Below are 144,179 nucleotides of genomic sequence, written 5' to 3' on the forward strand. Positions count from 1 at the left end.
ATGCTCTCTTCCGAAAGTTCTCCAGTTTTACATACATGAAATGAAATTTTAATTAATTGTTTGCAAATACGCGTAGAGTTTCTGCACTGTATTGACTTTCACATATAGTTAGCTGCAGTATTTTATTAAATGAAGACTGCACATGTATTTTACGGGATTCTTCCGGGTTTCAAATGGTTCAAATGGCTCTAAGCACTATGGGACTTAACATCTGAGGTCATCAATCCCCTAACTAACCAAAGGACATCACACACATCCATGCCCAAGGCAGGATTCGAACCTGCGACCGTAGCAGCAGCGCTGTTCCGGGCTGAATCGCCTAGAACCGCTCGGGCACAGCAGCCGGCTCTTCCTAGTTTCATCCCTCGGGTTCAGTTCGTGATAGAAAAGTAAGGTCACTCGTTGCAGATAGCCCTTGGGCTAGGAACCATTTTTTATCCAACGGAAGCAACATATTAGTGTCACTATCCTACAGCACAAGGTCAAAATATGAATATTACGCAGTCCTCCAGCTTATGCAGATGGAGCAAATCGTTTGGTTCTTTTGCATTTGATGTGGCCTATCGTGACCCTCAAGGGGCTTATGGATTGACCGTTAGTTCGTAGATATTTCTTTGATATTTCATTATATCCCCCCCCCCCCCTCCAAAAAAAAGAAACAACAGTGTTTACCAATTTTTCACAACAGAACCGTGGCGCGGGTTCCAAGACGGCCTTGCGTAGAAAATGGCTGATTTTTTTACAATATGTTACCAAGTCCGATATCTCAAAAAAAAAAAAAAAAAAAAAAAAAAATTGAAAATTTTATCGACATGTTTATCCATTTCCGAGTTACAGATGTTCAAAGTTAACTTACATTTACACGTAAAATACGCGCCTACAATATTGTGTGAAATGAAATCTAAATAATAATTAACCACGGCGTGCTGCTAAAATTTTAACATAACATTCTCTAGGCATTTATCTAGAAGTATCATCTTTCTGTTTTCATCTTTATTCGTTATCGGGAAACACTCCAAAAACATCATTTTTTGATACCAAAACCGAGCTGCAGATTTCAATACGGTTATGCACAGAAAATAAGTGTAATTTTTACGACATATTCCTAATATGCCGCTCTCGAACAGCCTCGAAAATTTACTTGATGTCTTTATCCGTTTCCGCGATACAATGGATCAAAGTACCTTACCTCTACACGTGAAATAAGCCCGTAAAATCCGGTGTGAGGTGAAGACATGGCTTATAAAATGACTTAGCACAGAGGTAAAGCTGTAAAGGGTCTGCATTAACATCGGAAGGGTTCTTGGAACTCCATGTTGTAGTAAAGAAACACATGCCACACTTCAGTGCACCTAAGAGCCAGTCTGAGATTTAAAATTTATTTTGCGTTATTTCAGTTTCACACAAGTAAAGTATTAAAATTTTACCGACTTTTGAAGTTCTTTCTATATGAGTGGCATTCACAGCCGTGGCAGAGAAAAGAAGGTAACAAGCAGAAAAATGCTCCTATTGGAGCACAAAAAAGACGACTGCGCTTCTCTTTAAAAGACTCTGAAAAGTGGGGTAGCCTCATTCTACCTTCCTCAGAACCTTTAAAATTTTCCCAGAAACTTTGGCATGCGAACATATTCGGCCTTTTTCGTGCTGAGAGAGGCTGATACAGAGACAATGGGAAAGAGACGGAAAAGTAATAGGTACTGGAAAATAATAGACAGTATTTGTGGTATAGAAAGAGCGAAGGAGAGAGACACACAATGGAACATAGTTGACAGTGACAGACCAGTGCTAGGAAGAGAGTGAAGGAGACAGCGCCAGTGGGAGAAGAATAAAGAGAAGGAAAAAGTGGAATTGTGTGGCAGCCAGTGAAAATGAAAAACAAGATCTATGACAATGACAACGAGGAAGAGGCAGATTGTGACAGTGAGAAGAGACAGCAACAGTGAAATGAAATGAGTGTGATAGTGAGAGGAGACGACAACAGTGCGACAGAGCGAAGGATACTGTGGCTGTGAGACAGGAGACAATGTTAGTTTGAGAGACACAAAGAAATAATGAGAATGAGTTGGGCTGAATGAGTGAGTGAATGGGCATATGGGAGTGGATGGGTACTTCGCGATATATTCGTCAGATCGTCGTACGAGAAAATCTCCACTCCTCGTTACTTCGGAGGTGCTGTGTCCCATCGCTTGTGCGCTGACTATAACACCACTTTCATACTCATTTAAATATTGATAACCTACTATTGTAGCAGCAGTAACCGTTATAAAAACAGCGCCAGACACTTGTCTTATATAGGTGTTGCCGACCGCAGCGCCGTATTCTGCCTCTCTACATGTTTCTGTCTTTGAATATGCATGCCTATTCCAGTTTCTTTGGCTCTTAAGTGTAGATCCTTCCTTAAATGGGTCAGTGGAAAACTTTGGCTAAACTGACAGGTAGACTATGGACCCTCTGACAGAGGCACGTTAAAGGGCTTGGCTCTGGCACGGATGCATAGTGTAGCAAAATGTTGGACACGTGCTTGGTGCAACAGCGTCCCTGCAGCAGTAGTGGATGGAGAATTAAGGGGCACAATACACCTAATCTAGCAGCACATTGGATTGACCGCATCGAACAGTGCAGGTGGAAGAGCTCTTGGAACTAGAGGATATACGGCGCACAAACCGGCTTGACTGTTCCCCTAGCGTAAATCAGATCTAGCAAGCGTGGGATGCGTTGGGGAGACGTAGAGAAGTATTGCTGTACGTCCATATGTACCAACGGCCATCCACAACTTGTCAACCGCGCTGGTGGTGCCCTACAACATTAACTGCTCACCAATCTTGTGGTCATCATGGGGACAGATTTCAGAGCATCTATTTCGTCCCTGGTGAACACACTCCCTATTAAGAACCGTACATCGCCTCTTCTCTTGTCCAGGGCACCATCGTAAATCGCTGTGATTTCATTGTAATTAATATCTTTGAGCAAAAGTGTCACTTCTATTCGTCTAACATTGTATTTGTCTCAGTTTTCTTCTCTACTGTGCAGTCTAAATTTCATAGAACTATTTAACTTGACAGTGACACATTATGCAGAAGTAATTTCGTCAGTAGGATTTGTAAACTCGTGTGTTATGAATAATTGACAATTATTTGTATGCAGTCGTGATATTGAAAATGAAAAAAAAGTAACCATGAAGAAGAAGCCTGGACGATGATGACATTCCAGTATATTTTAATGGAAACATTTTGAAGTTTACAAATGCAAATAGGAGAGCGTAATGAAACAAGGTGGAGGACCGCTGCGAGATGAACATCTGTGTCGAGGGTTCTGAGTAAATAAGGAGCACTCGCCATGTCGTGACTTGCGTATAGCGTGACAGGAGCTGGAGTATGTCAACAGCGTGCCTCTCTCCATCTCGTTAGAGACCGCGTGTATGGCGCCATGCATCATGTAACACGACCAAATGAATCCCCTACCTGTTCCGCATGTATGCTGTTCCCAAGTTACAAACGCATTCGGGGATACTGGCTCTGCAAAGGGGCCCATTGCTTTGCACCCTCTGTCTGGTAAGGCACTCCTCCGTGGGAAATAACGACTTCTTATGGTTACAAAATTTTAGAGAATTCCACCTCATAGAGAACAATAAAATTCTAAAACGAAGATAATATTATCCTAAATGTATGCCATTAAACAATTAGAGTGTTCCTTTAGGGGGAAACTGAGAATAAAATACTTTACTAGTTACAACTGAAGGCGGTTTACTTAAAACATGATCGATTTTGGTCTTTACCCCATCTTTGGCTCAAATGGTCCAAATGGCTCTGAACACTATGGGACTTGACATCTGAGGTCATCAGTCCCCTAGAACTTGGAACTAATTAAACCTAACTAACCTAAGGAAATCACACACATCCATGCCCGAGACAGGATTCGAACCTGCGACCATAGCGGCGGCTATCCCATCTTTAAGTGTTTGCACTCAGTTTAGTCTTTACAAATTCAATGTTGCAGTTCACGAACATAAAAACACAAACTGCGTTATCTTGGAGAGAATGAGAGTCGCAAAGTGACAAGAGTCGAATAAACTAATAAACGTAGATGTAGATGGAATATCCACATGATAATAGGATATGTGACTCCAAAGTAGTAGTTGGGAGCACCAAATTTACGTTGTTGTTGTTGTGGTCTTCAGTCCTGAGACTGGTTTGATGCAGCTCTCCATGCTACTCTATCCTGTGCAAGCTTCCTCATCTCCCAGTACCTACTGCAACCTACATCCTTCTGAATCTGTCTAGTGTATTCATCTCTTGGTCTCCCTCTACGATTTTTACCCTCCATGCTCCCCTCCAATACTAAATTGGTGATGCCTTGATGCCTCAGAACATGTCCTACCAACCAATCTCTTCTTCTAGTTAAGTTGTGCCACAAACTCCTCTTATCCCCAATCCTCTTCAACACCACCTCATTAGTTATGTGATCTACCCATCTAATCTACACCATTCTTCTGTAGCACCACATTTCGAAAGCTTCTATTCTCTTCTTATCCAAACTAGTTATCGTCCACGTTTCACTTCCATACATGGCTACGCTCCATACAAATACTTTCAGAAATGACTTCCTGACACTAAAATCAATACTTGATGTTAACAAATTTCTCTTCGTCAGAAACGCTTTCCTTGCCATTGCCAGTCTACATTTGATATCCTCTCTATTTTGACCATCATCAGTTATTTTGCTCACCAAATAGCAAAACTTATGTACTACTTTAAGTGTCTCATTTCCTAATCTAATTCCCTCAGCATCACCCGACTTAATTCGACTACATTCCATTATCCTCGTTTTGCTTTTGTTGATGTTCATCTTATACCCTCCTTTTATGACACTGTCCATTCCGTTCAACTGCTCTTCCAAGTCCTTTGCTGTCTCTGACAGAATTACAATGTCATCGTCGAACCTCAAACTTTTTATTTCTTCTCCATGGATTTTAATACCTACTCCGAATTTTTCTTTCGTTTCCTTTACTGCTTGCTCAATATACAGATTGGATAACATCAGGGAGAGGCTACGACCCTGTCTGACTCTCTTCCCAACCACTGCTTCCCTTTCGTGGCCCACGACTCTAATAACTGCCATCTGCTTTCCGTACAAATTATAAATAGCCTTCCGCTCCCTGTTTTTTACCCCTGCCACCTTCAGAATTTGAAAGAGAGTATTCCAGTCAACATTGTCAAAAGCTTTCTCTAAGTCTACAAATGCTAGAAACGTAAGTTTTCCTTTCCTTAATCTAACTTCTAAGATAAGTCGTAGGGTCAGTATTGCCTCACGTGTTCCAACATTTCTACGGAATCCAAACTGATCTTCCCCGAGGTCAGCTTCTACCTGTTTTTCCATTCATCTGTAGAGAATGCGCGTTAATATTTTGCAGCTGTGACTCATTAAACTGATTGTTCGGTAATTTTCGCATCTGTCAGCACCTGCTTTCTTTGGGATCTGAATTATTATATTCTTCTTGAGGCCTGAGGGTATTTCGCCTGTCTCATACATCTTGCTCACCAGATGGTAGAGTTTTGTCAGGACTGGCTCTCCCAAGGTCATCAGTAGTTCTAATGGAAAGTTGTCTACTCCCGGGGCCTTGTTTCTACTCAGGTCTTTCAGTGCTCTATCAAATTCTTCACGCAGTATCGTATCTCCCATTTCATCTTCATCTACATCCTCTTCCATTTCCACAATATTGTCCTCAATTTCTGTATTCACATAAAATTTACACTCAAAACGTTTTGAACTGGGAACGAAACGAGAATTCACAAGATTCACATTCGAATGCAGAAATAATGGTCAAACAGATTGGCATTTTCATATAGAGAAATGTTACAGACATGAAAAGATAGAATACATTAGAATTACTCTGTCAAATTATAATATTTGAGTTTTTTGATACATTACATGTTGAATTAAGTATACTCTTATTATTGATAAATGTAAAGAGCCGTAATTAAAGCTATAAAAATGGTTCAAATGGCTCTGAGCACTATGGGACTTAACATCTGTGGTCATCAGTCCCCTAGAACTTGGAACTACTTCAACCTAACCAACCTAAGGACATCACACACATCCATGCCCGAGGCAGGATTCGAACCTGCGACCGTAGCGGTCACGCGGTTCCAGACTGTAGCGCCTAGAACCGCACGGCCACACCGGCCGGCCAATTAAAGCTATAGTTTTGATTCAAAGGGAGCAATGTTTGATACATTGTCTATTATGTAAACAAATTCAAAATGTATGCTAGAATTGAACAGTGAGTATAAAGTAATCTGTATTCATAAAGCGAACTTTCAGAGGAGTTTTAGAAATAAAGTAATTTGTGTGAAATTATCTCACGTGATAAGGAGTTTAATTATAGAACATTTTTCTAACTTGTGGTTGTGAGAGAAGAATGGATTAGTGCTTTTGTTTCTAAATAATTCATGGAACATTTGTAGAAATTTTTTGTTTGTTCACTGTACTTTTTTTATTGACGATGAGAAGTGATGAGTTGGAATTGCAGATGAAAATATGAAGTTCTTCAAGGGGATTCTATTTCTTTCTTTTCTTGACAGTTTGTAAAGTCTGAAGGCTCTCTTTATATCTGTGGTTGAATGAACATAGAGATACCAGCACTCCAAAGCAAAGGTGAGGGTGCATGCTGGGCTCGTAAGCTGGTGAAAACAGCCAGCCTATGGAAAGAAAAATTTTGAAAGCAAACCCACCATCGAATGTAATTCATTCTTCTTCTGCTTGTTCTTTTTCCTGTCTTTGCCACTGTCGTCGTAGATTCGGCATATTGTTATTCAGGATGTGGCAATGTTAGTGGCAGAGGATGGTCATGATGCCCTTGCTGTCACCGACCCCCGTCGCCCAGGTTCCAAGAAAAGGAATTTGTTACAAACTTGTAGGACTTGTGGAGGATAGTGAGTACATAATATTCTGAATAGGAACCTATGTCTGAAAATGTACTGGTTCAGATATTTAACTCAAACACTTCTGCTTGAGGAACTGAATTAGACGTGACGCAATATAATTATTAGATAACAATTCGAAAGTAAACGTAACGAAGTATCCATCTATCAATCAAGTTCATTGGTTGGTATTAACAATCAACATTAAGTTTTTACATTATTCCCAAACAAAAAAGAACCCAGCATACTGCATGTAAAGAACAGCAATGATTTGTTACAACAGCAGCAGCTCGGTGAGGCGACCACCAACGTTATCACAGACACTATACACGTTAGCTTATCAATCCTACTGCGAGCCAGGACAAACAACTCTTTTTCTCTGCAGACGTCGACGCGTTACACTTCTGAACTGAGACTGTCGTAGAACAGAAATGTTAAGTTTTCGGACACGTGCTCCTATTCAGGAAGTTACGTAAACACTCTCGTCTGTATACAAGTCCTAAAACTTTGGAACGCGTGTTTCCGAACACTCTGTGTATTGGACGAAATTCGTGAGCGCCTTTTTGTGAATCGTGAAAACTTTGTTCTGTTACCATATTTTGACTGTTTGTATATTGTGTTTTCCGAGCTTAAGGCTGGGGAACAGCCCATAGTTTGCCTAAACAAGTGTGGAAAACCACCTAAACACAACCCTCAGGCTGGCCGATATACCACACCAACGACCGGTAACTTGCTGCACGCATTCGATCCGGTATTCATGTCATGATATTATAATCGTAGGTTCTGAACTTTTCAGCCATTTCACATGCATTATCAAAGTATGTGACATAAAAAGTAATATTAAAGTAATAAGCGGTGAAATACATGATGCCCTTTAAAATATAAAGGTTAGTAGCAAGTGCGACTCCCTTGTTTACCGGTATTCGTGCACAAAATTGGACAGTTGATGAAAACACCATTTTGGGTCAAAATTCAGCCAAATCTCAAGCAAATGCGCTTAATTTCAGGGGTGGTGTTCATCTTCGTCACTCCTCGCAACTAAATCATTTTACTTTTCGATTACCGTTATAGGAAGCAGGACTGCATATTAATCACTTAAAAAAATATATGTTCATAAATTAAGACACTCTTCCCTGAACACATTAGCGTATAAATGTTATAAAAATGGTTCTCTATCAGAAAACTAATTGCTGTAATGACATTTTTACAGTGCCAGCATATAGTCAATTTAAACCGAAACTGCTTACACATTTTAATAAATTTTATTCAGCAGGTGGTGTTGTACATATATATTTTTATACTTATCTATAGAAGGCAACCCAGAAGTCCGGTAACGTATGAAAGTTCAATACTTCACGGAATAATGTAGGAGGAGAGACAACAATTGACACACATGCTTGAAATAATACGGGATTTTGATTAAATAAAATAAGTTCACAAAATGACTAAGAGATGGTGCTTCCTATGATACACAAACAATAATTTTCATAACAATTGAATTTTAGAAAAGGCGGTGTTCTTTATAACATAAGCTAAAAATGTAGGCTGTCATTCCTCTGGGCCCGGGTTCAATTCCCGGCTGGGTCGGGAAATTTTGTCTGCGCAGGGACTGGGTGTTGTGCTGCCCTCATCATCATCCTATCACCCTCATCGACTGCAGGTCGCCGAAATGGAGTCAAATTGAAAGACCAGCACCCGGCGAACGGTCTGCCCGACGGGGGCGGGGGGGCGGGGGGGGCGGCTAGCCTTACGATTAAATAAATAAATTCATCAACAACACCTGTAGCCGAGGAACAGCGTCGTGAACAGCGCTGTACAGAATAACAGAATATCAGTAGGTATGATGAGAAAGTGCCGTCGGATGTTGTCTTTCAGCACATCTAATGAGGTCGGACGATCGTGGCAGACTTGCGTCTTCAGGTAACCCCACAATCAATAATCATACTGACTGAGGTCTGGGACCTGGGAGGCCAATCACGACGGATGTGGGTTCTCTGCACGCGATCGTCACCAAACGATATGCGGAAGAAATCTTTCACAAGCGTGACAATAGTGGGTGGAGCGTCATCCTGCGTAAAAGCTGTACCTTCCAACAGGTGTTTACCACTTACGCTAGGTATGATCGAACTCCCTCTGTCATTACAGCTCATTTTATACACGACTCTCGTGTGGCATCATTGACGAGCTGCTGTCCTCCTCCGTCTGCTGGCGTGGTTTTGCACTCGATTTTGGTTTCAATTAATCCCATGTAATTTCAGCCAAGTGCGTCAAGTTTTACCTCTCTACCTACACTGTTACGTGAATTATTGCATTTTAAAACGTCAACCTGTGTATTATTAACACCCTGTGTATTATTAACTATATTGATGCCCTATCCTTACAGTTAATGCTGAAGAGATATGCTCCATAAAAACTAGTCACATAGAGATACAAGTAAAAAAGAAACAGTCTGTATCCAAGCCCTTGACACGTAGCCTTCCAGTTGGCTTTTATGCGACCAACAGTTCTGGACTTGCGTCACGAGTGCTCCTTCATGCTCTTGACTAGTCATGTTGGTAACATCTGTCGCATCATTGTGAATGTGAAGTGCTGGTACTCGAGGAGAATTTTTTCATCCAGACGCAATGCAGTGTCACCCCAGCTGTGTCTGTCTGATTACATATGTTTCACAGTTACGAGCAGAAATGGTGGCAACAGAACTCAGTTCTGGAGCGAGGCCTAAATCAGTTTTGTTACTTAGTGGGTTAGAGACTTGCGTGCATTGTTAATAACAAGTCACTATTGTACTTATCGGTTCAGTAACCGATCCACTAGCAGCAAGGAAACAGTAAAATCAGTTAATCTAAAAAAGAAAAAAAAAACACATTGATGCTATGTGGCAGTGCCTTCAGCAAGAACTGGATTCAGAACTTTGCTATGTTACCCGTATTTGTCTAAATCATACAGAGAACGGCAATATATTTTGTGCTTTAATATGATACCATAATCCTTATCCATTCCTTTTATATCTTTGAACTCCTGTTCTCTGCACAATGGTCGTCGCAGGACCTTATTTCCGAACAATAGAAAGATCGCAGTGGTCAAAACTGTGATTACATTTTCACTTCGTCCATCCGACCTACACATTTAAAGGCATTCCCTGCTTGGCAAGTCTTTCTATCTGGCGATTTTAGGTTCACGTGTGGAAATCAGTATGAAACAGTACTCATATGTTTGTTTGGCAAATAGGCTATGTGGTGTCTGAGGCACGCTGCTATTTCCTAAGCCGTTGGTATCGAAGGTATACTAACGAAATCGAAGCCAAAGCCGTGTATTGTCGGAAAAGCATTACCTGGTACGCCCCGAGCTTTTCACGTACCTCGCACATTAACTGAAATCTAAAACATCTAATCCACTAAGCACTTACATTCATACTTCACTTTTTACCAACATTTTACTCCAAAATATGGCCAAAACGTTCTTTAGTGACTTTGAAGTTAAGCCATATTGAGAGTTATGAATTTGGCCTAGATATTTATGATACGTGTAGCTATGGGCCGATTAATGAATTGAATGAGAGGAACGAGCCTTGAAAATCATCATCATTTGCGAGACGAGATACAGATCTACCTCAAAATTAAGATTACTTAAGCGAACCGAAGTATGGCAGGTAATGGATACACCACATATATAGCAAGAGTTTTCAATGAAAATTTATGGCCGTATCAAATATCGACAAGGAATATATAGAAGTTTCTGAGTTTACAAGGAACAGCGATTCGTCAGCGTGAAACGTGGACCGTTGTGAAAACAAAGAAAAATAAATTGCATGAATGGAATAGCACAGATAGAGAACGTGAATTACATTGAAAGTGGTAGTAATAAACGAAGGCGTACTACAAAGAAAAAGTGAGAATGTAATTCTATGATAGTCGTTTCCAGAAGAACAACACTGGTAGGTGAGCACTGAAGGACTAATAGAAAGGGAAAACTGAACTAATACTACTAGTAGTAATGGTAATAGTAGCAGCAGCGCTAATAGTAGTCGAGCTTCTTAAGGTACTATAAATGGGGAAGAAAAGGTTTCGTAAAAAATACAATTTTTGCAGTGTCTCACAGGTACCAGCTGCGTACGCGAAACGGATTCAGTAGTAACGAGACGTACGTAGTGAAGACTTTCGTACGTTAGACACCACTCAGCTGAGAAAGGTACACAGCACTGCAATTTAATGTCATGGTAGAGTTTACAAAGTAATACCAGAGTGGTAATTTTTTTTTTTTTTTTTTTTTTTTTTTCAGAATAGAATCCTCCGACTCCTTGAAGTTTTAAAGCGTTAAATGTTGCACAACGACGATGTTTCCGAGACACGGGAAAGTGCGAGAATAACCAAATGAGACAACTGGGAACGAGTTTGTGCAACTGATCTGTGCGAGGAAACCAAACGTTGTTTGTGAGACGATTACGAGCAGGGCCTGCTGTTGCTCACGAGATGTAGTTGCCCTACAAAATATATTTTTGGTAGCCGGACCTCCATATGTGTAGGCTGGACATCCGGTAGTATGCACACCAGGCACGGCAGTAGAGAGATAGGTCGATTATTAGGGGACCAGCAACATTGTGAATCGACGGTATTACAACGGAAGAATTTGCTCTTCATAGATAATCCCGCTTCAGTCTGTGGAATGAGTGTCTTCTGCCAGCCGATGTGACCGAGCGGTTCTAGGCGCTTCAGTCCGGAACCACGCTGCTGCTACGGTCGCAGGTTCGAATCTGCCCCGGGCATGAATGTGTGTGATGTCCTTAGGTTAATTAGGTTTAAGTAGTTCTAAGTCTAGGGGACTGATGACATCAGAAGTCAAGTCCCATAGTGCTTAGAGCCATTTGAACCATTTGATTGTCTTCTGGAAGGGATGTGGTAGCTGTTACAAAACCCAAAACATTGTGCCAAGAGACCTGAATGTCAGTGGTGTTGTAATGCGTCGATAACGATATTGTACACTAGCTCACAAAGGCTGAAAAGCAGCCACATTCGCAGAAGTGCGAGTCCTCGTTTCTACCATCGAGCGAAAGCCGAAATGGTAGATACTGAGATAAGTCATAGTGGAGCAAAAACGCAGTCACAACCGCTTAACAGCAGAAATTCGTCTCTACCAGATGAGGTACGTGTGAGCTTCTGCACAGATTATGAGAAAGAATTTGCTCAGCTTCTAATAGTAGTTTATCGTAGGTCGTCAGAGCAACGAAGGGCAGCTATCGAATGGAAAAATCGGCCATTCCTGTTTGCAAGACGTATTGTAGGACACATGCAAATAATTATAGGCATAAATCACTGACGGCAGTTTGTTGTGGAGCATGTTTTATGCTCAAGCATTATGACATTTTTTGAGAACTAACATATTCTCTATAAAAAAGTTAAAAAAGCTCATGGATTCCCTAAGTAGATATCTTGCGGAACTCAGCTCGCTCTGTTCTTCTACGTGATACAGAGCACTGTAGACAACCTCATCCATTGATGCTGTGTTAGATTTCTGCAAGGCCTTCGAAACAGGTCTTGACTGCCGTTTGGTCAGCAAGTTTACGGGCCTAAACGGTATCGGACCAGATATTCAATCCCGTTCCTTTGAGAGCGACGGGTTCAGTTCTGTCTGCACCTTAAGTTTTGTTCTTTCGAAAATGTACGAAAGAATGGGCACCACGCGGAATCCGCAGCTGTGATACATATTGTGTAAGCTGAAGGTGATGACGGGAGAAAGGATAGGAACTATTGATGTCATCTGCCTCGGGACTTTTCGTGAAGTCAGTGGTGACGAGTAAAAATTTATGCCAGAGCGGGATTCGAATCCGGGGTCTCCTGCTTACTACGCAGCTGCATTGATCACTGCACCACCTGGACACAGTACTTAACGCAGTTCTATGGACCATCTCGCATCATACTCCCACCTAGCCCCACCTATCCCCAGTCCCTGTCTATGTCCTCCAGGCCCTATGATCTGTTTCATACCGTCGGAATCTCGATGTGATTGTTCGCAGATCATGTACTTGTTTGTAGGAACGGAGCACCAACCGAAGACTGCACCAAATTACAGGAAGACCTCCGGAAGATCGATGATGCTGCAGTGCTTGGCAATTTACCCAAAACGTAAATAAATAATTTTACGGTGTGGACATCCACAGCTTAAATACACGATACAAATACTTATATGAAATTTAAAAAATATATGTTAAAATCTTCCAAATAACTTTTCGAAGCTGCATTAGCTGTTAGCAGTTCCTTTATTACAGGCTCATACACAGCCCCGTTTGCACCCAACGTCCTCAGCTATCTGCTGGATGTTCTCCAGTCTCTGTCTTCCTCTACAATTTTTACCCTCTAAAGTTCCGTCTGGTACAATGGAGGTTATTTCCTGAGCCCTTAAGACATATCCTGTTAGCCTGTCCTTGTTCTTGTCAGTGTTTTACGTATGATACTTCCTTCATGGACTGTGCGGAAAACCTGCCATATAATGCTGTGTTCCAAATGTACTTTCTTGGGAATTTCTTACTCAGACTGAGAAATTTGTTTTATATTAACATACTTCTTTTGGTCAGGAAAGCCCACTTAACCTGTGCTACCCTCCTCTTTATGTCCCCTCGCTTCGTCCGTCATGAGTTGTTTTGCTTTCTCTTTCTCCTTCTTCTTTTCCTGGTGCCTTATCCATCAGGTTTTGCAGGGTCGGCATTGCTAGGAATGGATTTGGATTTGGCAATGCCAATTTTAAGGGTGGCAGGATATCCTTCCTGTCCGCGTCTAGTGTAATCCATGTAACAGTGTCAACGTGTTCAGATGTCTGCGAGTCGTGAAAATGAGGCGGAACATGGGGACCAGCCCAGTATTCACCTAGCGGGATGTGGAAAACTGCCTAAAAACCACATCTAGCCTGGCGACGTCGGTAGTCCGCCGGACGGATTCAATCAGGGACCGGCGCGCCTATCCGAGTCTAGAAAACAGCGCATTCGCGCTCTCGGCTAACCTGGTGGCTTGAGTTGTCTTGCTTCCAAGGTAGCAGAATTCTTTAACTTTGTCTACGCCACGGTCCCGAATTTTGAGGTGCTTTTTTAGCTAGTCTCATCTCTGCTACTCTTCATTACTTTCGTCCTTCTTCGGTTTACTCTCAATCTATATACTATACCCATTAATTGTTCATTAATTTAACTGATTCTGTAATTCTTCTTCGCCTTCATTGAGTACAGCAATGTCATAAGCAAAATTTATCGTTTACCCTTTCGCCCTGAATTTTAATCCCTCTGTAGAACCTCTCCTTTATTTCCGTCATTGCCTCTTCGATCTGTAGGCCGAACAGTAAGGGCGAATGAATATATTACTGTCTTACACCCATATTTATCCGAGCACTTCGTTCTTGGTCTTCAGGTCTCATTGATTCCTCTTGGTTCTTCTACAAACTGTATATCACCGGTCTTCCCTTCAAACGTACTCCAACGTTTCACACAATTTCGAATACCTTGCACCATTTTACGTTGCCGAACGCATTTCCCAAGTCAACAGATCCTACCAACGTGTCTCGATTTTTGTATCTGGGAATCAACGCCCCAAGAGAAGAGATGGTTTCACTGATGCCCTTTATGCCCCATTCCCGAGACCTTTTCGTGTCTATACTGAGCGGAAGTGTTCTTAAATGTTTTCCTCGCCCGCATCTCGTGGTCGTGCGGTAGCGTTCTCGCTTCCCACGCCCGGGTTCCCGGGTTCGATTCCCGGCGGGGTCAGGGATTTTCTCTGCCTCGTGATGGCTGGGTGTTGTGTGCTGTCCTTAGGTTAGTTAGGTTTAAGTAGTTCTACGTTCTAGGGGACTGATGACCATAGATGTTAAGTCCCATAGTGCTCAGAGCCATTTTTTTTGTTTTCCTCGGCCACCCATAGGAAAACCGCAGTGACTTCAACGCTGGGCGTCGCTGTTCTGACCTCCCGCAGAGAGGCATCAAGAGATGGGTTGAAATGTGGGTGAGCGGGTATGCCACGACCTTCCCATAGTACGACACGTCCACGGTGGCATTGGGCATAGTTGCTGTAAATTTGGTGCCAATGTTGCATCACTGAACCACTTTACACGTCACATGAACTTCAGACCTGTGGCCTTTCCTTCGCAGAGCCCGAAGGTGACGTCGAAGGGCGTACGGTTTTACACGGTAACCGAGGAACATTGTAGGCAACTACGAGTCAAATTATACATTTAGATGTCACACTGGGAAACAATTGCTGTATTTAAAAAAACGACCCTTTAATTCTGTTGTGCAGTGAATTTACAGAATTGTAAAATTTGAAGATTCATTAACAAATAAAAACCATTTATTCGTTTTACCTTCTGTATTCTTAATTATTCACGTGACTAGTTCAAAAGATATGAACTTCAACGTTGTAAGTGCTCTTTACGTCTTCAAAAACCATGTCTACTTCTCACAAAGGGTTCGACAAGATTCCTTCTACGGCATCCAAAACGTGACAGTTTGTCGCAATAATTGAAACGCGACTGCCTCTTACAACCCTTCCCACCAAGTGCGAGCGAGAGCAGACATTACGTTTGAGGCATAGGAGTTTAAATCATTTACGTCGCTGTCAAAGGCATTCTTCAAATTAACTGGTATATGAAACTTCCTGGCAGATTAAAACTATGTGCCAGACTGGTAGTCGAATCCAGAAGCTTTGCCTGTTGGGAGGTACCTAAGCTGAGGTACCTAAGCGCGACTCTCGACCCATATTCATCGTTTTAATGATACATACTAATACATATTTAACGAAACGGAATGAAAATAAATTTAGATATTCTCATGTTACGATTTCAAAATGATCTTAATCAAAAAAATGGGCCAAATGGTTCTGAGCACTATGGGACTTAACTGCTGTGGTCATCAGTCCCCTAGAACTTAGAACTACTTGAACCTAACTAACCTAAGGACATCACACGCATCCATGCCCGAGGCAGGATTCGAACTTGCGACCGTAGAGGTCGCGCGGTTCCAGACTGTAGGGCCTAGAACCGCTCGGCCTCTCCGGCCGGCGATCTTAATCACATAAAATGTAAACAGAAATGAATGAAACATGAAATTTTGGTAAACGTAAATTTATATGAGCTTTTTCACGTGTAAATGAAAATATCGACACACATCGGTATCACAGAAATTATTATGTGTGTGTGTGTTCATAATGTACTACAAAATAAAAATCCATCGCTGTATTTTTGTGTCTCGATAGTACAGTGTTTATCAGTATATTATAATTACTCTAAAACAGTCTGAAATTAGCATTATTTCTCGATGTACTGCTGGCACTGCCGTAAATAGCTTTCATGAATTGATGCCGCATGCTGGGGTAGAAAAAATAAACGTTGTCTGTAGGCATCTGCTGCATAGGAACACAGGATGGTAATCTGAGGGTTCGCACCAGTCACACAACGTAATGTGAAGTGAATAGTATCCGCTGACCAGCTCAAGCTCTGGTGGGACCTACGAAGCGCTGGAGACGACAAGGTTTCTCCACTACTTCAACACTCACTGTTGTGCTTGTGTACGAAGCCACAATCACCCACTAACTATCTGAGAACATAAAAAAGTATGTATGTTGAGGATGAAACTATACACCACATATTTACTTAGCACCAATGTTCACCTACGTGAGTCCAGTGGACCATTTCTGTGATGCATCGGAAACACCTCTAAAATTTAACGCAGTACATAAAATATTTATTGCCTCCATTGATGATTATGCGTTAGTGCTTTTTACTGCTACATCTTTGTGTGTATGTGTGTCTAATTTGGCCACTGAGCTAATTACTTTAACTTCAGTAGTGATTATGTAGATATTTCTAGAGCTTGCAGCAACAGCCAAGTTTTAATTTAAACCTTTCCGCAGCAAGTTTTGCTCCTGGGCTGTTTAACATTTGCTACGTTAGCTAGTCTGTTGTGTATGCTTTATGTGAACGGACAAATAGCACCGTTGATATGTTTGCTTACTCTTCATAACGTAATTAAAAAAATGAATGTAGCCAATCTTGTTCTACTACAATTCTCTTGCGTAATTCTTTGACAGTCGAATAAAGTTGTGCTACAATTGGGTTGTTGTTGTAAGGTTGTGAGCATTAAGAATGGAGTTTGAAACAACTAGTTTAATTTGTATTTATTTTTATAGGCTCTTTTGATTTCAACTTTTATACATGCCACGTCACATTTCTGCTTAACTACTCGAGCGGAAATGAGTTGGTTTTTATTTGGTACAAGAGCGTACCTTGGAGTAATCTCAGGCTCTAGGGATTATTTGTTGGAGCGGATTTACGCGTTGGTTTTCATGACCTCTCCTACATCACGAACGGGCAGAATTCGCGTCCGTACATAAATAAACAGGAGTTGGGAGTGCATATTTACAGATTAAATAAAGTTTACAATAATCCGCGCTGACGCTAACTGAATACTAATTACACTTTTTAAAGCATATGTATACAAAAATATAAAACTATAGAGTATTGTAAATTTCTAAATCTCTATATTTAAAAAAAGGTACATGTTAAAACTATATATCAGATCGTTTCACGCTTGATAAAAGCACACTACGTAAGGTGGAAGTACGAAAATTTTTCAAAATGCGCTTTTACGCGTAATCTGTACAATTGAATCATAAATGCATTGTATGAAATGTGGTACGTAGCATTGCCGCTACCATAATTTTATACGTGACACCACGCAGTTTTTGGACATTACATGGAATGTAAAGGTGATGTTAAAAAGCTTTAAAACGTGAGATATCAATGTAAGGCGAGGCTGCTATCGGTACGAAGCACAGTTCTTAAAATAAAGGTGGAGGCACTTTGGATGAGCTACCGTGTACCTAGGTAACATCCAGAAGAGCTCTTCTTACAGAAAATCTCTAAAAATGTAAAGTACGTCCTGTGTCGGAAGTCGCAATGTCCATTTAGGCAATTAAGGTAGCTACATTTTCGGTTAGCACCTTTTCGTTCTCGATGAGGACCTTTTAAATATAGTGGGATATCGTTCAGAGGGTGTGCCCAGTGGTGTTTTCACCATATGCCTTTTTGTAATTCTGTTTATAGCTGTGTTCCTTACATTGAGTAAAGAAGTTTACATAAGTCTTGTATCATGTAAAGAAGTTTACATAAAACTTTGTCGGAAGTGAACGACACGTTAAATGCTAGATAAAATACTAATACCAAACGAATTATTAAATTCAAATGTTGGTTGGACACTAAGCATGGTATGTGCCTGTTTTATTCAGTTTATTTGGGGCGATCGTCACACCTACACGGAAGTGTTCTCAATGGATACTACGGCAAGTGTGTTACGAATTACGTTCACGAAAACTACGAATATCAGTTGATGGTTCACGCCTGAATCCCCAAAAACAGTTAGCCTGATAAAGAATCTCTTGCTTGCCTCTTTCGTCTTTACTTGGTAGAACAATTTGAAAAACACGAAATTGTGCCTCGATGTTTTGCTTATAAGATCGTCGTCACAGTCAGAAACCGTTTCGCCAGACAAAGTAACACGTGGCCGCATCTTTATCATTATAAGTGTAAGGTACAGGATGACAATTATTGAATTATATGAAAAAACATTAATTAGTTGCACACTACGGCGTGCACGCACTTTATAAACGCCACTACAGATATTCGGAATTAGCTTATAACGTGGTCGATATGCCTGACATTATTGGCGATGATGCGGCGCAGACGAACAGCGAAATTCTGCATGACCCGCTGAAGTGTCGGAACATCGATGCTGTCAATGACTTCCTGAATAGCTGTTTTCAGCTCAGCAATGGTCATTTTTGTACACCTTGCATTTAATATAGCCTCACAAAAAGGAATCATATGTGTTCAAATCCGGAGAACATGGTTGCCAATCGAGAGCCATGCCAGTGGCCCCCGGGTGCCCTAGAGCCAGAATGCGGCCACCAAAGTACTTCTCCAGGACTTCAAACACTCTCCTGCTTCGATGGGGTCGAGCTTCGTCTTACATGAACCACATCTTTAGGGACAGTTTGGATAATGAGGATTAAATCATCTTCCAGAACCTTCACGTGCCATTCGGAACTCACCGTTCCATCAAGGAACATCACACCAATTATTCCATGACTGGACATTGCACAGCACACACAGTTATCCGTTGAGGATGAAGAGATTTATCCGCGAAATACGGATTCTCAGTCCCCCAATTGCGCCAATTTTGCTTGTTGGCGAACCCATCCTAATAAAAGTGGGCTTCGTCCCTCAAGCAAACAATACAATTCCCATCACGTCCTGCCGCCAACCGAGCAGTTTGAACGTCCTAACTCAAACCGTTCACAACCTATGACGATTTTATTTCATGTAGTTCAATAATTGTCAACCTGTAAGTCCGCTTGGAAACGGAGTCTTCACTGTAGGGGCGTTGTATGTCGTTCTAGCGGGTGAGCGTGTTTTCTGAAATATGATGTGATGGTGTTCGCAATTGCACAAGTGAAGTTAACGGCTCCCTACCTCTGGATAGTTAATCTCGCTGATCAGCGTATTATGGATTCTTCCCAGTCAACACAAATTTTTTGGCGAAAAAAGAGAGTATGTATCACAAATTTACTACAAGATGAAGGAGAGCAGTGTTTTTCACCGTGTACAGTATCCTGGTGTGTCAGAGTTATGAGGGTGGCTGTATGGCAAATCATACCCTTGGTCTCCTTAAGAAATTTCGATGGGAGGTCCTGGAACTTCCTCTTTGCAGCCCCAGTATCTCTCCATGACACTCGCATTTGTTCGGTCCCTTAAAGCAGTCTCCGAAACGTCAGAGTTTTATCTGCGACAAGGAAGTGCTGGACACAGTGAAAGAGGGGACCCGTGAACAACCCAGCACTTGGATCGGTGTATCAATCTCAGTGGCAATTATGCAAAGTTATACCGCTTCATATGAACTGTAATTATAATGTTCTTTTCAAAATTTCCTCAAGTGTAACTGTAGGCTCCTTTTACTTTGGCACACCGTATACTGTAAAACTAAAATATTACTCAGCAATAACATATTAGCACATCAAAATGGCTCTGAGCACTATGGGACTTAACTACTGTGGTCATCAGTCCCCTAGAACTTAGAACTAGTTAAACCTAACTAACCTAAGGACACCACACACATCCATGCCCGAGGCAGGATTCGAACCTGCGACCGTAGCAGTCGCGCGGTTCCGGACTGCGCGCCTAGAACCGCTAGACCACCACGGCCGGCTATTAGCACATCGAATAGGTCAGATGAATCACCGTATTTTGTTTAATAGATGTTTATATCAACCTCCTCCTCATGGCAACATCTGGAAATTCTCTCTGTGTGATAATATATCTGGATTGGGTAATATATATGTCACGAGTTCCGTTCATTTAAACGATACTTACCGCGTAGCCTCTTCAAATGGGGTGAGGAAGACATACTGGAACACTAAAAAATTGTCTTTTACTTCTGTTACTCTGTGGTCGGTTAATCTGGCAACACAAAATCATAAATTGATTAATGTATATATAAATAATGAAACGAGAGTATACTGAATAAACTTACTTACTGTAAAAATCTTTCACTGCCTGGACTGCGATTTATATTGTACAACTAAAGCATGATGACTATTTTCAGTCGCTTTCAACAACCATCTTCAGATTCTTCAAATCGTAAAAACGAATGCGTTGAAAAGCTTCAAATGGCTCTGAGCGCTATGGGACTTAACATCTGAGGTTATCAGTGCCCTAGAACTTAGAACTTCTTAAACCTAACCAACCTAAGGACATCACACACATCCATGCCCGAGGCAGGATTCGAACCTGCGACCGTAGTGGTCACGCGGTTCCAGACTGAAGCGCCTAGAACCGCTCGGCCACACCGGCCGGCCTGCAAAGCATCAGTAGCAACAGTCATGCAATGACATCCATTGGTAATATAGGCCAACAAGATTACGACGTTAAGTAGGTATTTGAAAGGGTCATCGAGAGCGATCCAAAGTGTAAACCATAATCTCACAAGATGTAGGTAATCAACAGGGAAAATGGCCAGTTACATAAGTAAAATTGCATCAAATATCCATTATATGCAATTGTACAGCAAATAATATAGCGGGAAATGTATATGCAACGGTATGTAATACCTGCTCTATAGATGTATATAAAGGGAATTTGATGCAATTTTCGATTATGCTACTGGCCACTTTCCTTCTTTATTATTGGCATCTTGCGATATTATGTTTTGCAACATTTCTAGCTCTTGATGAAGCCTTTAAATACCAGGTGTTTATAATTAATCTTTCCCTATTTAACAAGTTATAACACGGAGACAAACTACCGTACGAGGACCAAACTTGGTAGCATTTATGTCAAGAACACGGGGAAGAGAAATAATGCAGAATCAATTCAACTGAAATACTTTTAATTAATGTGCTGCTGCGGTACATCATACCATTACGTATCAGGCAACTGGACATTAATGCTACCAAGTTTCGTACTCGTACGGTAATTAGTTTCCTTTTTATAACGCGTTAAATAGGGGATTTTTAACTATAACTATCCGGTACATACTGTTCTAGTCTTGTTGGCCCATAGTATGAAAGTTTTTCATTGTAAGAGTGTTGTTAATGATGATGTTTTCCAGTGTATATTTAACTGGATTTTTACAATTTGAACGACCTGAAGATGGTTGTTGTAAGCGACGGAAACATCATGTTTTAATCTCACAATATAAATAACGGTCCAGGCAGCAAAGGATTTTCCATAAAAAATTTTTGTTTGATAAATTACATTACGGCTGTTGTTTTCTTCCTGACAATTTCAGGCATCACTAGCAAAATGAGCTGTTTTTACTTTTTTGTTTTTGTTTTTTATTGCTTCTAGCACGACAGTTAACGTGACACAAAGCATGCCCTCAGTACAGTTACTGATAAGTTTCACTTTAGTACATATTTGCGCAGTAATACCCGAAGTAGTAAAGGCAGCTGAGGATCAAGTAGGTAAAAAGACGAGGGCTAGTAGAAATCCTTGGGTAACAGAAGAAATATTGAATTTAATTGATGAAAGGAGAAAATATAAAAGTGCTGTAAATGAAGCAGGCAAAAAGGAATAAAAACGTCTCAAAAATTAGATCGACAGGAAGTGCAAAATGACTAACCAGGGATGGCTAGAGGACAAATGTAAGGATGTAGAGGCTTATCTCACTAGGGTAAGATAGATACTTCCTACAGGAATATTAAAGAGACCTTTGGAGAAAAGAGAAGCACTTGTCTGAATATCAAGAGCTCAGATGGAAACCCAGTTCTAACAAAAGAAGGGTCTATACAAGGGCGATGTAGTTGAGGACAATATTATAGAAATGGAAGAGAATGTAGATGAAGATGAAATGGGAGATGCGATACTGCGTGAAGAATTTGACAGAGCACTGAAAGACCTGAGTCAAAACAAGGCCGCGGGAGTGGACAACATTCCATTGGAACTACTGACGGCCTTGGGAGAGCCAGTCCTGACAAAACTCTACCATCTGGTGAGCAAGATGTATGAGACAGGCGAAATAACCTCAGACTTCAAGAAGAATATAATAATTCCAATCCCAAAGAAGGCAGGTGTTGACAGATGTGAAAATTACCGAACTATCAGTTTAATAAGTCACAGCTGCATAATACTAACGCGAGTTCTGTATAGACGAATGGAAAAACTGGTAGAAGCCGACCTCGGGGAAGATCAGTTTGGATTCCGTAGAAATATTGGAACACGTGAGGCAATACTGACCTTACGACTTATCTTAGAAGAAAGATTAAGGAAAGGCAAACCAACGTTTCTAGCATTTGTAGACTTAGAGAAAGCTTTTGACAATGTTGACCGGAATACTCTCTTCCAAATTCCAGGGGTAAAATACAGGGAGCGAAAGGCTATTTACAATTTGTACAGAAACCAGATGGCAGTTATAAGAGTCGAGGGGCATGAAAGGGAAGCAGCGGTTGGGAAGGGAGTGAGACAGGGTTGTAGCCTCTCCCAATGTTATTCAATCTGTATATTGAGCAAGCAGTAAAGGAAACAAAAGAAAAATTCGGAGTAGGTATTAAAATCCATGGAGAAGAAATAAAAACTTTGAGGTTCGCCGATGACATTGCAATTCTGTCAGAGACAGCAATGGACTTGGAAGAGCAGTTGAACGGAATGGACATTGTCTTGAAAGGAGGATATAAGATGAAAATCAACAAAAGCAAAACGAGGATAATGGAATGTAGTCGAATTAAGTCAGGTGATGCTGAGGGAATTAGATTAGGAAATGAGACACTTGAAGTAGTAAAGGAGTTTTGCTATTTGAAGAGCAAAATAACTGATGATGGTCGAAGTAGAGAAGATATAAAATGTAGACTGGCAATGGCAAGGAAAGCGTTTCTGAAGAAGAGAAATTTGTTAACATCGAGTATAGATGTAAGTGTCAGGAAGTCGTTTCTGAAAGTATTTGTATGGAGTGTAGCCATGTATGGAAGTGAAACATGGACGATAAATAGTTTGGACAGGAAGAGAATAGAAGCTTTCGAAATGTGGTGCTACAGAAGAATGCTGAAGATTAGATGGGTAGATCACATAACTAATGAGGAGGTATTGAATAGAATTGGGGAGAAGAGGAGTTTGTGGCACAACTTGACGAGAAGAAGGGACCGGTTGGTTGGAAATGTTCTGAGTCATCAAGGGATCACAAATTTAGCATTGGAGGGCAGCATGGAGGGTAAAAATCGTAGAGGGAGACCAAGAGATGAATACACTAAGCAGATTCAGAAGGATGTAGGTTGCAGTAGGTACTGGGAGATGAAGATCCTTGCACAGGATAGGGTAGCATGGAGAGCTGCATCAAACCAGTCTCAGGACTGAAAACCACAACAAACAAACAACAATACCCGAACGCTTACGCCTCTTGTAATGGCTGGTAATTGCATATGGGAGAGTTTCTCACGAGAACACGTAACTGAACAAGTTTACTATCTAAAATCTTCTACCTGTTATCGTTCTCGTCCCCATAAAGTCGTAGACAACTGAACATCCCGAGAGCACTACAGATGGTATAGGTCAGTATAGCCGCGCGGGATTAGCCGAGAGGTTTAAGGCGCTGCAGTCACGGACCGTGCGGTTGGTCCCGGCGGATGTTCGACTCCACCCTCGGGCATTGGTGTTTGTGTCCTTATGATAATTTAGGTTAAGTAGTGTGTAAGCTTAGGGACTGGTGACCCCGAAAGATTTCACATACATTCGAGCATTACTCTTTTTTTTTTTTGAGGTCAGTATAAACAGTATCGTAACAACATGAAAGCTGTTATGATGCAGGCTTAAACAATGAAACTTAAATACCCCCTTGTGATTTAGTGAAGACACAGCAAAATGGTCACGAAGATTTTATTTAAATTCACATTTGATAACAATTCACCCAACCAAGGCATCATAAAAAACCTGGTTTGGTCATTTTACTGTTCTGTACAACATCCGTAAACTGCAATTAAATTATTTAAAGCCATTAAGTAAAATGCTAGCTAAGAAATGCTAGCTAAGAGAAAAATACACACCTTTGCGTCTGAACTGTGTTACAAAATCTACATGTTATTAAGCCCATGCTGTGTAGGACAAGACTTGGTGTCTAAATACAGCATAAGAAATAAAAATTCCTTTCGAGAACCTTTAGCTTTTTACGATCAACAAACAAAAACTGGTGGTCTTCAGTCCCTTATCGTTCCAGAACTGGCAGCCCGTAAATTTTCCTTCCAAACGATAAAAGGGTGAAATTTCGGTACTATGTCGAGACAGGCAAGGGTAATATTCGGCAGTGCACATGTAGAGACTGTCGGAAGAACAGCTTGAAACTGAAAGAAAGGAAAACGCGCTCGTAGCAGGTGTAATGTCTCTCAGAATCACAGATGAGTGAAACGAAGTTTAGAAGCCCTCTTTACAAGCGCCCTCCTGGGGCGTTCTCTCTAGGGACGTCACAGGGAGCGTCGTTTCGCCCCCTCCCCCCCCCCCCCGCCCCCCCCTCCCGCCCCAGCGCCAGTTTCCGCCGCCTCTGGTGCCTCCCTTGCGTCAGTGGCACCCTGGCTACACCCCTTCTGTTCTGCTCCCGTACGCACCGATCACACAGTTTCTGCAGCCGCCTCCTTCGTCACACTCCGTCGGGCGCTGCCGATGCGTTACATGTGTTTCTCCACAGCGAACACAAACTGCGGCCGGAAATCTTCTTCCTTCTCCCTTTACCCGTTTTTTTCCCACTTTTTAGACTATTTCTCTCGCGGTGGAGACGCTACATCCTCGAGTTACGATAACGGAACGTGCAGAGAAGAACTTCCAGAACAAATTGCATGTCCCCGGGGCGTCCGTCACTTGGGAAATAGTACCACCCAGTTGCACATGCATCGCTGCGGGAGAGGTTGGTAGGGTTGAAAGGAGGAGGGATAGGGACGTGACCTGTTGATATAGACTGGCGTGGCACAGATATATAGCAAGGAAGGTGGGAATCGAGCAGCGTATGATGGAAGTCAGTAGCTGGGGTTGTCTTGACCGGAGGAAGCTCGTAGCAGCGAAACTATTGCATTTGTATTTTTCATGGCAGTCTTTTGACTCACATGTTGCTCTGCTTTACATCCGCAATCTTTTCAACTCGTAATACACGTAACATCTATCTGATGATAGCCAGTTTCTGAACATGCAGCCTTCCCTTCGCATTGCTCGTTCTAGTTCCCGGTGCATTAGTACACGTCTTAATATCCTTTTGTTACTAAAGACGAAAGATACCAGTGCAAATACCATCGTATTTTTATGTGAAAAGTCTGAAAGCTTTTTAAATAAAACAAATATTATTAACATTTTACATCCTTGCAATTCATGTCTACATGTTTGCAGCCCTCTGCGACTAGAGGGCTCCGAATAGTATCTTAAAACATCGCGGTGTGTAAGGTAACTATGTCCGTGTGTGAGAAGCAGCATGCTGTAATCGAGTTTCGAATTCGAAGATTTTGTACATACATGGAGCACCCTTTTCTACACCATGACACTACCCGACTCCGCACGAGCGCTGCATATCTGAAACAATCAAATACTTTACATTCACTATCACCAATCATCCTGAACTTTTCTGTCTTCTTAAGATCTTCGAGTACTTCAATTTGATACTGGTGAAAAGTAGGACCGGCCGTTGTGGACGAGCGGTTCTAGGCGCTTCAGTCTGGAACCGCGCGACTGCTACGGTCACAGGTTCGAATCCTGCCTCGGGCATTGATGTTAGGTTAGTTAGGTTTAAATAGTTGTAAGTTCCAGGTGACTGATGACCTCAGATGGTAAGTCCCATAGTGCTCAGAGCCATTTGAACCATTTTTGAAAATTAGAGGCGACGTCACGCGGTATTGCTGAGAGCGTCGGGACTGGACAAATTGGCAGAAGGGACAAGATAAGATAAATGAAATTAGATTTAACGAGAAAATACCTGCAGGTCACCCATGAAGGTAAGATCAACACATTCCATAATGAGTAGATGGAGACTAAAAGTCTTCAATGGTTTCCACAGGATGAAAGAATGAGTAATGACAAGTGACTTAAGAAGGTGTTAATGTGGCCCCCGAGAAGAACCAAAAGGGGGCGGCCACCTTCGTCATTGCAATTATACACTCCTGGAAATTGAAATAAGAACACCGTGAATTCATTGTCCCAGGAAGGGGAAACTTTATTGACACATTCCTGGGGTCAGATACATCACATGATCACACTGACAGAACCACAGGCACATAGACACAGGCAACAGAGCATGCACAATGTCGGCACTAGTACAGTGTATATCCACCTTTCGCAGCAATGCAGGCTGCTATTCTCCCATGGAGACGATCGTAGAGATGCTGGATGTAGTCCTGTGGAACGGACTGCCATGCCATTTCCACCTGGCGCCTCAGTTGGACCAGCGTTCGTGCTGGACGTGCAGACCGCGTGAGACGACGCTTCATCCAGTCCCAAACATGCTCAATGGGGGACAGATCCGGAGATCTTGCTGGCCAGGGTAGTTGACTTACACCTTCTAGAGCACGTTGGGTGGCACGGGATACATGCGGACGTGCATTGTCCTGTTGGAACAGCAAGTTCCCTTGCCGGTCTAGGAATGGTAGAACGATGGGTTCGATGACGGTTTGGATGTACCGTGCACTATTCAGTGTCCCCTCGACGATCACCAGTGGTGTACGGCCAGTGTAGGAGATCGCTCCCCATACCATGATGCCGGGTGTTGGCCCTGTGAGCCTCGGTCGTATGCAGTCCTGATTGTGGCGCTCACCTGCACGGCGCCAAACACGCATACGACCATCATTGGCACCAAGGCAGAAGCGACTCTCATCGCTGAAGACGACACGTCTCCATTCGTCCCTCCATTCACGCCTGTCGCGACACCACTGGAGGCGGGCTGCGCGATGTTGGGGCGTGAGCGGAAGACGGCCTAACGGTGTGCGGGACCGTAGCCCAGCTTCATGGAGACGGTTGCGAATGGTCCTCGCCGATACCCCAGGAGCAACGGTGTCCCTAATTTGCTGGGAAGAGGCGGTGCGGTCCCCTACGGCACTGCGTAGGATCCTACGGTCTTGGCGTGCATCCGTGCGTCGCTGCGGTCCGGTCCCAGGTCGACGGGCACGTGCACCTTCCGCCGACCACTGGCGACAACATCGATGTACTGTGGAGACCTCACGCCCCACGTGTTGAGCAATTCGGCGGTACGTCCACCCGGCCTCCCGCATGCCCACTATACGCCCTCGCTCAAAGTCCGTCAACTGCACATACGGTTCACGTCCACGCTGTCGCGGCATGCTACCAGTGTTAAAGACTGCGATGGAGCTCCGTATGCCACGGCAAACTGGCTGACACTGACGGCGGCGGTGCACAAATGCTGCGCAGCTAGCGCCATTCGACGGCCAACACCGCGGTTCCTGGTGTGTCCGCTGTGCCGTGCGTGTGATCATTGCTTGTACAGCCCTCTCGCAGTGTCCGGAGCAAGTATGGTGGGTCTGACACACCGGTGTCAATGTGTTCTTTTTTCCATTTCCAGGAGTGTATATTGATCGCGTAATGGATGAGAAGGCTTTCGATTTGAATAAGTGATACTACTGAAACGAGAAGAAGACTAAGCTGTTAAGGAAAGTGTCGAAGAATAGGTAAGTACTGTTCCAGATCTAGTGAAAATATGTGTGTCTACGTCCACCTGTCGCTCTCAGTTACTTACTGCATTTCTTTAGCTGATGCAGCGACGTGTGAAATACTGCCTTGTGACTAGACCCTTTGGATATAGTATGAATTTGTTACTGAATAATGCAAATGCTACGAGACTGGAAATACAGTTTCGTTACTGCCTGAAATGTCTCGCTACTTGCACGTTCTCTTCCCCGCAGGATGGACGTGCCCGCTCGGAAGTTTTCAAGTTCCTCTATTCGCCATGTTTTTCATCACGTATTCAGTTCATCACCGGCTCGGGCTGAGTCGGCAGTATTCATATGCCTCCAATTGCTACTTTCTTATGTTTTCGTTAATTAATGCATGAGCAATAGATGGCGTAAGTGACTTGCACTGAAATAACGTGTCTCATGGATCTCTTAGTTCAACCTAACCAGCTTGATTAGAAAGTGTTGGGCTTGATCCTAAATTAAATTCTTATATTATCTGAATGGGGAATTCTGCAGACGTAATCACTGGGTGAAGAGGCGCAGTGGGTAGCATTCAGGAGGTCAAATGGTTCAAATGGCTCTGAGCACTATGGGACTTAACATCTGTGGTCATCAGTCCCATAGAACTTAGAACTACTTAAACCTAACTAACCTAAGGACATCACACACATCCATGCCCGAGGCACGATTCGAACCTGCGACCGTAGCGGTCACGCGGTTCCAAACTGAAGCGCCTAGAACCGCACGGAAACAGCGGCCGGCTCAGGAGGTCACTGTAGTCAAATTTATGTCAGGCAGTCCACTTTTAGGTTTTCCGAAATTTCCCTAAACCACTTGTAGTAAGTGCCAGAATGTTTTCTTTCAAAGGACACGCCCAATTTTTCTTCCAGTCCTTCATCAACCCTGCCTGTGCTGCTTCTCTAATGATATCGTAATCGACGGGACGTTAAATCCTTTTGCAACCGCAATGCCATGATACCAAGAACCGTCATCGCTAGTTAATGTTAAGTTACTGACTTTGTATCATGTGTGTGATCATAATTTCTTATAGTTTTACCAAATAATTGATACCATTGGAAAATTTAAATTTTAAGAGCAGTATAGGCTGAGGGCCGAAAGGGACTGGGGCTGTGGGGGCGTATACCTATCAGAAAATATAATTTGTATACAATAAAATCACGAAACATTTTGCAATAAGTAACACAATGTACAATAAATGTAGATCCTTAAGAGAATTCTTTAAGTTACACCCAAGAATGGCTATTAGGAGTTAACTTTTCATAACAGCATTAAGTGCTTGCCTAGTCGAGGTAGAGTAACGAAACCCAATCCCAGAATTATTAGAATCGAAAGACTAAGACAACAAGATGTAAAGTATAGGAGGACAGTACGAACTGTTCACAAAACAAGAGAATTCTTTCATACTAGGACGTGTCTCAATAATTAACAAAATCTATATATATTATAAAATGGTAAATGTTATAACCAGGTATAACGCAATAAATATATCACAGTTCTACACATTATTAACACAATCCTGATACGAATAATTCTGTAACCAAGCGCCAAGTGGTAGGCGCAGCCTATCCCGTTTGCTTGCCGTATAGCCGTATAAATTTTTGTGTACTCGACATTGATTGGTTGCTGTTTTATGGCAGTATCTGTATTTCCTATCAATATTTACCTGCAAAATTTTGCCCGAATCGATTGCCAGCACACTGCTCTGACCACTTTACAAAATTTTTTACGCACCCTGTAGACTTATCACGTAACTAAACACGACGGTAAAACTGGAAGACTTCGATATTTCAAGGAGGTTGGCGGAATTCTTATAAACGCCCACACGATATTTCTGCAAGCACATACGAGTATCTTGTGGTTTTACAGTCTCCAGACCATCATAAGTCACGAAAGACGCCCGACAGAAGTGATTCAAGGGCGTCTGGCGCACCTATGCCACGCGAATGATACTATAAGTAAAAGCTGAGGTTTCAGAGCGATGCTGTCATCAGTACGCGCTTTGAATTCGCTGAATGTCATAAAGATCACCCTTTGAGATCACAACCGTATCATTTTAAAAGCAATGTACACATGGATGTCTGAGGTCTTACTCTACAAGCTGGCTCACGTACCAAAGAGAGCGAGGATATTCGAAATAAGACAGAGTATAAATTTAGCGACTGACACCTCTGTCAGCTATGCAACTACATGTATCACCTTCGCTGATCTCTTCAGGACGTTTATTTTTCACCATCGGCGTATGCTGCCCCATCCCATGTTTCGTAGTACTAGCCATTGCCACAAGCAAGTCACCGTAGTTTTTAGTCTTTTATATCAATTACTGATGCACTTTTCCATAGTGGTCAAATCATTTATTCCGGATGAATATTCTAGATTTATAGGGGACAACGTGTCAAGTTGACGATGTTGGAGCTTAACCACTATTAATGAATTCGTAGCCTCTTATTATATTGTAACTACCTTTCTTTATTTTGCCGTAATCACAATTATTTTGCCAGTTTTAAAAGCTAATGCGAAAGTATCACCCCGCCTCATTGCTGTGGCAAGGTGAACTTGGTTTTGGGGCAAGATGACAATACAGAGAAAAATTGAATGCATTTTTATTCTTACACAAATTAATTAAATACTGCTACGTATTTATTGTACAGGTTATTTCGTTGAAAATTAATATATCTCAACGTTATTGGTTTCCAACAATACAAGTTTTGCTGCTCTGAAGATCGAACGCTTCTCATCCCATCGGATGTGTTATTTGCAACACTCCATCAGTAGAGCTCATCACATTCAAGGACACTGTACTTCTTTGGAAGTTTCTTTGTTTTTTTAAATGTCATTATTATCTGCTATTAATTTAATAGGTAGGTTTCTTAAAATATTTACGCATAACGTCCTGGGCATTTCTATTTTTTTACACGTGGTCTCGCTTTAGGCAATGGTTTAAGTTCCAAAATACTTCGGTGGTATTTCGGATTAATGGGTGCAGTATTTATTGGAGATCCTGGTGCTTCATTATGGTGTACCTCACGTTCATCAGGACATTCTTTAGGAGTTTCTTTGGGCTTAGGTGCCGCAGCCTGAACAAGAGCATCTTCAGTTTCAGCATTTCAGTAACACGGACGCGATCTGTGGTTTTCGCCGCAGCAAACTGATGCTCATTAAACACCTATCACAAGGTTCGCAATCTCCTGTGTGTCTGTTATTATGACCGGTATGTCGCCACACAGACAGCTACCAAGTTGCAGCTGTTAACGAAATGGTGCATACTTCTTCTCATTACTTTTTGGTAAGGACTTACACTTTTTGCTGAAACAATAGTTAGCGTCAATACAGTATTATCATGATCTGGCAAACACGGAAGTAAAATTTTTAATGTTAGAAATTTAAATGTTAGGAAGTCTTTTCTGAAAATATTTATTTGCAGTGTAGCCTTGTATGGAAGCAAAACCTTGACGATGTGGTGTATAGAGAAGAAGAGTGAACAAGTTCGGGAATTGCTAAAAATTAGATTGGTTCATCAGCTAAAATATTAAGTACTGATTATAAGTGAGAAGAAAAGACCATTAAGGTAAAACTTGGATCGACTGATAGGACACGTTCTGAAGCATTGAGGAGTGATCAGGATTCCTGTGGTGGAAAGTGTGTTGGGAAGGAGAGGGGAACAAAATCGCAGAGGAAAGCCAAGGTTTGACAATAACACTCAGATCCGTGACGGTAAGGGCTCAGTAGTTATGTAGAGATGACGAGGCTTGCATGGAGAGCTACATCAAAATCAATCTTCAGCATGAAGACCACAACAACGACAACACCAGTGTGTCAACACATCAGCGCGGTTAAAAAAGTTTACGTGTTACGACGGAATGTTTAATTAAGGACTTGCCGCGGCCCCTTTGTCAGTAATCGCAGCGATCAGCCGCGGTCGATCGGCGGCCGGACGTGTGTTGACATAACGGTGGGCGGAGTGTGTTCCGTGTTAGCACAGGCTCTGTCGGTGGCGAGGTAAACTATTCTCTGCAGAGCTGCGGCGTCGCCGCTTCCTGCGATGATTGTTTTAGGATTGGAGCGAAGTATTTGTTCTCACGGCGTGAGGGACGCTGTCAGCACGCAGGGAAGCGCCAGGCGTTCACTGGCAGCGTGCTTACTCACTCCCCCACCGGCAGCTGTGTCCATCCCCTAAGGATCAGGCGGCCGACGCGTTCAGAAAATCTGGACTCGGTTCTTTCGCGAGGTGACACTGAGACAAACACAGCGTGTGTTGACGGACAGAGCAGCCCCGAGCGGAAAAACTGCACAGACTTTGAAGAGCCTCATCTCGACAAATGTTACACAGATAGTAAGTTTAGCACCCCATCTAAAGACGCCTGGCCAGGTATTGTAAAAGAAGTTATCGTTTGCGTTACCTTTCATTTCAAAACAAACTGCCACCGGAAACAAACATTCATGAAGTAACAGTTAACAGAAAGCTAGACACTGTATTTTTATATATGTTTTGCAAGCCGTGACCAGACGCACAAAACTACCTACTGTCTCACAGCCATCTATGTAGACAGAACTAGCGAGTTTAGTCGTCAAATATACTTCCACATATACTAGACTTGAGTTGTTATCAACAATTACAATGCATATATCTCTTTCTACTGTTTACTGTTGACACCATTGTTGTTAAAAGTATTAAATCATACTTTTAGTTTTCATCTGTAAGTAGAAGAGCGTCATCTTGGCACCTGTAGAAGCTGGAGTTTGGACCTCACTTTCGCACTTGTAATGAAGAGTGAAGATAAAATCAGAAGGGATAGTAACAGTGCAGATAGTCCGAATGATAGTGACGACACACACATTCTTTGATAAGTCTGTATAAATAATATTCTGAGCATATTTTCATGACTGTTAGTTCATATCTTGTATTTATGCAAAATATTCAGCTATTTAATTTTGATACTCGAGGAATGTAGAGACTCGGCTGTTTTAATGTTTTGACAGGTCAATAATTGCTTCATTACACCAAAGACAGCGAGGCTTTCAATGAAAATGGGGTATCTGGCCAAGGTATCTCAGAGCGTCGGTTCAGCGGACTGGCCGCCCACTGTAATAAAAGACTAAGTGAAGGTTATATCGATGGCGTATGAGAGATAGAACTGCAGAAGGAGAAGTATGAAAAAACGGAAAGAAAACACGAAAAGTGATATAGTGGTTAGTGTAGTGTTGCAGCTTTTAAATCGTGAGGTACTGAATTCGATTCCCGGTCGGGTTGCAGATTTTCTTCGCAGAGGATCTCGGTCTATTTGTTGTCCCCTTATTCCATTTCATCTTTATTGTCACGCTAGTGACCAAAGTGACATCAAATGGAAAGATTACACCAGACAGCTGAACAACAGGGCCTCCTGATAAATAATATCATACAATCATTTCATTCCATCATCGTGTCAATGATTTTTTCGCCTTTTGCCTTAGTTAATACTATGTTTACTTGAAAAAATAAATTTGCATCTCGGATACACTCTCTCTCTCTCTCTCTGTCTCTCTCTCTCTCTCTCTCTCTCTCTCTCTCTCTCTCTCTCTCTCTCTCTCCCTTCAAGAACGGGATCAACAACGAATGAAGAGAATCGTTCAAAGTGACAGAAGTGCAACCCTTCCGGAAATTTCTGTAGATTTCAATGCCAGGCCATCAACAAGTACCAGTGTGCGAACCATTCAACGAAACATCATTATCACGGGATTTCGGAGCCGAAGACTCACTCGTGTACCATTGATGACTGCACGACACAAAGCTTTACGCCTCGCCTGGGCCCGTCAGCACCGGTATAGGACTGTTGATGACTGGGAATATGTTTCCTGGTCAGGCGAGTCTCGTTTCAAATTATGTCGAGCGGATAGACGTGTACGGCTACGGAGACAGTCTCATGAATCGATGGACCCTGAATGTAAGCAGGGGCTGTTCAAACTGTTGGAGGCTCTGTAATGGTGTGGGGCGTGTGCAGTTGGTGTGATACGAGACCCCCAATACGTCTTGACACGACTCTGACAGGTGACACGTACGTAAGCATCCTGCCTGATCACCTGCATCCGTTCATGTCTATTGTGCATCCCGACGGACTTGACCTATTGCAGCAGGACAACGCGATCCCCCACATGTCGAGAATGCATACAGTGAGGCTCCAGAAATACTCTTCTGAATTTAAACACTTTCTCTGGCCGCCAAACTCCCCAGAGATTAACATTATCGAGCATATCTGGGATATCTGGCAACGTGCTATTCAAAAGAGATCACCACCCCCTCATACTCTTGCTCATCTGTGGACAGCCCTGCATGATTCGTGGTGTCAAATCCCTGCAGCAATACTTCAGATATTAGTCGAGTTGATGTCGCGTCGTGTTGCGGCACCTCTGCGTCTCGCAGAGGTTCTACGCGGTATTAGACAGGTGTACCACTTTGTTTGGCTCTTTAGTGTATATCCTCGTGCGTCATTAGCGTGGTGCCATTTTCCGACAGGAAAATACGCGTCCACGTATGCCATGTATATATATGAACTGTCTGCATGATGCCGAAATATTCCCGTACTTAGAAAAATCCCAACTCTGTTCCTCATAGAGCATACTTGGGACAACATTTAACGTCAGTTTCATCTCAGGATATCGATTACCAGATTCAAAAGCTGTGGATCAGCTATTCTGATAAGGGGATACAACGTCTTCTTGACACCCTTCTCAACCAAAGCAGTGCATCCCTCCAGGCCAGATGGGATGCAACGGCATACTGAATTGGCTTATAAACTGCATTGCCAAGTTCCTTGTAAAACTGACTCGGTGTTATAATAAGCGACCTGGCATCACACACCATTTCAATCCGTGAAATTCCATTTCGTTTCCTCCTAGTCTTCTCCGTACTTAACCTTTTTTTACTGGCTATGTATCAACGACGGAAAGTCCTTTATTTGCATAAAAGGCAAACGTCAAATTTAAATTCACCGGAAAAATGTAAGTTACTCCATCGTTGAACTGATTTACTAGTTCGTCGTTCTGAGACCGTTATCTGGGAGTATTAAGAGAGAGGGAAGGGAAGCTAGAAATGAAGATCAGTGCGTTTCGTCATGGTTTAGTACGGTGTGTGCGGGAGCGTCACCGAGATTATCGACCAACTGCAGTGTCAGCAACAACAGGCGGTTGCATTCCTGATGCCTTTACCATTAAGATTCTGAATGAGCATGTTCGATTACATGATTAAATAGCATTGACGGCAAAATTAAAGGCCTACCAACACTGACTCTTCCCGTGCACATCAAAATGAAGTAAGGGGACTTGACATTAGCACCAAAATTGCCACATATTTCACAAGGTAAGGTAGTCTGTGGTGTATAGATATTGATGTAAAACGGAATGTGAAACTCGGTGTTCACGCGTGGCCTGCTTCTTCAGATTAGCACCAAACGGGACAACAGAAAGCTGTGCCCAACCTCCTTGTTAGGATCTTGATACAGGTTTGTTTATACTGAAGTAACGTGTATCACTTCTGATCCGCTTGCAGACTAATAATGACCATTAATAGCATAATTTGTCACTAGTGTTCATAAGGTATCTCGCTTAGGTGAGCCGTATTGTAAGCCCATTCCTCATAAATTTTAGTCATAATAATTTGCGACAATATTATTGTTTACTTAGTACTTGCGCTCACATAAGTTTGTCGTGTTTGTTTCTAACAATGTCCATGTCTCTTAACTAATACGATCACAGTCAGTCATTACTATGAGACCTACTATTAATGTATGGGAAGTATTGAATAATAATTTTTCAACTCATATTTCACTCTGATAGGCAATTTATTATCAGATATCACCTGATATGGCTTCTAATTCTTATTCACATGCTGTTCACTGTTGCACCTTCACAGACGTACGTTCATTAACAGCGGTAATTATTCGAGCTATCTGAAATAATCGACGTAAGACACATTCTGCGCAAATAACTCGCGATTTCATTTCGTTTCCTATCTGTTATCTCCACATTCATACCTTTACTTAACTAAGCGCCTCGCGTCCATTCTCCGGCTCTAGATTCGACAGACTGCACACTGTCCACTCAAAAGTTGCCTAGCGACCTCAATAGCCGTGCTACGTTTCAAAGGCAAATACTACGTAGTACAGTTAGAATATCAATGGTACGAGAAACAAAAATTATGGCGAAACTCTGGTAATTTGTAAAAGAAACTGCTGGGATCATCAGAAGACCTATGAATAAACTATACATCCAAACAAAGTTTGTACCAATGTCATCAAAAACATCAGCCGTCGAGGTAGCTTTTTTCTGATGAGAAATAATGGAAATCCAATAATGTCACTAAAAATCGTAAGATCATTTAATAAATCTACACCACTTAAGACAAGCTTTTGGGCTAAAAGTATTCCTTTCGCTTCAAGTGAGACGCTCAAAATTCTTTAGAATGCAACGTTAAAGATTCAAAGTATATGAAGCAAATAATATTCGGTGTGCCACCACGTACTGCATTTTACGATATTCTACAGGTTCCAGATCGCTCTGAGTATTTGTGATGAATGGGAAGTAGGTAAGGGCATTAACCGCAGATATGTTAAAAGTGAAAGGAAGATGGAAAGAGCTCGAGTCGGGTAGAGCACGTGACGTGGGAATAAAATTCGCGCAGGAGTCGCAGAGTGAGTGGCAAAGAGGCACCTCCGAGTGCTTACCCCTGCAAGCAAACTTCCCTGCACGGCAAGTTATCACGCCGTCGCAAAACTTGCTTCCGACGTCTGCCTTGAAGTTTCTGCGGAGGCAGGGGTTCCATCCCACTCAGCACTTACAGGACGGCCGGCGCAACATAAGAAATTGGAGCTCCTGCTGACTGCGAGACGTAAAAGTCGTATGAAATCTCTGCTAAAATCAACATCCTCCAGTCAGCAAGAACGAATTATTACAGATCTCATGGTTGCAATTCTTGTGTCTGTGATGCAAAACCGTACCTTATACCAACTGTTTCCTCTCCAGTTAGATGTTCACTCAGTTCAAAAGCCACTTCCGTAAAACGTATCGTGCTCTTCAACAATAGTTGGATAATATAAAGTGTTGATTATTGTAATTACTGTTGGTCTCCCCATTAGCACCAAACTGCATATGCGATGACCATGCAATGAGATGTTTTGAAAAAAGATGAAACTCTGTTAAGAAACCATAGTACAGATATCACCACACAGTCAGTTGACTTCTGCGAGTTATACAAATAAAGTTATTTCGCATTTCGGCTTTTAAATGTGCATTCCCACTGCATTGTATTACACATTACATAATGCACAAAATTCACAAAAGGAGAATGTAGGATACGGAAAGATGATTATATATATATATAGTTCAATCAGAAGTTCTAGACTGATGCGATACGTATCTCACTACAGTAATACACAGTTTTGTGCGTTGAGACGTCTACATCTCATATCATTATAATGATAACAGGTAGCGATATGCTTTCAAGAGTTGGAAAAAAATACTGTGGATAGCTATACAGGTTGGTCCATTGATAGTGATCGGGCCAAATATCTCACGAAATAAGCCTCAGACGAAAAAACTACAAAGAACATAACTCGTCTAGCTTGAAGGGGGGAAACCAGATGGTGCTGTGGTTGGCTCGCTAGATGGCGCTGCCATTGGTCACACGGATATCAACAGCGTTTTTTTTAAATAGGAACCCCCATTTTTATTACATATTAGTGTAATACGTAAAGAAATATGAATTTTTTAGTTGGACCACTTTTTTCGCTTTGTGATAGGTGGCACTGTAATAGTCACAAACGTATAATTACGTGGTATCACGTAGCATTCCGCCAGTGCGGACGGTATTTGCTTCATGATACATTATCCGTGTTAAAATGGACCGTTTACCAATTGCGGAAAAGGTCGATATCGTGTTGATGTATGGCTATTGTGATCAAAATACCCAACGGGCGTGTGCTATGTATGCTGCTCGGTGTCCTGGACGACATCATCCAAGTGTTCGGTCCGTTCGCCGGATAGCTACGTTATTTAAGGAAACAGGAAGTGTTCGGCCACATCTGAAACGCCAACCACAACCTGCAACAAATGATGATGCCCAAGTAGGTGTTTTAGCTGCTGCCGCGGCTAATCCGCACATCAGTAGCAGACAAATTGCGCGATAATCGGGAATCTCAAAAACGTCGGTGTTGAGAATGCTACATCAACATCGATTGCACCCGTACCATACTTCTATGCACGAGGAACTGCATGACGACGACTTTGAAAGTCGTGTACAGTTCTGCCACTGTGCACAAGAGAAATTACGGGACGATGACAGATTTTTTTGCACACGTTCTATTGAGCGACGAAGCGCTATTCACCAACAGCGGTAACGTAAACCGGCATAATATGCACTATTGGGCAACGGAATATCCACGATGGCTGCGACTCAGCGACAAGTGGAACATCAGCTCCGACCCAGACGCCCCGTAACGAGCATTCCACTCACTCTAAACCACCGCCGTTTACGACTTCAGTGGTGCCAACGAGAGCTCATTTGTGGTCAGGATGGAGGTCTGTTGTATTTTATGATGAAAGCTGGTTCTGCCTCGGTGCCAATGACGGCTGTGTGTTTGCTAGGAGGAGGCCAATTGAAGGCGTGCAGCCAATATGTCTGCGTGCTAGACGCACTGGACCTACATCTGGAGTTTTGGTCTGTGGATGCGATTTCTATGACAGCAGAGGCACTCTACTGGTTATCACATGCCACCTGATTGTAAATCTGCACGTCAGTCGGTGACTGGACCTGTTGTGCTGCCGTTCATAAACAATATTCCAGGTTTTTGTTTTTCAACAGGATAATGGTCGCCCACCTTCCGCTATTATAACCCATCATGCTGTACATTCCTTCGCCTTTTAGATCGCCAAATGTGTCTCCAATCAAGCATCATCGGACGGTAACTCCAGCGTCCCCCACAAACACCATTAACGGCCCCTATACTGAGCAAGTTTAATAATCATGGAATTCTATCCCACAAACTGACTTCCGACACCTCCACAATACAATTCATGAACGTCTGCATCCTTGAATTCAACATTCTGTCTGGTACAATGGTTATTAATATACCAGCATTTCGCATTTGATTTATTTCGCGCTTACGTTAACTTGTGATCTTCCAACCACTTTGCACTTGTCTTGTGATTGAGAATGTTGACGTGATAAAATGTATCTAATGAACAATTTTATATGATTGACATAACAGTGCCTTTGAAAATGACGGGAAGTCGAAACACGTAAGGTTGTTGGGAAAATGAAAGTGTGATCAAGACGTAAGAAAAGTTATTAACAGTGTACCCAAATAGCTACGTTGTCTCACTGGATTTTCATGCAAATTTCAGCTCAGTTAAGTATGTTACCGTGACAAATCTATTCCCGGAATTTCATAACTATACATTAATAATTTTCTGGCGTTGTGATTCTTTTGCTTTGGTGTAGACGGCTGTGACCGATCAAATGTGGCGGCACATTTTTATAGGCGGTATAGTGCACACGAAAATCAGATCAAATCACCATTTTATGCAATCCAAGAATGTCTGAAGTAACTAATTGTGGTTTCATATACATCATAGACAGTATTTTGAAACGTTACTACACATCTCAGTAATTCTGCTCTTTTGTACATAATTTGCATGCAGTGGACGTATATGTTCCGGAAAACTTCATAGACTGTATCGAAACATAGGTGTGTGGTATGTCAAAGCCATTTTCAAATGTTACGTTGAAAACCTGTGGGTAATATTTCATGTTTTTCACTGCCAGGAGAATAAATGTGTTCTCGAACTATAATTGCCATCCTGATTAAATCGTTCTAAAATTACCAATTTAACTCTGAAAACCCTAGGTCAAAATGAATCATGGGTCCAGTTAGGTTCCTGAGATACATGGGCCCAGTTCAATAATTTTCTAAATCGGTCATCTTAAAATTTTTTGTTAGCGATAGTGCATCATTTATTAGGAAGGAAGACAGTTCTTGAGCTATTATTTTTCAAATATATGCAAAACAAATTTTAGATATGGAAGGGGTTCGTATTCATATATACCTTCAGTAAGAGAAGTGGCAGTTTTCATCGTCTAGAGAATGGACAATCCTGCAACATCGTCATTGTTCACTAAGAAACAACGATGGAATCAAGATTGTTGCCGAACATGCATCATATGGAGGTTATGCTTGCCCTCAAGTAACAACTTCCTGCAGGTCGTCCTACGGTAATGATTCTGCTCTCACAAATTATGATCATTTTGTGGCAGAAATAGGTGCACGGACGTTCTAGCCTCTGCTCAGTCTGCCTGAGTTTTATATTATACAGAGGTCCGCTGAGACGCCATTGTGTCAGCTAATACATAAATGAACCTCTGAAGTTGCACCGTGTGCGACGGTCACCGCATTACTGTTGCAGAACTTTCATTACCTCTACGATGTTTCTGGATCACACACACAAACTTACACCACTTCAGTAGTCAATTCTCAAACTGCCAATTAAAAGAGGAAAGACATAGTGAAAGGCGTGAAGCAGAACAGTAGAAATTGGGGAAGACTGTTCACTGTACTAATGAAGATTGAAACAGTCACTCTGCAACACACTAAAACATTTATGTTAACAGCTTAGGATGGCTTATAGACATTCACAAAACTTTAAATAGGGAATTACACTGGCCTCGTAATCCGCTAAAACAGGGGACAGGTTCCCGTTTAAATCTGTTGCTGCCCGCTCGTCATAACATAAAAGCGCACTGTGTTAAAATAAAGCGTAGTGGAAACCTTACGCCACGGACGTCACAAATGGACTGGTCCTCTCGCCGAAGCAAAAGGCCATGCGTAATGGAGCTATGTTCTGTTCGGAGACAAGTGAGCAGGATTTCATCCCACCTGTGTGGCCGAAAGCAGGAACGCTGCGAATGTCAGAGTGTCTCACAGCCCGCAGGTTGTTGCCCCTCATTTCGAACCACTCTGTCCCTAATTGATGCACGCGGCTTTTGATTCAACAGAGAGTTCGCAGCCTGCAGCGAATATCATACTGTTCAGGTCTGTTATTCCTGCAAGCCTTCTTCGCTGCTACGTCAGCTTGCTCATGTCTCTTTACTCCCAGGTGTCCAATTCCCCACCAGATTATCACTACCTTTATATGCCGCTGCAGCAAGAAATGTTAATGTCGTACTACTTTCTTTGCTGGAGATATTTGTCGAATGGCCCGTAAAGCGCTAAGGACATTGTGGCAGATGGGAAACAAGTTCTGTTGTTCTCGTCTCATCTGCTTCAGTGCTTTCATAATCGCGTACAGCTCGCATGATAGACCGGGAGTAATTTGGTTGCCGGATTCTGGAAACACTATCATGGAGAACTTTGAGCAGGCAAGGGATTATCCCACTTTTGATTCTATGTACATACAATATTTCTAATGCTCATCTAAAATATTACCAAACACATATCTAGAAATGATATTTGGAATTTTTTTTTTAAATTAATCAAATTTAAAACAACTTTGTGGCTCTAAAGAAGCCAGGGTGATGATACAGCACACTCCTGGTGTAAAACATTATGTTCCCCATACCCATCTTTTTTAACGCCCCTAATGTTATGGTGGGTAACTGTGTACTCTTTGTGATCACACCTTACAGTGCTATTGTATGGGCTGAATATGGCTGTCTCATCATTGTGGATTTATGATCACACGTTAGGGTGCTATTGTAACGGCTGACTCAAAATTGTGAGGTTAGGTTTGCGTCTAAGTTTTTAAAGGAAAAGTCCGTCTAGTGAAAGAACGGGACGTTATAAGTGCATGGTGTGCTGCAGCAGCTGTTTGTTTTCAAAAAGACGTGATGAGGGTCACCCATTATCCGTTACGGCCTAGTGGACCAGGTGCTCCAGGTACATAACTCTGTAATCATTTCCTGCAAATAACTACACCCTTCGGGCATACAAGCATCACAATAAGCCAGTGAAATCTGAGTGATTTGTGAAACCAGAGATCCAGAAACAGCACAAAGGCACTGTCGCAGACGATTGTGTGAGTGTGTGTGTGTGTGTGTGTGTGTGTGTGTGTGTGTGTGTGTGTGTGTGTGTATGCGTGTTTGGCGCCGTGCAGGTGAGCGCCACAATCAGGACTGCATACGACCGAGGCACACAGGGCCAACACCCGGCATCATGGTGTGGGGAGCGATCTCCTACACTGGCCGTACACCACTGGTGATCGTCGAGGGGACACTGAATAGTGCACGGTACATCCAAACCGTCATCGAACCCATCGTTGTACCATTCGTAGACCGGCAAGGGAACTTGCTGTTCCAACAGGACAATGCACGTCCGCATGTATCCCGTGCCACCCAACGTGCTCTAGAAGGTGTAAGTCAACTACCCTGGCCAGCAAGATCTCCGGATCTGTCCCCCATTGAGCATGTTTGGGACTGGATGAAGCGTCGTCTCACGCGGTCTGCACGTCCAGCACGAACGCTGGTCCAACTGAGGCGCCAGGTGGAAATGGCATGGCAAGCCGTTCCACAGGACTACATCCAGCATCTCTACGATCGTCTCCATGGGAGAATAGCAGCCTGCATTGCTGCGAAAGGTGGATATACACTGTACTAGTGCCGACATTGTGCATGCTCTGTTGCCTGTGTTTATGTGCCTGTGGTTCTGTCAGTGTGATCATGTGATGTATCTGACCCCAGGAATGTGTCAATAAAGTTTCCCCTTCCTGGGACAATGAATTCACGGTGTTCTTATTTCAATTTCCAGGAGTGAAGAATACAAAGACACAAATACAGATATTAGACCAATCTTGCGTAGACCACCAAATAACCCACAAGTCGAAACAACAATAAAAACTATCAACACAATCATACACAACAAAATAAATGAAAATACAACTATGGAAGAGTTACAACTACTGGTTTATGCAGGAGCACTCACTACACTAAATATACACACTAGGCAGAGATCAGAACCAACCAACACACAGAAGAAACCCACAAAACCAGCATGGCAACACAGGCTACAGATCAGAATAGAAAAACTGAGAAAAGACGTCGGACAGCTAACACAATTTATAAGAAATGAAATATCAGACAAAAATCGGAAAAGGTTAGGTAAAATCTCACAACAAGAAGCAAAAGAGCAATTTGATCAAAAGAAGCAGAAATTACAAGCATTGGCCAAACGACTTAGAAGGTACAAAAAAAGTGAAAGTAGAAGGAAACAAAACCAAACATTCAACACAAACCAAAAGAGATTTTACCAAACAATAGATTACACACACATTAAAATAGACAATCCACCAAACATAACAGACATGGAACACTTCTGGAGCAACATATGGTTAAACCCGGTACAACATAACAGGCATGCACGGTGTAAACAAGCAGAAACAGATTCATACAAGATGATACCACAAATGCCTGAAGTGATAATTTTGCAACATGAAGTCACCCGAGCAATTAATTCTAGCCGCGCGGGATTAGCCAAGCGGTCAGAGGCGCTGCAGTCATGGACTGTGCAGCTGATCCCGGCGGAGGTTCGAGTCCTCCCTCGGGCATGGGTGTGTGTGTTTGTCCTTAGGATAATTTAGGTTAAGTAGTGTGTAAGCTTAGGGACTGATGACCTTAGCAGTTAAGTCCCATAAGATTTTACACACATTTGAACATTGAATTAATTCTATGCACAATTGGAAAGCCCCTGGAAATGATAAAATAGCAAATTTCTGGCTAAAGAAGTTCACCTCAGCACATTCACGTCTAACTAAATTATTTAACAGTTACATTGCAGACCCATACACATTCCCTGATACACTTACACATGGAATAACTTATCTGAAACCTAAAGATCAAGCAGACACAGCAAACCCAGCTAAATATCGCCCCATAACATGCCTACCAACAATCTACAAAATATTAACTTCAGTCATTACACAGAAATTAATGACACATACAACACAGAACAAAATTATAAATGAAGAACAAAAAGGCTGCTGCAAAGGAGCACGAGGATGTAAAGAGCAACTGATAATAGATGCAGAGGTGACATATCAAGCTAAAACTAAACAAAGGTCGCTACACTATGCATACATTGATTACCAAAAAGCTTTTGATAGTGTACCCCACTCATGGTTACTACAGATATTGGAAATATACAAAGTAGATGCTAAATTGATACAGTTCCTAAACATAGTAATGAAAGACTGGAAAACCACACTTAATATCCAAACAAATTCAGATAATATCACATCACAGCCAATAAAGATTAAGCGTGGAATATACCAAGGAGACTCACTAAGTCCTTTCTGGTTCTGTCTTGCTCTGAACCCACTATCCAACATGCTAAATAACACAAATTATGGATACAATATTACTGGAACATACCCACACAAAATCACACATCTGCTATACATGGATGATCTAAAACTACTGGCAGCAACCAATCAACAACTCAACCAATTACTAAAGATAACAGAAGTATTCAGCAATGATATAAATATGGCTTTTGGAACAGACAAATGTAAGAAAAATAGCATAGTCAAGGGAAAACACACTAAACAAGAAGATTACATATTGAATAACCACAGTGACTCCATAGAAGCGATGGAAAAAACAGATGCCTATAAATATCTACGACACAGACAAAAAATAGGAACAGATAATAAAAATATTAAAGAAGAACTAAAAGAAAAATATACACAAACACTAACAAAAATACTGAAAACAGAATTGACAGCAAGAAACAAGACAAAAGCTATAAATACTTATGCTATTCCAATATTGACCTACTCATTTGGAGTAGTGAAATGGAGTAACACAGACCTAGAAGCACTCAATACACTTACACGCTCACAATGCCACAGATATAGAATACATCACATACATTCAGCAACAGAAAGATTCACATTAAGCAGAAAGGAAGGAGGAAGGGGATTCATCGACATAAAAAACCTACATTATGGACAGGTACACAATTTAAGAAAATTCTTTCTAGAACGAGCAGAAACTAGCAAAATACACAAAGCAATCACTCATATAAATACATCGGCTACACCACTGCAATTTCATAACCGCTTCTACAACCCTTTAGATCACATAACATCAACAGATACGAAGAAAGTAAATTGGAAAAAGAAAACACTTCATGGCAAGCACCCATATCATCTAACAGAGCCACACATCGATCAAGACGCATCCAACACATGGCTAAGAAAAGGCAATACATACAGTGAGAAGGACGGATTCATGATTGCAATACAGTATCAAACAATAAACACCAGATATTATAGCAAGCATATTATTAAAGATCCCAATACCACAACAGATAAATGCAGACTTTGCAAACAACAAATAGAAACAGTAGATCACATCACAAGTGGATGTACAATACTAGCAAATACAGAATACCCCAGAAGACCTGACAATGTAGCAAAAATAATACATCAACAACTTGCCATAAAACATAAACTAATAAAACAACACGTTCCCACATACAAGTATGCACCACAAAATGTACTGGAGAATGATGAATACAAATTACACTGGAACAAAACCATTATAACAGATAAAACAACACCACATAACAAACCTGACATCATACTCACCAATAAAAAGAAGAAATTAACACAACTAATAGAAATATCCATACCCAATACAACAAATATACAGAAGAAAACAGGAGAAAAAATTGAAAAATACATCCAACTGGCTGAGGAAGTCAAGGACATGGGGCATCAGGATAAAGTTGACGTTATACCGATTATACTATCAACTACAGGAGTCATACCACACAATATCCACCAGTACATCAATGCAATACAGCTACATCCAAACGTATATATGCAACTACGGAAATCCGTAATTATTGATACGTGTTCAATAACCCGAAAGTTCCTAAATACAATGTAACATATACCATACAGTTAAAAGGAAGTCACGCTTGATGAAGGTCCGCATCACTTTCCATTTTTAACCAGACCTAAGGTCTGAGAAAAATAGAAATAATAATAATAAGAATATGTTCTTTATTAATATCACTTCAATTTGGATATATGTTGGTGTGGAAGGTTGTAACATACATTCTTTATTTCATCATTTTTGGGAGGTTCAAATATTACACTTCTGGAGGATTGAGAACTACATACACAAATTAAATAATTACACAGCACGTATCATCAATAGTAGCCCATTTAAAAAAAATCATATATACGTGTGAGACAGGGTTGTAGCCTCTCCCCGATGTTATTCAATCTGTATATTGAGCAAGCAGTAAAGGAAACGAAAGAAAAATTCGGAATAGGTATTAAAATCCATGGAGAAGAAATAAAAACTTTGAGGTTCGCCGATGACATTGTAATTCTGTCAGAGACAGCAAAGGACTTGGAAGAGCAGTTGAATGGAATGTGCAGTGTCTTGAAAGAAGGAAATAAGATGAACATCAACAAAAGCAAAACGAGGATAATTGAATGTAGACGAATTAAGTCGGGTAACGCTGAGGGAATTAGATTAGGAAATGAGACACTTCAAGTAGTAAAGGAGTTTTGCTACTTGGGGAGCAATATAACTGATGATGGTCGAAGTAGAGAGGATATAAAATGTAGACTGGCAATGGCAAGGAAAGCTTTTAATGAATTATGGCCAACCTTCAGTGAACTCGAATTTTCAGATCACTGTTACATAGTTACTTGCATGACTTGTCATGTACCCAACGTATACTTACGTGTAAATGTCATTTATTCTACATATCTAAATCATGTCGCCACAGATCCTCAATTTTCTTTTTCAGTTCGTCTGTTTATTAATCTTGTCAGTAGTCTGCCCTTGTTGTCTACAGAATTGTGTGGTTGATGTTTTATGGAAAGGGTGATGGCACGTCGCCAGTCTCATGGATTCTGCACACCAACATAAATAATCATGTGGTTGCCTTTTCACCCTAATCAAATTAGAAATTCCGATGGAGTGTTATCTATCCCTTCTGTTTTACTTGTCTTCAAAAATGGTTCAAATGGCTCTGAGCACTATGGGACTTAACATCTGAGGTCTACAGTCCCCTAGAACTTAGAACTACTTAAACCTAACTAACCTAATGACATCACATACATCCATGCCCGAGGCCGGATTCGAACCTGCGACCGTAGCAGTCGCGCGGCTCCGGACTGAAACCCTTACAACCGGTTGGCCACCGCAGCCGGCTTTACTTGTGTCTCAAGTCTTCTAGAACTCATTCAACTTGTGATTCTAATACTGAATCCCCTTATCAACTCCAGTTTCTTCTTCTATAAAGTTGTAAGACAAATCCTCCCTCTCATAGAGCCCTTCACAATACTCTTTCCACCTATTCATTCTGTCCTCCGTGTTTAACAGTGGGATTCCCATTGCACTTTTAATGTTACCACTCATGCCTTCTTATTTCACTGAATGATTTTACTTTTACTTTTCTATAAGCTAAGTCAGTCCTTCCAACGACCATTTCTGTTTAGATTTCACTACATTTTTTTCCCTGCAACCATATCGCTTTGACTGCCCTGTACTTCCTGTTTATTTCGTTCATAAGGTATTTATATAGCTAGATTGCCGTCTTTCTATGAACATTTTCTATGAACACCAGTTCATCGATCAATTGAAGTACAGACACTAATTTTTTCGTTGCAGTCACCCTGTGAGACGAATGTTAGAAGTATTCATATGTTTGCTCACAACAGTTAGAAGCAGCAGTAAAGATATCATTTCTCAGCCACCCTATAGTCAGAGTATGGCTTATCTATCCCCTCTCCCCCCCCCCCCCCCCCCCCATATATACACGAATCTTTCAGTTTTCAATGTATAGCGATATATATCCCTAGCGAAGGCACAGACCCCCAGATAAGTTCCTCGAAACCCCATCACGTTGCAACAGCACATTGTATTACTAGAAGGCTGTCCAGCCCTCTACCCAACACTGAGTCCTATCACAATGAGAAAAAAATAATACACTAACATTTAGGGAAGTTTGTGTCGTGATATATATATATAATTTTTTTACGATTGCTGCTGCTTCTAGTGATTTGTAGTCAGTAACGTAATAGAACAATAGCATGTCTCTTCGGGTATTTTAGATTCAATGGTTACAGTTATCAACATTCAGCTCCAATGCCCATCAACCCTCAATCCTCTGCAAATCGCTATTGCTTACTGGTGTCGCAAGCCTGCTATAGACAGGAGCCTGCATCTAAATACACACGAGTTCCACAAACCACTGTGCACTATGGACTATGTCATAGCAGTATTATTCGTTTCTTTTCCAGTTACATAATGAACGAATAAAAGTGAATGTGTGTATGCCTCTATATATACCCCAGTCTCCTCTATGACTGTAATGGCCAAGGAAGCCACACTGCTGCAGCTTTAGTATACGAGAACTGCACTCAGAAAATCTGATGCATTTACAATTCATCAATAACGAATGATTGTCTATAAATATGTCTCTGTACATGTCTTAATCTCTTTTATCATACTCTAATGATCGTTACAGGGAGTAGGAGAGGGATTTTCCAAGTGGGAGGAGGGACATCCCAGTGTGTTTTGGAGGGGGATGGGGTGGGCTGATTAATTTAATTAATGAGTCAATCAATTTAATATCAAAATTGTATCAGAACTCTCCTTGCAACAGCGCTTGCGAGTGGTCCCGAGACGTTATTTTTAAGCAACGGAACCCAGTACACTATTTGCCAGGGGGATAGTAAGGATAATGACTAATAGTGTTACATACTACCCTTCACCATGTACCGTACAGTGCCTTGTGAAGTATCTTTGTAGATGAAGATGAAGCAAAGAGGATGCAAAAAGTAGACTAACACGTCCAGTTAGAGGAATCCTTACTAAAGGAAGTCTAGTAGTTTCAGACATACGCCTTAAATGGAAAAAAATTCTGAAAAAATACGCCTGGGGTACAGCATCCTACAGAAGTGAATCATGGACCATGGGGAAATAAGAAACGAAGAGAAATGCAGTGTCAGTAGTGTGACGTTACAAGGTACACTATGTGATGAAAAGTACCCAGACATCCCCAAAAACATACGTTTATCATATTAGGTGTATTGTGCTGCCAGCTACTGACAGGTACACCATATCGGTGAGCTCAGTAGTCATTAGACATCGTGAGAGAGCAGAATGGAGCGCTGCGAGGAAATCACGGACTTCGAACGTGGTCAGGTGATTGGGTGTCACTTGTCATATGTCTGCACGCGAAATTTCCACACTCCTAAACATCCCTAGGTCCACTGTTTACGATGTGACAGTGAAGTGGAAACGTGAAGGGACACGTTCAGCACAAAAGCGTATAGACCGACCTCGTCTGTTGAATGACAGAGGCTGCCGACAGTTGAAGAGGGTCGTAATATGTAATAGGCAGACTTCTATCCAGACCATCATATAGGATTTCCAGACTGCATCAGGATCCACTGCAAGTACTACGACTGTTAGGCGGGAGGTGAGAAAACTTGGATTTCATGGTCGAGCGGCTGCTCATAAGCCACACATCACGCCGGTAAATGTCAAACGACGCCTCGCTTGGTGTAAGGAGCGTAAACATTTGACGACTGAACAGTGGATAAACGTCGTGTGCAGTGACTAATCACGTACACAATGTAGCCATCCGATGGCAGGGTGTGGGTATGGCGAATGTCCGGTGAACGTAATCTGCCAGCGTGTGTAGTGCCAATAGTAAAATTCGGAGGCTGTGGTGTTATGGTATGGTCGTGTTTTTCGTGGAGGGGCCTTGCACCCCTTGTTATTCTGCATGACACTATCACATAACAGGACTACATTGGTGTTTTAAGCACCTTTTTGCTTCCCAATTGAAGAGCAATTCGGGAATAGCGATTTCATCTTTCAACGCGATCGAACACCTATAATGCACGGCCTGTGGTGGAGTGGTTACACAACAATAACATTCCTGTAATGGAGTGGGCTGCCCAGGGTCCTGACCTGAATCTTATAGAAGATCTTTGGGATGTTTCGTAACGCCGACTTCGTACTGGGCCTCACCGACCGACATCGATATGTCTCCTCAGTGCAGCACTTCGTGAAGAATGGACTGCCATTCCCCAAGAAACCTTTCTTTCCTAACTGAACGTATGCCTGCGAGAGTGGAAGCCGTCATCAATGCTAAAGGTGGGCCAACACCATATTGAATTCCAGCATTACCAATGGAGTGCGCCACGCACTTCTAAGTCATTTTCAGCCAGGTGTCCGTGAATTGATAGGATAAGAAATGATGTCGTTCTCCATGGATTTGGAGAAGAGAAGAATTTCGAATAGTGGATGTACTAAGTTTTCTTTTATTTGCATATTTTATTTATTGTTCGGCTCTATGTATCTTGAAACGGAGAGAAACAAAATTTTTACTCTTTGTAGGATTTATACGTTTATTGCAGAAAATAATGGGAATAGAAAACCGAAAATCTGTACCCAAGGACTAGAAAGCTGCACAGGTCGCACCAATATTCAGAAATGGAATGACCCACTAAATTACAGGCCCGTATCATTAATATTGATATGTAGCTGGATTTTGTAACACACATTGGGTTCGAACATTATGAATCACCTCTAAGAGAACGGTCTACCGACACACAGTTCAAATGGTTCAAATGGCTGTGAGCACTGTAAGACTTAACATCTGAGGTCATCAGCCCATAAACTTAGAACTACTTAAACCTAACTAACCTATGGACATCACACACATCCATGCCCGACGCAGGATTCGAATCTGTGACCGTAGCAGCGCAGCATACTGAAGCACCGTGGACTGAAGCACCTAGAACCGCTCGGCCACAGTTGACGGCGATACACGGTCAACAACGATTTAGAAAACATCGTTCTTGTGAAGCACAATTAGCTGTTTACTTGCACGGAGTGTTGAATGCTATTAACAAGGGATATCAAATTGTCTCTTTATTTCTAGAATTCAAGAAGTCTTCTGACACTGTACCTCACTAGCGGCTTTAGTCAAATTCCGTGCTTGTAGAATATCGTCTCAGTTATGCGACTGGATTTATGATTGTCTGTCATAGAAGTCACAATTCATAGTAATTGATGGAAAATGATCGAGTAACACAGAAGCGATTTCTGGCGTTCCTCGAGGTAGCTGTATAGACCCTCTGCTGTCCCTTATCTATGTAAACGATTTAGGAGACAATCTGAGCAAGCGTCATACGTATTGTGCAGATGATGCTATCGTTTATCGTCTATTAAAAGCATCAGAAGATCAACCGAATTGCAAAACGATTTAGAAAAAATATCAGCATGGTGCGAAAATTGGGAATTGATCCTAAACAATGAAAAGTGTGAGGTCACCCACATGAGTGATAAGACGCTTCCGTTAAACTTCGGTTACGCGATAAATCAGTCAAGGCCGTAAATTCAACTAAATACCGAGGAATTACAATTACGAACAACTTAAATTGGAAATAACACATAGAAAATATAATGGGGAAGGCGAACAAAAGACTGCAATTTATTGGCAGAAGACAGAAGACGGAACACGTCTGTTAAAGAGACCGTCCACGCTACGCTTGTCTGTCCTCTCTTGGAGTACTGGTGCGTGGTGTGGGATCCGTGCCAGATACGATTAAAGGGTACAAACAGAAAGTTCAAAGAAGAGCAGCATGTTTCGTATCATCGAGAAATAGGGGAGAGAAAGTCACGGACGTGATAGAGGATTTTGGGTGGACATCATTAAAACAAAGACGTTTCTCGTTACAGAATAATCGAAATTTAAATCACCAACTTCCTCCTCTGAAAGTTAAATGTTTTTTAACGTCAACCTATGTAGGAAAAATCGATCATCATAATAAAATAAGGGAAATCAGAGGTCACACGGAAAGATGTAGGAGTTCGCTTCTTTCCGAGCTCTTCGAGTGTGTAATAATGGATAATTATTATGAAGGTGATTCAATTAACCCTCTGCCAGGGACTTAAGTGTGATTTGCCGAGTCTCCATGTAGATGTAAATGTAGGTGTTGAACTTATGGGTAGTATGCCACGACGAATACAGGCATTCACCAATGCAAGAGGACGGGCTACTGTGTATTAGAGGTACCGGTGTGTACAGCAATCTGGACCACCACCTCTGAAGGTCTCCCTGTATGCAATTTGTGTTTTTCGTGAGCAATAAGAAGGGCGGAAATGCTGTTTATTTTGATCTCTATTCCAGTTTCCTGTACAGGTTACGGAACTCTCGGAACCAAGGTGATGCAAAACTTTTTTTGATGTGTGTAAGTGGAACAGGTCTTCTACGTTAATTAAATGGAGTTAAAGGCAATCAGTTAAATACCAAAGTAATGGACTGATGCCAATTAAGGGAACCTTCGAATCGTGAAATGCTCTCCAACTGAAATTAATGGCTTATTTACGATATGCACGGCAAGGCTGGTGTGTAGTAGGTAGAATTCAGTCAAACAAGAAGTGACTAGAAATTAAAGTCACCTGGTTTTACGTCCTGTAGAGTTTCACTCTCTCAACTACAGGGGTTGGACAAATAAATGGAAACACCGCGCAACACGAACGCTTGTACATAAACGTAAATGCCAGACACGTCTGGTGGTTGCGCTCTTGTATGTGACCACGAATGGCCCTGGCTCCTTGTCCTCAATACTTTGCAAGTGTTACCCGTGATCGTAACAATGTACTATGTACTTGTGAGTGCATTATGTCGGAGCTAAGTGAATTCGAACGTGGGCGAACTGTTGGCGCTCGTAAGGTGGATGCTTCCGTAATCAAGGTAGCCGAAATATTTGGTGTTTGAGGAGCCACCGTATGGAAGATATTCGTTTAGGTTGAATCCTGCGAACTGTGGATGAAGGGAAACGTGTGGATTCCATAGTCATATTTTATTAGTGTATCTGAGTCGCCGGTAGCGGTGGCCAATTCTAGGCTCTTCAGTCAGGGACCGCGCGACCGCTGCGGTCGCACTTTCGTATCCTGCCTCGGGCATGGATATGTGTGATGTCCTTAGGTTAGGTTTAAGTAGTTCTAAGTTCTAGGGGACTGATGTCCCCAGATGTTAAGTCCCATAGTGCTCAGAGCCTTTTTTTATTTTTATTTTTTTTATTTGAGTCGGTGCCATACTGCCGGTGGTTAATGAAGGTACAAGCATACGGTATAGTTTGCCAGATATGTGAGTGGGTTGTAGACGTTTAAGTAGGAAAAACCTAGTATATTGTCCTCGTCGACGAGTATTCATCAGAGACAGGGTTACTCCAAGGAAATGTGACAGGGCCGCTGTTACTTTCTACACACATAAATGATATAGCGAACAGGGTAAGTATCAGTCTCTGGCAGTTTGCTGATGATGCTGTGGTGCATGGGAACGTGTCATCGTTGAGTGACTGTAGGTGGATGTAAGGTGACTTAGACAAGATTTCTAGTTGGTGTGATGAATGACGGCTTGCTCTAAATGCAGAAGAAAGAAAGCTAATGCAGATGAGTAGGGAAAACAAAACCATAAAGTTTAAATGCAGCATTAACAGTGTGCTGTTTGACATAGTCACGTCTATTAAATCTCTAGGCGTAACGTTTCAAAATAATATGAAATTGAATAAGCTTCTAAGGATTGTACTAGGAAGGGCGCATGGTCGACTTCTGTTTAGTGAGAGAATTTTAATAAAGTATGGATCATCTTTAAAGGAGGCCGTATAGAGCAATCCATTGTTGAGTACTGTTCGAGTGTTTGAGATCCGCACCAGATCGGATTAAAGAAAGACGTAGAGGAAGTTCGGAGGCGGGCTACTAGATTTGTTATCGGTAGGTTCGAACAACACGATAGTATTATGGAAATCTTTTGAGGACTCAGGTGGGAATCACCGGAGAAAAGGTGGCATTGTTTCCGAGGAGTGCTATTGACAAACTTTTGAGAACCGGCATTTGAGGCTGACTGCAGAACGAATCTACTGCCGCCAATGTGCGTAGCGAGTAAGTACCACGATGATAAGATTAGAGAAATTAGGACTCGTACAGAGGCATATAGATATTCTTTTTTCCCTAGCTCTGTTTTTGGTTGGAACAGGAAATGAAGTGGCTAGTAGTTTTACAGTGTACCCTCTGCCACGCATCCTACGGTGGCTTGCGGACTATGCAAGTAAATGTAGGAGCAGATGTAGAAAGCGGAAAATCATCACGCAGTAAGCCAAAACGCAGACGAGAGTATTTGTTTAGTGATCGTGACAGACGGCCACTGAAGAGGATTTGAAATAAGAGGATGACAGCTGCAACAGTAACTGCAGAACCCTGTTAACAACGAGACAACACGCAGAGTGCACCATGAGCAATAAATTGCAGGGCAGGCTGGAATTTCAAAACCACTCATAGTTTATGCTAATTCCCGTCATAAATGATACAAGTTCCTGTAGCAGCAAAACGTGGTGCCAAAGCTACAAAATGGGGCATAAGCCATAAAACGTAGAATGTGGAGCAATGGAAGAAAGTTATTTGTTCGGATCATACATGTCAGGGGCTCGGTAATGATCTGGGCAACCATACCGTGATATTTCGAGGACCCCTTGATTACTCTGCAAGGTTATATTACTGACAGGATTAGGTGACTATTCCGGTTTGTAATTTCCATTCCATGGTACAATGTTTGTTTGTAAATGAGGAGGCTATCTTACAGGACTGGTTTAGTGAACACGAAAATGAACTGTCGTATTTCCTATGGTCACTACAGTCACTAGGTCTCAATATTATTATAACTTTCTAGTTTGCTTTGGAAATAGCGTTACCTGAACTATGTTGGAGGATGAATGATATAAGATTCTCGCTAAAACAATATAGGACTCGTATCCACCCGTTCCAAGACAACTTGAAGCTGTTATGAATGGCAACGGTTTTATTAGATGTTTTAAGCATGCTAATCTACTGTTTTTGGTCCTTCAAGTACCTCTCCGACCTCTGTACGTCAGGTCATATGAATAGGTGCTTGTCTGAAGAACCTTTGGTATGACATTGTTCCTGAAATAGCTTTCTCTGACGTATCAACGCCCCCACAATGTGTCGACGCAAAAATAGTAGAAGTCGATGTTAAAGCTTACACCTGCCACGGCTTTTAGGACAAAATTGCTAGTTGTAGTACCCTTAACCACAAATATTCCTCAGATATAGTTTGTAAGTTGATGTTCTTACCAAGTCTGCAAGAGAATTCACGATGCTCTTATCTCTGGAAGTTGATAGTAAAACGGGAACTACGTTACTTTGATGGCTCATTCCTCAACTTTGAAACACACTTCACTTATAGGCCTTCTTTTATTCGCGGAAGCTTTTAAAAGCTCTGTTTGGCTTCTTGAGAAAAACACATCAAAACCCTCCACGAGGGGAAAACAAGACGTAACCGGAGAACAGCTGAAGCTGAGAATGTAGTTAATAAATCACCCGCCATTCGATGTCCCACTTAACTTTTTCTGGTAGTACATTAAGGTTCTATTATCGTTTCAGTGTAGTAAAGTAACAATATGATACAATAAAGCGACGAGGATAATTAATATCCAGGTAACTAATATTTATTCAGAAGAAGAAAACCTAGAACAGTACTTTTAGCGCAGTGTTTCCTACGCTGTTCTATAGAGGTGGCGGTATAACATAGACACAGTGGTCCACCTACATTATCCACACAGTGGGTAAAATACAGGAGGTATTAGTTATTTTCGAAAGGAGCAAGAAAATACTTGCGACTCAACCTCTGTTCATTCATAATACACAACTCCGCTTGCCCCGTCATCTTTGCCAAATAGTTGTTACTTCCGCTACCTTAATGTTATAGTAGCTGATATGTACTAATCACAACTCTAGTAAGTGGTAATCCGACAAAATGCCCGATACTACAGTAGTGACCTTTTGTGTCATTTAATACAGTTGCCTCGTAGTTTTCCTACTTTCAACGAATTTTGATCGTCATGTCTGGTGCATGTCTGTTTTCCGCTTTTATCTAATTGTGTTCCAATAATCCTTGCTGCGCCAACAAACTGTTACCAGCAATTTATTAGCTATACGAATTCAAGGGCGACTGGAATGCAGTTGTAGGGGAGGGAGTAGAAGAAAAGGTTACAGGAGAATATGGGCTTGGGACAAGGAATGAAAGAGGAGAAAGACTATCTTAGTTCTGTTACAACTTTCAGCTAGTAATAGCGAATACCCTGTTCAAGAATCACAAGAGGAGGAGGTATACTTGGAAAAGGCCGGGAGATACGGGAAGATTTCAATTAGATTACATCATGGTCAGACAGAGATTCCGAAATCAGATACTGGACTGTAAGGCGTACCCAGGAGCAGATATAGACAGATCACAATATAGTAGTGATGAAGAGTAGGCTGAAGTTCAAGACATTAGTCAGGAAGAACCAATACGCAAAGAAGTGGGATACGGAAGTACTAAGGAATGACGAGATACGTTTGAAGTTCTCTAACGCTATAGATACAGCAATAAGGAATAGCGCAGTAGGCAGTACAGTTGAATAGGAATGGACATCTCTAGAAAGGGCCGTCACAGAAGTTGGGAAGGAAAACATAGGTACAAAGAAGGTAGCTGCGAAGAAAGCATGGGTAACAGAAGAAATACTTCAGTTGATTGATGAAAGGAGGAAGTACAAACATGTTCCGGGAAAATCTGAAATACAGAAATAAAAGTCGCTGAGGAATGAAATAAATAGGAAGTGCAGGGAAGCTAAGACGAAATGGCTGCAGGAAAAATGTGAAGACATCGAAAAAGATATGACTGTCGGAAGGACAGACTCAGCATACTGGAAAGTCAAAACAACCTTTGGTGACATTAAAAGCAACGGTGGTAACATTAAGAGTGCAACGGGAATTCCACTGTTAAATGCAGAGGAGAGAGCAGATAGGTGGAAAGAATACATTGAAAGCTTCTATGAGGGTGAAGATTTGTCTGATGTGATAAAAGAAGAAACAGGAGTCGATTTAGAAGAGATAGGGGATCCAGTATTAGAATCGGAATTTAAAAGAGCTTTGGAGGACTTACGGTCAAATAAGGCAGAAGGGATAGATAACATTCCATCAGAATTTCTAAAATCATTGGGGGAAGTGGCAACAAAAAGACTATTCACGTTGGTGTGTAGAATATATGAGTCTGGCGACATACCATCTGACTTTCGGAAAAGCATCATCCACACAATTCCGAAGACTGCAAGAGCTGACAAGTGCGAGAATTATCGCACAATCAGCTTAACAGCTCATGAATCGAAGCAACTTACAAGAATAATATATAGAAGAATGGAAAAGAAAATTGAGAATGCGCTAGGTGAAGATCAGTTTGGCTTTAGGAAAAGTAAAGGGACGAGAGAGGCAATTCTGACGTTACGGCTAATAATGGAAGCAAGGCTAAAGAAAAATCAAGACATTTTCATAGGATTTGTCGACCTGGAAAAAGCGTTCGACAATATAAAATGGTGCAAGCTGTTCGAGATTCTGAAAAAAGTAGGGGTAAGCTATAGGGAGAGATGGGTAATATACAATATGTACGACAACCAAGAGGGAATAGTAAGAGTGGGCGATCAAGAACGAAGTGCTCGTATTAAGAAGGGTGTCAGACATGGCTGTAGCCTTTCGCCCCTACTCTTCAATCTGTACATCGAGGAAGCAACGATGGAAATAAAAGAAAGGTTCAGGAGTGGAATTAAAATACAAGGTGAAAGGATAACAATGATACGATTCGCTGATGACATTGCTATCCTGAGTGAAAATGTAGAAGAATTAAATGATCTGCTGAACGGAATGAACAGTCTAATGAGTACACAGTATGGTTTGAGAGTAAATCGGAGAAAGACGAAGGTAATGAGAAGTAGTAGAAATGAGAACAGCGAGAAACTTAACATCGGGATTGATGGTCACGAAGTCAATGAAGTTAAGGAATTCTGCTACCTAGGCAGTAAAATAACCAATGACGGACGGAGCAAGGAGGACATCAAAAGCAGACTCGCTATGGCAAAAAAGGCATTTCTGGCCAAGAGAAGTCTACTAATATCAAATACCGGCCTTAATTTGAGGAAGAAATTTCTGAGGATGTACGTCTGGAGTACAGCATTGTACGGTAGTGAAACATGGACTGTGGGGAAAACCGGAACAGAAGAGAATCGAAGCATTTGAGATGTGGTGCTATAGACGAATGTTGAAAATTAGGTGGACTGATAGGGTAAGGAATGAGGAGTTTCTACGCAGAATAGGAGAGGAAAGGAATATGTGGAAAACACTGATAAGGAGAAGGGACAGGACGATAGGACATCTGCTAAGACATGAAGGAATGACTTCCATGGCACTAGAGGGAGTGTGGAGGGCAAAAACTGTAGAGGAAGACAGAGATTGGAATACGGCAAGCAAATAATTGAGGACGCAGGTTGCAAGTGCTACTCTGAGATGAAGGGGTTAGCACAGGAAAGGAATTCGTGGCGGGCCGCATAAAAAAAAAAAAAAAAAAAAAAAAAACGAATTCAAGTGTAGGTAAGGCACCAACTTGTAATGTTAGGGACGCTTTTCACCCTGCTCTTTCTGCTACCGTCTGAGAGTTTCATTCAAAATTTCTTGTCCTGTTCATACGCCTTTTTATTTACACTCTCTGATGTTAAGAATCTGAGGTTTTCTGATGAATAATCGCATTTCTGTTTCATATGTAAGTCATCTGATCCTGTCATTGTCCATACGTGCCACCGAAAATCGTTTTTGTAATATACTGAACGCCATCTTTATAAACCGATATAGGTTCCATGTAAAATATGGTACACACAATACCGACATAATGTTCCAACATTTTCTGCTTCAATCCGTGCGAGAAAACGTTCCATACTCTAGCAGAAGACATAATTATTTGTTAGTCTTTAGCCAAATGTGTTTCATTACTCTTGTCACATTATCACAGGGCGCTTATCTGTTTTTCATAATATATAATTTTATAGAATATCTCTCAATTCATTACGCCGTCTGGTACAGCAACCATATGCGGAATATTTGAATTTAAATCAGTCTCGGTTGCAATTTATTCACTTCATAAAGAACCAAGACTGTTTCTAATTCAAATACATTTTATGTATTTCCTCATTATCTCTCCACTTAACCCACATGTCTATACTTAATTCAGGATACCAATATTGTTGAGATGGGTAGACGAAACCTTCTTAACAGTATTGGATTTTGATTTTATGCCTTATCGCAAATTCCGCATCTTTGACGATAGTTTCTTCATACACGCTTGCAGTTTTAGATGTTACAACACGACTGCAGTGGTACGCAGTGCAATCTCAAAATTCACAAAACGCATTCTTAGAGCAAATAAAGGCATGCACTGATGCTGCCAAACTGTGTTTGGATAATAAAAAACACATAATTATATCGTTACTGAAAGGTTATTTCTGAAAACCACAGCATGGTGTGATGTTACAAGTGAGTAGGCGAGTTACTTGTCCATCTAGGGGTGACACTGAGGAGAGTTGAATCTGCTTGCTTGATTGGGTATGAGTCAGGCGATATCAGGTGCAGATACAAGGAGTGCGTGCGGGAAATGGGCAAACCCCGTGGCTGGGATAATTTGGTGCTTAAAATGAACTACAACTCTACAAGAAATGGCGGAGTGCCAGATAAGCAGAAAAATGGCTTCTTACAGCTCTTCAAGACTATGATTTCACATTCAAGTATTAAACATGTCTACACAACTGTGATCTCAAAAAATGAGGTACATCTAGTGACACAACAATAGCTCAATCTCTTTAAAACTACAGAAGTTAATATTTCGCAATGAATAAACATTGTCACAGTGAACCTCTGAATTAACTTTTAAATGCTTCATGCGATTTCAACGTACGGTATCTCAGATGATAGAATTGCAGTATAGCTATCACCTCTCAAAGCTACCTGTCTGTATCTACCTTATTTCCTGATTTATTGCATTTTTGTCATCTTTCCACTATATAAACGTTTGTCGGAACATCACATCCTCCACGATTACACAGCAAATGAATACAGCATAAAATACTTCACATTTTCTCATATTTCCGTATTTATTTAAGTATTCATTTTGTTATAATTCTGTATTTATTTAATGAACAGTTTACTATTTTGCCACTAACTCTATTTAAATATTAATAGCAGTTGATAATACAAAATACAGTAATTTACGAGGTCATCAATTACATGTGTTTCGGACACCATCTTTGTAAAAGAGTGTGAGAATGTTCTACTGACAAGCAAGTCTACGTAGTTCTTTGAACAACATTTAATGGCAAATTATTGTCATTTATGATGAGCGCACTGAAACTTCCCCTTTGTATGTAAAGAATGACTGTGCTGGTAAAACTTCTACTTTACTTGATTTCCAAACTTCAGAGTGAAACTGAACGTACTGAGACTGTTTTTTAATTTAGCGCAACGCAATCTGACTTTCAAAATGGTTCAAATGGCTCTGAGCACTATGGGACTTAACATCTATGGTCATCTATGGTCATCAGTCCCATAGAACTTAGAACTACTTAAACCTAACCAACATAAGGACATCACACAACACCCAGTCATCACGAGGCAGAGAAAATCCCTGACCCCACCGGGAATCGAACCCGGGAACCCGGGCGCGGGAAGCGAGAACGCTACCGCACGACCAATCTGACTTTCCATGATCCCTCCAAAAGAATCGCCCTGACTAACAATAACCTTTGCCCTTCATGAATCACTTACCTCACAAAAATCTTCGTTACTCGAACTACTGCAATACAGCGAGCGCCAGTACTGCCAGCTAAATAAAACATTCTAACTACTGAATGCATTAACTACTAGGCATGTAGTTAGCAAATGAAAGATTTTGATAGAGAACAAGCAATGTATTTACCGTTAATAATGTTGAAAAGTCATTATATATATATTCGTGACATCCAGTTTAACAAATTTCCTTTTTCTGACGGACACACGTCTAGATCGTACGCTCATATTAACATCTCAGACTTTGGCAACTCTCCCCATATCCACCACTGCTGGCGGCTCACCTCAAACTGGTCAACGCTATGGGCTGTTCACAACCAACTGCCCAACACTACACTGGCGAATAACTTCCAACAATGAGTCCAACCAGCCACAGACTGCACACAGCGCAGTCAGCGATTTTATTAGAGAGCGCTACGTGGCGTTACCAACATAAAAACGTAAACAGCCTACTTACAGCACTTGTGAAAGAAATGGTTCAAATGGCTCTGAGCGCTATGGGACTTAACTTCTGAGGTCATCAGTCCCCTAGAACTTAGAACTACTTACACCAAAGGACATCACACACATCCATGCCCGAAGCAGGATTCGAACCTGCGACCGTAGCGGTCGCATGGTTCCAGACTGTAGCGCCTAGAACCGCTCGGCCACCCCGGCCGGCACTTGTGAAAGAATACTGGCTTATTTATTTATGGGCGAATCCTGATTTATCTTATCACTTATTTATTGTGAATGGTCTGAGTACAATCAATTGTTTATAAAATTACTTTGTTTAAATATTTCTGTAATACATTAGTTTATTCCGAGAAGTGCCCAAGTTCAGTCAACTGAAGCCTTCATTCAACGGAAAAACAAACAGTAATGGGAAACTATGGAGTTCAAGTGGTGAGGGGGGGTTTTTCGAGTGAAGAAATCAAGGACGATTCTGGAGTACTTTGCGTTTGTGCTTCCAGAAGGCAGACCTGACTGTGATATAAAGTGGTATTTAATCATGTAATTGACCGATTGTTGGCGTTGAATCGTCGCCACCATACTTCTGAAGAGAGAAATGAATGTGCCCAGTAGTAGGACTCTTTTTTTTCCACTTATATTACATAACTGAGGATAAATAGAGTGTGAGTTACTATTCTTTGTATCACGTGTGATGTTTTGTAAATCATCGTGTTGAACTCTGAATTGTTTTGAGCTGGTGAATATTTCCTGTAATGTGAAAACGAAATTCACTTACTTTCCGTGTTTCTTTCATTGCTATTTAGTTTGGGGATTTTGTTACTTCAGAATGGTAATAACGCTCTCAGTGTAACTTTACTGCATATGATAGGAATATTTTCTATCTGTACTTTAAGTGAATGTGATAGGACCACTGCCCACTCATTTAGGATGTCCTCTCTTGAATAAGCATTATTCAGCGTAATTCTCTGTCGCCTGCATCACTTACAGATGTTAGAATAGAACCCTCTTTATTAAATAATTCATTTGAAATTTATTTACTATTTCTGTGTATTTTATTATCTCATAATTCTAGCAAATGCATAGTCTATTTGACTACGGGATTACAACAACAGATTATTATTTGCAGCGAATTAGCTGAGGGGCATGGAAGCAAACGTGTTTGGGTCGATCCCATGACTATACTCAATTATTCTTTTTAAACATAGCTATGCATTCTCATAGTAATTGAAGAACAAGTAACCACAGGTAAAGACACAATTTTTTTACGTCTCTGGGATGCTGTTTAGAAGAGCAACTCGTGTGGAACATCGTTAGGTACAGTCTCAATGGGTATGTTCACCTCGTAGAATACACAGACATGTTATTTGTGGATGGTTACTGTAATGGTATTGCCCGTGATGCTGTGACAGAAAACCAGTGATGTTTCCCTGATTGACGAACCCTTGTGGCAGGTTATTCACCAGGGTATTTCAGCCACTTTGTTGGTCTCGAGCAATACCCAGTGTACACATAACATCAGTGCGTAATGCCATCCACTCAGTTGAGGAAAGATTTTACATTCTTGCAATGGTATAACGGAGTCACACCACCAGTATAAGGTGCATTAGCCATCAGCTCGTTTTGAACATCTCTTGTACGATTGACCAGTCATGTGTCCCACCATTATTCTGTCCACTACAGAACCTACACAGCATTTCAGTAAGAAATATTCTCTTCATAATCACTTGTGGATGAGTCTATTTAACTCGATTTAGTTCTGTAACAATAAAAAATATGACACATGTTCATAAGATTTTTCGATTTACTTTCACACATAGATTCACCTTACAAATTATGTGACATTTCTCCTGAACCACCCTGTGTGTGTCGAATGTGGCACAGTGCTAAGCGCACTGGACTTGCATTCAGGAGGATGACAGTTTAAATCCATGTCCGGCCAACCATATTTAAATTTTCTGTGATTACCCTAAATCATCCAGGCAAATGCCAGTATGGCTCCTTTGAAGGGTATGACCGGTTTCCAGCCACCAGGGTGCATTAGTGTGGGTCTCTTATTTGGCCAGCTTTTCGAATCATGCAGTATCCAGGTTTGCTGGACATTTAGAAGTGACAGTTGCCCAATATTGGAATGTGTGCCAAGGTTCCTGTCAACTACGTCCCATCACAAAAAGTGACGATCACAGTACTATACACCCAGTACATCGTACCCTATTTGTGCCTGATATCAAAGAACATGTAATGGACTCCCTGCTACATTCTGTATCATCCCACACCATTGGTAGGGGACCAGCAGCAGCAGCTGAACTAAGGAATTAGCGTCCGAAGCGTAGAATGCCGTTAGCTTCACAACAAACACTATTCTGTTTGGAGTAGTGCCATAAGAGCGAAACTCGGACTGCTGATGAATAACGTTGTATAGTGCTCAGCAATGAATCGCAGTTGTTCAGAACCCTGGATGGCCATTGGCCGTGACAATGGCGGAGACTTGGAAGAGACCCCATTCCACAAGTGTTTTGGAGGGGCATGGTGATGCCAATTCTGGTGTCATTGTGATATGAGCCATCAGGTAAGACAGCAGGTCATGTCTTCTAGTGATTGAGGAATTCCTTATGGCACAACAATACAGCATGTATATCCTACATCCTCATGTGTTACCTCTCATGTGACAGTATTATGATTTTTTTATCTGGACAATGCTTATGAACACGTGGGATGTGTCTCTCTGAACAGTGTTTTATATTGAAATACTCCAGTGGCAGACAGAATATCCAGATCTCTTCCCAATAGAATTTGTATGCCACCAACTTAGATATCATCTCTCTCCCTGTCCCCTTATGCAGGATGTCAACAACCGTTACAATTGGGTGGGCAAGCTTTTCTCAGGAAAGCACACAACCATGTTAAGGTACCCTTTCTAACCGAATCTGTGCATGTGTTCCTGAGTTTGTGGAGGGAGGTGCACTTTCATACTAGTAAGTGGAATCATACTGCCTAGTGCTTTGCACATTTGAGTCTATGTTCAAAGTTGTAGTAAGTAAATAACATCACATATCATTTCAATCTGAACAGTTCGATTTTATCTCCTGTTCATCTTTTGGACGTTTCACTTTTTTGTCAGGCAGTGTAGAAATATTAAAAGTGCAGTGATAGACTGCCTGCCAACAAAAACTATTCTAATTATTATTTACACACACACACACACACACACACACACACATACACACAAGCCTTACAATCTTTGCAAACCGCTTCTGACCCCGCTGTGTATACTGCTACAGTGCAACACACTTGCTGTGCAGTGCAGCATGCATGATGGGACCTGAAAAACCTTTTCTTGCCCCCAAACATTTAGGCTGCCCTCTAAAGCAGGTCAGTAAGATAGGCCAATAGTATTCCCACACTCCACCCTGTTGTACAGGACAGCCTATATGGCAGGGGCTGAGAAGCACCTTTTATACATACCTCCATTGCAGTGGGAGCTAGGAGATTACAAACCCCACAATACATACTTGTGAAGTTTGCTGGTTGTGTGACAAATTTGGTTGAAGTGGAAGCAGGGGGTTGGGAGGAGTTCCCAGACATGGGTGTGTGTACCTAACAAGAAAAAAAATATCACAAACATGGGCTCTAAAATGCATACCTTAAGAAGCACGAGCACTTTTTCATTTTCGTTGCTGCGAAACAATTCTCTTCTACTGCAAGCTCTTTGACATTACGAACGACGTACGCTATGCAGTAAACAGATGAGGACATATTCTTCTGTTATTGTACATCGCTACAGTATGCAGTAAACATCTGTTAAAGTTGTTGCTGTAAACCGTATTTACAATTGTCAGTAACGAAGTGCATACATTAGTTCTAATTGGACCAGTATATGTTTAGATAAGTTTGTGAAATGTTTTTACATTTTAGTTTTATCTTTGCACTTACGAGAATAATGGAAGTACACTATTCCACATAGGAAATTGCAAACATCATATTCTATTTAATATGGCATGTGCAGGTCGTACATAATAGCCAGCAGATTTCATCAGAAGCTCTACTTTTTCACAATAACAGAATAAAGTGTTCTGTCTTGTTTACTCATTTTTACTGCGTTTGTTAGGTCGTTCGTAATAGCAGACAGCTTGAAGTAGAAGCGATGTGTTTCACAGTAGTGAAGATGGATTGCAGACACTTGAAGTAGAAGAGATGTGTTTCACTGTAGTGAAGATGGACACGTGCTCATGGGTCTTTAGGTATGCATCTTATGCTGTGTTTAAGACGACCACCTCTCAAGCCATTTTTTCATACTTCTTTAGCTGTCGAAAACTTCGCAGGTTCATCGTTTCCCTGATAGGAGTCCATGTTCGTACTGACGCTAGAAACGTTCTGCGATGGTGTTCAATTTGTCATGTCATAGATTATTGTTTCAGACCGTTTGCTTCCTCCAGTTGTTCTCTTTTCGTGGGCTGAAAGAATTCGATTGGCGTAGAAGAGGTCAACAGGCACCCTAGAAAAGCTGGTTGCCCGCCTGGCTGATGCAGCCATTACTAGTGACGTGTCCGACAGTCATTAACACGCAGATGACAGTTGCTGATTAATGTAAACCGACGACATTTTCAGCAACTCCTCTGAAAACACATTCTGAACACTGTCTCTGAACATACCTAGCGTCAGTGGTCTAACAAGTTTGATGGTGAAGAAAGTAAACATGGAAATTGGCACCGTCTCGTTATTGGTATTAGTTCTATAGTGAGTAATGTGGCCTGTTAGCCAAATGTCACTATTTTTCCTGTGTTCAATCTTGTCTCAAGATGTAACTGATTCGTATTTCTTGTGAGATTGTCCTGCCAACACCATAGACAATGTCATCGTCGTTCCTATAAAGAATGAGCTTTTGCACAAAAAGGAAAGTGTGACAGGTACATCAAAATTCCAAAAGTTGCCTTGGAACAAGGTTTCACGTGAAGTTCCTACACTCGTATGTGACACTTAACACCGAAAGTAACTCTCGCTTGATATGCCACTGCTAAGAAACGTAGCTCGATGAAACTTGTGTCATACATAGAATGAACTGTTACAGTACATTCAAAACGACGGAGCACAGCAATGAGTCGTTCTTTCTTTCATGTTTTATTAAAGAAAATCTATATTTCGGCTAGTAGCTAGCCATCATCAATGAATTATTTCTGAGTTTTAATGCATGTCTCCGTACGTCAGTCCCCTGTTGTTCAGGCTCCTTTCAGAGTCCATTTGAGTTGTGAATGCACTGTGACGGGAGGGGCAGGGGACTGACGTATTAGGACATGTACTGAAAATCAGAAATAATGCATTGATAATGGCTAGATACAAGCCGAAATATAGATCTGCTTTAATAAAACATGAAAGAAAGGACGACTGATTGCTGTGCATCATGATTTTGAAAGTTACATCACAGTCATTGAATGCATTCCACATTCCTGACGGATGGTAACTCGATATTATAGTACAGTACAGAAGATAACGGAAAGAACTGAGCAATGAGACGAACAGAAATGACACTTTTATCGAATGACAATCATTACATTGAAGTCATCACGATTTATAATGATCCCCTAGACTTTACAAAAGACGGCAAGTGGTTCTTAGTAGGGTGTGTGACCACAACGGAGAAGAATCCATGCTCTGCAACGTGCTCCCACAAGACTGGTAAGGTGTTCTTGTGGTACGGCGTTCCATTCCTCCCTCAGCGCCCTGGACGGTCGTTGATGTACGTGGGTGTGCTACAGCACGCCTGTTCGATGCGGTCGCACATTGCCATCCGTAAAAAGTAATTCAGGACCGAACGCGACCCCGAAAAGACGTAGGCGGGGAAGAAGTACATTGCCACAATAACATAGACGGGTAACGGCACTATGTTCGAAATTTTGTATTCAACTCGTCCGTGCAACATTATGCCTCCCTACAACATAAATCCTGAACCACCAGAACCATCATATTCGAAGATGTTCCTGGCTGCACTAAGTTCTCCCACATCTCGCCATACGGGGATACCTCCTCAATCACTACTGTGACAGAATCTGCTCTCACCCGAGAAGATAATGATGATGATGACATTCATCATTTGGATTTGCAGCTCCTTGTGTTTACCGTATTTGTAGTTTTGTTGGATGTAAGGTCCACCAGTTATGTAAAACACCTTTTTCCCAAGTTCCCAAACATGTTGCAGCACCACTGTGCCATGATCAATGAGTTTCTGTTTTATTTAATCTCTAATGTGAACATTTTTTACGAAGTTTTCACAAAATTATGTGGATATTTAGTTCAAACAACAATTCGTTTCTTTTTGTTATTACCTTTACACGTGGTGTGCATGATCTTTCAGGACCACGTGTGTATTATTTATTACTGGTAGCTTGACATCTGCAACCAAACTATGTTGATGAGGAATGTTGGAAATTTTGGCATCGCTGCAATGACGAATGACATCTGGAAAATATTCGAGTTCCAAATTGGCCAGGAAGCAACCGATAAAATCTGTTTAGTGATAAGGACATGCCGCAGCAGAGCGGTTTATATTTACCCAGAGATTGACGTTAATATTTTACACTCACTGTCTTTCATGTAGATGCATTAAATACTATATTTTATTGTCTACTGGGTAATACAAGTCTCATTATTATACGTTTTATGTAAACCAAGTCCTGAGGCTACGGAAATACGTGCATATCTAGATGGAACCTACTACTGGCATTAAAGACTTCTGTTGCATTGGTAGCTTCACTGCGCCGAAAGTAACTAAGTTAGATTTAGTTCTACTTAGAATTGTCCGACTGTCTCTTGAGTCAATTCCTTTTGTCATGATTGCATTTTTCTCTGTTTTTAAGAACAATATTAATGCCATTCGCACGTCTTCAGTGCCATGTGCTGCTGTCTCCACATTCCCAGAGGCTCCGTTGCCATTGTACACCACTCAGCGGATAGTGGACATTCTTGTTTATTTTTACTCCGTCTGCCTATGATGCATTCTTTGTGATACTCGTCTACGTATCATCGAAAAGAAATGTGCTCCGGTTTATAAGTATCACGGTCGCACCAATGCAAGCTGTGCCATGCGATATACCTCTTCACTTGTTATTCAGGCGCTTTAGGATGCCGTTCAGTAATGATTATAAAAAATACTAGTTCTTCTAAGTCGGCAAAAATTTAAGACTGTATTATGCCACTTCCTACTTTTTAATTAGAAAATCATTACAGAAATTCCATGAGTAAGTTACGTGTAATTGTCATTTGCTGCAGGTGGGAATTATTATTGCGCCTACAAATAATAATGAGACCAAACAATCACTGAGAAAATTAGGATACGTCTGCAGGATAAACGATTAAAATACGGCCACCTAGGACATGCTCAATAATCGCTGATAAAATTGACATATGTAGGCAGGACAAACAAATTTGGGAAAACACCCGACAGCTAGTCTCAATGCACTCAACCCCTCCAAAAGTGACATACAAATACACGTTCCAAAATTCTTATTTACTGAACATACAGAAACAAAAGAATAACCACTTCAGTGAACCACTGAGAAAGTAAGATTAATGCCATGTGTCTCAGCATTCGTGACTACGCATCCGAAAGCCATAATCTATTCCTAATAAATATGTTCATTAGTGCCTATTTATTTATGTGGCGATAGTTCTGAATAACCAGTGCTTAACGTAAGAGTGAAATCATCCATAGCCGTTGTCACTGAAGCTAAAATATTGTAGGTTATTACGCCGCGTCATGGCTTCCTTCAAATTTTTTCATATGGTATCAACTTTTTGGCCCCTGACCTGTGATCTTCAGTATTATAGGGTCTCCCTGGTTAACTGAACACTGTCAAAGATCAGTGACGCGGTCCTTTGAAGAAGAGCTTTTTCCCGAGCTTGTTAGGAAGAAGTTGGATTATAGAGCAAAATTTTTTCTGGCTACTATTGGTGTGCCATCCTTATTGGATATGCAGTGAAAGATGCAGAGAAAGAGAGTAGGAATGTGTACCAAAACTTGGCTGCCGACTTTCAGAGGTGGCTTCCTCATAGTTGTTTGCATTCCTTGCGCACCGTGGCTGCATATTTATCTCCTTGATGGCGTGAAGCCATGAAGCTGGAATCCTATAGCCGCCATCTCTACTGAAACGACTCTGGTTCTTAGAAACATCAACGCTTCTCTGACTTTCCTTCAGTAAATGTTGCATTCCTTGGCTAGTACTCGTACACATTTGCTACAACTACTTTCACAATTTGTTTTAAACGCATGTGACTTTCGTACGCTTTAACGTCTACTTTTACTGTCCTTTCAGTTTTCAATGTGGAGTTGATCAGGTGCGTCCATTTTGAAAGTTTTTATTGTTCTGTCTGCAAAATGAGGTCTTTTACAATTCTTCCGAAGAAATTGGAATATGACGTTATTAGCTCTGGAAACGAAAGGTAGCACAGAATGGAAAGTATTTCCTCGACCTTCCCAGGGTAATTAATACTATTTCGTTTGAAAGTCCTCTACGTAGTTAAAGCATTGTAATGTCTTTCTTAAGAAATTCAACTGCTTGCAAGCTTATTTTCAGTGATACGTTGCGTCTGGGCTGGCTGTTTCTGATGAGGTATCTAAATATCTATTTGTGTACACTTTGAGTCCTATTATCACTTTTTCTATAGATCAAGACATTTGGGAACGGTAGACAGATATCATTATCTCTAAGGTTAAGTTGATTTTCGAATGAAAAGCTTCTAAGAAACCGAGGAATCTATGAAGCTTTTCATTACTTTGTGGCTATATAACAAATGTATCATCCAAGCGCGGAGCCAATAAGAAATCTTAATTCGTGTATTATTTTATGTTCGTCGTTCATAATGCTCCATAATGATGGAGATGACGCTAGCCGACACAATTGTTTGAATAACGAAGTACGAGGTGCTGACTATTGCAAAACTTATTGTTACAGCGACGAGTTGGTTTGGTTATTGTTTGGGCCTCTGTGTCATGCATACACTGGATCTTTGATCTTACGGAATCGCACAGTGATTTTATAGTCAGTCCAACAGTGATCAGATAGCGTCATTAACTCAGAAATGAGATTTGGAAACCACGCTTTAACGCACTGACTAACTTAAGGTAATCTCAACGCTAACAGTAGGATCTATGTTCGTCAATATGAGAATTCACTGTTCAGTTTGTAGCAACTCATACGAACGATAACAGTAACTTGTTTGAAGAATCTATATCTTTGTTGTATTGTATTGTATTGTATGTTAACCGGGGGCCTAGAAACGACGGAGAAGGTCTGTCCCCGCCGCAGCCGCAGTGGTCCACAACCCCACGGCGACTACCGCAGTCCACTTCACCCCGCCGCCGCCCCACACCTAACCACTCTTCCAGGGTTACTGTGCGGTTCAGCCCCCGGTTTATTCACGTCATTGTCAATTGCAAATATAAATATGTCTTTCAATAAAAATATGAGAATGATATACATCTTCAAAATTTTTGTTGCAGATAGAAGCTTAAGCATTTTATCGAACATTATGGAACAGCAAGAGCTTACGAAACCTTACAGAGGTAAAACAAGAAGTCGAAAAAGACAATCAGTAGATGTGAAGTACGCGTACAGTCAAAACAAAAAAAATGAAAATAAAAGAGTGTAACTTACTCTGTAAAATAAAATATTGCAGGAGCGAAACCTATCAGACAAGTGTCACAAAATATTGAATAAATTTACTACAAATTCAATACAGAGAACTATATCATTTATATTGACTACATATTACCAGACAGAAAAGTCGTTCAGAGATGCATTATCGACGTAATTCCTCCTAGATATAAGGACACAAAAATATAATAAAGAAACAATGTTAGAATTAAGTACGATTTGATATAATAATGATCGAAAATACAATGACATAAGTACACTATAATAATTACAAGAGCACGCAGGATTAGCCGAGCGGTCTAGGGCGCTGCAGCCATGGACTGTGCGGCTGGTCGCGGCGGAGGTTGGAGTCCTCCCTCGGGCATGGGTGTGTGTGTTTGTCCTTAGGATAATTTACGTTAAGTAGTGCGTAAGCTTAGGGACTGATGACCTTAGCAGTTAAGTCCCATAAGATTTCACACGCATGTGAACATTTTTTGAATAATTATAAATATCTCAATAGGGAGAGTAGAAAATAACCATTCCGGAGAAACGAGCTCGTTGTGAATCAGTGCAATAAATCACGAGTTAAATAAAGCAATTTGCTGCTCACCTTGTACCAGGAAAGAAAGTGTCATCTTTTCCCCTTTTGTACGCTGTCGGCCCAGCAGATAATTTGCTAAAATATTTTTAAGCGATGGCGTTACGTATGTTACGGTCACGGAAAACATAAAAATGTTGCCAACCAATTTCTCATACGGCAAACTTATATTTTTCGGCATTTTCGTTACTAGCGTTAAGTCTAAAGCAAAATACTCACTTGTGGACTGACGTCGGTTTGTGAAAACTCAGTTTCGCTGTTTGGCACCGTTTAGGAAATATTTGGAGTGCCGTGTATATTAACTGTGCCGACAGCTGCTGACGGTTTTCTTCTTCCATTTCCATGTTGCAGCAGCGGGGAGAGATTGGAGAGACGGGCCGGAGCCGCGCTTAACTGGCGCTGTTTCATCGGCGGCTGGAAGGTATCGACAGGCGCCACTCGAGGCCGACAGCTGGAAGCGTGTGTCCAGAGAGAGGGAGAGAGGGGTGGTGGAGATAAGGGCGGCCCGGAAAGAATAGCGAGGGCATCAACAGCGTGTGGCGGCCAGCATGCTGGCCAGAGGCGACGCGACGCCGGTGTCAGCCGCGGTGCGTGAGTGCGTGAGGCGCGCGCGGCCGGTGCGTGAGCGGGCCACCTGCTGAGCGGCGAGGCGCGACACGCGGCCCGGCCAGACATGGACGCCAGCGCCAGCGCCGGCGGCAATGCGACCGCCCCCAGCCTGTTGCCCGCCGACGGCGCTGACAACCTTACGGCGGACGCCGGCGCCGCCAACGACACCCAGGAGGTCATCAACTCCTTCTACTTCTACGAGGTGAGTAAACACGCACCATCGATCGTGCGCATTTTTCCTGACGTCTGCTCTTCAGAATTATTAACGCAACAACCTGGCGGCATATTTTTGCCCCGCCCGAAGTTGGCCGGCGGCGGTGCTGGTGGGGAGTATATACGGGGGTGACAAAACTCGTGGGATGGCGATACGCACATACAGGGTGTTACAAAAAGGTACGGCCAAACTTTCAGGAAACATTCCTCACACACAAATAAAGAAAAGATGTTATGTGGACATGTGTCCGGGAACGCTTAATTTCCATGTTAGAGCTCATTTTAGTTTCGTCCACCTACGCTCAATCGAGCATGTTATCATGATTTCATACGGGATACTCTACCTGTGCTGCTAGAACATGGGTCTTTACAACGTGTGGACCGAGCGAGGTGGCGCAGTGGTTAGACACTGGACTCGCATTCTGGAGGACGACGATTCAATCCCGCGTCCGGCCATCCTGATTTAGGTTTTCCGTGATTTCCCTAAATCGCTCCAGGCAAATGCCGGGATGGTTCCTTTCAAAGAGCACGGCCGACTTCCTTTCCTGTCCTTCCCTAAACCGATGAGACCGATGACCTCGCTGTCTGGTCTCCTTCCCCAAACCAACCAACCAACCAACAACGTGTGGTTCATGCGCGATGGAGCTCCTGTTCATTTCAGTCGAAGTGGTCGTACGCTTCTCAACAACTGGTTCGGTGAAAGATGGATTGGTAGAGGCGGACCAATTCCATGGCCTCCACGATCTCCTGACCTCAACCCTCTTGACTTTCATTTATGGGGGCATTTGAAAGCTCTTGTCTACGCAACCGCGGTAAGAAATGTAGAGACTCTTCGTGCTCGTATTGTGAACGGCTGTGATACAATACGCCATTCTCCAGGGCTGCATCAGCGCATCAGGGATTGCATGCGACGGAGAGCGGATGCATGTATCCTCGCTAACGGAGGATATTTTGAACATTTCCTGTAACGAAGTGTTTGAAGTCACGCTGGTACGTTCTGTTGCTGTGTGTTTCCATTCCATGATTAGTGTGATTTGAAGAGAAGTAATAAAATGAGCTCTAACATGGAAAGTAAGCGTTTCCGGACACATGTCCACATAACATATTTTCTTTCTTTGTGTGTGAGGAATGTTTCCTGAAAGTTTGGCCCTACCTTTTTGTAACACCTTGTATACATACGGCGGAAGTTTCGCGTACACAAGGTATAAAAGAGCAGTGCACTGGCGGAGCTGTCATTTTTACTCAGGTTTCCGATGTGGTTATACCCACACGACGGAAATTAACAGACACTGAACGCGGAATGGCAGTTGTACTTAGACCCAGGGATATCCTACATCTAAAATTCGGAATTCAATATTCCGAGATCCACAGTATCAACAGTGTGTCGAGAACAGCAAATTTCCGGAATTACCCCTCACTACAGTCAACGCAGCTGCCGACGGCCGTCACTTAACTACCAAGATCAGCGGAATTGCGTGTAGTTGTCAGTGCTAACAGACAAGCGACACTGCGCGACATATAAATGCGGGATGTACGACGAACGTATCCCTTAAGACAGTGCGGCGAAATATGGCGGTAATGGGCTACGGCAGCAGACGATCGACGCGACTGCCTTTGCTAACACCACCTCCAGCGCCTCTCCTGCGTTCGTGACCATATCGGTTGGACCATAGACGACTGGAAAACTGTTGCCTCGTCAAACCAGTCGTGATTTCATTTCGTAAGACCTGCTGACGGAGTTCGGGTGTGGCGCAGACCCCACGAAGACATTGGCACGAGTTATCAAGATGGCACTGTGCAACCAGTGGTGGCTCCGTAATGGTGAAGGCTGTATTTGACATGGATTGGACTGGTCCTCTGGTCCAGCTCAACCGAAGAATGATTGCCTACCGAAGTCGCGGGGTCCAAACGATGCATATCGAACGTGCGTTTGTAAATCGATCATGCGACTCTGGTGGCCGGCGTTATGAGTATGTTTACGGTGGTCGCTACAGTAACGACAAAAGAAGAGCGTTACAAAAATACTTGTAATTACAAACGAGACGACTTACCTTACTCGTCGTCGGTGTTGTCGTCATGCGAAAGTCCATGTTATGTGTACGCTACAGAAACAGTTCTCTTTCTGCCATAGGCTGGATAAATTCTGCCAATATCACGCAAAATATAGTTAGAGTGTCACTTGCATTAACTTTTTCCTGCAAACACAACTTGTGGAAATAGAGGTACGGAAACAAGTATAGTTCGTCTCTTTGTCCTGTACGTCCTTCCTTTTTAATGGAAAGCTTCACATATTTCCATAGTCGCTCGATGTTCTGCGTGTGGCCGGCCGCAGTGGCCGTGCGGTTCTAGGCACTGCAGTCCGGAACCGCGGGACTGCTACGGTCGCAGGTTCGAATCCTGCCTCGGGCATGGATGTGTGTGATGTCCTTACGTTAGTTAGGTTTAAGTAGTTCTAAGTTCTAGGGGACTGATGAACTAAGATGTTAAGTCCCATAGTGCTCAGAGCCATTTTTTTTTTTTTTTTTTTTTTTTTGTTCTGCGTGTGCACGCTGGGGTTATCCGAAGAAACGAACTCTATAGAGTGGTTGATGAACTCGTGGTCGAATCCTTCTGCTTTGAGTGTCTTGCAGGACTGAAACCTGTCTGTATGACTTTAGTACCAGGCAGTATGAAGTGTTTTGTCAGACGCACTAAAGTGACATTGTCTGTAGACAGTATGTGGCAACGAAACACTTACGGGGCTCTCGTTCTACCGAATACCGAAATATGATCGATTTCACTCTTTGAAGGTCATCATCTCTGCTTCTTCCTTCTTGCTATTTGAGATTCGTCCACTTCAACAACTTTACTCCGTCCACCGATAGGTACACTGTCGCTCGTCACTACCACATAACACACTTCTCTGCAAAACTCGAAATATCCGCACATAGTAGTAGCAGATCAGTCAGTTTCCGATGGTGTTACTTGCAAGGTGCACTCTCGAATCCAGCAAGATAGAAGAATTACGTTGGTCTGGATGGATAATTTGGAAGAGTTAAATCATGTATTGTTCCTGATACTCATTCGTTTTCCGCAATGAAATTGTAACGATATTTAGGCATCGAAACTCTTTTTTCAAAGTTTAAGACACTTCGCACCACCAAAGTCTAAGCGGTCCCTCCTTTCCTCTTCCGGTAGTACTCCATATTTGCGACAAAAAGTGAAACAATTTTCTGCGCTGGATAAGCATCGAATTAGTTTTTGCAGTGTGAGAGAATCTGCCGAAGAAACGTCAACAACACCAGACATCCCACTCACTACCGACATAAATCGTCTGGGTTTCCCTAGCGACTCAAAAATAATTCGGGGAGGTATGTAACTTAGAGCAACTAAGGGAACGACGGAAATCGTATAAAAATGACGATCCCAAATAACTGATCATAACGCCCGCCACCAGTCGCATAATCGATTTACAATCGCACGTTCGATATGCATCGTCGGACCCCGCGACTTCGATAGGCAATCATGCTTGGAAATTACCGAGTTCGGGTGTGGCGTAGACCCCACGAAGACATTGGCACGAGTTATCAAGAAGGCATGTTCAAACCAGTGGTGGCTCCGTAATGGTGTAGGCTGTATTTGACATGGATTGCACTGGTCCTCTGATCCAGTTAAACGGATAGTTAAATGAAAATGGTTATGTTCGGTTACTTGGAGACCATTTGCAGCTATTCATAGACTTCATGTTTCCAAACAACGACGTCACGTCACCAGGCCGTAATTGTTCGCGAATGGTTTGAAGAACATTCTGGACAGTTCGAGCGAATGATTTGTCCACAAAGATCGCCCGACATGAGTCCCTCAACAAGCAACATCGGCAACACTTTCGCAATTATGGGTAGCTATAGAGAGAGCGTTGCTCAATATTTCTGTTGGGGACTTTCAACGACTCGTAGAGCCCATGCCACGCCGAGCTGCACTGCGTCGAGAAAAAGGAGGCTTGACATGATATTAGGACATATCCGACGACTTTCTTCGCCTTAGTAGTTTTCCCCTCCACTGCGAGGCCTTTGTTTATATACATTGCTGGCCACCGTAAATGCAACACCAAGCAAGACAAGAGGCAGCACAACAAAATTTATTTTGTAGATAACATGTTGACCAAGTATCAAATGATTACGTTTACAGACGTCTGTGACATGTGGTTCCTGCCAGAATTAGTAGCCAGAGTAGCCGCCATTGTTGGAGATCACCGCTGCCACACGTCTTGGCATTGAGTCAAAGAGACGTTGGATGTGTTCCTGAGGTACAGCAGCCCAAGCAGCTTCCACACGTTGCCAAAGATCATCTGGTGTGGCAGCTGGGGATGTAATCTGGGTCACTCGTTGAGCAACCATGGACCACATGTTTTCTATCGGCGAAGGATCCGGAGAGCGAGCCGGCCAGGGAAGCAATTCAATCTGGTTATTGACGAAGAACCTTTGGACAATGCGTGCCACGTGTGGTCGCGCATTATCCTGTTGAAATATGACTGTGACCGAGCCCTGAAGGTAAGGAAGGACAACTGGCTCCAGCACCTCGGATATGCAGCCCCGGCTATTTAAAGTACCGGCAATGCGTACTAGAGGCGTGCGAGAGTAATACCCAATACCGCCCCATACCATAATACCCGGTGCAAGACCAGTGTGGCGGTGCATAATGCAGCTGTCCAGCATCCTCTCTCCACGGTGTCTCCACACTCGGATCCGATCATCGTGGTGCTGCAGACAGAAGCGTGCCTCGTCAGTAAAGACAACGTCATTCCATTATGCCGTCCACATCCGTCTGTCGTCACACCATTGGCGACGGAGACGTCTGTGGTTCTGCGTCAATGGTAGACGAAGCAATGGACGTCTTGCGGACAGACCACTCTGCTGTAAACGGCGTCGAATGGTACGCGCAGACACTGGATGATGCGTTACAGACGCAATGTGCTGTGCTATGGTTCGGGATGTCACTGAGCGATCCGTCACCGCCATGCGCACAATTTGCCTATCAGCACGTGCAGTGGTGCACCGAGGTGAGTGCGATCGACCACGTCGGTCCGTCGTATCCTCCTGCATCCAACGGTCACATATCCGCATTACAGTTGTTTGGTTTCGTCCAACACGACTAGCGATTTCTCTGTATGATAATCCACAACCTCGGTAAGCCACTATCCTTCCTCTGTCGAACTCGGATACTTGATCAAAAGATGTTCGCTGTTGTCTACGAGGCATAACTGATCGTCTTGTGAAACAACCACAAGGTAAACACACGTGCCGAACGTACACTCGTCGAAATCGCCAAGCCTTAAATGGCGCTATGAGGTGGCGCCACAGGCGCGCGTGATGTGCGTCTGCGCTGAAATTCTAATCAGTTGCATATCTCATCGCTGCAAACTCATGGTGTGAATTTCACTCGATTCGGATGCTTCTTTCAGGGTGTTGCATTTACGGTGTCCAGCAGTGTAGAATTGTTGCGCAGGTAGCACACGTTTGTCAAGCGACGGAATACTGTGTGTTGAGTGAAAGTGTTTCAAGTGAAGTGGCGAAATAAAAGTATTCTGTTCGCCTAAGAGTATTCCTTTATGATTCATATGAACATAGATAATCAGCGCGTGCCGTAAGAAGATTATTTCAAGAGTAATTCCTGATGTTCAAAATCATAGTCGTAGAACGATTCATCTGTTGATAAATAAACATCTTGAAACGGGAAGCGCTCTTCACAGGAAACAAAGACACTCACATACAGGACTTGCTGAAGGAACTCTCAATAACATTGGATATGCCCTGGAAAGGTCTCCAAGAAAATCAGTTCGACAACTTTCTCAGGGAGTGGCAATTTCCTAATGCTTTTTTCAAACGGCTGAAACGTTGCTGAAGTTACAACCGTATAAAATAACTGCAGTGCGAAAGCCTAAACATGATGTCACTGCAAAAAGTTTGCGGTTTTGTGAATGGATTTTGAATAGGGAACATGACCGAGAAATTGACCCTCACTTAACTTTCTTATCGAGCTAATCGCGGCTCCACCTCAATGGCTACCTCAGTTCAGAAAATAACCGTAACAGATGTTCTGAAGAACCTAACGTAATACACGAGGCTCCCCCGCACGAAAAAAAAAAAACAATTAACATCAAGAGATACGTGAAAAACATTTTGCTGCCTTTCTTTGGCCATTTAAATGAGAGAACGTGATTTCGCCAACTTTCAGCAGGACATAGTGACGGCACATAAAGCCAACTTCTCATTACAGGAAACTCATGACATGTTTCAAGATGGCTATCACAAACAAAATGCGGGCTTCTCGGTCATCGGAATTAACCCCCTGCGACTTATATCTCTGGGAGGCATTAAAAAAACATTCATCAAGAAACTGCTGCCATTTCTCAGAGGGAACTGCAGAGTATAATGAGCATTTTCCTAAACAGGTGTGGGAAATGCTTGAACAACGGAAGGAGGAAGTACCAGTGCCTGCTTGATTAATATTCGTGAGTATTTTACTTTTATTTTTAAGTGTTTTCGTTACGTATGCTAGAAATAACTTACGCAGCAAACCGTTCTCTACTTAAGGCAGAGCTCCCGTCACCCGCTCCGCGGGCACAGCAGCCAGAGTCGCAGGCCGCGAACGCGCTGTCGTTAACGACTGATCAACCTGCATAAGAAGATGTAAAATATTTGAAAACAGACACCCGCTGCGAGTTACAGGTTACCTACCTAACGGCTTCCAGGAGCAACAAAGATATGAATTCAGTATTTCACGTAATTATGAAAATTTTCAGTGGCACACTAATATCAGCCCAACCCCATCGATTGTCTGTCCAAATTGAGCCACATTCTGCCCCCTCTACTTCGTCGGCAAAAAGCAGCTCTTCTCCGTAACTTTAAACGCATACAATGCAACCCGAATCTCCCTACCCATCAGATATACGGTAATCTTAGGAAGAAGCCGGCATCGATCAGGAAAGCCGCCTATGAAAACAACCATAGATCTGCGCACGTATCAGATCGACTTAACATACTCATGAGAACGAGACTGAACAGAGGTTTGACCTTCACATCACCAGGAATTCCTCTCACATAAGAAAGAAACCGCCTACCTATGACTGAGCGAGCAGAACGTGTACAAAGATCAACTGAATACGCACCAACCATGGCAGAAGCGCAGAGTCTCTTCATAGACTCTTTTCACAGATGGGGTAAGACTCCTCCTCCAAAATGAGATTGTGGAACACTCAGGAAAACCGTTCGTCACATTGTTACAGAATGTCCCAACAGGACACATCATAGAATGTTCGACGATTTCCTAATGGCAACGAACGAGTCAATTGATTACATTAAGAATTTAAATGTCTGTTTCTAAATTGCATGTGTGACTTTGTGTGTGTGTGTGTGTGTGTGTGTGTGTGTGTGTTCGTGATTGTCAGGATAAAGCTAGTATGTAAGACACTTTTTGGAAAATTCAACGGAGAAGTCGGAAATTAACATCAATAGCCGCATGTACGAAACGCAGTCAATTAAGAAAGGTTTGACAGATTTGGTTGATTTATTGTCTTTGTGTTCGTAAATGTCAGGAGAGAGTTTGTACGAAAGATAATGTAAACTCGGAAATTAAAGTCAGTTGTGAAAGATCGTTACTTGGAGAATCGTTGATACCAAAAATCCCGAAAAGTTCTACACCGATTTACTACAGACTTTTACTCGACACTCTAACAACCCTTCGACGGACATAGGCTACATATTTTTGTAAATATATATGAACATTCATCAAACCAGTCTCAGGACTGAAGACCACAACAACATATGAACATTCGGACGGACATAGGCTATACATTTTTGTAATATATGAGGCCTACATATATAAATATATGTCTAATTATAAAGGGGAAACTTTGTTACCAAAAATCTCGAAAAGACCTTGACGTACTTACTTCTGTTTTTTACGCGGTACTCTACTGAACATTCAGACGAAAGTGGATGTAGAGAAGTGAGAGGAGGAGATGGGGCGAGGAGGACATGCATGGAGGGCGATGGGAGACGAGAAGATCAGCAGAGAAGTGGGCAAGGAATTTAGGACGCACGTACAATTCCCATACATATTTAGCAATTGCGAAGCATTGTTTGGTTCGCTAGTAAATAATAAATTGACTGAATATAGAAGTTTAAAATGCTGTCGTAAAACACTCATTAAGAGATATAATTTCGTGTAAAGTTGTAAGACACCAAGTCAAGAATTAAAATCTGACAGGGGCATCATCAGAAGTGTTAATCTTGGATTTTGATGAGTCTTAGGCACGCCGTGTACGGGCCTGTCCTGAGGACCTGGTTAGCGTTTTTCAAGCGTCGGCCCCTACTTTCAAAGAAAATCGATGTCGAAGTTTTATGCGTATCTGCTATACCCGTAACGTTTGTAATGTTTCGACCGAGCAATCGCAGCGCAGCGGCTTGGCTCACCACCACCACACTTGTAGTATGGATTTGCCCTCCCCCCCCCCCCCCTTGATGGCTACTTCTTTTGCAGCACCTCAAAATTTTCACCAAAAAATTCGAAAAGATCCCGACTTATGAAATTCTAACAGAGATATCGTTTCGAAGAAAGGTTCCATAAAAATACATTCTTCAAATTTGCATCAAATTATTGCACCTGTGTTCATGGAAGTGATCAAAATCGTGTAGTTCGCATCGTCTGTGATTGAGAAAAGAACAGTCTTTTTTAATTAAAACGAACTGTGTTTTCTGTTATCGCTTCCGAAAATCCTGTGTGCTGCAAGACAGTAGTTTTTACGAAATGTGTGTCGTGCTGTGTTTTGGTAGCTTCTGCGACCAATACCATCCGGAATTCGGCACTAGCACTGCAAGAAATAGCCATTAAGACGAATTTGTAATCTATTGTCCAACAAACAGAATATACATTTGTAGAAAGTTTGCTCTAATTTATTAATGAAATTACTACTGATAAAATGAGCATTATTCAATAGTTTTGCTTGAAGTATACTATTTAATGGTATTCTGTATGATACAAGTAAAAAAAGACATAAAAGATAGACGAACAGCGTTTGGAACCGTACCATCAACCGCGAGCATAGTAGCTCTGAGCCTTAGCCCCAGCACTATTCTCTCTCTCCCGCCCGTTATGGGTATGGGAGGAACGTATAAAATTTCAACTTCGATTTTCTCGCATACTAGGGACCGTCGCATGAAAAGTCGCCAGCCAGATACTCCAGGCAGGTCCCTCTACAACGTATTTACAGGATGACAGGTATTGAACTACATTAAATAAAACTGTCGTAACTTCTGAAAGGTTTGCGTTAGGGCATTCAAACCGCACGGTTGGCCACTAGGCATGATGCGAAATCGTATGCGGTTGCATGGTTTGGTATAGCGACGAAGCCCACTTTCATTTGGATAGATTCTTCAATAAGCAAAATTAACGGGTTTGGGGGACTGAAAAGCCGTATTTCGCGATTGAGAAGTCTCTTCACCCTCACCAGGTCACTGTGTGGTGTACAACGTCCACTCACGGAATAATCAAATGGTTCAAATGGCTCTGAGCACTATGGGACTCAACATCTGAGGTCATCAGTCCCCTAGAACTTAGAACTACTTAAACCTAACTAACCTAAGGACATCACACACATCCATGCCCGAGGCAGGATTCGAACCTGCGACCGTAGCGGTCACGCGGTTCCACACTGAAGCGCTTAGAACCGCACGACCATCCCGGCCGGCACGGAATAATCGGTGTGATATTCCTTGATGGCACGGTGATTACGGTACGTGAAGGTTTTGGAAGATGATTTAACCTCATTATCCAAAGTGAACCTGATTTCGATAAGATGTGGTTGATGCAAGATGGAGCTCGACGCCATCGAATCAGGAGAATGTTTGATGTCCTGGAGGAGCGCTCTGGAGACCGCATTCTGCCTCTGGAGATGCCCAGAGACCACTGGCATAGACCACGATTAGCCACCATATTCTCCACATCTGAACACATCTAACTGCTTGTTGTGGGGTTATATTAAAGACAAGGTGTACAGCAACAACCCCAAAACCATTTCTGAGACGAAAACAGCTCTTCAGAAGGTCGTCGACAGCATTGATGTTCCGACACTTCAGACGGTCATGCAGAATTTCGCTGTTCGTCTGCAACTACTTGTTGTGGGGTTATATTAAAGACAAGGTGAACAGCAAGAAACCCAAAACCGTTTCTGAGACGAAAACAGCCCTTCAGAAGGTCATCGACAGCATCGATGTTCCGACACTTCGGCGGCTCATGCAGAATTTCGCTATCCGTCTGCGCCACTTCATCGTCAATGATGGCAGGCCTATCGAACACGTCATAACCTAAATCCGAATATCTGTAGTGACGTCTACATGTTGAATAAAGTGCGTGCACGCCGTAGTCTGTAACTAATTTATGTTTTTTTGATTTTCGTATACATCAATAATTGCCACGCTGTAACACTCATCACAACCAGTGATTAACAGGTCTCATGGTTCCCCCGTGAGGCTGCACAACTCATGGCGCACAAACTGCATTCTTGCATTGCTTGACAATGAGTACTCTCGACGACTACCAGCATACCATTCGAAAACTACATTTTTGCTGTACTTGTAGAAAACCTTCACATCTAGCATGAGGTTTTAATTTATTACTTCTGGACTATCATAAGGTGCACTCAAAAAGAAACGAGCCAAAAACTATACAATAAAAACCGCTGAAGGGATCGTAATGCCATTGCTATGAAAGCAATCCCCATAAAAGCGCTGAGACCCCAAACTTACCGTTCGATCGTCACGGGCGCACACTCACGACAAATCGAACGTATACAAGCGTCGAACGTCCAGTGACTCAGTGGTGCAGGTAATAGAGAAAGTGATGCTTCAAAAAAAGAGCAAGGAGGTGCAGTGTGTTTACTTACAGCGGAATCAGTGCGGATGACGGAAATTTATCAGACAAGATACAGTTGAATGAATAGAACTGAGTGTCCGTCGTAAGGGTCAAGCGCCTGATGCCGTGGGACGCTCTGGAACGCCACACCGAGTTACCGATACGATTGCCCAGAGCGTTGGTACGCTCATTATTAAAGACTGATGACCTACAGTGGCAGCGATTGCCCCAGAGTTGGGCCTGAGCGTCGAAATAGCAATGGACATCCAGTGCTCTTCGTAGACTTCTGCCATTCCTCTATACATTTCCGTTCCCTGCATTCCTTCAGCAGTAAGGAAACGCACTATGTTCTTTTTCTGAGTTTCTGAAACCTTCATTTCAATATTTCCAGCTCTACTGTGAAGTGAACGGGCAACGCGTGTGCGTGATCGTTCTTTCGTCACGTGGGTGTGCACGCCCGTGATCATCGAGCGGTGAGTTGGGAGTCTCGGCGCTTTTATGGGGACCACACTTGTTTCCATAGGCAATGGCATTACGATCCCTTCAGCGGTTTTATACAGCTTTTGGCTCGTTTGTTTTTGAGTGCGCCTTATAATTTTATTAGTACACATTTCGAGAGAGTATCAACACATTATTTCTGAGTGTACCTGCCAAGTTATGTCATTTCACGACATATAGTTCAGAAGGCATTTCATAAAACAGTTAAAGTAGTTAAGGTCTTCTTGTCCACTTGGCAAATCGCCTGTTGGCTTTTGTCTCGGGTTCTTCGGCTAACGTTTCTATGGCGATCGTCAAACAAACGTGGGGGAAAAAAAAAAAGAAAAGGAAACTGAGGCAAAATCCAGCAGGCAGTGTGTCGTATGTTATAAACATAGAGATGAGTGAAAACTGGCCAGGTGCAAGTAGAGCTCTCGTACTTATGTGAAAAGACAGTTCATACATTCTTGGAATCGAGGCTCTCGGCCATTTTTCCCTGTTATTGACACTGATACTAGGAAGATATCGCAGACTAGTCTGCGAATGTTTGTTTCGCGTACAACCTGAAATGTCATATCTACGTGCAGTATCACTCCTGGATATCCGATGATGTATAAATCCCGAAAAGCGTCGTATGACCAATAGAGGCCTCTCTTGCCTGATTGCCATTGCGACCAAGTCAGCCTGAATGTAGAACTACTGATTATTCTAACGTCTTCAGCCCCTGCGACCAGCAAGCTGGACGTTAATTTTTCATTTTGCTTTGAGTGCGACTACAGTTTCTTCTACACAGTAACCATGTGTCCATTACGATGCACACTTTAGCTGCATTCAGAATTTTTTTCTCAGTGATATATTTTTCCGTAGTGTGTAATGGCGCTCGCTGCCCCCGACCTTTCAGCAATGTCTTCCCCAAACAAACGTAACTAAAAATATCGTACACAGTTTTCTGTTATTATTTATCATCATTGTTGTTATAAATAGATCTACAAATTATGTTAGAGTAACTTAACATCGTTACTTCTTAATCATTTGTAAGTGTAAACTATGACGTCCAGCAGGCTGGACATGGGAAAATCTCTGCTCGGTTTAGTAGTAACTAAAAACTACCATTACAGTGCTCATTTATGACGTCCATATGCCATATCCTCAGCAAAAATATTTGAAATAATAGAAAAATTTTGCTTGTGCCTGGAGATGTTAATTTCAAATGTCCAAATGTGTGTGAAATCTTATGGGACTTAACTGCTAAGGTCATCAGTCCCTAAGCTTACACACTACTTAACCTAAATTATCCTAAGGACAAACACACACACACACACACACACACACACACACACACACACACACACCCATGCCCGAGGGAGGACTCGAACCTCCGCCGGGACCAGCCGCACAGTCCAAGACTGCAGCGCCTAGACCGCTCGGCTAATCCTGCGCGGCTGTCAATTTCAACTTTGATGTCAGATAACAAATAACAAAAAAAAATTTCGTGTGTAATAATTTCATATTAATAACTTTCGAATTTTCTTCGTTTACATGTGCTGCGAAACCTTGCTTCTTGTCAAATTCCATCTTCTAGTCAATGGAAAATATCCTATCATATCTTACGAGCGAGTTTGCTAGTATCAAAATATGTGGCCTAAACGGCAGTATCCTTCTTATTGCAGTGTCTTGGAAACTTAAATATTTGAAACCGCGAAGAGAACATCGATAGATGTACCCGTTCTTGAGACAAGCAGAGTTTAGCAGTCGGACAACCAGACAGTCGGACAGCCAGACAGACACAAACAGACAGACCGACCGACGAATGGACAACGAAGTGACCCTACAAGTGTCCAGCTTCTACGGACTGGAGCACTGAACTCTTGTGTGTCTTTTCTTAAAACGGAGCCAAAATTACCCGGTCTATAGTCATCCTGTGTTTGATAATGAGAGAACTTATGGACTTCCAACAAACCTTTTCTGAGCATTTTATACACGGAATATCGATTCTTTACACAATGTGATAGTAGCGTAAGAGCGGGTGTCATTACAATTTTTATAATTAGAAAGGAATAGGAATGAAAAACACACTCACTGCCTTTTTCATAAATATTCTCTGTAGATATTTTCCTATGATACAGCTGTACATGACAGAAACACAGACAGAACATTCTCAACATTTGCCCATACTTTCCGAGCAGTTGTGATCCAATCTTCCCAGTTGCATGTTAACTGGAAGCATCTGCAATCGTGAATTCCTGCAGGAATGAAAGTTTCCCTCATATAGAAAATTGCCTTTATTTACTGTTACTTTAATAAATAACAAACGCGTGTAACTATTTACCGGTGCAGCAGTTGTTCTTCTGCGACTGTGTCCAGCAATGAAGGGCAGTTAACGAGGCAATGTTGCCGTGAAACCTCTCGTTATGAGTCCTGGGGCGGAGAAGCTCAGAGGGCGGGAGAGCTTATCTATTTTTAATGGAAATTTTAGTGGCCACCTATTTTGAGGGCCGTTAATTTCTAATCAGTATGCAAAGCGTCCGGTTCGTTCGGGCGACGGAGCCTCTGGAATAAGTTCACTGGAGCAAAAGCGTGGCCGCCGCCGCTTAGCTCAAGGCACGGACTAGCCCTGCCGAGGGCCGCATAAGCCGAGGTCTCGGCCCAGGCCTAGGCTATTACTTAATTTATGGAGAACCATTAATTTATCGCAGCTGTTACTCATACTGATTATCCCACAACGGGAAGGGGTTGACGCAGCTGCCTTACTAGGTGACTTACTGCTTGCTTCTTACAATTTATTTATTTTTCCCTTTTTTCGAGAATTAAGACCTGTTTTGGTCACTTTCACAGGATATGAATGGTAGTTATTATAGAAAACGTATTACAAACTACAGAGTCATCACTCACGTGCTTGAATGCTGATATGTGCAATACTAGCATTGATATTCGGAGGCTCTTTTTGATGAATTCAGCCACACATTGTGTAATTCATCACTCATGCTTTTAAATAACATTAATAAAAGTCTCTTTCTCACCAGGTGCATTAAAAAATTAAAATGGCTAGTTGTGATACTCAGATTTCTGTCTCTTAAGAAGGATTTGTGGTTCTACCTCCATTAGAAGCTCTTTGTTTCCCTTACAACAACATATTTCAGCGTTGTCTAAGGAATGGGCACTTTTAATCCCTTTCATTTCCTTATATCCCCTTCTTTCAGAGAGGAAAATGAATTAAAACGTCGTTGACGATGCTTAGACTGTCAAAACATGTTGGAGTAAGAGTATTACACCTTGACTTAGGAAAAAGATACTCTAAAAATTTTGTTCGTGAAAATTTCTCAGCTCATTTTGCTATAAAAGCTTCACCTCCAATTTATTTAGCAACTTCCATGTGTATCTAATATGTAATGGTAGTATACTGAAAAAAAACCACACACACACACACACACACACACACACACACACAAACAGACACGACATGTGTAGAACTTTTGCATCATAGGAGTAAAGTTAGAGGGAGTGAACGATAATGCCAACATAAAATTCTCGGTATTCACTGCACCTAAATGTCATAATCGCGCGGGATTAGCCGAGCGGTGTAGGGCGCTGCAGTCATGGACTGTGTGGCTGGTCCCGGCGGAGGTTCGAGTCCTCCCTCGGGCATGGGTGTGTATGTTTGTTCTTAGGATAATTTAGGTTATGTAGTGTGTAAGCTTAGCGACTGATGACCTTAGCAGTTAAGTCCCATCAGATTTGGCTGGCTCTGAGCACTATGGGACTTAACTTCTGAGGTCATCAGTCCCATAGAACTTAGAACTACTTAAACCTAACTATCCTAAGGACATCACAAACATCCATGCCCGAGGCAGGATTCGAACCTGCGACCGTAGCGGTCACGCGGTTCCAAACTGTAGCGCCCAGAACCACTCGGCCACGCTGGCCGGCCCCATCAGATTTCACACATATTTTTTTGAACGTGCTATGATTGCGTAACCGGGCAATAATTGTTCGAATAACATTAGGGCTATTAGCTTCCGAACGCTGCAAGTCTACAATGTCTTTATTCTGTGGTATATGATGACGTCATATAGTGTGAATGATTTTGTGGTAGATTACTACTACAGGATTACTAAGTATTCTTTTAATATCACTCCAAGTGTCTTCAGCAGCATATAGAGTGCAATAGTTTTCAAGTTACAATTTCGTATTGACTGTTCAAACTATCCTCCATTTGCCCATTTGGCTAGCCGCATTGTCCAACGCGCTGCTTCCCGAGCGGGAAGGTGTGCCAGTCCTGGACACAAATCCGCCCGGCCAGTCAGTGTCGAAGTCCTGTGTTCCAGTCAGCCTGTGGATGGTTTTTAAGACTGTTTTCCAGCTACCTCGGCGAATGCGAGCTGTTTCCCCTTATTCCGTCTCAGTTACACTATGTTGGCGATTACTGCGCAAACACTGTTTCCACGTAGGCGTACACCATAATTATTCTACCACTTAAACATTCGGGGTTACACACGTCTGGTATGAGACGCTGAGGGATGAGCCGCACAATAACCCTGGGTTCGGTGTGGGGCAGCAGTGAGATGATTGGACTGTTGTGGCCTGTTGTGCAGGGCCACGATGGGACAAAGCCTCTCTCTCGTTTCTAGGTCTCTGATTTAATACGCAGTACACACAAATTCTCCATTTGCTTCTACATGAGCATGCTTTCATCGAATTATGGATTGGTAGACCATATGAAACACCACCAAAATTGTGTCCAACGAATTTCCCTGCATCTACAACATTCTTTCAACAAGATAACACAGGACCACGTATTGTCCATGGCGCTTGTTGTACCTATAAAGAGAAGGTATTTTGCTGTTGTTCTAGCTAGCATGTTCTTTGGGTCTCTAATAACATCTGATCATTGACTGATGAGACTCTACCATTCCAACATTTTCCAGTCACTACAAACTATGGCAAGCAGTTGGATCAACATGGAGTCGTATACCCACATATATCCTCTCTTGGGATTAAGGGTAGGATCCCTACAGTGGCGGCCGGCCGAAGTGGCCGTGCGGTTAAAGGCGCTGCAGTCTGGAACCGCAAGACCGCTACGGTCGCAGGTTCGAATCCTGCCTCGGGCATGGATGTTTGTGATGTCCTTAGGTTAGTTAGGTTTAAACTAGTTCTAAGTTCTAGGGGACTAATGACCTTAGCAGTTGAGTCCCATGGTGCTCAGAGCCAGCCAGCCTACAGTGGCAGGTGAATTGGGTTGTTGTTGTGTCATGTATCGCAGTGCTTCCACAAGGTTGAGATGTGTTGGTGGTGGTGGTGGTGGTGGTGGTGTTGGTGGCAGTGGCAGGTGTTGACTGGTGGTCCACCATATAAACATACTTGGTTGAGAAAGTCTTTTGTTATAATATTTACAGTGCTGGATGAAACTGGAGGGGCAGTCCTTGGCATCTGTGATGTAAGCAGTCACAGCCACTGAAGCATATCAGCATCAGCAGTTGTCTGCCAGGAGGGTATCGCATAGCATGCAGTGCGATGGTGGCTTGCAGTATCATGCTGGAATCAGCACTATAGAAGAGCGCTGATGCAAAGCAGTGGCAACTACTGGAAAAGGGCAGCAGGAAGCAGCCTCAGCCGCCGACTTGCTTTAGTAACTCATTTGAAAACATACCATAGCAGATAGTATTAATCCACAGCCTCCAGCATGGCTGACGTTATGGCATGTGCTGGCTCCAGGAGATGAACAGCAGTGATGCACAGGTTGGTGGTGGCTGGGCTACCTTATGACCCAGACTCAAAACCACTTTTTCATTAGGGAGGCAGACATCAAAAGATGGTTGTCACGCAGCAGGTGACACAATGGCCGAAGCTGCTACATAAAGATTCAGCCAAGGTGGAGGTACACACCTCTGCCTCAGCTGAATCTCTATGTATACATACTACAGAATGATGCGTTAGCGAATATGTATTCTTGGTTACTGAATGTGTGCTCTTATGTCATAGCACCTAGTCATTGAGCTTATGTGCACTTCCTTCCTCGCAGTAGAAACCTGATGAATCGATACCGGATCTGTTTGTTACACTGGCAAAGCTGTAATGCAACACATCCAGTCTCAGTTCGACTCAGTGGGCAGCTGTTTTAGATTCTTTGTTGCTGCTGGCTCTGTGTTGTAGCTGACATGCCAATCATACCCTCAAATCATCCACTAATTTGTTCTCCCTACATTCTGTTCATGGAAAATCGGTAAATATTCATTATTTGCTAACGTTCCTTGTTTTACAGCTGTAATGGCCTGAATTATGTTTAGAAGAACACATGTATACGATTCACAACCTTCGCCATACTTTGCCGTTTCTATCCCTTTAGAGATACCTCCAAGAGATTGATTGCACTGAGATACCGAGTGATCAAAAAGACAGTATAAATTTGAAAACTTAATAAATCACGGAATAATGTAGATCGAGATGTACAAATTGACACACATGCTTGGAATGACATGGGGTTGTATTAGAACAAAAAAAAAAGTATTGCTAGATGCGTGAAAGATCTCCTGCGCGCGTCGCTTGGTGATGATCGTGTGCTCAGCCGCCACTTTAATCATGCTTGGCCTCCCAGGTCCCCAGACCTCAGTCCGAGCGATTATTGGCTTTGAGGTTACCTGAAGTTGCAAGTGTATCGTGATCGACCGACATCTCTAGGGATGCTGAATGACAACATCCGACGCCAATGCCTCACCATAGCTCCGGACATGCTTTACAGTCCCGTTCACAACATTATTCCTCGACTACAGCTATTGTTGAGGAATGAAGGTGAATTTATTGAGCATTTCCTGTAAAGAACATCATCTTTGCTTTGTCTTACTATGTTACGCTAATTATTGCTATTCTGATAAGATGAAGCGCCATCTGTCGGACATTTTTTGAACTGTTGTATTTTTTTGGTTCTAATAAAACCCCATGTCATTCCAAGCATGCGTGTCAATTTGTACCTCTCTATCTACATTATTCCGTGATTTATTCAGTTTTCATCTTTATACTGACTTTTTGATCACCCGCTATGTTACCCTGAAGAACAAGGCACGTGAAAGCCTTTCTAATGACATTTTTTCTCGTATTAGCAAGTGAAGTGACTACAGATTTTCGTACTAAAGAGTGCAGTGGCTAGAAAGTCTAGTTCTTTCGTGTGAGGCCATGACGGTCCTACAGCAGGGGCTGCCACAGAGCCCGCGGGTCACACATGCAAATTCCGCGCGCCGGACGTTCCTGCATAATGACGGGAGCACGGGACCCCAACCAGACACGCCCACCTTCGTGCCGGCAACCTCTGCACCGCGATGATGGCTGCTGGACATCGAACCCGAAGGCGTCCCCTCTAGTGGAGGCGGTGTGTTTTTATGACGAGTATTTGCGAAAATTAACTACGCCTAACGTGCAAGTTTCGTGTCCCTAGGAGCTGAAGAGTTCACCGTTCGCGTGCAATCGTTGTTTCGATTGGCGACTGATGCTCTCCGCACGACAAACTGCCACTTCGAAGCACCCTTCCCCCCCCCCCCCCCCCCCCCCCCTAAGTGCAGATTACATGTCCCGTAGTTTTACGTCTGCAGACACCTCGTTGGAAATTAGAATCTCCCTTAGGATATTGGCATGTCTTTTACTTGCTTCTACAGAGCACTCAAGATATTGCTATGTAATAATGACGTTACATGTCAGTCGTGTATTACATACAGACGGTTAAATGATCATGCTATTATCGTGAAATGAAAGCCTGCAGTAATATCATTTCCATGCTTTGCATTAGTTCAACAATCGATGCGTTGATAAAGGCCCCAAATCCCAATCATATGTGCAAACCAGATTCACAGTTACAAATCCAAAAAAACAAAATAACTCCCCTAATAGCAATGACGCGGCTATTGCAGATCTCGCTGGATGTCAGTAAAGTCTGCGACGCATAACGTGGACGTTATTTATTAGTTAATATTTTTGGAAATTTGTCTTAAGATGTTATGGGACCAAACTTCTGAGATCATCGATCCCTAAGCTTAAGCACTACTTAATCTAACTTAGAGCAACTTACACTAAGGACAACACACATACCCATGCCCGAGGGAGGACTCGAAACACCGACGGGGGAAAAACAGGGCAGACCGTGACAAGGCGCCCTAGTCCGCCCGGCTACCCCACGCTCCTATATTAGTTAATAATTAGTAGCAACACTGCAGAAGCACTTCGTTTTGGACGAAATAATGTATAATAACCATGAGATAATATTTATTGCCCGGAAAAGTTGCAAAATAAGTCAACAAGTATAAAAATGTCTATCACATGAAACAAAAGATCGAAGAACATATCGATATTTAAAGTAACGTAGGTAAGTACCAGAAAAACTACACTCCTGGAAATGGAAAAAAGAACACATTGACACCGGTGTGTCAAACCCACCATACTTGCTCCGGACACTGCGAGAGGGCTGTACAAGCAATGATCACACGCACGGCACAGCGGACACACCAGGAACCGCGGTGTTGGCCGTCGAATGGCGCTAGCTGCGCAGCATTTGTGCACCGCCGCCGTCAGTGTCAGCCAGTTTGCCGTGGCATACGGAGCTCCATCGCAGTCTTTAACACTGGTAGCATGCCGCGACAGCGTGGACGTGAACCGTATGTGCAGCTGACGGACTTTGAGCGAGGGCGTATAGTAGGCATGCGGGAGGCCGGGTGGACGTACCGCCGAATTGCTCAACACGTGGGGCGTGAGGTCTCCACAGTACATCGATGTTGTCGCCAGTGGTCGGCGGAAGGTGCACGTGCCCGTCGACCTGGGACCGGACCGCAGTGACGCACGGATGCACGCCAAGACCGTAGGATCCTACGCAGTGCCGTAGGGGACCGCACCGCCACTTCCCAGCAAATTAGGGACACTGTTGCTCCTGGGGTATCGGCGAGGACCATTCGCAACCGTCTCCATGAAGCTGGGCTACGGTCCCGCACACCGTTAGGCCGTCTTCCGCTCACGGCCCAACATCGTGCAGCCCGCCTCCAGTGGTGTCGCGACAGGCGTGAATGGAGGGACGAATCGAGACGTGTCGTCTTCAGCGATGATAGTCGCTTCTGCCTTGGTGCCAATGATGGTCGTATGCGTGTTTGGCGGCGTGCAGGTGAGCGCCACAATCAGGACTGCATACGACCGAGGCACACAGGGCCAACACCCGGCATCATGGTGTGGGGAGCGATCTCCTACACTGGCCGTACACCACTGGTGATCGTCGAGGGGACACTGAATAGTGCACGGTACATCCAAACCGTCATCGAACCCATCGTTCTACCATTCCTACACCGGCAAGGGAACTTGCTGTTCCAACAGGACAATGCACGTCCGCATGTATCCCGTGCCACCCAACGTGCTCTAGAAGGTGTAAGTCAACTACCCTGGCCAGCAAGATCTCCGGATCTGTCCCCCATTGAGCATGTTTGGGACTGGATGAAGCGTCGTCTCACGCGGTCTGCACGTCCAGCACGAACGCTGGTCCAACTGAGGCGCCAGGTGGAAATGGCATGGCAAGCCGTTCCACAGGACTACATCCAGCATCTCTACGATCGTCTCCATGGGAGAATAGCAGCCTGCATTGCTGCGAAAGGTGGATATACACTGTACTAGTGCCGACATTGTGCATGCTCTGTTGCCTGTGTCTATGTGCCTGTGGTTCTGTCAGTGTGATCATGTGATGTATCTGACCCCAGGAATGTGTCAATAAAGTTTCCCCTTCGTGGGACAATGAATTCACGGTGTTCTTATTTCAATTTCCAGGATTGTATATTATTTTTGCTGTTGTCCTGAGTGAGAAGTAAAATGAAACATCGAAAGGGGCTGTTGACGTCATTCGATTATTCTGATCAAATATATTCTGCCACGCATGCATTTAGCAGTGAATGGCAACTCCAAAGAGACTCGGGGTACTCACTGCCTAGTCCGCAGTGAACAGAAACCACTGAGTGAAAATGTGAGCGGATAACTGTAGTGTCTTCTGGACATTTTTCGTTATCGCTGAGAGGTGCGGTTAATAGGAACGAAAAACGAAACACAGGCGATGGAGACGATGTTCCAGTGTCGACTGATGTGAGATGACGATCGAGAATGCGGTTTCTCTTTCCTGAGCTCTACAGTGAGGCGAAATAGTCGTGGTATACCTCCTAGTATCGTGTCGAACCTCCTTTTGCCCGGCGAAGTGCAACAACTCGACTTGGAATGGACTCAACAAGTCGTTGGAAGTCCTCTGCAGAAATAGAGAGCCATGCTTCCTCTACATCAGTCCACAATTGCGAAAGTGTTGCCAGTGCAGAACTTTTTGCACGAACTGACCTCTCCATTATGTCTCATAAGTGTTCGATGGGATTCGTGACTGGTGAATTTACGGAAATTAGGTAACTTGTGCGTGCAGATGCGGTGCCAGCTTCCTCCAGCAACCTACCAAGCCCCATTGCTTCCATGACACGACAGGTGGCCGCTGTTATTCGTGCCAAAGGTGGCCATAGTGTTCTGGCCGGCCAGTGTATAAATGACAGGATTTACCCAATATGTAATGCTAGACACCCGTCATCACCTTTCTTAAGGATGACCAAATGTGCTAATAAAACACACTTGTTGTGTAAGGCGGAATCTAATGCTACAGTTCATTGTTTTAAGTGTGCTTACGTAGTTATAGAATGTGCCATTTAACGTCACATATGACGATTAGCCATTTTCTACACTACTGCCGGCCGAAGTGGCCGAGCGGTTCTAGACGCTACAGTCTGGAACCGCGCGACCGCTACGGTCGCAGGTTCGAATCTTGCCCCGGGCATGGGTGTGTCTGATGTCCTTAGGTTGGTTAGGTTTAAAAAGTTCTAAGTTCTAGGGGACTGATGACCTCAGAAGTTAAGTCCCATAGTGCTCAGAGCCATTTGAACCATTTTTAATCTACTGGCCATTACAATTGCTACACCAAGAAGAAATGCAGATGATAAACGGGTATTCATTGGACAAATATATTATACTAGAACCTGACATGTGATTACATTTTCACGCAATTTCGGTTCATAGATCTCGAGAAATCAGTACCCAGAACAACCACTTCCGGCCGTAATAACGGCCTTGATACGCCTGGGCACTGCGTCAAACAGAGCTTGGATGGCGTGTAGAGGTACAGCTGCCAGAGGTACTGACGAGCCAGTTGCTCGGCCACCATTGACCAGACGTTTTCTATTGGTGAGAGATCAGGAGAGTGTGTTGGCCAGGGCAGCAGTCGAACATTTTCTGTACCCAGAAATGACCGTACGGGACTTGCAACATGCGGTCGTGCGTAATGTAGGGTTTCGCAGGGATCGAATGAAGGGTAGAACCACAGGTCGTAACACATCTGAAATCTAACGTCCACTGTTCAAAGTGCCGTCAATGCGAACAAGAGGTGACCGAGACGTGTAACCAATGGCACCCCATACCATCACGCCGGGTGATACGCCAGTATGGCGATGACGAATACACGCTTCCAATGTGCGATCACCGCGATCTCGCCAAGGACGGATGCGACCATCATGATGCTGTAAACAGAACCTGGATTCATCCGAAGAAATGACGTTTTGCCATTCGTGCACCCAGGTTCGTCGTTGAGTACCCCATCGCAGGCGCTCCTGTCTGTGATGCAGCGTCAAGGGTAACCGCATCCATGGTCTGCGAGCAGATAGTCCATGCTGTTGCAAACGTCGTCGAACTGTTCGTGCAGATGGTTGTTGCCTTGCAAAAGTCCCCATCTCCTGGCTCAGGGATCGAGACGTGGCTGCACGATCCGTGCGGATAAGATGCCAGTTATCTCGACTGCTAGTGATACGAGGCCGTTGGAATCCAGCACGGCGTTCCGTATTACCCTCCTGAACCCACCGACTCCATACTCTGCTAACAGTCGTTGGATCTCGAGTAACGCGAGCAGCAATGTCGCGATACGATAAACCGCAATCGCGAAAGGCTACAATACGACCTTTATCAAAGTCGGAAACGTGATGGTACGCATTTCTCCTTCTTACACGAGGCATCACAACAACGTTCCACCAGGCAACGCCGGTCAACTGCTGTTTGTGTATGCGAAATAGTTTGGAAACTTTCCTCATGTAAGCACGTTGTAGGTGTCGCCACCGGCGCCAACCTTGTGTGAATGCTCCGAAAAGCTAATCACAGCCTTTTCTTCCTGTCGGTTAAATTTTGCGTCTGTAGCACGTCATCTTCGTGGTTTAGCCATTTTTATGACCAGTAATGTAGTTATGACGACGATATGTAAGCGTCACATTTCTTCTTACACTTATCTATTGTGGTCACTATGATTGATTTCCGTTCCAAATATTGTTTGATGATCTATTTTAGGATCTGAGAATGACTATGTCAAGTTGATGAAGCAAAATTTTAAATGGCACACTATTAATTAATGAAGGGTGTAGCTTCACTTTACACTTCATCTATACAAAAATACATGGTCACTATTAGGCACGTGCCTCAATTATTAAAGTATTAAAGTAAAATTAAACTATATCAAAGTCCTAAGCGGGACACGGGTTACACAGAAGAGGCGCATTTGACCTGTTTGTTTGCTGTGCTTTCTAAAAGTCACTGTTGACGTCAGCGATAGTGTTACGTTCGTTATATGTAACGGTACTCTACCGTTACATGCCAATTTCTCCCATTTTGCCAGAATTAGTTACGACGATTGTGGATTAACTGTCGATACGAGTTACATATCATGTACTGAGTGTACAGATAGCGGCGCTTAAATCCGGGAGGACTAACATTTTTTTTAAATACATTTATTAAAACAAAACACAAATGAAAATCGCTTTACATATAAGTAGTGGTCTCTTCCAAGAGTAACATTACTCGATGTAGCCCCCTTCAGCCGCAATGACCGCCTCCAACCTTGTCCTGAAGGGATCGCAAGCACTCCTTAAAACAAAGCTGTCGATATTCGCGAACTCTGCTCCGATAGCGGTGCCTAGAAATGCGACATTAGAGCGCCTTATTGGTAACTCTTTCGACTACTCTCCAAACATAGTAGTCGAGGGAGCTCAAATCCGGACTATTCTGGGCCAGAACTCCTTTGACCGCAACATGTCATTGTCGTCCGGAGCCAGTTTTGGACTAAATGATAGGTATGAGGTCCTCCTCTGCCATCCGACGCATTGTTCGCACACTGACATGCAATACTGACGCCATTTCCCTCATCGATTACCTCGGGTCCTCCGAAAATAGCGGCTGATCCTCTTCGATGACTGCTGTAGATAGTGACACGCGTTTACTCGAATGAGGTTCCCTCATCGGATTAGCGGAACCTTATCCACACTTCTCCGAAGCATTACACTTGGCCACAACATGGTAAACAATTGAACTCGGGTACTCGAAGAATCGAACTATTTCCGTGGGCGAACGCCCAGTGCGAAGTCTTTCGATAATCGCGGATCTTCGGTTATTCTCTACACTTGTCCCTAACATCTGGACCATTCTGAGATTCTGACTGTTTACTAGATAACTATGACTTTCAAGAACGGGAATCTCGACCACCGGCGGAACTACGATATGGCGGGAAATTCAAGTTGAAAGTTGTCCGGATCTAAGCGTCGCGCACTGTATAAGCTATTACATAAAACGCATGTTTTAGTGGCTTTTGGCCGAACCTTTATGTTACTGAACAGCAGGTCACCACGTTCCCCGGAGCTTAATCCACTAGATTTTTATTTGTGGGGACACTTAAAGGAATAAGTTTATAGCACTCAATCCGGTGATGTAAACAACATAGCTCACGCGCATGACACTAAGGCAATGATGGATGTAACTGTGTTGCGTAGGGTCCAGCAAAGAATGATCCATCGAGTGACGAAGTGTTTGCAAATTCAAGATGGTAGCTTTGAACATCTTTTCTAACGTAAATCGTGCTCGTATTTGTATATACCGACTCTATGAAGATAGGCCAGGATGTCAAACGTACAGAATGGAATTATTAAGCATAGCGTATAGTCCAATCTAACGTAGCCCACCTATTGTGTGTTTTTGTACGTCATTGGAGGCAGACAATGTTACTGTGTCCACCATTATTTTCTGTCGGCTTTATTTGTGTCTAGGACGAAACAAAGATCATGTTATGTCTCAATGTTTCAATAAAAATAAGTCATAGAAATAAATACATAAGATGCCGCACTACGGAGTTATAAATTGGATACAATTTGGTGCTTTGCCCGAAAAAAAATTTGTTTCGCGGAACGCAACTCTAACATCGACGAGTCTGGTTATCCGTTACCGAGTCTAACCTAATGGGACAGCTTCGGCACAGCGCAGACGTCATGCCAGCTGTTCTTCGCCATGCTACATACAGTTACAGCCCTGCCAGAGCGCTATTTTTTAAAAATCGCATTTCTATTAAACCTTTTGGTGGGACTATTTTTCGTAGACAAAGTTTTGTGTTAAATTGGGATGAGGAATCGCTTGCCAACTGCCAATTGTGGCATTTTTTTGCACTCTGTAGAGCATGCACTAGGTCCGTAGTCACTACACGTTTTCTTCTGCCTATTAAAAGAACTTCAGTCTTCCTACAGCGAAAGTATTATTTCATCCATAAACAGAAAATAAATATTAGAAGATGACTCCTTCTTCTCCCTAGTCTGTTCTTGCATGCGTTTTTAACCAAAGTTGTCACTGATTGTTACAGATAATTTTCTTTCCTTTCTAGATATCACTACCCGCAGCCGTCCCCTATGTTTTCTTGTCTCGGATTTTAAGTTTTTCTTGCACTGATTGACATGTATATTACATCAATCATGAAGTAACCGATTAAAATTTACTTTCGTTGATTTGCAATACCACGTGTCTTTTGTACAACCGTGCAACAATCATTGCTTAATGTCTCACCTATACCTCCCTTGTAATGTTTACCCATTTAATAGTACTTGACAGACGGCACATTATTTTACAGCTTTGCCTCAATCGTTGTGCCTTAATTTTCAAGGAACGAAAACGGTAGAAACCGCAGTATTCTTCTAATTCTTCTAAAGGATAGAACAACGTTTCTGTAACCGTACGGAATAATAGCTGCCTTTGATATATGTCTGTATCAAGAACAACTCTAGATTATGTTCTGAAGCGGCAGCAACATGTACAATCAGAATTAGGGTAGTATTAAAGAAGTAAACTTACAGTGGAATGCAGCTAGTCTGTGTTGATTCGTGAGGACGGTCAGTATTCGCCTGTTTCTTATGCTTGCCCGCAGAACAACTCACTCGTCTCCGGTCCTTCTTTTCCCTGTTCATTGCACGTCGTCTTGCTCTGTAATGTAACACAACTAGCATTAACCTTTCGCATGAACCAGTGCCGTCCTACGCAACGTAGTGAAATGAGAAAATTACACTCTTGCCATTCGAAATAATATGCAAGTACCTTGTTATTTTGGGTGCGATGTACCTCCTCAAGTAAGTATTCGCATCAGTTTAGCAATACACCAGTGTGTTTGACTAGTTTTTAAGTAGTTAACTGCTGTCTGACGTGAGACGGGGAGTTAGATGGAATTATTGTTATTATTTACTTTTACGCCCTAAGGGAACACGAGCTGTACAATATGAGGCATTATCAAAGCTTTGTTTCAGCTTTCCTTTGGGCCCGCATTACTTTCATTCAGTTGGAATGGTCTCTTTTTTCATTCATCAGACTAAGCTGCTTTTGGGTTTTTCTGACAGGCCAACTGTCCCGTCGTGAATTCGCTCTCTAAATATTTTCAGCTCTTGTTTTAGTCGTGTTATAATTGTACATTTCAGTTTCTTCCAATCTTTTGTTTCAGTTTTTGCTTTACTAAGAGTTTTGTTGAATTCCAAAACCTGTTAAGTTTTAACACACCCATATAATTTTAGCCTGCAATTTTCCATAACGAAACGATGACGTGTCCGCTTTAAGTTTCCATATTAGTTGAACAACGTCCAGTGGTTCTTTTTTGCTTTCTGAAGCTGAAAAACTGGCTAAAATCTTTTATGGAATTATTTTACAGTATAGTGAACCAAAGACATTTGTACAAGAAGGTAAAACAGTTCAAAAACTCTTGAACATCAGAGACTGATGTGTGACATCCTGGCCAGCCAATTGGAGTATCAATCAGTTACCTTGAAACACGCAATGATGACATTATTCCTGAAGACCGACATGTTGTAGTTCACCACACAACAAGAAAATTTTCAGTAAGTTTTGTCACAGATCCTAACGTTATCAGTAACAAGCTCAAGTGCAGCAAAACAAGTGCAAGATGTGTCCCGAAATAGTTAAGGTACCATTACAATGAAACAAGACTCACAGTGTGTACAGATTTGAATGAATGCTATGAAACGAGAAGTGACGGTTTTGTAAGAAAAAGTTTAACGTACAATGAAACTCAAGTTCGCCAGTTTGCAACGGAGTCAAATTACAAAGCAGGAAATGGAAGTACACCATCTTCGTGTCCGACAGAAATTCAGAACGCAAAAATCTGTGGGAAAAGTAATGGCGGTCTTTTGGGATACCCAACGTGTCATCTTTCGTGACTATTTAGAATATCAGCGTACAATAAACAGCGCCTACGACTTAACGTAATGATGAACAAAGTAAAGCCAGCAATGAGAGAAAAACGTCGCGAATCTCAAAGAATAGGTGTGGTATTGCCACACGACATGGCTGTCCCTCATATCGTCAAGTTGACATGAGAAACCAGAGAAAAAAATGGTTCGAAGCTACTACCCCATTCTCTTTACAGTCTATACTTTGCTCCCTCGGATTTTCATTTCTTTGGTCCACTCAAGTACGCATCACGTGGATAAAAGTTCAGCAACAACGAGAAGGTCAAAGTAATATGGGAAAATAGTTCAGACAAGAAAACAAAGATTTCTTTGGATTAGGTACTAAAAATGTAGTTCGTCAATGACGAAATTGTATTAATATTGTTGGGGATTATGTTAAGAAGTAGTAAAAGTCGTATTTTGTAAAAATACGCAGTTTTTATCTGAGATAGTTGATCTCCTTTCATTACATGTTCGCATACTTTCAATTTCATTATTTCCTTCAGCTCATCTCTACTTTTCTTCTTTGGCGTAATTTGGACCTAAAAACTCCCTGAACACTTTCCATTGTTTATTTTGGATGGGGACAATGGTTGGATGACTGTGTTTTAATGTAAAGCTTTCATGTTCACCAGTTGCTTTGTTACTTTTTAACCTTTCAATTTTTTAAGCTGTTTCCTCTTTATTTGGTGCTTTTGAATGTGGTCTGCTTGTTCGTAGAATTTCTGGTGGTCTCAGGGCCAATCAGATATTTTTCTTAAGTACTTGCACTTGTCTTGGTTCTTAAGTGCAAATTTTCTAGCTTCCTTTCTGAAGCAGACGTTTGGGACTGGTTTATCTCTTTAATTTTGTTTTGAATATTTTATAAAATGTTCAAGTGTTGTTTTGTGGGAGTGTTCTTCAATTTCAAAGAGTGACTGCTCACATGTTGCCTTTTACTTTTGTCTAAGTAATTATGAAGCTTGTTTTCTTGTTGTATGGAACATACCACGAGCATTTTCTAATTTCTTAGTTTTCCGTGTTTTGAAAGCTCTTTGTCAATATTTTACTTCCTGTTCAAAGACTTCAGTACGTCAAAAATATCTTTTTCCGCCATTGTAAATAAATTTGGAATTGGGAAATTTTGATAAGCTTGGGTTTTGATTCTTCCCAACTTTGTGCTTCTGTTTAGATGAATTCCTTTGCTTATGGCGGTGGCTGGATTTATCTAGTATCAAATTTATTAACTATAATATTCTATTGTTGAGTTTTAGGAGTTTTCAATTTATTTACGCTCCAGTTCCGTATTAGGGTGAGACTACATTTCATCCTTTGGAATTATTTTATAAGCACAGCGCTTTAAATAAGTTTAATGTTTACGGCGTGCAAATGAATGGAATCAAGTTTAATGATTACAATGTGCAAGTAAGTGGAATCCCTCTTTTTGGTATGGTGATCAAGACTACAGAAGTTCACTATCATGCTTCTGAAGCACGATTCTGAGCTTGACAAGTGGGTAGATATCCTGCTGGAAGAAGAGGATGTCGCAATCAGGTAAGGTAGTCCACTATAATTTCCACAAACTCCACACCTGTCAAAAGCCCCTCAGTTACTACCTCAGTTCCCATGCAAGCCCTAGGAAATATACTCCACAGCATAATACTATCGCCAATGACCTGTATTCGTGGAGCGGTTAATGTTCAGAGCAGCTGTTTGCTTGGATGATGGTGCATCCGGGCCCGATCGTATCTGGGCACGGCCATCTACTTGGTGTAACCGAAACAGGATTCCTCCAACCAGGCGATACGTTCCACGATTGAGATTCGACGATCCTGTTCCCAGAGAAATCACAGATGACGATTGCCTTCAATTTAACATGGCAAAAAGGAGGGTTTTGCTGTTGCAGAGTTAATAATGTGCACTTAATGGCTGTGTCCTGAAACTTGCTTGCACCAGCGATGTACATTGCTGTGAGATCTGTCACAAAGTCGGAGCAGACCCACACTCAGGAAATGAGCGCAGAGTAGCAGATGCATTAATCCCGTATCGCCCTTCAAGGCAGTGTTACGGTGATGGTGGTAGGCCATTGCCTTCATCAGACATGTTTTGTTGTGTCAAGTATGTATCTGTATCGTTTGGATGATTGTTGCTAGTGCTTGTACAGTGTAGTGTTGGGTTTCTTTTATTATGGATGAAAGGATGGGAGAGAGTGGCACCCGCAGCAGAACATAGCCTGCTCCTCTCGAACATCACTAACGGGCCGCCGTGCCTAACGCCTCCAGCAGGTGAACGGCTCATCATCAACATTGTCACATGCCTTCTCTTCATAAGACACTGTGGAGAGGTTTGGAATTTAACGCAGATGGGTTCGTTTGGGTTGGGTTGGGTTGTGGTGGGGGAGCAGACCAGACACAGCGAGGTCATCTGTCTCATAGGATTAGGGAAGGAAGTCGCCCATGCCCTTTCAAAGGATCCATCCCGGCATTTGCCTGGAGCGATTTAGGGAAATCACGGAAAACACATCAGGATGGCCAGACGCGGGATTGAACCGTCGTCCTCCCGAATCCGAGTCCAGTGTGCTAAACACTCAGCCACCTCGCTCGGTTTTAAAGCAGAATATTCGCGCAAATTTTAGTAATCAATAACCTTACGGCACTACGTCTCCTGTCCTTGGCGGCCAAGTACTGACAGTGAATAATTTCCATCACCAGGATTCGAATCAACATACTAATAAATTGAGCGCCACCGCCCATGCATGCGTTAGGACTTCTGTTACGGAGACAGGTAGCCCCGGAAGAGATTGTCGTCTATCCTGTTTTACAGAGCAGACAGGTCTTCGACCTCTACGTCGGATTGAGGCGTGGGCGTCTAACTCCCTGTCGCCCATTGGCGGTGCCACTTTCCAAAGGTGCACGTGGCAGTACCACACAAGTAGCAGAGCTGCTTCGTCATTTACTAGATGCTCCTCCACACGGGAAGGACCTTAACAATTGCCCTTTATAGAACACACTTACTTATCGTCTTTACATTGCTTTTCCATTTCCTCCCTGCTTTGCTTATGTACACCCATCAAAAATTTTTTCATCACCTCGGTTCCGAGAGTTCCGGAACCTGTACAGAAAAATGGAATGGAGATCAACTTAAACATCATTTCTGCCTTTTTTATTGCTCATCAAAACCACACACTGCATGTTATACCACCATACAGCGAGACATTCAGAGATTGTGATCCAGATTGCTGTACACACCTGTATCTCTAATATCTAGTAGCATGTCCTCTCGAATTGATGCATTCCTGTATTCGTCGTAGCATACTATCCACAAGTTCAAGCACTGTTGGTCCAGATTGTCCCACTCCTCAACTGCGATTCAGCGTAGATCCCTCAGACACGTAGGTGGGTCACATCGTCCATAAACAGCCCTTTTTAATCTATCCCAAGCATGTTCGATAGGGCTCATATCTAGAGAACATGCTGGCCACTCTAGTCATTCACAAGATTTGCAAGGTGGGGGCGCGAATTGTCGTCCATGAAGACGAATGCCTCGCCAATATCCTGCCGATATGGTTGCACTATCGGTCGGACGATGGTAGTCACGTATCGTACAGCCGTTAAGGCACCTTCCATGACCACCAGCGGCGTACGTCGGTCCCACCTAAGGCCACCCCAAAATCCTGCAGGCAACCTCCACCTTGCTGCACGCGCTGGACAGTGTGTCTAAGGCGTACAGCCTGACCGGGTTGTCTCCAAACACGTCTACTACGATTGTCTGGTTGAAGGCATATGCGACTCTCATCGATGATGAGAACGTGATGACAATCCTCAGCGGTCGATTCGGCGTGTTGATGGGCTCAGCTGTCCCGCGCTGCATGGTGTCGTGGTTGCGAAGAGGGACCTCGCCATGGACGTCAGGAGTGAAGTTGCGCATCACGCAGCCTATCGCGCAGAGTAACACGACGACCTGTGGCCTGCATGAAAAGCGTTACTCAACATGGTGGCGTTGGTGTTAAGGTTCCTCCGAGCCATAATCCGTAGGTAGCTGTCATCCACTGCAGTAGTAGCCCTTGCGCGGCCTGAGCGAGGCATGTCATCGACAGTTCCTGTCTGTCCTCCATGTCCAAACAAAATAATTTTGGTTCACTCCGAGAGCCCTTCAGGGCACAAAGTAACAATGCGGACGGTGTTGAACCACGGTATTGACCATCTAACACATGGCTGAACTACAGAGAACACGGCCCGCATCTCGTGGTCGTGCGGTAGCGTTGTCGCTTCCCACGCCCGGGATCCCGGGTTCGATTCCCGGCGGGGTCAGGGATTTTCTCTGCCTCGTGATGGCTGGGTGTTGTGTGATGTCCTTAGGTTAGTTAGGTTTAAGTAGTTCTAAGTTCTAGGGGACTGATGACCTAAGATGTTAAGTCCCATAGTGCTCAGAGCCATTTTGAACAGAGAACACGAGCCGTGCACCTCCTTCCTGGTGGAACGATTGGAACGGATCAGCTGTTGGACCCCGTCTAATAGGTTCTGCTCACTCACGGTTGTTTACAGCTTTGTGTGGGTTTAGTGACATCTCTGAACAGTCAAAGGGACTTTATCTGTGGTACAATATCCACAGTCAACGTCTGTCTTAACTGGGGTGACGTTAAACCTTTTTTTTTTTAAGTGTGTACTTTCCTCATTTCATCAGGTCACGGCAACGCACCAGGCGCCATTAGATTTAGCAGTGGGCATCGCTAATGATGTTTTGCCTAACCAGTGTATGCTATATTCGGTCAACTTACAACACCCTGTTCCACTCCACTTGGTTTGTTCACTACGAAAAATTTTCGTACTATTTGCGACCATTGTGCCCAGATTAGAATCCGTTCTTCGTGATACCATAAATTAAGCAGGTCACCTGATTAATATATTTTAAATTTTATCAATTTACATGGTTTCATAGATTGTTTTTATTTAAAAACTTTCATTCTAATTTTTAAACGCTCTGCCGCAGGAACAGTTCTTAAAATGTTCTTCATGATATATTTAATCTGAGGTGACAAAAGTCATGGGGTACCTCCTAACGTCGTGGTCGGACCTCCTTTTGCTGCATGTAGTGCAGCAGCTCGACGTATCGTGGACTCAAAAAGTCGTCGGAAGTCCCATGCAGAAATACTGATCCATGCAGGATTTTGGGCAGGAACTAACATCTCGAGTATTTCCCAGAAATGTTCCATGAGATTCACGTAGGGAAATGTGGGTGACCAAACCGTAGGCTCGAACTGTCCAGTATGTTCTTCAAAATAACCGCTAACAAATGTGCCCAGGAAGATGTTTTCGACTGTGAAATCCATTAATGGCTACAGATGGTGTCCAAGTAGCCGAACATAATCATTTCCAGTTAATAACCGGCTTAGTAGGACCAGAGTACCTAGTCCATTCCATCTAAACACAGACCACACTGTTATGGAGCCACCACTGGCGTACACAGTGCCTTGTTGACAACTTGGGTCCATAGCTTCGTGGGATCAGCACCTCTCGTACCCTGCCACAGATCTTATCAACAGAAACCGGGACTCTTTCCGTTCTAGAATCGAAGGGATATGCTCTAGAGCCCAGGAAAGGCGCTGCAGACGATGTCGTGCTGTTAGCAACGCCACTCGAGAAGGTCGTCTGCAACCATAAACCATTAACACCAGATTTCACCGTACTGTGCTAACGGATATGTTCATCGTACGTCCCATATTGATTTCTGCTGTCATTTCACGCAGTGTTGACTGTCTATTAGCACTGACAACTCTACACAAAAGGCGTTGCTCTCGGTCGTTAAGTGAAAGCCGTCGGCCGCTGCGTTATCCGTGGTGACGGGTAATGTCTAAGATTTGGTATTATTGTAACACTATAGATCTATGAATATTGAATCCCCTAACAACTTCCGAAATGGAATGTCCCATGTGTCTAACTCCAAATACCATCCCGCGTTCTGAGTCTATTAATTCCCGTCGTGCGAGTGTATCTGCAAATGCACTGTCCTTTAATTACTTATGTACTCGATCGTACCACCATCTGTATATGTGCATATTGCTATCCCATCACTTGACAACTGAGGGTATAACGCAGTCATTTTACATATGGATTACTAGTTATGTTCTCTGTACTTGTCATTTGTGAACTACAGAAAACAAGCGGTAATGGGATGCAGTGAAAAACGGTACGAAATTTGGCGATTTATTTCAGCATTGTGGTGTGCGTACTGTAAGACCTTCGGTACACACACCATCAGATTATTTGACTGGCCCTCTAACGAAGTAGGCGAGTGTCAGCAATATGTCTCGTGGTCTTATCGTGGCGTGTTTATCTTCTGCCGTTAGGTCAGACGATAGAAATGCCACTTGCACGCTTAGAGTAGCAGATTGACGGTGACCAACTTTAAACAGAACTTGATTAATTTTCACACACATTTATTAAAATAATAAAAAGCATAGACATTACGTAACTTGATTCTGGATGCTGTTTACAATTGACAATCTGAAGTTCCTTTGGTCTTGGTACGTTAATCTTATTCTCACATATCTCTGATACTTGACAAAGTGCCTATTCATTTATCTTCATGTCTATGTACAGGAATATGATAATCTTCTTAGGTGCAGACTGAAACTTGACTATAGACTGGTACAAACTAATACAGACTGGTACAGACAAATGCAGACTGACTAATCAGAGGTCTGTACACTCGTTACAATACCTCGCACGTTCAGGTATCACTGTGTGAGTGTGATCTGCGAGGAGAAAAGGTTCTACGTTAGCAGCAATCTCATTGGCTGCGTTACATATTAATACGCGAATGGCGGAAGCAGAATTTGGTCCGTCTCTAAGGCAGCGCCATCTCGTTGTGCAGAGACAGACGAGCGCTGCGCCTGCGCTGTGCTTAGCAGGGCGCGCTCTAGTGGGAAAGTTGTGTACGCGCTGACTACGCGGAACTATGTACACAACAAGCATATCTGTAAGACACTTAATTTTTCGTTCACATTAAAAGAGCACCTTGTGATTGCGATAGTGCACGAGAAACTATGAATAACGTTGGAATTTTGACTACTCTAATATTACAGTGGACGACACCTCTCAGCCTCAGCACGAGAGATGCGTTGAAAACAGCGTTCGTTCTATGCTCCATCTACGACAAATGATCTTGATTTTACGCCTCGACAAACAGAGAACAAATTTAAATTTGTTGCTATAAGATAATTTTTCGCTTGATAAATTTTGCTTTCTTTATTTAGAAGCTTTAATCGTAATCATTAATGAACTGTGACTCCTAACAAAATTCAGTCCTGTACGGTTCTCATATCACTATATTTCAGTGCCGGCCGAAGTGGCCGTGCGGTTAAAGCCGCTGCAGTCTGGAACCGCAAGACCGCTACGGTCGCAGGTTCGAATCCTGCCTCAGGCATGGATGTTTGTGATGTCCTTAGGTTAGTTAGGTTTAACTAGTTCTAAGTTCTAGGGGACTAATGACCTCAGCAGTTGACTCCCATAGTGCTCAGAGCCATTTGAACCATTTTGAACTATATTTCAGAAACAGCATTAACTCTGAAGAATCCCCAATCCATTGTAGCACTTTTCTTTCTCTTTTGCGTTAAGTTGTGCTGCCGTATTTTTCGCTTCAAATTCTTCATTACATGTGAAAAGTGTCATGAATATAAGCATAAGACATTTTAGTTATTTTCTGGATGTTTCCTCCTGTCATTTCTTCTTCTAAGCACGTGTGACACCTACATTCCATGTTTCTCACTCCTGTGTTTATATGGGTTTTGCCTACATCGTATAAAAAGAAGCATACATCGAAATTCGTATGCTCAGCATAAATTTTTACTGGCGCGGCGCACAGGCGACACTCTTTGCAGCAATGAAGAAAAAAATGGTACGAGTTAATTCTCAAATAAGCAAGTACTAGCAACATCCACTGATACTGGTATAAAAAATGCTACACACAAGACGTCGGCTTGTTTTGTTTACAGCGAAAGTTTCTCGATATGTTGGTACTTTACAGCAAGAAGCAACATTAAAAATATTTTATGCATAAAACAATATGAAACACTTTATAACAAAAGAATTGAGATCGTCTGGTACCACTTGCGTTTAAAATACAGAAGCTGATATACTGTATAAATGAAGTGAAAAAGAACAGTCGTGCTATGATGAACGTGTAGATTAATAAAGAGTACAGATTTTATTTATTTTTGATATATACATTTGTTAAGAGTATGTAGTTGTCATTATTTTACTGTTTGTAAGGCTGTACATACTTCTCGACACTACTACAGTTCCATCGTGTTAATTTTCTACGATACAGATTTCCAACGGTGGTTGGACGCTCAAAGAAATATTTTAGTTACTCTGAAAACCCGCTTTATCTCCGCCTAATTTCCACATAACATCTAGTACTGTACTAATAGAACTAATAAGTTTGCAAGCACCTAATACAAAATTTCCTCCGTTTCCCAAATACCACGAGCAACATCGGCTTGTTAAAATACAGATCTCCTTACCGCTATGCATTCGCCTCACCAATTTGTTAATTCAACCTGCTGCAATTCTAAAATCTTATATCTGGGGCACATTATACGGCATTTTATTCCCACCCACTTCTGTAACTTGCACATGGTGACTGGCCGTAATATTGTGTACGCCACTCATTCATCTATAGTTATTTGATACTGGATGTGATCTGGACGCATCTTGTAGTTTATAAGTGAGGATTATATGCGTAGAATGTATTCCTATTGGTAATGTTCGAGAGTCCGAGTTTGAAGATGAGACTCACCTGTAAATACTGTAACTGTTTCATGTAGGTTGGCATTTTCTTCAAACCCAAATCAGCAGAGAACACTGAACCTAAATCTTTGTGGTTCTAACAATAAAACTAAATCCACTAGTCACACGTTAAGGCCTTCAGAAAATACATGATTAACAATGTTGCAGTATTCAGATATTGTTAAAAATATTGTCAGTGTCTCACCAACGATTCCATTCAATTATGGATTTGGCATTAGCAGGGACACGTTTGGCCTATGATCCAGAACAGCTCTCGAAATGACGTATTCGATCATTCGTACCATTAATGCCCAATGTAAAAGTTTCTAAGTTACATTCTCTGATATGTTAAGCAACAATGAGACCATGAATATATAGGGTGATTCAAAAAGAATACCACAACTTTAGGAATTTAAAACTCTGCAACGACAAAAGGCAGAGCTAAGCACTATCTGTCGGCGAATTAAGGGAGCTATAAAGTTTCATTTAGTTGTACATTTGTCCGCCATTTCAGCCAATAAAGTTTTTGGTCCATTTTTCTTCGAAGGTGCTACTGTAACTGGACTACAGTATCTGGAGATGTTAGAGAATTGGCTGTTCCCTCAGCTCGAACAAGAAGCACAACAATTCATATTTCAGCAGGATGGAGCGCCGCCACATTGGCACTTATCTGTCCGTAACTACCTGAACGTCAACTACCCGAGGCGATGGATCGGCCGCCAGGCAGCCCGTGACAGAGCACGTCATCACTGGCCTCCAAGAAGCCCTGATCTTACCCCCTGCGATTTTTTCTTGTGGGGGTATGTTAAGGATATGATGTTTCGGCCACCTCTCCCAGCCACCATTGATGATTTGAAACGAGAAATAACAGCAGCTATCCAAACTGTTACGCCTGATATGCTACAGAGAGTGTGGAACGAGTTGGAGTATCGGGTTGATATTGCTCGAGTGTCTGGAGGGGGCCATATTGAACATCTCTGAACTTGTTTTTGAGTGAAAAAAAAAAACCTTTTTAAATAATCTTTGTAATGATGTATAACAGAAGGTTATATTATGTTTCTTTCATTAAATACACATTTTTAAAGTTGTGGTATTCTTTTTGAATCACCCTGTACAATGAAATTAGAAATTTAGTTTTTTAGTTTTCAGTCAAATACCACTCAGTTATTTACCTGCTGTATTCCAATCTCTGTGTTCCCCTACAGCTTTTATCCTCTACAGCTCCCTCTACTACGCGGAGGTTACTCTCTGATACCTTAGTACATACACCATAAACCTGTCCCTTCTTCTAGTCTATTTTCCATATTTCCACATATTCCTTTCCTCGTCGATTCTCAGGAGAAACTCCTCATTTTTTACCTCATCTGTCCACCTAATTTTTAACATTCCTCTGTAGCACCGTATCTCAAATGCATTGGTTGGGTTTTCCGAGAATCCACGTATACTATCAAACAATGATGTGCTTCGAACGTGCATTTTCAGAAATTTCTTCTTCAAATTAAGGCTTATGTTTTCTGTAGCTTACCATTACTACGGTCTTTCTTTTGATTTACTCTCAATTCTGCTGCGGTCGCAGGTTCGAATCCTGCCTCGGGCATGGATGTGTGTGATGTCCTTAGGTTAGTTAGGATTAAGTAGTTCTAAGTTCTAGGGGACTGATGACCACAGATGTTAAGTCCCATAGTGCTCAGAGCCATTTGAAACATTTTTTACTCTCAATTAATATTCTGTACTTGTTCATTCCATTCAACATATCACGAAATATAGGGGAGAGTGTCACTGAAATGATACAGGATTTAGGCTGAACATCATTAAAAGAAAGGCGTTTTTCGTTTCGACGAAGTCTCTTCACGAAATTCCAATCACCAACTTTTTCTTCCGAATGCGAAAATATTTTGTTGACCCGACCCGAGAAACGATCATCACGATAAAATAAGGGGAATCAGAGATCGTACGGAAAGATACAGGTGTTCGTTCTTTCCGCGCGCCAAACGAAATTGGAATAATAGAGAATTGTGAAGGTGGTTCGATGAACCATCTGACAGGCACTTAAATGTGATTTGCAGGGTATCCATGTAGATTTAGGTGTAGAAATCTTGCACGTCTTCTACAATCTCACTCAGGACAGCAATGTCATCAGCGAATGTTATCATTCACTATGAATTTTATAACCTCTCTTGAAGCTTTACTCTACGTATGTATAGATAGAACGCTAGGGGGCAAAAGACTGCATCCCTGTCTTAACGCTTCTCAATCCGAGCACTTCGTTCACGGTCTTTCATTGTTATTGATCCCTTTCAGTTCTACCACATATTGTATATTACCAGTCTCTCACTACAGCATACCCCTATTCTTCTCAGAATTTTGAATTCTTTGAACCATTTTACATTATCGAACGCTTTTTCCATATCAGCAAATCCTATGAATGTGTCCTAATTTTTCTTCAGTCTTCCTTCCATTATCAGCTGCAACATCAGAACATCCTTTCTGTTGCCTTTACCTTCTTCAAGCCAAACTGGTTGTCATCCAACCCATCGTCAATTTCCTTTTCCTTTCTTCTGCATATTAATCTTATCAGCAACTAGGATGCAGAGATGTTAAGCAGATTGTGCGATAATTCTCACACGTGTCGCTTCTTGCTAACTTCGTAAATCTGTGGATGATGTTTTTCCGAAAATCTGATGGTATATTGTCAGTCTTAATCATTCTACACACCAACGTGAATAGTCATTTACTTGCCACTTCTCTCAATGATTTTATAAATTCCGATGGTATTTTACCTAACCCTTCCGCTTTATTTGATCTTAAGTCGTTCAAAGCTCTTTTAAGTTTTGATTCTGATACTGGATCCCCAATCTCTTCCCTGTCGACTTACGTTTATTCTTCCATCAAGTGAGACAAGTCTTCCACATCGTACAGTACTTCAATGTACTCTTACCATCTGTCCACACTCTCCTGTGCGTTTAACAATGGTATTCTGTGGACTCTTAGTGCTACCGCCCTTGCTTTTAACTTCATCGAATAATGTTCGAATCTTCTGTATGGTAAGTCCGTCCTCCCGACAAACATTTCTTTTTTACATTTTTCATATAGGCATTTTGCTTTTGCTTCTCTGCACTTCTTCTTTATTTCGTTCCCAGGTGACTCGTATTTCTGTATTCCTGAATTTCCCTGAACATTTTTGTACCTTTTTAGTGATCAACTGAAGTATTTCTTCTGTTGTTCATGGTTTCTTCGCTATTGCCTTCTTTGTATCTACGGTGTTTTCCAACCTCTACGATTGCCCCTTTTAGAGATGTCTATTCCGCTTCAGTTGAAATGCCTATTATTCATCAAAGCAGTATGTATAGCCTCAGAGACTTTCAAGCATGTCACTTCGTCCCACTTCCTCGTGCTCTGATTCTTCCTGACTAGTCTCTGAGGCTTCATCCTACTCTTCATCATAACTAATTTGTGACCTGGGTCTAGATTTGCTCCTGGGTATGTCTTACAGCCCAATATCTAATTCCGGAATCTCTGCCTGACCGTGATGTAATCTGAGTCCTATCTCGTGGCCTTTTCCATGTATCGTCCTTGTTTTCTAATCCTTGAACATAGTTTTGGCCATTAGTGATATTTATTGCAGACATCAATCAGTCTTTCTCCTCTCTCGTTCCTAGTACCAACCTCATATTCTCCTGTTGCTCTTTCTTCTACTCTCTCACCTACAACCGCATTCCAACCCCCATGACTATTAGATTTTCATCTCCCTTTATGTACTGAATTACCCCTCAATATGCTCATATACTTTCTCTGTCTCTTCACCCTCTGCTAGCGACGTCGTAATGTATACCTGAACTATTGTTGTCGGTGTTGGTTTCCTGTCGATTCTGATGAGAATAACCCTGTCACGGAACTCGACACAGTAACTCACACTCTACCCTGTCTTCCTATTCATGATGTATCTTACTCACGTTACGTTGCTGCTTATATCACGCTATTCTCGTCTAACCAGAAATCCATGCCTTCTCTCCGTTTCACTTCATGGACCTCCATTATACCTAGATTGACCTTTTTTAGGTTTTCTAGATTCCCTACCACATTCAGACGTTTAATATTCCATGTCCCACTCGTAAAACGTTACCCTTTAGTTCTTATTCAATCTTTTTCTCATGTTCACCTTCCAGTAGGCAGTACCCAGAAGCGAATGGGAGACTAGTCCGGAATCTTTTACCTACGGACAGATCATTGTGGAACCTTTTCAATTACAGGTCCTATGTCCTGTGGATAAAGATCGTGTGACTTTAATTCAGTGGTTTCCACTACCATCTGCACCCTTATGGCATTCATCACTGCTGATTCCTCAGCCTTTTAGGGGCAGTTTCCCATCCCAAGGGCAAGAAAGTGCCCTGAACCTCCGTTGGCTCCTATGACAAGTCAGTTGGGAAAGAGAGTATGACTCACTGTGTACGAAGTTTCCGGCTCCCATTCCTGATTACTTTTATTCAAAATTTAAGCAGTGGCGAGTTCGAGCGCGAGCCCAGGACTTTTTGTTTATTAATCAAAGACGCTACCCATTTTCTTTACCCGTAGACCACTGTTACTATGCCCGTCATCATGTCCCTTCAGTATACACTACCAACGTTTCCTTTTTCATAAATGTACGGTTTCTTCTGTCTTTGTTATTTGGCTGTTTTAAATAATGTGCTATAGTCCTTACTGTTCTTCTTCATAAAATTTTGGCCTCTGGTATCTTAAACAGGTTGTGGTCTGGTGGTTAGTTCCGTTGCCTCTAGATCGTGACGTCTCATGTTCGATTCCCAGGTGGGTTGGTCATCTTCATCGCTCCTGGTCTTGGTATTTGTGCTATCCGAATCATTTCAACACATCTTTTTCGATGCACAAGTTTCTGAAATGGCATCAAATTGAAATACTTGCACCATTCGGACGAATAATACTAGACGGGATATCCGGGAAAATGACGCAGTACAGTCATATCATATTTTTGCATAAATTCTCTAATTTATATCGTTAGTCTGTCTCAGTTTAATCTGTGCAGGTATCTGAGAAACGCCAGCCTCGTCGTCCTCATGGTTTCTAGACGTTTTCACTTCTTAGTAGAATAAGTTTTCTCTTGACTTCACTGTCAACTGCACTCTTTATTTTTGTTATGATTAGTTTTTGGGTTCTGTATCTCAATCGGTAAAAGCGTAATCCCTATAGGATAACTTTGTTGTCCGTCTGTCTGTCTGTCTTTCCGATGGTCAAAAATCGTTTTTTTCAGTAACGGTTAGACGAATCAAGTTAAAATTTATGTCGCATGCGAAGGTCCGTGAGCCCTTGGGTGTAGGACAAGGATGTAGTCCTTCGCCCCATCTGTTCAGTTTATACGTCAAAGAAGCAATGACGGAAATGAAAGAAAGGTTAAAGATGGCATAAAAATTCACGGTGAAAGGAAATCAATGTTAAGATTCACTGATGACACTGAATCCTCAGTGAAAGTGAAGAAGAATTACAGGACCTGCTGAATGGAATGAACAGTCTAATGAGTACAGCAGAATATGGATAGAGAGTAAATTGAAGAAAAAAACCGAAAGTAATGGGAAGTAGCAGAAATGAGAACAGAGAGTAAATTAACATCATAACTGATGACCACGTAGCAGATGAAGGTAAGGAAATCTGCTACCTATGGAGCAAAATATATTTTGATACTCGCAAACGCAGTCTTCAAAACCAGTAGGGTGTTTCCCGTTTGTCTAGAAAAACGAACTTCGACAAGGAGCAACGTTTCACAGTACAACTAAAGGAAGCAATCCGACAATTATCAATTTGTAATTATATCACACGGAAAAATGTTTTGTTATTTGCTGTCTGACTGTCCGTCTGTCCGTCGGTTTGTTAATACCCCTTCTTCTCTCAGGAACGAATAGACGTATTAAACTGAAATACTGTGTGGTCTATAGGCTCTTGGCGATGTAATTAATGTAAGCTTCCAAGTGCATCCAAAAGATAATACGGCCACTCATGTGATATATTTTGACAGCCGCAGACTCACTCATCAGAATCTATAAGCTACTTCCTTTTCACCTATAATCACGAAATTTGGCAAGAAGCAAGGTTTCGCAATGCAAGTAAAGGAAAAAAACTGAAAATTGTTTATTTGATCCTAATCATAGGAAATTTTTTTTTCTTTTTTCATTCGCTACTCAGAGTGAAATTTGAAATTAAAACAATTTCGAACACCTTGGAATCCCCGGGACCGATATCTTGCCAGCATCAGTTTCGATAATACACAAAAATTGTAGTAATTTTCGATTCTCGGAATGGGTGAAGTGTCTGTACATAGATGTTTCTACGGGACCCTCAGTACGCTTGTCCGACTCTTACCTGGTCAGTTTTTCACAGTAAGTTACTTATGTTGTTACAAATATTGCAGAGTGTTCGGATCACAAGTTCATCTCCAAACAAACTTTCAGTCCACACAGGAATTTCCGCAAGCCTCTCAAACTGTCATAGATGCTTACAAAGATTTTATTTTTCTCGTACATTATGTTACAAATGTACTTTAATTTATGTGAGTCAGCAGACTTTCATAGCCATTGTCAATGACGACAAAATCTGAGTCGCTAGGCCGCGTCATATTCCTCTTCAAATTTGTTCAGTGATGGACGTTTCGATCCATTTATTGGGATCTTCTTGACGATTGCCGTGGCGACCTTGGATGGCTCAGTGGCATCTTCCAGAAAATACCAGCAGAGAGATCAAAACGTCGAGCACTGGGGAAGCTTGAAGTAGAATACAGCGTGGCCTAACGACTCAAGATTTCACCATCAGTAATTTAATGTTGTTTTAATGTATTCCGAAAGCTCTCCTGAAGATGAGCATGAGCTCGAAACTTGTTGCAGCGCACCAAAATAAAACTTGGCAGTAACTGGAATAACTAACCAAATTACAGTCCCTTGTGCTGCGTTTGCATACTTTACGCCGCCTGCTGGAGACAGGGCGCACCTCTGGGGCGGAGAAGCGGCGATAAATCCGGCCGGCAGACAAGGCGCCCTGCGACTGAGCGACGGCCCGCGTGATGCGTGACTGCGTGACCGGCCACGTCACGCAAGTGCGTGCCGCTCAGCTCTCCGCCTTCCCGCTTCTCGAGCCGCAGCCTCCCGTCTCTACGAATAACTACCGCGATCCTTAACGGCCCCGCCTCTCGCTGCTGTTGCGAGACGAAACGCGCTGCGGAATTGCCTCGTGGCCTTTACATTACCCACAATTACAGTGGCCACGTCACCGTTCACTTTATTCACTCACGTAGGTAACGTCTCACTGTCAAGACAACTTTTTAAAGACGCTCTGAGTTATGTGATTGTTTGCTACCATGTACCAAAGGCGTATGTTAATGATTACTGACCAGTTCCTCTCCTAAAATGTGTCTTCAACCCTCTGATTATCAACAGGAGGTATGTGCCCCACGATAGGTTTTCAAAGAACCGATGGGAATTTGTTGCTTGTTATTGCTATGTATCAGCGTCCCACTGGCAAAGGGAAGCCTACTAATGGGTAGCAAAATTATTATAATTGTAAGTTGATTGTGATATGCTGAAGTTTCATTATGAACCCTCATCACCACGTTGTCACATCTAATTAGTTCACACCTGCAGATAGGCAACCCAGTTACCAAATTGGAAATGCGGACTGCCTTCTCGCTTTCCTGAATATACCGCGTAAACGATTTGCATCCATGAATTGACGCTTGTCCCATAACAAACGGAGCCCTTCTTGAGCACCTGCGGTGTGAGTTACAAACTTGGAGAGATGTTTTGTCCACTGAAATGCATCTGTTTTCAGTAATGTCTTGTAGTTTTTGCGCATAGGCTTCTCAAATCCTCGAGATACTTATAAATAATCCAGTATGTCCTAATCCTCGAACCCCCCCCCCCCCCCCGCCCCCAACCGTCTTGGCAAACAAAACGGCGGGAAAAATTCTTTTCATATTATTACTTCTGACTAATGCATTAACTGAAATAACCATGCCTTAAAGTGTTTGAAATAAAAATGTTTGTCAAAAGGTTAAAGTCTCGGAAATGTTGACTCAGGAGAGCTAGTGCTGGGCGTCATTGTTATACTAACACCAGGATTTCGAGATCTACCCCAACCGCTCTAAAATTTACTGCTTCCATAATTCAGTACTTCCCGTCTAATAAGAAGAAGATCCTAATATGACGTCGCATTGATAGCATTACATATTATAAACGAATATCGTTTGAATAAATAAGACCGCTATCATTGTTAGACTTCTTTACTGGAGAACACCACCAATTTCGTAAATTAAATTTACGTCTTCGGAAGCTTCGTTGTATACGAAGGATAAAAGAACTCATCAGAAATTTAGCCATGCCAAGAAACGGAAAATGAAAGCCATAAGGTCTCTGTGTACTTGCAGTCTAAAAATTATGGTCAGCTGGCCGCTGTGGTCGAGCGGTTGGCGCTTCAGATCGGAATGACGCGGCTGCTACGGTCGCAGGTTCGAATCCTGCCTCGGGCATGGATGTGTGTCATGTCCTTGGGTTAGTTAGGTTTGAGTAGTTCTACGTCTAGGGAACTGATGACCTCAGATGTTAAGTCCCATAGTGCTTAGAGCCATTTGAACCATTTTTTGAAAATTATGGTTCTATTTAAACCGGATTAAGCCATTCCCATCATTCATACCCAGATGTTTAAGACTTCTGATTCGAGAATGTGCAAGCGTCTATGATAAAATTTGTTTTGGGGAGGGGGGGGGGGGCGCTAAGGCTATCCCCAGCCTAAAAAAGACCCCAGTAAAAAAATTAAAGTATGAACGTAGCATCAAAAGCAATTACAGTACTTAGCAAAAACGTCGCGGTTGTAACATTAAAAGATAAACAGTGTCACACTTTACCTCCATTGTGGACAGCCCGGAGAGGAACTGTTGCTGTTGCCGGCGACATCTAAGCTCTGTATGTAACGAGGCCTACGAGGAACGCCGCGCATGCGCAATGTCGGCAAACATTAAGTATCTACATACCTTGATTGAAATATATGGGCTGGTTGCACATTTTAAATTACCAAACCGCAGTAATCAGAAACAATACACTTTGTTTATGAGTCGCTTTTACAACTTTCGAAGGCAGGAGGGAAAAGAAAATTGGTATAAAATGGTTTGAAGATAGGAGAAAGAAATTCAGGGAAACAATTAAGGAATGCAGGAAGGAAAAGAAAGAAGATTAAAAATTGATGTTGGAATGTGGTCTGTAAAAAAACTTTGTCTCCAGAAGAAGAAGAAGAAGAAGAAGACGAAGAAGAAGAAGAAGACAGGAAATCCTTTAGTCTCTTTTTCTTATCAGCGCACGTACCCATTTATGTAGTAATACATTTAGTGAACCCATAATCAGAGGTTCGAAACCAAGATACTTCAGCATTCGATTCCATTAGCTCCGCTTCACGAGGCAGCGTTGAGAAACCGGGACAGCGGAGACTGACAAGTAGCTCACTATACTGAACAACAGGCTTCTGGTTGAGTGACTTCTTTGTGTTGTGGAAACGTGTATTCGTTGTATTCCTGGACGGTTATTAAACATTAGAAATATCGTTTCAACGGTGAAATGTAGCAAAGTAATGAAACATACAGACTCAAATACCTGCAGCACTAGAAGATCACAACGTTATCCGCTCTGACGTACAGCTACTCACCTCTTCATCGCAGGATAAAGTTTGCAAACGACAGGGAAACTGGACGCAAGTGTGTGACAGGCCACATTCAGATTAATTAACCGGAAGCGCATGGCCATGAGGCAAACACAAAAAACTGCTGCAGCAAGAATTTTTTTTTCGTTTTTTCCCTTTACAATAACACATTCCTGCTTCAGTCACGAAACGCACCTGACCCATTACGTAATGGTTCAAATGGCTCTGAGCACTATGGGACTTAACATCTGAGGTCATCGGTTCCCTAGAACTTAGAACTACTTAAACCTAACTAAGCTAAGGACATCACACTCATTCATGCCCGTGGCAGGATTCGAACCTGTGATCGTAGCAGTCGCGCGGTTCCAAACTGAAGCGCCTAGAACCGCTCGGCCACCGCGGCCGGCCATTACGTAATATATATTTATACTATGTCTGCAACTTTGATTCCGCAGTTTTTTCTTGATGCTCGAGGCTTTATTGGTGAAAATTTTACGGTTCAAAATATTGGTCGTATCTGTCCACAGGTTTTTCACCTTTCGGGCAGCGTACGGATCCCGCAGTGGTAGAACTAGGCGTCTTTGGAGGTCGTCCATAAATCGACACAATCTTGCATTTGTTCATACGATCGGATGTGGTAGACAGCCAGATCGTGTGCCATTGATCGAAAAAGGTGGCAATGAGAAGGAGCCTGGAGAATACGTCCGGTGGGGTAGGACTCCCCATTTCATAGTTTCCAAGATTGTTTTAACGGTTTTTGCGACATGCACTCGAGCGTAGTCATTCTGCAAAAATCACCATTTCGTGTCAATCACAGTATTATGGCCGTTTGTCTTTCAGCGTTCGGCCCAGGCGCATCAGTCGCCTTCGATAACGACCTCCTGTGATTATTTCCATGTGTTTCAGTTGCTTCGAAAGCCTTCTCTCTTCCATCGCCGTGCCGGTCTACGACGTCAAAACTACTGTGCTTGAAGCGTTGAAACCAATCTGTGCGCTTTTTTTCATTAACAGATGCCTCACCATAGGCATTACCCAGCATTTTATGAGCCTCACAAGCAGACGTCTTCATGTTACTGCAGTAAATCAAAACTGCCCGCAAATAACGAAAACTGTGCTCCCAGATTTTTGTGCAACGACAGTCAACTAACGTTTTGATGGCATTATGTTTACAAATACCTAAGTTTATTGCATGTCACTTACGACCAACCACCCGCAGCACCATTTGCTACTACTGGCTTATATTGCAAAAAGGTGGAAGCAAGGTTGTAAAGCTAACAACACATCTTCTAAGAGACAGTAATAATCTGCGATAAAAGGTAGCTGTGTTTTGAGTGTGAAGTTAGGACGTCGCCATCGTTTTTCGGTAACGTAGGACATACCCAACTCCCCATCCCATTCCTAGCGATCACAGGGGACATTTTTAACACCACTGTCCTGATGTTACTGAAACGAAATTTTTAAATAATTTATGTTTATATCCAAGGTACACGGTACTTAAGGTAACTGGCGTTCCAGTAAATGGACGACTGAGATTTGTATATTAAGTGTGAAAAAGTGTACAGCATTGCTTTGGTGAAGTGGACATCAAGTAAAGATTTCTTCAACTGATCACATGGTGTAACGAATTAATAAGACGAGAGAAGTAGAATAATTTAGATGCGGAGGCTGTTCATAAGTACGAAAAGTGGAAGAATTCAACAAATTATTCGTGTTTCCAGAATCAGTGTTCACTCTGCAACGGAGTGCGTGCTGATTTTAAACTTCTTCGCAGGTTAAAACTGGATGCTGCATCCGGTCTGGCACACAGTTTTAATGTATGAGGAAGTTTCAGTTATTCATACCCTTGTCGTACTGAAACTATGAGCTACACCAGAACGCGAAGCGGGTGTTTACTTCAGACCATACAAATTCTGCTCAGACACAGCTTTGATTTTCGACACAACACAAAGTTTTCATCTGTAAGAAAAGATTAAAAGATTTATGTAAGTGGTAATCTATACAATGGTACTAGATCGAATCCTGTAGAAAAGGAATTCTTCTTGAACACAGCACTTTATTTCCTTCCACAAGCCGCCGACTGTGGCTGAGCGGTTCTAGGCACTTCAGTCCGGAACCGCGCGCCTGCTACGATCGCAGGTTCGAATCCTGCCTCGGGCATGGATGTGTGTGGTGTCCTTAGGTTAGTTAGGTTTAAATAGTTCTAAGTCTAGCGGACTGATGACCTCAGATGTTAAGTCCCACATTGCTTAGAGCCATTTGATTTTTTTTTTTTTTTTTTTCCTTCCATAACATTGAAAATTACGGCGCCGTCACGGAGGTACTGAAAATCCCACGTGGACCGCTGGAAAATTGCTCAGGTTGAAACTGAAAATGTTACAAACGTGATGCCATAGAAGTTGTTACATGCACCGACAGAGCTCGAAGTGAATAAATAGTGAAAAAGACACACGAGGCGGAACAAGTGAATTGTACCCAATATGGTAACCATGCACAATCGACGTAGGGATAGAAGAAGTAATAGAGAAGAAATATGGTACAGTGTGAAAGAGACAAAAATATTCTAAGTACGGTAGTCAGTATCAGAAATGGTATGGTCAGTACGTAAGAAAAGACGAAAATTCACCATAAAACTTAAAAATAACAAAAAACACGGACCATGGAGTTAGGCAAATTAGTCACTAGTTGACAGTCATACAGGTTCAAATGGCTCTAAGCACTATGGGACTTAACATCTGAGGTCATTAGTCCCCTAGGCTTAGAACTATTTAAACCTAACTAACCTGACATCACACACGTCCATGTACGAGGCAGGATTCGAACCTGCGACCGTAGCAGCAGTGTGGTTCCGGAGTGAAGCGCCTAGAACCACTAATAATCGGCTCACAGGAAAGGTTCTGAGCTCAAGTGCCCCTTGCGCCGACTGCCATTGAATTATGTACACTAATATGCCCGTTTGCAGTGCTGTGTCGCACATCCCGCCTGGAAACTCGTTACTGAAGTAGAATTGTTTCCAGTGATCAATCCTACTTCGAGCCCCGATGCCCAGCGAAGACGTGACCGAGACGCCCCAACAGAAGTGTGAGACCATCTTGACTGTTGTCCGCCATCCGGCCTGTCGCATGGGGCGATGGTTTGGGGAGCCATTTCATTCCATAGATGGACCACTTCAGTTGTCATCTGCGGCACCCTTACGGCACGCCGGCGCATCTACGTTATTCTACGCTCTATTTTCTTGCCTTCTGTAGAAAGCCAACATGGTGTTACACTTCCGCATACGGCGACAGTTTTTAATATTTGTTCAAATGGCTCTGAACACTATGGGACTTGTCATCGGAAGACATCAGTCCCCTAGAATTAGAACTACTTAAACCTAACTAACCTAAGGACATCACACACCCATGCCCGAAGCAGGATTCGAACCTGCGACAGTAGCAGCAGCGCCTAGAACCGCTCGGCCGCAGCGACCGGCTTAGTTTTTGTCTTCATGCTTGCCAAAACCTACATTGTCCAGCAAAGTCACTTGCGGTCTCCCCAGATGAGACCATCTGAAGCATTATTGGACAGAATTTGGCATAAAGTCACTCGGGAGAACATGCAACAGCTCTCCCAGTTAAAGTGAAACTGAATAACTGCTTGCATTAAGGCCAGAGGTCGACCAACGCCATATTGATTTGCTATTTGTGAAGCTCTTTCCCTTGAATAAATCATCCAATTTTTCTGAAATTTTAATCATTTGTTTATCTGTAGCTGTACATTACGTCTACCAATTTTCGTCCACTTCAGATAATTCCTTAGGGTGCGTCGTTTTCTTTCTCTTTTTTGTTTCATTTGCCTTTTTTTCTTAGAGTAAATTATCGTAAGATAGAAAGAGGTTAAATGGAACGCTTGATCACTAACTGCCGTGTCCTTACATTAGCATGTGGCAGAGATAACAACAATGAACACTCGGACACACTTATGCTGCTTGGGGCACTGTCCCAACCCAGAGAACCGCGGCGAGCTGTGTCTCGTGGCAGCCGACCCCACAAGACCATGTCTTGAGGGGAGTGTGATTTATAGCACTGCTATCAATCAGTTTGGAACTGCGGAGCCGGTGCTTAAGTCTTTTGGGTTTCAGTGCTGTAAACTACTGCTCGTAACAGCCATGTGATTGATTCTTACCTGCAAAACTTCGGTGCCTCCACTTATCTACTGTTAGTTATCGGTTAACACATAGGGTAGGTGGAAATAGCTCGCTGAAGGTCACTTTGAGGGAGAGAGCTTGTCTGATGACGTGAGAGAAGAAGAAACAGCAGCCGATGGGGAAGAGATACGGAACCTAGTAGTAGAATCAGAATTTAAAAGAACTTTGGAAGACTTACAATCAAAAAAGGCAGAAGGGATGGATGGCATTCCATCAGAATTTCTAACATCATTGGGGAAAGTGCCTACAAAACGACTATTCTCGTTGGTGTGTATAATGTATGAGTCTGGAAATTACCATCTGACTTTCGGAAGGGTGTGAGCGCCGATAAGTGCGATAGTTACATCACACTCAGCTTAACAGCTATTCTGTTGAACTTGAGAGTGAGAATCATATACAGAAGAATAGAAAGGAAAATTGAGGATGTCTAAAGCTAAAATACTAAACACCTTTTTCCAAAGTTGTTTCACAGAGGAAAATCGCACTTCAGTTCCTTCTCTAAATACTCGCACGAACGAAAAACTAGCTGACATCGAAATAAGTGTCCAAGCAAAAGAAAAGCAACTGAAATCACTCAACAGAGGAATGCCCACTGGACCTGACGGGATACTAATTTGATTCTACACAGAGTACGCGAGAGAACTTGCCCCCTTCTAACAGCCGCGTACCGCAAGTCTCTAGAGGAACGGAAGGTTCCAAATGATTGGAAAAGAGCACAGGTAGTTCCAGTTTTAAGAAGGGTCGTCGAGCAGATGCGCAAAACTATAGGCCTATATCTCTGACATCGATCTGTTGTAGAATTTTATAACATGTTTTTTGCTGGCGTATCATGTCATTTCTGGAAACCCAGAATCTACTCTGTAGGAATCAACATGGTTTCCGGAAACAGCGATCATCTGAGATCCAACTCACTTTACTTGTTCATGAGACCCAGAAAATATTAGATACAGGCTCCCAGCTAGGTGCCATTTTCCTTGACTTCCGGAAGGCGTTCGATACAGTTCCGCAATGTCGCCTGATAAACAAAGTAAGAGCCACGGAATATCAGACCAGCTGTGTGGCTGGATTGAAGAGTTTTTAGCAAGCAGAACACAGCATGTTGTTCTCAATGGAGAAACGTCTACAGACGTTAAATTAACCTCTGGCGTGCCGCATGGGAGTGTTATGGGACCATTGCTTTTCGCAATATATATATAAATGACCTAGTAGATAGTGTCGGAAGTTCCATGCGGCTTTTCGCGGATGATGCTGTAGTATACAGAGAAGTTGCAGCATTAGAAAATGGCAGCGAAACGCAGGGAGGTCTGCAGCGGATAGGCACTTTGCGCAGGGAGTGGTAACCGACCCTTAACACAGACAAATTGGAATATATTGCGAATACATAGAAAATAGGATCCTTTATTGTATGATTATATGATAGCAGAACAAACATTGGTAGCAGTTACTTCTGTAAAATATGTGGGAGTATGCGTAAGGAACGATTTGAAGTGGAATGATCATATAAAATCAATTGTTGGTAAGGCGGGTGCTAGGTTTAGATTCATTGGGAGAGTCCTTAGAAAATGTAGTCCATCAACAAAGGAGGTGGCTTACAAAACACTAGTTCGACCTATACTTGAGTATTGCTCATCAGTGTGGGTTCCGTACCAGGTCGGGTTGACAGAGGAGATAGAGAAGATCCAAAGAAGAGCTGCGCGTTTCGTCACTGGGTTATTTGGTAAGCGTGATAGTGTTACGGAGATGTTTAGCAAACTCAAGTGGCAGAAGACTCTGAAAGAGAGGCGCTATGCATCGCAGTGTAGCTTGCTGTCCAGGTTTCGAGAGGTTGTGTTTCTGGATGAGGTATCGAATATATTAATTCTCCCTACTTATACCTCCCGAGGAGATCACGAATGTAAAATTAGAGAGATTCGAGCGCGCACGGAGGTTTTCCGGCAGTCGTTCTTCCCGCGACCCATACGTGACTGGAACGGGAAAGGGAGGTAATGGCAGTGGCACGTAAAGTGCCCTCCGCCACACACTGTTGGGTGGCTTGCGGAGTATAAATGTAGATGTAGTTCACTTTGGCTTCAGGAATGGCCAAGGCAACAGATAGGATGTTGTGACGCTGCAGCTTATAATAGAAGCAAAACTGAAGAAAAATCAAGACATGTTCATAGGGTCTGTCGGCCTGGAAAAAGCGTGGTGTAAGACTTTCGAAATCTTGAGAAGAATAGCGGGTAAGGTACAGGGACAGACTGGTAGTATACGGTATGTACAAGAACAAAGATGGAACAATAAGAGTGGAATAAGCAATGACGGACATAGATGAAACGTTCAAGAGTGGAATAAAAATTCAAGGTGAAAGGACATGAATGATAAGATTCAGTGATGACATTGCTATCCCCTGTGAAAGTAAAGAAGAATTTCAGGATCTGCTGAATGGAATGAACAGTCAAATGAGTTCAGAAACTGGACTGAGGGTAAATTGGAGAAAGAAGAAAGTATAAAGAGATAGAAAAAATGAAAGCAGCGAGAAACTGAACATCAGAATGGGTGATCATGAAATAAATGAAGTTAAGGAATATTGCTACCTTGGCAGCAAAATAACCCATTACGGACGGAGCAAGGAGGGAAAAAAGCAGACTAGCACTGGAAAAAAGGGCATAACTGGCAAAAATGTGTACTAGTATTAAACATGTCTTAATATGAGGAAGATATTTCTGAGATTGTACGACTGGAGCACAGAATTGAATGACAGTGAGGATGCGACTGTGGGAAAACTGGAACAGAAGAGAGTCGAAGCATTTGAGATGTGGTGCTGCAGAAGGATTTTGAAAATTAGGTGGACAGATACGGTAAGGAATGAGGAGGTTCTCCACATAATCGGCAAGGAAAGGAATTTGTGGCAAACGCTGACAGGAAGGGAGAGGTTGATAGGACATCTGTTAAGACACCATGAAGAACTTCCGTGGTGCAAGAGGGTGCCGTTTATGCTAAAAACTGTAGAAGAAGGCAGAGATTGGGATACATCCGGCAAATTATTGAGAAAGTAGGTTGCAAGTGCTACTCTGACATGAAAAGGTTTGCTGTGGAGAGGAATTCTTGGCGAGGCGCATCAAACCATTCAGAAGACTGATGACTCGAAACAAAAAAAGAATGTCATACGTAATCAACTACCTTTTATGGGCCCCGGCTAAATACATACAAATAGTTATTGGTACATTGCTTGTGACTTGTATGTTTATTTTAACACCATAAAGCGTTTCGATCGTCATGTAATTATCTTCAGGTGAATTGTGGTACTTTTACATTGTTGAATTTGTTTGCGACATAGACTGGTGCTGTATACCTAGTAGACAACAATTTGCTAGGAAGGTAATGCGTCGGCTTGCACTGGCGGAGAAACGTTAGTGTTATTTCAAGCAATGAAAGTGTTTATAGAGTTTTTTAGAGCGTGGAAGCTGCACTTCCTGGTTGCCGCTTCATACTTTTCAGTGCCACTTACTAGTTCTATTGTTTGAAAATGTTTGATTTCACAGAGAGTCTGTTCATCTGGAAACAGATGCGTGGAATAAGGTACACACAAATTACATTTGTTTCTATAAAAGTATCTTCTAAACAACGTAAAAGTCTGTAATAAGGAATTATCAGAACGGAAGAAAATACGAAGGTGAGTCAATAAATAGGCCAGAAACGTAAGAATAGTTTTCTACGAGTGTGTATCCGATTAGAACAGCGTGATTTTTTTGAGCCGACATGCAGTACACGGAGCATTTCCACAGCGAAATTCGTCTTTTATACGATTAGAACTATATTTTATGAAAATTTGTGATCAACTGGACGCAGGAACTCAGCAAATGACATGAGAGAACACAAACAAGGAGCGTCTCGGTGGCCCTGGTTACCCAGTGATGACACACTTTTTCCCCGTCAAGTAAAACTTCTCCTTCCGCAGGACACATCGTTCTTTTGGTTATAAACTTGTTATATTCCGAGGGCTCAGTCGTTAGATGCAAACGCAGACACAAGAATTCTATGATCAGGCGTTTATCGCCTTGTCGAACGACTGGATGCGTATTTACAAGGGAAGTACGTTGAAAAGGAAAAAGAATTTCGGGTTGGTACGTGCAGTTCTGATGTCTCTATCCCTGTTTGTGACTTATTTTCTGACTCACACTCCAGGTAACGCAACAACCATCAGTGAAATAGCACCGTTACAGTCTTTCCAGGAACTGCTCGGCATAGTGTCGTTGCTCAGCTCTTACACATTTAGTGAACTCATACACGGTCTACAGATATGACAACTATCCATCCGTAAGCCTTTCCATACGGCGACTGCTGTCTGTCACTGTCAAACCACAAGAAACAATGTTGGACAAACAGAGTTTAGAAGAGACCAAACAGCACGGAACGCAATCTTGAGGGGAAAGAGTAGATGAGGTATTACTGATGTCAACCGCGAGTGAATGTAACAGATTTGTAACGAACAAAGAAACAACAAAGGCGGTCGTGCTGCTTGATTTTCACCTCGCAGCTAACAACGTTTGCTTGAGACAACAGTTACCGCATTTATGTGAATTTAATTCACACTTTTTTTCCTACCACAAATTGTATTCGAAATTGGGATGCGCAAAGATTCGATGACACACTACATTCGAGTACAAATTTGAATCTGTTATTCACCGGCGCAAAGCATTGTTGTAAGTCTTAAGTTCTTCATGTTATTGTTGGTCTATTACTTCCTGTTGTGTTTGTATTAGGTAGTCACGAAACGGAAGGCAAGCAGAGAAGCACATCGTTTGATGCTACTTTGAAGCGCAAAGTATTTCTCTGTGCGGGTCCGCAGCTGGTGGTCTAGTGCTTAGCGTTGCTGCTTCGCCGGCCGGGGTGACCGAGCGGTTCTAGGCGCTGCAGTCTGGAACCGCGAGACCGCTACTGTCGCAGGTTCGAATCCTGCCTCGGCCATGGATGTTTGTGATGTCCTTAGGTTAGTTAGGTTTAGCTAGTTCTAAGTTCTAGGGGACTAATGACCTCAGCAGTTGAGTCCCATAGTGCTCAGAGCCATTTGAACCATTTGTTGCTGCTTCTGTATCACGGGGTCAGGGGTTCGATTGTTGGCCAGGCCGGAGATTTCCTCCACCCGGGGGCTGAGTACTTGTGTTGTATTCATCATTTCATCATCATTCGGGAAAAAGGCGAGACTGGACTACGAAAAATACTGGGAATAGGTACGCTAGCTAATAACAGCGCTTTTAAGCATCCTACAAACCGATCATTACCATCATCATCTTTATACGGAAAAATATGGTAACAGGAGGGAGAGACGAGAGTTCATGGGAGCCTGTGGAAGAAGCAGAAATTGGCATTATTCGCAACTACAGCTTCTAAAAATAAATCCACTTGCCTTCGCAAGGGAAGACATCCTGACGTTGATATCAGAGTTTTGGAATTCATCGATGAAAGAATGAAGAATGGCCATACTGTGACTCGTTACACCATACGAAACAAAGCAAAACAGATGGCTAAAGTTCCTATTACACTGAGTCAAGAGTTTAAGGCTGACCGTGTTGATCACCGAGTACAACGGGCCGGCTTATCGCCACGATGCCGTACAACAGTATGCCGAAAGCCTTCACAGCATTTTTGGAAAAAAACTTCAAGAATTTCAGCGGTATGTCAGCACACACCGGAAAGAAAAGAATTTTTTCATGGGCTAAATAGGCAACGCTGACAGAGACGGCACTTTGGTTTGATACGCCACGTAATTACGCCGTTGATGAGAAGGGGACAAAAGAATGTAATATCAAAACAATAAGGGTGCGAAAATAACTGTAATGTTGGGAACCGCAGCAAACCGGCGCAGACTTCCTGGTTCTCCATTTCCAAGCGGAAAACAAGCCACATGACTTCTAAAAATGAAAATCTGTTACCTCATGGCGTCATTGTTCGAAATCAAGAGAAGGGATGGATGACTGTAACTTTAATGCTTGACTGTCTGCAAAACGCGTGGGAACACCCTCCTGGTGCGCCTTCCGTACTACCAACAATGCATTGTGTTGAAGCATTTCGTGGTTGTCTCACTGACGACGTAATGAAGAAGATCCACAGCCTATCCACTGACATTGATATTACTCCTGGAGGAATGACTTCTGTGTTGCAACTCCTGGACGTTGGTACAAATGAACCATTCAAAGATTACGTTTAGAGAGAGTACTAAACGATTTTACGAACCAAACCGTGATGTGACTCCTACAGGAAAAATTAAGCATACAGCACCCCACATTACTTCAAACAATGACGTTACTGAAACTTTGCTTCCGCTGTCTGGAAAAGCATCGAAGCAGCAATCATCATAACATCTTCCATGAAATAATGTAGTTCAAATAACCTGGACGGCAGTCAAGAGAATGTGCTCTAGAACAAGACCGAGGATGACGGGGGAAAGAGGAAATGAATGTTTCTGCTACAGACTCCTTCGAGAAAACTAGTAATAATGGCATTATTAGATAATGATGAGTACTGTGCGTAATTTACGGTATGTTTGTTTACATATGATGCAGGTAATCAAGTTAGATGATATTATTTCAATAACAGCTATGTTACTCAATGATAGGTCACGTACAAATTGTTGTTGTTTTGATAGTTCATGTGGAATACATTGTTGTGCAAATTAAATTTAGCCTACCAGCTATGCGCCAACTGACTAATTTTTATGACTAAAATAAATGGGAGTCATTCTGTCATAAGTTGCATTAAGAAACATCTTTTTTATTTCTCGATGCCGGCCGAAGTGGCCGTGCGGTTAAAGGCGCTGCAGTCTGGAACCGCAAGACCGCTACGGTCGCAGGTTCGAATCCTGCCTCGGGCATGGATGTTTGTGATGTCCTTAGGTTAGTTAGGTTTAACTAGTTCTAAGTTCTAGGGGACTAATGACCTCTGCAGTTGAGTCCCATAGTGCTCAGAGCCATTTTTTATTTCTCGATGGCGGTAGTTTTGGAGACCTGTGTGCATCTTCAGACCATCCATATCGTAAGTGTGACAATACAGAGGAAAGCCTATGTACAAATATTTCCATTTCAGTGACGATCAGGGTGGCACTATGATCGGATCAAGAACAGTAAATAGACCACGTAGGACAAACGTTGGAGAACTGGTGTGCAGAGACACCAGTAGTTTCCGCTGTGGCCGAGCAGTTCTTGGCTCTTCAGTCCGGAACCACGCATCTGCTACGATCGCAGGCTGGAATCCTGCCTCGGGCATGGATGTGTGTGATGTCCTTAGGCTAGTTAGGTTTAAGTAGTTCCAAGTCTAGGGGACTGATGACCTCACATGTTACGTCTCATAGTGCTCAGAGCAATTTTTGAACACCAGTAGATTCAGGTAAAACAGTAAAGACCGCTAACAGCGCCAAGCCTCAAAATGTGTGTGTGTGTGTGTGTGTGTGTGTGTGCGCGCGCGCGATGGCGCGCGTGCGTGCGTTCACTGCAGTATTCAGAATTCCCGACAGATTACTGAAGATTGTAAGCCGAAGAATTTCGACTCGTTACATACAATGTGATGCTCGTTTCACGCAGTGGTACTACTTATTCCGAAACGATCGCAGTGGTCTCAATTTCGCGTAGTACGTCCTGATAAAGACGTCCGGATGGTCGCGTTAGCAAATCGATACAGGCGACAAAGCGGCATTTAGATGGCAGCGATCGGGACGAATGTTAGCTCTGGCTGGGAATTTCGTATCGCAGATATTTGTCACCGATGAGATTGTCGTTGGCCCTCTGGCGCCAGAGAGAGGAAAGGGCGCCATTTCGCAGCGCCTGCTACGTTCTTGCCGCGTCGGTTCGCACTGAATGTTCCCATCTCCTCGATCACCGCGGAAATCGGTGCAGCAGAAAACGAAGAGATCGCGCACACAGCAATAACCAGACTCTTGCGGACGTCTGTGATCTGCCGGGAAAGGAAATAGGTCTGAGCTGCAATAAGCGAGCGAGCACATTATGCCAGTGCATCATAATCATATTGTACGAGAATAATCTGTGTCGGAATAGATTCTGCTGCCTTGCTACGCTTACGGTGAGCAGGCTTTCCATGATCTGAAGAATGGGTCACCATACTGAATGTCAAAGATCATACACGTTTCGTAATAAAGGACGGACCAAACGATTCTAGCGTTCGATCGATCTCGAGACTCCCCGATACGCCGCGGTGTTCAGTACAGTATCGGTAGGCACGCGACAGATTGCCCTATCAACATGTTCCAAAAAGCCACGTATAAATACGGGAATCTTTCGGCAGTCATACCTCGGGTTCTGTTGGTGACAAAAACGTAGGGTCAAGTGTTTTGAATACCCCTTCGGCTAGGAACCATTTGTATACCCAACAGAACCATCGTCTTAGTATTACTATTCAAAAGAACAGGGTCAAAGAATGGATATTACACACTTCCTCCTGCTTCGGAATATGGGACAAATCGTTGTTTCTTTTTGTATTTGATACGTTCTACTGGGGTACCTGAGGTTTTTATGGAGTTCGTCGGCGGTTCCTTAGAAAACCCCAAAAAAATACTTTTTTAAAGATTTTTTCATACCAAAACCGAGCCGCGGACCCCAAGACGGCTATGAACAGCCAATAGTTGAAATTTGTACGATACAGTTTCAAGATACCGAGCTCGAATACCTTTGAAAATTTTCTTCATATCTTTATCTGTTTCCGAGATACAAAGGTGAAATCCTGTGCAAGGCGAAAATGTAATATACACAGTGTTGTAACGCGGAGAAATATGCTGTAAAGTGTCTCTCTTATCAGTAGAAGGGTTCTGTCGTAGTGCTGAAGCACATACAAGGTTTTGCTGCACGTAAAATCTTGTATGAAGTGTAAAATTAATTTTGCATGCAAGTAAACTATTCAATTTGTTATTGACCCATAAAGTTCATTTCATATGGGAGACATACACTGCTGTGGCAGGGAAGAGAAGGGAAACAACGCAAAAATGCTCCTATCTGAGCACGAAAAAGTAGAATAAGCTCGTGTTCAAAAGCCTCTGACTTAGAATTTGGGTACCAAGTGGGGTACCTGCTGCCTTATTCTGCCTTTCTAGGCAACTTTAAAAATCTTCCCAAATATTTCGGCACTAGTATGTATTCGCGCTTTTTATGCCGAGGGAGAAGGAGACAGTGGCGATGGGAAAAACAAGGAAAGGTAATAAAAGCTGGTAGATAGTAGACAGTGCTTGTGGTATAGAAAGTGCGAAGGAAACAATGACAGTGTAAGAGAAAGAGAGGGATACAATGGTAGTGAAAAATAGTTGACAGTGACAGAATGGTGCTAGGAATAGAGCGATGGAGACAGTGCCACTCCGAGAGGAATAAAAATATGGAGAAAGAGGAATTGGATGAGAGCTAGTGACAATAAGAGACAGAGCGTACGACAATGACAGCGAGTAAGAGCGAGATAGAGAGAAGAGAGAGCTGTAGTGGAAAGGAATGATTGAGATAGTAGCAGTAACAGGGAGACAATGACAGCGAGAGGAGACAGTAGTCGAAGGAGACTGTGGCTGTGAGACAGGAGACAGTGGCACATAGACAGTCACAAAGAGATAATGACGTTGAGTTGGGCTGAATGAGTGAGACAGAGTGGGCACGTGAGAGTGGGTGTATATGAGCGACTTTCAGCGATGGACTCGTGAGTGTGAGAGAGTTACATTTAGAGGAGTTTGTGGGAGTGAGAGATGAGTTGCACGTCGAAATAGAGCGGATATATTCGCATGTTAAAGTTTTTAAAGGTGCTGAGGAAGGCAGAATGAAGCAGCTGGTACCCAACATTTTCCGCTGTTTCTTTTACTATTCGAACAGTCACGTGACATTTGATCTACACGGAGTGAGAGCAAGCCGTCATGAGAGGCTAAAAATGCGAGCAAGGCTCGCGCTGTGAGCCCTCCATAAAAAGCTTAATGGCATAGTCCACATCTTTCTACTGGACGCCACTTCAGTGGCTTTTCCGTCCCAAACGTAGCCCACGTTCCCTCACGGTGAAAGGGGACCTACAGTGTAACGTGGAATTCAAAACACGTGTTGTTTCTGGTGACTCCTCACATCGATCAAATGTGAGGGCTAGGTGAAAACGAAGACTTAAAAATCCGTGCTCCAACCGACATTCGATCCACGGCTTCTCGTTATCCAGTCTTTACCGCTAGACCACTTTTTTCTACTTTTTTTTAAATCTTGTATGCAGCTATAACCAATACGCGTGTGCTGTGAGTATACAGATATAGCGCTATTTTAGTGTCAAGTGCTGTTGCCGCATGTGATTCCGTAATGCACTGGTATTCATAAACTCAGAACGTCCGTAGTTCCACACCGTGCACCATTAGCAGATGTTCGTGTCAAGTGCTCCTTTGTAAGTCGCCTGTTTAGGTTTTTATGTTGGTAACGTCACGTAGCGCTCTGTATGAAAATCACTGGCTGTGCTGTGTGCAGTCTGTAGCAGAATTTTGAGAGCGGACGATCTGGACGTGTGTCCATCAGAAAGAGTAAATTTGTAATATTGGATATCATGAACTTATATATATATATATATATATATATATATATATATATATATATATATAACTTTTGAACATTATTAAGGTAAATACATTGTTTGTTCTCTATCAAAATCTTTCATTTGCTAACTATGCCTATCAGTAGTTAGTGCCTGCAGTAGTTAGAATCTTTTATTTAGCTGGCAGAATTGGCGCTCGCTGTAGTGCAGTAGTTCGAGTAACGAAGATTTTTGTGCGGTAAGTGATTCATGAAAATTATAGGTTATTGTTATTCAGGGCCATTCTTTTGTAGGGATTTGTGAAAATCAGACTACGTTGCGCTAAAAATATTGTGTGTAAGTTTAGTGTACATCAGAATAAGTAAAGAGAGAAATGTCTGAGTACGTTAAGTTCTGCTCAGCTGTTTGAAAAGCAAATAACGTAAGCGGTTTATCAGCTCAGTCACTTATAAATTTTCCTAAGGAGATGATTCACCTTAAAAAAAAAAGTGTCCTATCTAACGTGATCCCAAGGTATTTTGGGTGCATTTTATAAGACAAACTTCATCATAATATGCACCCAAAATACCTTGGGATCACGTTAGATAGGACACTTTCTTTTAAGGAGCACTTGACACGAACATCTGCTAAACTCAGAACCAGAAACGACATTCTGCATAAACTCTGCGGCTTTCGTTGGGGATCGTCAGCAGACACTCTCCGGGTATCACCACTCCGTTTGGTGTAGTCAGCAGCAGAGCACTGTGCGCCTGTCTGGCTTAATAGTCCATAGGTAAAAAAGATAGGCGTACAAATTAACAAGGCCATGCGCATTGTTAGTGGGTCAATACGGTCTACTCCCACATACTGACTACCGATCGTGAGCCACATTCCACCTCCCGATATCAGACGGAAGGGCGTGCTACTGCGTGAATACCAAAAGATTGCTAACACAACCGAACTTCCAATAGTGGACGATTTATTGCCTGCGGAGAGAAAAAGACTAAGATTAAGACATCCCACTTTCATCTCAGCCAGGACCCTCATGGAAACTGAACTCAATCCTATCGATGAATGGAAACGCTGCTGGCAACAAAACTGTTGCCCACAATGCCTGAAGCTGCCTTGTATCTAGAAGAAACCCTCTGGATTCGACAAGCCAGGCGCAAATTCGACTATCTTGAACTGCATCCGAATGGGCCATGGACGATGAGCAGACACTCTGTACAAGTGGGGCAATTCTTCATCACCATCCTGTAACTGTGCCAAGGAAGGACTAACAGTTGCTCAAGTTGTATCGACATGTCCCGCACGTGTCTGCAAGGGTCCTTTCCAAGATATCCTCAGAGTGACGAGTAATGCTACAAAATACATAAAAGATCTTGGTATCCGTCTATAGCTGCTGTTATTTGTGGTATTTTATGCTGGAGAGCTATGCTTAAGTGTTGATTTTTAACCTTTATATATGTATTGCCATAGGATAAATAAATAAAAAACCCGGGCAGCAACATTTATAATCCGTAACCAGATCGTGGGGAGATGAATGTCGAAAATTAGATTGATTCGTGATTGTGGTCATTTATTTATTTATTAGTGGCTGTGTTTGTATGCGACCTGCAATTATAAGATACTGCAGTGCTTTTTTACGGTTAGTTTTGTGATTAAAATTCGTACTACACACATCAAAATAGGTTTTGCATCACCTCGGTTCCGAGACTTCCGGAACCTGTACAGAAAATTGGAATAGAAATGAACATAAACATCATTTCCGCCCTTTTTATTGCTCATGAATACCACAAATTGCATGCTGTAATACCACACAGGAAGCCCATAAGAGGTGGTGGTCCAGACTGGTGTACACAACGGAACCTCTTTACCCAGTAGCACGTGCTCTTGCATTGTTGCTTGCCTGTAACATACTATCCACTGTCCCACTCCGCAACGGGAATTCGGCGTAGATCGCTCAGAATGGTTGGTTGGTCGTCCATAAACAGCCCTTTTAAATCTACCCCAGGCATGTTCGATAGGGTTCATATCTGGGGAACATCCTAGCCTCTCTATTCGGGCGACGTCGTCATCGTGAACGAAGTCATTCACTAAATATACATGATGGGGGCGCGAATTTTCGTCCATGAAGACCAACGCCCAGCCAATATGTTGCCGATATGGTTGCACTATCGGACAGAGGATGGCATTCTCTTATCGTACAGCCGTTACGGCACCTTCCATGACCACCAGACGCGTACGTCGGCCCCACATAATGCCACCCCAAAACGGCAGGGAACCTTCACCTTACTGCACTAGCTGGACAGAGTGCCTAAGGCGTTCAGCGTGACCGGGTTGCCTCCGACAGCTGTCTGGTTGAAAGCAGACGCGACACTCATCCATGAAGAGAACTTGATGCCAATCCCGAGCGGTCCATTCGGCACGTTGTTGGGCCCATTTGTACCGCGCTGCATGGTGTCGTGGTTGCAAAGATGGACCTCGCCATGGACGTCGGAAGTCAAGTTGCGCATCATGCAGCCTATTGCCCGCATTCTGTGTCGTAACACGACGTCCTGTGGCTGCACGAAAAGCGTTATTCAACATGGTGGCGTTGCTGTCAGCGTTCCTCCGAGCCACAATTCGTAGGTAGCGGTCATCGACTGCTGTAGTAGTCCTTGGGCGGCCTGAGCGAGGCATGTCATCGACAGTTCCTGTCTCTCTGTATCTCCATGTTCGAACAACATCGCTTTGGTTCACTCCGAGACGCCTGGATATTTCCCTTGTGGAGAGCCCTTCCTGGCACAAAGAAACAATGCGGACGCGATCTAACTGCGGTATTGACCGTCTAAGCATAGTTGAACTACAGACAACACGAGCCGTGGGCCTCCTTCCTGGTGGAATGACTGGAACGGATTGACTGTCGGATCCCCTCCGTCTAATAGGCGCTGCTCATGCATGGTTGTTTACGTATTTGGGCGGGTTTAGTGATATCTCTGAACAGTCAAAGGGACTGTCTGTGATACAATATCCACAGCCAATGATGTTCTTCAGGAGTTCTTGGAACCGGGATGATGTAAGACTTTTTTTGATGTGTGCATATTAATAGCGCTGGGACACGTCCTTGAGATTGTACCAACAGAAGTCGCTGGATCGCGAGGCGATAGAAAGATCGAGTACAACCCGAGATTTCTCGAAATGTGACTGTAAGTGTAATTCATTTTTGTATTGCAGAGATCTCTGTCTATACTGGATGTCTGAAAGGGCCAGCCAAAATTCCTTGTACTACAACATGACGGCCATAAACTACGACTAGACCGTGCAACCACATTATCCTGCTGCATCGAATGTTCCAGATTTCTGGGGAAGAACAAAATAGGTACAAAGTAGCTGCAAAAAGAGCAGTGACTGCTGTACCACTTCGACACAGTGTTGTGATATTCCTACTTACGGACTCCTTCACATCACTTATGATTTACTTTACTTTACAACGCCATGAGACGAGGTACGATACGTTAGGTATTCTATTAGCAAATCCTTTGGGTACCTCTAATTGGTAAAATTTATATACAATGCAGACGGCTCCTGATTACTAATGGTAAAAATTAAGCAATGCGAGAGTGCATTACCCCCAAATATCGAATTTGCAGAAAGATTATCTGCGATAATGGGTACCGCAGATACCCTTTTTTAGCAGCGGAGGTACATAAACGGATTTCGTGAGTAGTGTTGCAAATGTCTGTCAATTCTTTCAAGATTTACACAGTAAGAATACAAATCACACTGATTATTTCTTGTGCACGAAACTTTCTGGTGCCATTTGCAGAAATAAGCAAGCGATCAAGCAAAGTTCCGCAATCTGACCCAGATGGACCAGTCGGGATCGACCGACCGCTGTGTCACACACCGCGAATGGCGTCATTCAGATGGCTTATAGAGGTGTAGAGGCGCTTGGGGTCAGCATACAGCTCTCCCGACTGTTGTCGACTTTCTCGACTTGGAGCTCCTTCTTTTCATTTAAGTAGCTCCTCATTTGTTATCACTGGACTGAGTGTACCCCATTCCAGTCCTCCAGGAATGTGGTACCCTGGCAGTAACGGGAATCGAATCTGGGTCCTCTGCATGACAGCCAAGTACACTAACCACTGAGCTACAGAGGTGAACTTGCAGAAATAAAACAAGATAAATTGTAAAATTTGAAATTACTTGCAGGAAGGTATTATTCGGTTTACTTCGGTGTCTCGTAATGAATTATTTCAATTTTAGACGAATCAGTTGCACGAACATGTGATTTTTTTTTTCAAATTAAAAAAAAAGAAAACCATAATATGTTTCGGAAAGGCGCGATCCCAATACAAAGTTCTATACTCGTAAACAGGGAAAACATGAATGATTACTTCGCATTATTTTACATACTAACAAATACGTAATCTGTCTATGTTGCTCCTGAACGTAATAACCGGTTCAGAGACCATAACAGAAAGAAAACGCCTTGTCGACGGTAGCAAAGGACCTTAAGAATCAGCAGCACTCTATGGGTAGCGTCACACGTACCTCGCACATACGGCATTTAGATGAAAAAGGTTGGTTGCTGTCTAATTTAAAGGAAAAAGAAGTATTTTGAGCTTTCAGAAGTGAACAAGTGAATGTGTTAAACGAAAAGATGAAAGTGTCCAACGATCATTTGTGGACTCACTTTAGCGATGTTCTTCGGTAATGAGTCTGCTTTGGTAGTGGTAAAGCTTATTAAGTTCCTTGTTATATGTAATGTATGTGGTGAGCACAATTTTGAATATGCATCTTGTGTCACTCATGTGTAGATCTGTAAGACTACAATGCGCTGTCACGAGTAAGCGTAGACCGCAGTAAATTTCCTAGTAGATTTGGTCAGCTAAGATCGTAACCGCATACCTGTACGTTAGGGGAGTTGCATACCTATCGGTCTTTCTTTACGTATGCGATCAGTGACTTACCAGATTCACCTAAAATTCGGAAGCGATGAACCATCTAGAAATTTACTAACAAAGGGCTGTGTAACCTCCGGAACATTTTTGTTGTAAATAGTTATCCTCCTGTGAGATACTTAAAAATAAAGAGTATTTTTAGCAAGACTGAAATTGTCAATGTTTAATTCAAGTGTTATTCGAAACCTGTTGATTTGTAGCGCGAAACAGAGGGATATTGTAGTAAAAATGAAAAAAAGCGGTACGAATTTATCGTACAACGCTAGAAACGCAATTTCCTAAAAAATTGGTGAAATTAAAAAAAGAAAAAACGCAAGACAAAGACGTATCATATCAATGAAATGCTTAGTCGAACTTATATAAAATATGTTTCTCTTAGTCATAAACAAGTTTCACACTTATCAATAATAATAGAAACTCTTGCCTTGGATCCTGATGAAGAACGCTCTATTGCGTATAAAATAACAACAATAAATATACTGACTTTTTATGTTTGTGCATGTAAACTGTACTTGCATCATACGAAGCTGCTTTGATAACACAAAACCGCAGAAGTAACACTATCAGCTAGCTTTTATTACTAATAGAACGTAATTTATATTTTGTAATGATATAAAATTCACAATGGACTAACACTAAACCATGTTCTGTTCTAATTATGAGCCTTTCTGTTTATTTCTCAATTAGTACTACCAGAACTGCTAGTAATCCTACCATTCATTACATCATTTACGTATTGTACAGAACTACCGAACCGTAATTTTGGTACAGCGCAACAGTAGTCGTGAGGACTCGTGTGTCTCCCACCGGTTGTGTATCTTAGATGATATACAGTGAATTCTATCAAAAATCAATAGATTCAAACTTTGTAACATACGTGTAAGTATGTTGTCAGGTTTTTCTGTGCATAGTCATATAGATTTTCAAAGACCTTCGTGTCGACAGTTGCTTCGCTGGTCGGCATTGATAGCTACATAACAAGGTATTACGACGCTTGGTTGGTGAATGGCGATTGACTTTCGTTGGTTAGTGAACAGAGGTCTGTAAGAGTAGCGCCACCAGCAATAAAGATCGTTCTAGTATGACGTATAGTGGAGAGTCTTATACTGGATGTAAACGATAACTGTTTATGGTTCAAATGGCTCTGAGCACTATAGCACTTAACATCTCAGGTCGTCAGTCCCCTAGACTTAGAACTACTTGAACCTAACTAACCTAAGGACATCACACACATCCATGCCCGAGGCAGGATTCGAACCTGCGACCGTAGCAGCAGCGCGGTTCCCGACTGAAGCTCCTAGAACCGCTCGGCCACAACGACCGATGATAACCGTTTACAACGTACCATAACGGCGTAGAGGAACTCGATATCAACAGATTAACAAAGGGCACTCGTGGTCTTTCTAGTCGGGATACAACCTTAAAATGCCCCACAAAATCGCTTACGCTAAAGCTCATACGTATCGTGTTACATTATGAATAACCTATCGCCCTTTTAGTCACCGGTTTTGTCGATCCTCGTGGTCTTAGTCATTCTGTTTATTAGTCATCTGTAGTTCATTTCTTTTCCACACCTAAATCGTCCTTGAATGTTAAAAATAACTTGTTCTTGCATTTACATATTGTAAAATTGGTGTTATAAAATTCACGGTGTAAATTTTAGTTCAAAATTTTGTGAATATTTAACAGAGTAAAATGAATATATAAGTAGTTTTGTTCCCCTAACATTGTTACTACGGAACTACTGTGGCTGTAGGGGTTAAGTTTAGATCGAAATGTAAAGATAATCGGATTTTGCATAAAATTTACAAAAGGCTTTTTACTATTTGTACCCTGAAGGGAAATATTAAATTACTAGTGTTAACGAAATAAAAAATTTCAAATAACAGACTGATCAAGCCGGCGAGAAACATTTAAGGTCTCACGCGGTGCGCGTGTGCTGTACCTTGAGTAGAAAATTTGGGGTTGTTTCCCTGCTTGATGTACCTCAAGTGCCCCACGTGAAATTGCTCGCCGTGAGTTCCTCTGCACCTCTGTGGGACGTTGTATAACAAATATCGTACACACACTGTGTGCTTCACTATAGCCTTTCGCTTCTTACTTCATTTTGACTCTTAGTAATGGCATAACAATTTAAGGTTCGTGTTTACTACATGGAAAACATGGACGGATATCCATTACACATACGACGTTCTGTGAAAAAATATGATATAAGATTTTGTCTTTTCCGTGTTGATAGACCTTGGCAATGAAATTACGCACAAATTTCTAATTCTGATAACTGATGCCTCATAATATCATTATTGAAATCGTAATATGGCTTCATTACACGTATTGCAGCTTTGTGCTGATTTGTTAGTCCCCTCTTCCAGACACTGTTACAGTCAGTTACATAAGGTTCGTAGCATGAAACAAGAAGATATTCCCTCCAAACTAACAGACCGATCGTAGCCATTTGTCTGACAACAATATGACTTACGATGCAGACGACAGGAACTTGCAGGCAGTCGTAAGTTATACATTCCCCGTCTCGAGTTCCCCACTTATGTAGCCCAGAGATCACTAATTTATTCGCACATACATTATTTGTGTTGTAAAATTTATTTCAATAATGTTTATATTCAGTGTCTTACAATCCATATAAACATTGGTGTGTAACTGGACGCGAAATATTCATTTCGTCGACCTGGTTGGAATACTGCCATGAAAGATAGAAAAGGTACCACTACGTTAATATGTTCGTTTTGCTGTAAGGTATGACCAAAATTTTTTGTTTGAAATATTTCTCTCCGAGATCTGGTGTGTTCATTGGTAATGTGGAATCAATGGTGTTGCCGATACGCAGAATTCTGCAACAAGGATAGGGGACTGAGGTATCCTTGAAGAATCTGCTCATCATACGGTAAAAGTGATGTGCGAAACCGTAGAAAATGTGAAACAGGATAATGTATTCCATTCTTCTTTTTTAACGTATGAAAAATTCACTGAACTTTGTTTTAGATGCCTGTTGTTATCCTTCCATTTCAACCACAATAACTATTTTTACATGGTCATTCAAAATGGACTTTACATGGTCATTCACAAAGGACGTCCTCAGAAAATTCATATAAATTAATTCATAGTGCCTATAGAGGTGATTGTAGTGTCAATTGTAGGGAAATACACCAGGTTTTGCCTCGCGTAGTTCCCTAGTGCCGAATCGCACAGTAAGGAGCGCTAGCGGCAGTTGAGTTAAAGATGGCAGCCTTCACTGAACCCGAACATGCTAACTATCTGTTTTGGTATGAAGAATCGAAGCCGGCGATAACAGTTCAGTGTAATTTCCGTACCAAGTTCGCTAAAGATCTTCCTAGTAGGCCTACAATTTGGGAGTGGCGTAAATGTTTTTTTAGAAACAGGGTGCTCGGTAAGACATGGGAAACCATCCGGTCGTCCAAGCACATTTGACGACGTCGTTCAGCGAGTGAGACAACGTTTTGTCAACAGTCCTATGAAATCGACCCGTAGTGAATCTCGCGAAATGCAAATCCCACATACGACTGGCGTGTGTTGAGAAACCATTTTCACTTGAAACCGTACCGACTGGTGATCACACAAACAATAAAAGAAACTGATAATATTGCTCACAAGAACTTCTGTTCGGATATGTTATATAGATTACATGAGTATGAACATTTCTTGGACAAAGCCATCTTTTCTGAAGAGCCGACTTTTCACTTAAGTGGCTAAAAGGACTTGGGGCAGCGAAAATCTACGTTAAATATTGCATCATATTCGTGATAGCCCTAAACTGAATGTTTTTTGTGCATTGAGTAAGAACAAAATATCCGGCCCCTTTTTTTCGTGAGAGAACCATCAATTGGATAGTGTACCCGGATATTTTACAACAATTTTTGATACCTCACATCGATGAAGATGACCAAGAACGAAATGTTTATTTCATGCAAGATAGTGCACCACAGGATACCGACAGTAAGTGCAAAATGGCTAAGCAGGGATGGCTAGAGAACAAATGTAAGGATGTAGAGGCTTATCTCACTAGGGGTAGATAGATACTGCCTACAGGAAAATTAAAAAACCTTTGGAGATAGGAGAACCACTTGCATGAATATCAAGAGCTTTGATGTAAACCCAGTTATAAGTAAAGAAGGGAAAGCAGAAAGGTGGAAGGAGTATACAGAGGGTCTATACAAGGGCGATGTACTTTAGGACAATATCATGGAAATGGGAGAGGATGTAGATGAAGATTAAATGTGAAATATGATACTGCGTGAAGAGTTTGACAGAGCACTGAAAGACATGAGTCGAAACAAGGCCCCCGGAGTAGACAACATTCCATTAAAACTACTGCCAGCCTTGGGAGAGACAGTGTTGACAAAACTCTACCATCTGGCGAGCAAGATATATGAGACAGGCGAAATACCCTCAGACTTCAAGAAGAAATATAATAATTCCAATCCCAAAGAAAACAGGTGTTGACAGATGTGAAAATTACCGAACTATCAGTTTAATAAGTCACAGCTGCAAAATACTAATGCGAATTCTTTACAGACGAATGGAAAAACTGGTAGAAGCCGACCTCGGGGAAGATCAGTTTGGATTCCGTAGAAATGCCGGAACATGTGAGGCAGTACTGACCCTACGACTCATCTTAGAAGAAATATTAAGGAAAGGCAAACCTACGTTTCCAGCATTTGTAGCCTTAGCTTTTGACAATGTTGACTGGAATACTCTCTTTCAAATTCTGAAGGTGGCAGGGGTAAAAAACAGGGAGCGGAAGGCTATTTATAATTTGTACAGAAAGCAGATGGCAGTTATTAGAGTTGAGGGGTATGAAAGGGAAGTAGTGGTTGGGAAGGGAGTGAGACAGGGTTGCAGCCTATCCCCGATGCTATTCAATCTGTATATTGAGCAAGCAATAAAGGAAACAAAAGAAAAGTTCGGAGTAGGCATTAAAATCCGTGGAGAAGAAATAAAAACTTTGGGGTTCGCCGATGACATTGTAATTCTTGGAAGAGCAGTTGAACGGAATGGACAGTGTCCTGAAAGGAGGGTATAATATGACCATCAACAAAAGCAAAACGAGGATAATGGAATGTAGTCGAATTAAGTCGGGTGATGCTGAGGGAATTAGATTAGGAAATGAGACACTTAAAGTAGTAAAGGAGTTTTGCTGTTTGTGTAGCAAAATAACTGATGATGGTCGAAGTAGAGAGGATATAAAATGTAGACTGGCAATAGCAAGGAAAAGCGTTTCTGAAGAAGAGAAATTTGTTAACATCGAGTATAGATTTAAGTGTCAGGAAGTCGTTTCTGAAAGTATTTGTATGGAGTGTAGCCATGAACGGAAGTGAAACGTGGACTATAAATAGTTTAGACAAGAAGAGAATAGAAGGTTTCGAACGTGGTGCTACAGAAGAATGCTGAACATTAGATGGGTAGATCACATAACTCATTAGGAGGTATTGAATAGGATTGGGGAGAAGAAAAGTTTGTGGCACAACTTGACCAGAAGAAGGGATCGGTTGGTAGGACATGTTATGAGACATCGAGGGATCACCAATTTAGTATTGGTGGGCAGCGTGGAGGGTAAAAATCGTAGAGGGAGACCAAGAGATGAATACACTAAGCAGAATCAGGATGTAGGCTGCGGTAGGTACTGGGAGATGAAGAAGCTTGCACAGAATAGAGTAGCATGGAGAGCTCCATCAAACCAGTCTCAGTACTGAAGACCACAACAACAACAGTGCACCACTCCACTACCTGGCTGACATCAGAGATTTTCTCAGTGAGCGCTTTCCAGATCAATAGATTTACCATGATGCGCCAACTGCATGGCCCTCACGTTCCCC

This window comes from Schistocerca americana, chromosome 8 (assembly GCF_021461395.2).
Source record: "Schistocerca americana isolate TAMUIC-IGC-003095 chromosome 8, iqSchAmer2.1, whole genome shotgun sequence".
NCBI lineage: Eukaryota > Metazoa > Arthropoda > Insecta > Orthoptera > Acrididae > Schistocerca > Schistocerca americana.